This window comes from Nyctereutes procyonoides, unplaced genomic scaffold (genome assembly GCF_905146905.1).
Source record: "Nyctereutes procyonoides isolate TBG_1078 unplaced genomic scaffold, NYPRO_anot_genome, whole genome shotgun sequence".
Lineage (NCBI taxonomy): Eukaryota > Metazoa > Chordata > Mammalia > Carnivora > Canidae > Nyctereutes > Nyctereutes procyonoides.
The window spans coordinates 37,126,394-37,270,572 of NW_026575142.1; positions in this window are offsets into that span (position 1 = coordinate 37,126,394).

Sequence of the window (144,179 nt, forward strand, 5' to 3'; positions counted from 1 at the left end):
ATCTGCCTTCGGCTCAGGGCATGATCCTGAGATCAGTCCCACATTGGACTCCCTGCAGGGAGCCTGCTTCTCTCTCTGCCTGTGTCTTTGCCTCTGTGTGTGCGTCTTTCATGAATGAATAAATGAAATATTTTTTAAAAATAGACTACTGAATCCAAATATCAGTATGTCATTTATCCAGTAATGAATTTACTATAAAATTTTGACAATTTACTGATAAAATTTTGAACCTTTTGAAAGGTTCAGCTTTCAGCAGCCAGTTGGGTTGAGCCAGCTGCGCCTGATGACATGGACAGTGACCGAGATTGTATTCACTGCAAAGATCAAGGGATTGGGGAGTAAAACTTAACATTTACCTGATAGCCAGAGCAAGACTTCTCAGCTCTCACCTTATCACTAGATGAGGTGGCAACATGGCCTTGGCTGGCCAGCCTTCAGCTGGGAACCTCTTACTCTGCTGTGCCTATCAGCCCCTTTGAGGAGTAATCACGGTTATACTCTCCATCCTTTCTTACCTTCTTCTGTACTTGGCTTCTACATATACTTTACATTAGAAATAATCTAACCTATTGGCTGCCCATAGGGAATATCTCTAGATTTATTCATTTATTGATATGGCAGGTCAACTGGAAATTTAATCTAATATATATTTAAATTAAAATAGTAAGAATAGAGACCTTGATTTCTATATATCATGGGAATTGTACCCTAGCCAAGCTCATGTATTTGGAGATCTCTGGTACTGCACATTTTAAAAAGTGTGTCTTGGTTTAGTAAAATTGAATCAGCATACTAACAATATTTTTGCTCATATGCTTCTTCATTGTAATCTATGACACACCTCTTGCAATCATGTAATGAGATTATAATATACAATTTGGATTGCCTGGATTTGAATCTGTTTGCCCCAAAAAAGCTATCTGACAAATACTGGGTATGTATTTCTGGAGAGCAAATAGACTCCCTTTCTCAGCGAAGGGCATTTTGTAATTTAAATTCATTATCAAGGAATGTAAGATCACATTAAGTGTATAGAAAATACTTTTCTGGGACACCTGGGTGGCTCAGCAGTTGGGCGCCAGCCTTTGGCTCAGGTCGTGATCCCAGGATCCAGGATCAAGTCCCGCTCCCTGAGTGAGTCTGCTTCTCCCTCTGCCTGTGTCTCTGCCTCTCTCAGTCTGTGTCTCTCATGAATAAATAAATAAATCTTTAAAAAAAAGAAAATAATCTTCCTGATTAGAAGCAGTTGAATTTCCTAAAATATATAAAATCCCTACCACATAACAGGTTTTGTTTTTTTTTTACTGTAGAACATGGATGTACATTAGTATTTCCACTAAAGTTCATTCTTGTATTTATTAGATTATAATATTGGTTCCAATTTTATCCAAATAAGTTTAACTTTAAAGCTACAAAATGAGACCCAATGTTTTTTTCTTTCCCTTATGTGGGACTAGTCAGCCTTCCTAATTTTCATAAGTACCAACACCCCTGGAAGCCATGTTAGACTTGTACTCAAAATAATTGATTTTCTAGGTTGCCACAGTTCGGTTTATGACCTAGCCCTTAGATCCTGTCATTCCACAGTGGAAGGACATCTGTGAAATCTACCTACTTCTATATTTATCAGAAAAAGCTGAAACTAAAGGTGGCGAATGAATTGCCCACATGCAGAAACACAGGAGCTTTATGTTTAGCATTAATTCTTTGCTCATGTTTCTTCTTTATGCTCGTTTCCTCTGTTACGCCAATAACCAGTGCAAACCTCCCTACCTGAAGGCTACCTACCTTGGGAAAGACCTCTATGAGCCCAGAGCAAGTACCAGGGATGCTTCCCAGCAGCAAGGGCTTGGGGCTGACCTTCCACACAATGCCCTCGACGCTCTTCCTATTGTCTTCCCACCTGGAGCCATTGCCATGCCTCTTGTCCTTGCTGGCTCAGCACCCTTCCCAGTGATGCTTCCAATGGGAAGCTCACAGGAGCATCTTGCTTGAGCCCCCTGATGACAACTGCAGACCAACATCCATCTTTGGAAAACCAAATCTCCTTAAAGGAATTCACCGAAAACATGGCTTCAAAAGTTTGGAAAGGTCCTCCAAGACCCAGATTCATTCAGGGAAAATTCAGGGATAATTATTAGCATGCAAAATATTTGTGTAACAACAGCAGGAAAAATGTGGTTTGCGTAATATCTGAAATGATGGAAAGTTTTGAATCTTCAAAAATACTACTGACAGGAAATGAAAAATCAGGAAGTATAAAAAGAGCTCTGATCTTGGAATCATAAAGTGTGTTCTCTGTTGGGCTCTGGCACTGAAGCTTGGTGACACTGAGAACACTGAGGAAGGTTCTTGGCCTTGCCAGGCCTTGATGAGCAATCTAGGGGTTATATCTTTTATTACCCAGACCTGCTTCTGAGCCAAACTCTGAGCTAGTGGAACCTCCAGGAAGACTCGGCTATCTAAGCTCTGTGCACAAGGGCTACCCACTAGATGGATCAGAATAACTCACCCTTGAAGCCAGTCTAAGGAGTCTTGGCACACTTCCACCCCAGAGAATTAAGCTACTATTTCTCCCTCTCACCTGTTTTTAGAAACACACAGCCAGGAAGCCTGGCCAAGGTGGGCAAGGACAACCATTAAGCCACCTGGCTCCCCTAGAACCCTCCGTGTACTCTCCTTACTGAAACTGCTTCCCCACCACCGACCTCACCTGTAAAATGCTTTGACCTCATGTAAAACCTTAGAACACCTTTCCTCAAAACAAATAAATTTTTGTACCAACATGGATCATTGCACTTATGTGATGGTTGCAGTTTGGATATGTCATCACCACACTCTCCCTGTTATACTCTTCTGCTCCCAAACTACTCATAGAAACCAGTTGCAGTACCTTATAGACACTTGGCCACATGAAGAGCTTTTCACTTCAATGACACGAGCCTGAAAAATCGCATCATCTCTGTAAAGCCACCATTAGCAATGTCAAGATTTATTTGCTTTTTAGACCACCATGCCCAGCATGAATGGGGACACACAATTGGCCAAAGAGTTTCATGACAGCCAAGTGATGAAGATACTTATTCCAATGTACTTTTTAATATATTTAATATACATAATGAATGATTTGATGTGTTTTTGAACTGCTGGTTTCTTACACTATCAATTTATTCCCAAATCGGTAACTGTAAGCTTTATTTTCCTTTTTTTTAAGACTTTATTTTTTAAAAACTGAGTGGAAGGCATAGAGGTTTTCCATATACTCCTTTTTCCATCCAAGGATAGCCTACCTTTCCACCTCCTTACCAACATCCCCACCAGAGTAGGACATTTGTTACAGTGGTACATTTGCTGCAGGTGATGAACCTACATTGACAAGTCCTGATAAACTGCAACCACAGTTTATATTAGGGTACACTCTGGGTGTTGTACATTCTCTGGGCTTGATAAATGTGTAATGACATGCTTCTAATTATTGTATTGTACAGAGTATGTTCACTTCCCTAGAAATCCTTGTGCCCTGCCTATTCATCCCACCTACTATCCAAACTTCTGGCAACCACTGATCTTTTTACTGTCTCTGTAGTTTTGCCTCTTCCAGAATGTCCTAGAGTTGAAAGCATATGGCATGTAGCCTTTTCAGATTGGCTTCTTTCACTAAATAATATGCATGTAAGGGTTTTCCATGTGTTTTCATGGCCTGCTACTTCATTTCCTTTTAGCGATGACTAGTGTTCCACTGTCCAGATGGAGCATGGTTCATTTATCCATCCACATACTGAAGGACATCTCGGTTGCTCCCAGAGGTTACATTTTAATAGTTTAGCACTGCCAGTCAAGATTCTCTGCTGCAGAATCATAATTTTCCCTTCATAGGTAATTCATGGGTAGAAACCTGGATTGTATAAAAAGATCCTGTTCTTCATCTAACTTTGTCTACTTACTAGTTTTAACATCCACTGATGATTGTATAACTCTATCACTCTTCCTGTATTTATTAATTGGCATCACACTACAAATGAGAGTTTCCTTGTCTTTATTTATATGTTTGTTTATATTAGGATGAACCCACATATTTCTGTTTTATCCAGTGGGTCATTGTCTATTACAATAAATATTTATTTTGATGCTCAGATTTTGCCAACTTGGGCTCTTCCAGCCCCTGCCTCCCTTTGGTATGTTTTTACTACTCCTTCGGAACCTGTTTACTCTCTCTGGTACATTAAGATGTTCCAAACCCATTTTATGATTTTCCTAGCTCAACTCTGGAATTAGCTATCTTCCCAAGGAGTTCTGGTTCCTCTCGGCAGAAAATATTATTTAGAAACAAAAATCTTCATGCTAGGTTATATGTGTATTGCATTCTTCGACTTCATAGAATAAACCAGGAGCTCAGTATAATCACTCTCCGAAGACATCCAGAATGGTACGGAGAAAAGAAATTGAAACTTGGCATTTCAGAACACCTGGATTGTGATGTTGTACTCCTATTATGCCTCCCTACAGATTTCTATGTGAAATGAATGGATTTGCCTTTTGTTTTTGAAATTGCTTGATTTTAATGCCAACTACTGATATTTCTGCATCGTTTGTTCTAAACTTAGGTATGAGAAGGAGTACTGAGTAAATTGGCCAAAGCTGTGTATGTGCACCACAGAAAAATAATACTTTGTGTTATGTTATGAAATATCCTCCACAGGCCTTTGTTTAAAGTTACACATAACTCATTGTTCATAATTACATTCTATTGCTCTATTGCTATGACAACTTACAAGAAAATTATTTCTCCAGAAGCTATACTTTTTATTCTTTGCTTAACCTTTCTATTAGATTTAAAATGTGCTTAGTGGCTTGCTGAATTCATTGTCAAAAAATAGTAAGAGATTAAATAGAATCACGATAAGGATTTTGAAGTAAAATTCTCAAGTCTTAGTATATTTGAAAATGTAGCCAACATATTTCATATTTTCTCCTCTTCAGTAGCAATGTCATTATCAGTTCTGAGGTTCATTGTCAGTGGTCATCACCAGCCAGTGGAACTTCTAATAAATATCCCTTATTTATAGTGGGCATTTGTTCCTTTATATCCTTACAATATTGGCTGGTAGACATTTCACTACAATCTCTACTATTAATTTTAGTTGTATCTACTACCTGTTAAGTGTCTCATTTACACACTTTATTTTTTTTAATTTTTATTTATTTATGATAGTCACAGAGAGAGAGAGAGAGAGAGAGAGAGAGAGAGAGAGAGGCAGAGACATAGGCAGAGGGAGAAGCAGGCTCCATGCACCGGGAGCCCGACGTGGGATTCAATCCCGGGTCTCCAGGATCGAGCCCTGGGCCAAAGGCAGGCGCTAAACCGCTGCGCCACCCAGGGATCCCTCATTTACACACTTTATATCCACTACTGGGTTATGTTTTACTCATCCCAATGTCTGGGGAAAGCCACTGGGCTCCAGTGTCTTAGGGCTTAATTTAGAACTGAATCTCTAGAACCTGATGCCGATCCTCTGTGTCCACAGCCCACATCGGCTTCATTTTATTGCGTTGTTTAATATTCGTGCTGGGAGACATGACCCCCTTTCATTAAACTAGATAATGCTCTCAAAGCACAAATAACATGCCTGCACATGAATTCCAATTTCGTGTTGATTTCTTCCTTCATGTGACAAATATGTTTCGAAGTATGTCATGTATCAGCCAAATTTTGTTGTCAGAATATTTCCTTTCTGGCACTGTATCTATCAAATAATTAATAATTTTTCAGCCAAAACATATATTTCCCCAGGGAGTTCACTTATTGAAAGGCATATTCTACATATTACTTTATCAGTTCACCTCTGGGGAGGAGCACCCACACACTGAGCTCACTAAACATCTAGATGCAGGTCTCCACTAATCGGCAGGGATATGTGTGGATGATCAACTGAAAAGTACAAGCACAGGTAGTGTCCTCCCCCTTGAAACACTGTGAGCACGAACCTCTGGAAACAATAGTAGGATAGAAACAATAGTGGGATCTCTTGACCTGAGGAGATGGAACCAGGGTAAGTTTTACTTTTCTATTTATGATATTCTGAAATGAAGAAAACATGTCAAATTGACTATTTGGGGAACTCAATCACCAGAATTCTAATTGTCAGATGACGCTTAAATGTCTCCTTGGAAAACAGTCTTTGAACAGCTTCTGTCTAAGAGAGAGCTGAGGCTGTGAGCAAACTCACATCCAGACAAGTGTAGTAACAGAAGAAGCATACTAGCTCTCTGTACATCAGATATTAACACAGCCTTGTACATATCATGTCTTTTTAAGGAAATATGGGAGGAGCTATTAATTAGATAACTGGTATTTTTTTAAGATTTTATTTATTTATTCATGGGAGACATACAGAGAGAGACAGAGACACAGGCAGAGGGACAATCAGGGCATGGTTATTCCTATCTTCAAATGCCACAACCTGGATCTTCTGGATTGAGTCTTGGTGGTTAGTTCCTTTGGACACCGGGGGCGTGCCTAGGCAGATCACCAAGTTCAGACACCAGCCCCTCCTGAAACACAACCTCTGGGAGGGATAGAGCCATTTCTTGACAGCTTTGCAAGGGAATCAGCCCAAGAGGATGATTTCTGTTCTTTGGGGTTTTAAGAATTTTGACTTTTAGCATTCCTACAGTAACTTACTGGAATCATACAGTGTGTTCTAAGTCTCTTTTTCTAGATGTAAATGGTCTTCTTCAAAGAAATTTAGCATACACACTTCAATAATATTTACTATGGCTTTGAAAGCAAATAAAAGTCTTGAGCATAGATCAAACCTGCAGGAGCCGAAAGGAGCCAGCCACAAAAGTCTGAATGGGCTTAAAGCCTCTTCACTACAAATTGTTTTGAATTTTATTCCCTCACCTAGCACAGAGAAGCTCCCAGGATCAATCCACAAATTTTATTTTATTTTATTTTTTAATTTTTATTTATTTATAATAGTCACAGAGAGAGAAAGAGAGAGAGGCAGAGACACAGGCAGAGGGAGAAGCAGGCTCCATGCACCGGGAGCCCGATGTGGGACTCGATCCTGGGTCTCCAGGATCGCGCCCTGGGCCAAAGGCAGGCGCCAAACCGCTGCGCCACCCAGGGATCCCCACAAATTTTATTTTAATTTTGAGTCGCAGAAGTGCTCTATCAACTTTGGGTCCTCCTTCACACTGCACTGTCCAGTTGACTGACCTATCCACTAGCACAGAGCACATTGGCTCAGGGCCTTCAGCTCTGCAGAACCCTTGCCCTGCTCTTCTCTGCTCTGATTTGTGGTCATGTACCTGGTGGGACAGAATGACCTGACTGCAGGTACACCTGCAGGTCCCCAGGCTGCATCTTTATTACCCTTCTGGGACCTCCTGCAAATTTTTTAATTCCTAGAACCTCCCATGTCTACATTTGCATAATAACATAGATACCTGATGGAACACACCTGTTGATATTACAACTATATCCAACAGGTACTGCGGTTCCCACCTTACAAGGGAGGCACCTGAGCTGGGACTGAACTCAGGTCCTCCTTCCAGGCTGGGGGCTTTGCAAGGCACTGTCATGGTGCTTTTAGACAGACTGGACTGGGAATCAGCCTTCTGTTTCTCATGGGAAATGATGTGTGCACAATGCAGTGGGCAGTCCCTGGGGGCACTGTTCATACTTTATAAAATGATGACAAAAAATCTGATTCCTCCGGAGAGACTGCATAGACAAGCAGATAATGGTCAGACCATATCTGGATATAGAAGTCTGACTCAGACCTCTGCAGCCCCCAGCCCAGAATGAACAGGATTTAATAAGTGACAGCTTCCCTCAATGTTGCATCCCCTTGCAGGTCAGGACCAACCAGAAGAAGTCAAATATATGCCCCAAGCCAAATACTTGGGAGCTCATCTTCTAGTTTGTCCACCTCCAGCTTCCCCACACCAACAGTGTCTAATCAGGACTCCTCTGAAGTCTTCCCTATTTTCACCACCTACCGTGGAGTCTCTTCCAAAAGCATGTAATGGTGGCCAACCCCCTTGCTATATAGCAAGCCTATGCTTGTTCTTACTCGGGGGTCTTCATTTGCTTCCATGCCCTGTAGAATAAATGTGAGGTCAGAAGGATGAGCTTTCTTCAGTTCAGCTGCACAACAGTGATCGGCAATTTCCTCCCACCATGTTTTCACACAAGCAGAGCAATTTTGCCCTCAAGAGTAACTGCAGTTACTACGTGAGACCCTGGCTCAACGACGTGATGCTTTCCTTGATACAAATGAACAAATGTTTCCCAGTTTTGCTTGCTCCAGGTGTCTCTCAGTGGTCTATGCCCAGGAAATGCATTTTCAAATCCTTTAGATGTTTCTTACTACTCGAATGGCTCCTGGGCCCAACTCTGTGGCCGGGCAAGCCTCCCTCTGGCGTCAGATCATTGCCTGCTCTGACTCCTCTAGATTTTGCTGTCATCCACACAACTGAGCAGTGGCTTATCTTGTATTATTTTACAGTTGATTTGCATAGTTCATGAATTGATTTCTGTCTGAGTCTTATCGCTAAAACCACACCAAAAATCTCTCTGGAAGCTTAGAAAGAGTGAGGGAAGATTACCATCCTCACTTAAGAAAAGATAAGAAACAAATGATCATCGACCTTGTCACCTTGTCAGGTCACCCTGGAAAGCAGAAGAGAGGATAGGACCAGAAAAAGTGGTTTGGGTATTTTTATTATTATTATTTGAATTCTTGTCCAGGAATTTTTGGATGAATGGTGATAGATGATAGATAGATAGATAGATAGATAGATAGATAGATAGATAGATGATAGACAAAGATATAAATACACTGTTTTACGAATTATAAAATCTATTTGCTTTTTTATGAATGAGGGACAACTGAAGCCTCTAGAGTCATTACTTCAGACCAGAAAGCTAGATTACAAATAACAGAGAATTATTATGTATAGTTGCTTATCAATAGAAGTAACTGTTTTAATTGAGCTAACCATCAAAAAAATGTTTTAACATAGGAATGTCCAGGAAATAACACCCTCCCATCCCCATGCATCTACCACAAATACTGAACAGATTTTGACTTTTTGTTGTGAGCCCTGGAAATCCTCTCGGTTTCCTCTCCACTTTGATTTTCTCAGTGGTGACAGTTAACCACGAAGCCAGGGTGGAGTTGCAGCATCACTGAGAAACGGGAAGAAGAGATGCACCCCCCAGACCTAGGTGACAGTGTTGGGTCCTGAGCAATGTCCACATCCTGCTGTGTCAGAACAGGACCCACCATGCTAAGAGAGGAGGGGTCGGAGGTGGCACCTCTGCCCGTTGGCCTCCCCTCTGTCTCTTGTTCTCCAAAGACCCTCTGGAGAGAGGAATGGGAGGCTGTCCTTTCTGAGCAGCACCACTTAGAAACCTGCTTCCCCCAGGTGTGGGGCCTCGGGGTCACCAGGTGGTCTAAGAAACCCCGATTTCTTGTTTGCAGTGGAGTCCCGGTGTCTCTGAGAACACAGCTCCTGCCTCTAGAACAGAGCTGGCTTCCTATAGATTTGCACTTGGGCAAGTTGATTAAATAGGGACCCATGTCAAGATATTGCTCCCAGATTGAGATCCAGTTGGGGTACTCTGCCCCTTGCAGTAGACTCGAGCATGGGGCCCAGCTCCACACAGTTCAGTTTAGTAGGTATCTTGTTCACCTTTGGGTGATTCAAAGGAGAATCAAAGGAGAGCTGCACTTTGCCTGGAGGAGGAGTCCCTGGAGAGGCCACGTGCAATCCCACATTCGGCCGACAGGGGCGGGTTCTGGGAGCACCAGGCCAAGCCCAGGGCCCCCTCTGCTCCTTGGCTTTAGTCCATCCCCTGCCCCACCTCACCCCCGCTAAGCCTCTGTTGGGAGCAACTGCTGATATAGGGGTGGTGAGCTGGGCTTTTCCAACATTAAACACTGTGGTCCCGGGGGTCATCCTGGAGTCCTGGCCTTGGGGAGACAGCTCCTCTCTGGGCAACATGCTCCTCCTCTGCTGATGTATTTCCAAGGCTTTAACACTCTTCTGTCAAGCCCTTTGAGGTTCATCCAGGACAAGCCTTGGTGTGAGTCACAGAGCACAACAGAAACACTTGAACAAAATGCTGTGTCGGCAGCAGGATTTCCTGTTCTGTCCTTGAGATAAGCAGGGAGAGAGAACTCTTGCCTCCACACTGACCTTGCCTGGACTGACCCCACAGTGAGCGTCTCTCACTTGTCCCACCTCGACTCCCGGGGCCCATTCTGGGCACCTGTGAGAGTTGTCTGGCGTCACTGACACACCCCCACTCTGGCTGACTCGAGCAAAGGGGAAATCTGCTGACATGGTTCACGGTGGCTGAACAATCAGTTCTCAGAAGGTCCAGAGCCAGCGAACACAGGGGTCCTGGAAAGTGGGACACGATGGACAATTCCTTCTGGGGGCAGAGTTTCAAGTATTTTATCCTTGATTTTCTCCCTCCCTGTCAAGATTCACGTTCCAGAAGAGATTCTGATCTGCCTGCATTAAGTTGCATGCTACCCCCTGAACCTGGAAGGAAGGAGCAATCCGATGAATATTATTATGTATGATCTCAGAGAAGTGGGGTTACTGATTCTCCCTGATTTGCTGGAGACCTCCTAGTTTTATCACCGAAAGTCCTGCATCCTGGGAACTCTCACAGATCCATGAAAAGTGGGGAACAGTCATTCACCCTAGAAAGGTGAATGTGACTCACCTTCGTTTCTCCTTTGAACCCGGAAGCCTTATTACCAGACAAAGGCAGAATAAAAATTGAACTGAGCAAAACAATAAATACCCATGATATAGCCCTCTCGTGACTCAGGTGGTGGCGTATGATTTTCTGAAATCCACTGGTGATGGGAAAACCTGGAAAAGGACATGTCTACTGTATGGACTTGTTTTGCCCTCTTTCTCTGGGAAGCTCTAGACTTCTGTATGTGAAGGAGGATTATCAGTGACCCAGGAATGTCACCACACTGCCCTCTCCTCCACATTGTAAAGGAATCCATCTCCACTGTCCTAACAGAGACACGGTGACTCTTTTCACTGTGATCTTTCATTGGGTCTTCCACTCTGATTTTCTCTGCTTCCAAAACCAATGTCCTTCCAAAGCATGGGCCTTGAGAACAGTATGTATATGTCCTGTGTTGACCACATTATATTGCTAATAAATTCAAGCTATACAAGCTTAAATTGAGCATTTATTCAGTAACAGGCCCAGATAATCCTCTGCGATGGTAAACATGACCAAGATCTAGACCACCCCTATGAGGGGCATGTAGTCGAGGGGCCCCAGTCACGGAAGTAATTTCTCTTGGGATCAGTTAACTTTGCTACATTCCGTGGCCACAGTGCCCACCTCCCACCTTCTACAAACCTCCCTCCTGTGAGTCTCCAGGAGTCCACAGGAAGGAGTTTCCACTTCTGTGAAGTTACTGAACCATTCTCATTCTCGTTAGCACAGTCTGAATGTGGAGTGTTCCATACATATATGGCATAATTTGATGGAATTTCTGCACCATGATTAAAATTAACAGGTGACTAATACTTAATAGTGTTTCACCTTCATGTTTTATCAAATCCTTTCTCATTTCTATATCCTATTTCATTTCATTAGAAAACTCATGTTTGATTACATACAGTAAAGTAGTGGACTTCTGGAAACTCAAATTCCCCAAAGCCAAATGTGATTTCTGTACAATGAATGTTAATGTGTTAATGACACCACAGAAAAATGAATAAGCCTCCCCAAAGTTAACTTATACTCCTTCCTTTGAGGAGATGGTTTGAAATAGATGAAATAGAACTTTTCATTTTAGGCTTAAGAGTAGTTACTTACTTTTACTCTTAAGTCTAGAGAGTTATTTAGTTTTGCTCTTATCTCTGAACTGTTGTTGGTTTGGTTTGATTTGTTGTATTGCTGTTGTTTGGTTTTTGGTTTGGCTTAATCCTGATGTTTCAAAATTGTTGCAAATAGATCTTTATATTTTATGGTGACGTTATATTCTAAATCTAATATTTCAGGAGATATTCCAATTTACATTATTCTTTCATTTCCTGCATCAACAAAATTAATAAAGTATGACAATGATCAGCATCTGAAACATGTCTCATGAACATCCTCTTCATCTGGACATGGTGCAATGTTGAGTTGCTGTATATTGTCCCCACTTCTGTTTTAGAAAATGTGATGATGCTTTACACAGGACACTCCTAGGAAACCAAGGCAGGAGCTCCAGGTTTCTTGGTACCTGAATATAAAAATAGAATTTGATGAAGAGCTGGAATGTGGATTACATATACCATGTTTTCTTTGCATTTCAAGGAACTAAAGTCATAATTTGAGAAAAGTATACAAGTAGAGCAATAAGCCATCACATTTTCTATGAGTCAAGTAGGTGTTCAGTGCATGACTGGATACAAAACAGATACCACAAAAATATGGGACGCCGTGGCTTTATCTTCAAGGACCACCATTACAGAGATGTATGGATCACCCACCAGCTCTGGGCCAGGCGCTGGCTTATTTCTGGGGATATGAAGGCAAATAAAATGAGGCTGCTGTTCTGGAGATACATCCACACATTTGGATGTTTTGGAAAAGCTAGACTTGAGAGTAGACAGAGAGCCTAAAAAGCACAGTCTTGCTAGCCTGCCAGAGTGGTATGCTGCAAAATAATGTTTGAATTGTAAATAAACCTCTTCTGAGGGCTGAGGAGTATTTCATAACGATGCAGACTCATAATGATAAAAGCTAGTAAGAGACTGTTATGCAAACTGAAATTTTCAGCTTTTAGAGTCATCCAAGAACTATTTCTGTAGGCGGGAAGATTAAGGGTGGGAATCCTAAATCATTGGTTCTGTCTCTGCTACTGTGAAACCTCCCGTAGGTCTCCAAAGAGAGATCTTCTCTGTACTTTACTGCTTCTGATCTCTGTATTTCTTTTTTTTATTTTTAAAGATTTTACTTATTTATTCATGAGAGACACAGAGAGGCAGAGACACAAGCAGAAGGAGAAGCAGGCTCCATGTAGGGAGCCCAATGCAGGACTTAATCCCAGGACCCTGAGATCACGCCCCAAATCAAAGGCAGATGCTCAACCGCTGAGCCACCCAGGTGCCCCCTCAAGTCTATATTTCTTGATGGTAATTGTTCTTTTTGTGAGTGTGTGAAAATGCATAAGATCCAGTCTCAGTAACCTTCAAGTATAGAATACCGCATTACCCTGATGGCCAGTGATGCGGAGCATTTTCTCATGTGCTTGTTGGCCATGTCTATGTCTTCCTCTGTGAGATTTTGTTCATGTCTTTTGCCCATTTCATGATTGGATTGTTTGTTTCTTTGGTGTTGAGTTTAATAAGTTCTTTATAGATCTTGGAAACTAGCCCTTTATCTGATACGTCATTTGCAAATATCTTCTCCCATTCTGTAGGTTGTCTTTTAGTTTTGTTGACTGTATCTTTTGCCACTTCACATCAGTGAGAATGGGGAAAATTAACAAGGCAGGAAACCACAAATGTTGGAGAGGATGTGGAGAAAGGGGAACCTTCCTGCACTGTTGGTGGGAATGTGAACTGGTACAGCCACTCTGGAAAACTGTGTGGAGGTTCCTTAATGAGTTAAAAATAGATCTGCTCTACGACCCAGCAATTGCACTGCTGGGGATTTACCCCAAAGATACAGATGCAGTGAAACGCCAGGACACCTGCACCCCGATGTTTCTAGCAGCAATGTCCACAATAGCCAAACTGTGGAAGGAGCCTCGGTGTCCATCGAAAGATGAATGGATAAAGAAGATGTGGTTTATGTATACAATGGAATATTCCTCAGCCATTAGAAACGACAAATACCCACCATTTGCTTCGACATGGATGGAACTGGAGGGTATTATGCTGAGTGAAATAAGTCAATCGGAGAAAGACAAACATTATATGGTCTCATTCATTTGGGGACTATAAAAAATAGTGAAAGGGAATAAAGGGGAAAGGAGAAAAAATGAGTGGGAAATATCAGAAAGGGAGACAGAACATGAAGACTCCTAACTCTGGGAAACGAACTAGGGGTGGTGGAAGGGGAGGTGGGCGGGGGGTGGGGGTGACTGGGTGACAGGCACTGAGGGGGGCACTTGATGGGATGAGCAGTGAGTGTTATTCTATATGTTGGCAAATTGAACACCAATAAAAAATAAATTTATAAAAAAAGAATACCTCATTATTAACTCTAGTCCTCATGCTGTGCATTAGATTCTCAGAACACATTGTTTGCATAACTGAAAAATGCATGTCCTTTGACCTATATCACCTGATTTTCCCCTTCCCCCAGCCCTTGGCAGCCTGACCACTCTATTCTCTGTTTCTATGAAATTGGCTTTTTTCCCCTTAAGATTGCACGCATAAGTGATACCATAGAGTAATTGTCTTTGTCTGGCTTATGTTAGCTTGATGCCATCCAAATTAATCCATGTTGTTATAAACAGCAAGATTTTCTTTATGACTTAATCATAGTCCGTGTGTGTGTGTAATCACATTTTCCTTATCCATTTATCCATTAAAGAACATTTAAGTTGTTTCCATGCCTGACTACTGTGAGTAACACCACCATGAACACGGAAGAGAAGATATTTCTTTGAGACCTTGATTTCAATTCTTTTTGTTATATATCCAGAAGTGGAACTGTGGGATCATATGCTAGTTCTACTTGTAATTTTTTAAGGAACCATCATACTGATTTTCACATTGGCTGTACCAATGTACATTTCCAACAGTTTATAAGAGTTTTCTTTTCTCCACGTCTCGGCAACATGTTTTATCCCTTGTCTTTTTGATAATAGCTTGATATTAATTGTCCTTGAGCTTTGCACAGGAGCTTCATGGAGTTATATCCATTCTTATGAAAAAGTATATATATATATATATATATATATATGGATTTGATTTTAGGAAATCTTAATTGCCACTGGTAAATCTGAGGTGTCTCCATTTTAAATTATTTTAAAAGCAAAAGTACTGCATACCTCTGAGGCTTTTATTTAATTCCAAGTATCAGTATGTTTAAATGGAAAGAGATTTTAAAGAAGAATCAAATAGTGTCAGGCTTAGAGACTCTGGAACTGTTAAGGATTGTTTTAAAACTACTGTATGCATTTTTTAACTGTTTTTCATAAGGGGGTTAGCACTGGTGGACTACAAATGAATCAGTCCTTCCACCATATGCTCTCATTATTTGTTGTTAACATCTATCCTGGGGTCTTGTAGATTAATAAAAAATTTCCTTAAGGTATAAGTAAAGGGAGATAAGCCAGCTTACCCATCTCATTTTATGCAAATATATGAAATTACAAGTTCTGAAAAACATTAGCAAGGACATGAGATCAACTAGTGTCTCTTTCTTTGAACAAATTAAAATGTAATAAGTAGAGATGTTTTGTAATCATCAGGTATTAAACCCCCTTCCTCTTCTTCATTTTTCCTTTTAATAGAACCAAGGCTGTAAAAGCTAAATAAAATCTTAAAGATCATCTTGTCCAACTGCTTTGATTAAAAAAAAAAATCAGGTTCAGAGAAGTTAAAGTCACTTTCTTCCAATGACAGAACCAGTGTGTGTGTGTGTGTGTGTGTGTGTGTGTGTACCATGTATACATGTAGACATAAATACATGTATGGTATGTGTGTAAACCAAGAGTATCATTTCTTCCTAAATAATCCTAGATTTATTTGGTGTGACACATGAAATCTGGAAAGTAGTATATACTTTTTAAGAACTCATAGGAGAAAAGTTATTTTAATATTTCTATGAGAAAAAGTATTTTCACATCTCTAATGTACACTTTAAAAAAGTAAATAGTCATCCTGCCAAGTGCCCCCCTCAGCGCCCATGCTATATGTTGGCAAATTGAACTCCAATAAAAAAAAAGTAAATAGTATTTGACCTAATGAAACAGTATCAAATCTGTGATGCCATTATTCCCCTGAAAACCAAACCAACTTTCACACAAATTCCTAGTGAGTTTATAGATAGCAGATCAATATGGGAGTTTCAGGCTGGGAGCCAAGGGAGGTGTCAAGTTGCATTTGCCAAATAGGGTGATAATACCGCCCTAATTCCACTGCCAAACACCATCTGCCCCGAGCACATGGCCTGTTACATTCTGACTTGTGCCCTGTGTCATTTGATGACTATGGCATTCTGTCCAGGACTTTGGAGGAGCCATTTAAATCTTCACTTCTTCAAACGATAACAAAGACACAATAGCAATTCTAAAGTCAACAGATGCCTTTAGAATATGCAGAACTCAGTGTTTTTTGTTTGTCTGGTCCCAACTCTGAATATGACTTGAGTTTTTATTCTAGTAACAATGTTTAAAATGTCTTCAGAGAGCACCTGTGGTTATGTTCTTTCTCAACCCAGTCACTGAAATATTGCAATGCATGAATTTCCACAAAATTCATGCATGACACAAAAAGGCATAAAGACTTGTGGTATTAAAGAGTTTTGTTAAAGTTCTGGTTGGAAAAGGAATGGCATTGGTGCCACTCCTCTATTTGAAACTACAAGTGACAAAGCCTCCTGCATTTCATCTGTCTGAATATCTTTGTGTTCTCTCCTACCATTCAAAGAACAGGAAATCCTATCCACTGGAAAAAAGACAGTCTCTTCAATAAATGGTGCTGGGAAAATTGTACAGCCACATGCAGAAGAATGAAACTAGACTACTCTCTTGCACCATACAAAAAGATAAACTCAAAATGGATGAAAAATCTAAATGTGAGACAAGATTCCATCAAAATCCTAGAGAAGAACACAGGTAACACCCTTTTTGGACTTGGCCACAGTAACTTCTTGTAAGATACATCCACGAAGGCAAGAGAAACAAAAGCAAAAATGAACTATTGGAACTTCATCAAGATAAGAAGCTTTTGCACAGCAAAAGAAACAGTCAACAAAACTAAAAGACAACCTACAGAATGGGAGAAGAGATTTGCAAATGACGTATCAGATAAAGGGCTAGTATCCAAGATCTATAAAGAACTTACTAAACTTAACAGCAAAGAAACAAACAATCCAATCATGAAATGGGCAAAAGACATGAACAGAAATCTCACAGAGGAAGACATAGACATGGCCAACACGCACATGAGAAAATGCTCTGCATCACTTGCCATCAGGGAAATACAAATCAAAACCACAGTGAGATACCACCTCACACCTGTGAGAATGGGGAAAATTAACAAGGCAGGAAACAACAAATGTTGGAGAGGATGCGGAGAAAGGGGAACCTTCCTGCACTGTTGGTGGGAATGTGAACTGGTACAGCCACTCTGGAAAACTGTGTGGAGGTTCCTCAAAGAGTTCAAAATAGAGCTGCCCTACGACTCAGCAATTGCATTGCTGGGACTTACCCCAAAGATACAGATGCAGTGAAACGCCAGGACACCTGCACCCCGATGTTTCTAGCAGCAATGTCCACAGTAGCCAAACTGTGGAAGGAGCCTCGGTATCCATCGAAAGATGAATGGATAAAGAAGATGTGGTTTATGTATACAATGGAATATTCCTCAGCCATTAGAAACGACAAATACCCACCATTTGCTTCGACATGGATGGAACTGGAGGGTATTATGCTGAGTGAAATAAGTCAATCGGAGAAAGACAAACATTATATGGTCTCATTCATTTGGGGACTATAAAAAATAGTGAAAGGGAATAAAGGGGAAAGGAGAAAAAATGAGTGGGAAATATCAGAAAGGGAGACAGAACATGAAGACTCCTAACTCTGGGAAACGAACTAGGGGTGGTGGAAGGGGAGGAGGGCGGGGGGTGGGGTGACTGGGTGACGGGCACTGAGGGGGGCACTTGATGGGATGAGCAGTGAGTGTTATTCCTATATGTTGGCAAATTGAACACCAATAAAAAATAAATTTATATAAAAAAGGAGAAAACAAAAAAAACAAAGAGCAGAAAATCCTATGTAATATATTATAATTATAAAACAGTTATGTTGATTTGAATGATTGATACCCCATTTCTCCCAGTTTCCTTGCTAGGCAGGGTAAGCCTTCTTAAAGCACAGAAACTTACACATAAATGTTACTCAATATGTACTGGTTGGTTGGTTTAAAAATCACTGAACTGAATGCATAGCTAAGTTATCAAGAAGACGCCAAGCGTATTTCATTTTGATTTTTGTTTATGGAGTTATCAGACCATGATGTAGAGAACCCAGTGCTGTTCCACTGGAAGTTACCTCCAGGGACTTGGCTTATCATACATAATAATTTATGGCAGAGAGTCCTATTCTAGGTAATGGATTCACAAACTTCCCTGGCAAGCAATTATTAGATGCCTGTTGCAGACCAGGCAATGTGTGAGTGTAGGGACTAGAGAGACAGGCAGAGGTTTTTTAAGAGAAAGGCAATGAGGCCAATAAAACAGAGTCCAGGGCGCCTGGGTGGCTCAGTCAGTTAAGCACCTGCCTTCAGCTCAGGTCATGGTCCCAGGATCCTGAGGTCGATCCCCGAATGCCGAGCAGGGAGTCTGTTTGTCCCTCTCCCTCTGACACTCACCAACCCCCACTTGTGCTCTCTCTCTCTCTCTCTCAAGTAAATAAATAAAATCTTATAAATAAATAAATAAATAAATAATAAAAAGCAAACAAACTCTCAATAAGTTGAGACTCCAACTCAAGCAAATGGAACCTCCTTGGAGTAAAGAAGTCAACGATACATCCTGGAAATATAACTACCTCCCAACGGCTAGCTGCCATCATGGGTAGTAGCTTCTCAGGGGAGAAGTAAAGTTATTCTCCCTCATTTTCTTTAGGTACAGGGTCAAAGTTGACATACTGAATGTGCTGGAAACTTAATGTCATAAAGAATAAAATTTCTACTGGCTGAATTTCTTTCCCAGTAGATCAGTTTGTCTTGTTCCACTTGAAAAGCAAGGCTTGCAATAATTGCCCAGTGGTACGAGAAAACTGATATTTCCTCAAGAGAAACTGTGACCAAAATACTGTGTATATTTGGAAACCAATACATTTTGTTAAACTTAAAAATGACTATTTTTTGACTAAGCATTTATCTCAGGGCTATGCTTGACAAGATCTTTTCAAAACCTCAGGAATCTCTGCGAGACCAGGTTTCTAGCAGAGTAAGTAACCCCAGTGCAAGGCTGTGCTCCAGGAATCCTACCCTCTTCTTTCCATTCTGGAATGAGTCCACATTATTTACTGGTCTTTCTTTCAGCTGTGAGATGCAATGTGCCATTGGAGAAAGCAGCCCCAGAGGCCAGCGCGAATACTGGAAGGGCCACTAGATGTCTTTATTAGATGCATTCTTGGTAGATGGAACGTGGCTGACGATTCTCTGCAGAAATGTGTCTGATGGGGGATCAGAAGTTTATACCTATAGTTTCCATTGCTCACCACATTGTATGGATAACAGCAAATATCTTCTATTACCAAGAGAAGGCTGGTATGTCCCCACCCAAGAACAAAAGGAATCTTCCTTTGTTCTGCTGAACCTCTTGATGTGTTTGGACTGGCAAGGTTGCGAAGAAAAGGTGAGGAGAGATGAACTGTTCAGTGTATCTACTTGCTGAAGGGGAGATGAATGTGAGATTCCCAAGCAACCTGAGAGGCAAGCAGAATTCTCTTTCACTAAGTTGAGATTGCATCTACGTGCAGACAGGTGCCAGGAGAACATGTCAGAAGGCACACACTGCACTTTGATTTTGCAGTTTCTCCAAATTGCTGCCCTATAAGCATGTGTTCTTTCTTCCCTATGTCCTCCTCTGTGCCTGAGCCCCTACCCTGTACAGAGAGTCTCAATATTCACAAAGGCATGATTGAGATGAACTCTTTGTCCATTACGCTGTTTGTTTGGTGGGAATTTAACAGTCTCAGAGTTAAAACAGAGTAACTGAACTTCGAGTGTCAGAGAAGAGGTAGATAAAACAAGGACAGATATGTGAGGTCCTGCAGGACAGTGTTAAAGGAGGCCAACCACCCACCCCACGACCTGCCGGGATTCCCCTTGGGCCAGCCCTTGACGTCACACACCAATGAGTGCAAGTCAGCAAAATCTCAGCTCAGTTAGTTGTTAAACACCCTCAATGTCCATGGAAGGGAAGGCACAGAATGGGGACCATCCAAGGTGAGAAAAACAGAGACTAGGACCTGGCAGCACATTGGGGATCTAGAAACAGTGATTCTGTGGCCATGCAGCAGAAGTTTAGCTTTAATCTCAGTTGAGATGTGATTGAATGCAATTTGGGTGTAGATGAAGAACACTCAATTCAGTAAATGTACTTACATCCTCTGAAACACACTCATTTCCACTGTTGTGTCAACCGCATCTGTAGGAGGATGACTCTAAGAGTGCGTACCTCCAGGCTGGCTTGACCCCCAGGGAGGGGGTCCTGAACCATGACCTTGGTCCTTGCATGTCATTTACTGGGAAGCTGGGGTATAAGGAATGGTCTCTCTGAAATTGGGGACAGGTAGTGAGAGCCACAGGACTGACGCCAGTCATCACACTGGTGTCCCAGCAAGCCCTCAGGGCCAGCCTAAAAGACCTCTCCCTCAGCTCTTCAACAAACAGCTTCCCCATGTGCTTACAGCCACAGAATGAAAGAGACGTGGATGCTGATTCAGAGCAGGGCACCCATTCTGGGACAGTCTCCAGGGGCACCCAGAACTAAGTGGTGCCTCTGCTCAGGTAAGGGGCTTTCTCTGTTTTGAAGACTAGTATAAGCTCAGACCTATGAGGACAAAAGTCCTGGACTTAGTTCTGGGCTGTAAGCATTTGTTGTCCTGAATCTCGAACAAGTTACATTTCTTATGAATCTCTGTTTCCAAACAGCTTCATTGTAAAATGAAGCTAACAGGCCTATTTCGGATGCTTCTTGGGAGTTACAAGGATAGTTAATGGGAAGTACCTGGCTCTGTGTTGGCACATAAGAGCATCTTTGTAAAGGTTTATTTTCTTCCGTTCTGCTCTTAAATGTTTCAGAAAGGGCTACTGGAAACTTCAGGAAGGGATGGATATGTTCCTTCCTTTCATTGACCTCCTGCACTGCATCTGATAAAACTTACATGAGTCCCTTTCCCTGGACTGTCTTGGAAACAGAAACTGTAGAACACCAAGAAAAACAAAGAAAATTATTGCACTTAGCATTTCTCAGAATAGAAGTTGTTTTCTTAAATTTGATTCCTGTGCCTTCTCTTTCACTTCAGTTGTTGGATTTGTTTTAGCCTCACTGGTAGGCTTGCACCTTATCCCAGAGCTCTGAGTGCTGCTTCTTTTTCTAGTGAGTTCTTGAATCAGGCTGTGCTGAGTGATGCTGAGGAGAAATGCTTATTTTGCCACAGTGGACTCAGCCCCTCAAGAAGCACCCACTTCTTCCTTTCCTGGATTCAATTCCACAGCCTTCAGTGGCTTTTCCAGAATTGCCATTCTCTCTTAATCCCTCAATATTTCTGTCTATTTCATTGTCATTGACTGTGTCTAAATTTAGTCAAGGGAAACAAAGTAGAGCCATTCAACCGACTGCTTTGTAGCTGAAATTATTACGACTCTTTTTTTCCTGAGTTCTATATGAAAGCATTTTCCTTATTTCCAAATATCATTACATCCAGTAATTAGGTAGTAATTTTTCATAAGATGAATGTATTTTAATATATAACTTTAGTAAACTTCAACCCAACCCAATGGATTTTAATCTTTTTTTTTTTTATTATTCATGATAGTCATACAGAGAGAGAGAGAGGCAGAGACACAGGCAGAGGGAGAAGCAGGCTCCATGCACCGGGAGCCTGATGTGGGATTCGATCCCGGGTCTCCAGGATCGCGCCCTGGGCCAAAGGCAGGCGCCAAACCGCTGCGCCACCCAGGGCTCCCAACCCAATGGATTTTAAAAATGACAATCAAATATTCTAAAAATAGCAAACAAAATCTTAGCATATGTGACATGACTTTACTCATGAATTAATGATAGTAAGAGACAGGGAATTCCTGTAGCTGGTTGCCCTAATATGGCACTTTGTAGGACTCATTCAGATATCTTGCCTTTATCTTACTCAGTAATGAAGAATAGATTATTGATGCTATCACTTTAGATATTTAGGAATTATATTTTAAAGAGTCTATTAATTCACATTCACCTTTGAGTATTAAAGATGGTTAATGGAATATTTAAAAATAATTAACTTTAAGGAAAAATATCCCAATAGCTTCTAATAAAATTACACTTTCATTGGTGAGAATGAATTCAGCCATGGTCTCTGAAAATCCTGCCCTGATCCATTTTTTTCTAGTTAATGTAGAAATCCTTGTTTCACATTTTTAAAGGCAGACACTCCTATAAAAGTCATATTTTGAAACAATTATAGCTACAGTTTTGCAATCATATTGCATAACAGATTCTGATGTTGCTTTTTAAAAATCGTTCCACTCAAGAGATTAACATAACGAAAACGTATAATGAATCAAAGGCTACAGTCAAGCAATGCACATGCATAATAATAGTATGCATAACAATATAGGCTGCTTCAAACCAAGCAGACACACCAACTCTTTCTCCATTTCTCCTTCTCAGATTCCTGGTCCCTAAAAGTGGACCTGCACACTTCCCTGCTCTCCTGCCACCTCCTAGTGCAGCTATTTGGAAATGACTCTCAGTTTTCCTACTCAGTTTAAGACAGAAATAGATGATCCTGTGAAGAGGCTGAAGACTTTGGGCACCTGACCTTCAAGAATTTTCATTTATGGCACTCGACCCACCCAGGTAGTGTCTATTTTGATAATGAATTTCTCCACCCTAAGGCTGTGGTTCATTATATGGGTGAAACCAAGGACTTACTAAGTGGCCACAATGTTGTTTGAAGGCAAGCTTTTGAAGCCCACCGAGCATATCAATGTTTCAAAGCCCAGTAAAGAGCCCTGCTCCAGGCAAAGCATTCACCATGTTCACCATTTTTCCCCCTTAGAAATCCTATTTAGTTCTTTTGAGAACTTTTGGTAACAATTTGTATCATTTCAGACTTGCTGCAGATGTTTTTAAGCTTTTACTCTGACTTTGTTAATAAAGTAAGTAGTTTGGTTTACAAGCGGTGATGGGTAGATCCAATACAGAAAGCTCTGTAGGTCTGTCTTTTCATGTCACTGATGAATGTCTTTGAAAATATATTTGTGGGGAACACTTGTGACCTGGCATGAAGGTTCCTCCCTCCACAGAAGAATGCTGCTTAATTCCATGAGCAAGCTGGGAGCAACCCAAGACTAGGTGCACCTAAAACTAAGTTCAGTGCTCAAAGGTTTCTGGAGATGCAGTGACATGTATTCTATTGTATTCTATTGCAAATACCCTTGACCAAACTACTTCTCAGAGACATCTTTCTCTTATTTCACTTTTTCTCGATTTTGATTTGCCCTAAGATCTTATTGCATAAGTATTTTTGGAAGTGTGATATTGCTTGAACTTCCATATTTCCATTAATCACTTTGGTATTTTCAAAAATACAGTTAAATGCTCAGGAAAGCTTACAAAAAATTTTCTGAATGATTTCCCTTTGTACTGTTGTTTCTGAAGAAATAGTAATCCTCTCAGTAACTGTAGAATTGGAAATTATCCTCATACTTTACTTTACTTTCTTTTTCAAAGCAGCTTTATAATTCCCACAATTCCCCCACAGAAAGATCACAGCACAAGGATGGTCAGGACTCACAGAGGGGTATAACCATCATCACAGCCAAGGGGAAACTGTGCGCCCTGGTTACTGTCTTTGCAACTCACCATTTCCTTCAGCCCTACAAAAATATCTTATTTCTTCTCTAAGCCACTGCTTACTTAGGTGTGTGTTAGTTAATATCCCCATATTTGTGAATTTCCCAATTTTTTTTCTGTTATTAATTTCTAAATTAATTCCACTGTGGCCAGAGAACAGACTTTATATTATTGATACACTTCCAAATGTATTGAGTTTTTTCTAAGATGTATTTATTTTTAGAGGAAGGAGGGGCAGAGGGAGTTAAGATTCTTAAGCAGACTCCTTGCTGAGCACAGAGCCCTATGTGGGGCTCATCCCAGGACCCTAAAATCATGACTTGAGCCAAAGCCAAGAGCTGGACATTTAACCGACTGAGCCACGCAGGCACCCAAAATTTATTGAGTTTTTAAAAACTCAGTAAAATATGTTAAAATATGTTCTACTCCAGTGTTCCCTATGTCCTGGAGAAAAATGTACAATCTGCTGACTGGGAGAGGTCCTTTGGATGTGTTAGCTCCCATTCACTTACAGTGGTGTTGAGGTCTTTCTTCCTTTTTAATTTTCAGCCTGGCTATTCTGCCCATTTTTGAAAGTGGGGTACTGAGGTGTCCATGAATATTGTTGAGCTGTCTATGCCCCCATTCATCTCTGTCAGTTTTAACTTTGTACATTTTGGTGCTGTTGCTGGATGCAGTCTATAATTGTTTCATCTTTCTGATGTGTTGACCTTTTTATTATCATAAAATCCCCTCTTTATCTCCAGTAACATGTTTTGGTTTAAAGTCTATGTTGTTTGATATGAGTATAGGCACTCCAACTGTCCTGCAGTTGCAGTTTGCTTGAACTATCTTTGATTGTCCTTTTACATTCAATCTGTTTGCATCTTTGAATCTAAAGGTGTCTTCTGTGGGCAGCATATTAGTAGAATCTTGTTTTATATACTACCCAGTCTGATAATTTCTAGCTTTGATTTGATTATTTTATCCATTATTGATGTAGTTGGATTTGATTTGCCATTTTTATTTTACAATTTAGTTATTTAGTTCCTCTGATCTATTTCCACATGTATACATACATAGTACGTGGGAAAATATGAAAATATATTTTAGAAGATACGTTATACCTTATGCCTTCACATTATTTTGAATGTTTTATGTAGCAGTTCCTCAGGATGTCTTCTTCAATAATTAATGTTTTAAAATACACAATTGGTATTTCTATTCTTTGTGATTACCTTTTTAAGTTCTTGGATCTCTGAGTGGACACATTCAGATGAAAAACAGATCAAAGCCATCCGAATATGAAACTGAAATTTAACTTTTATTTATGATAGAACCTATTAATTCTTGATTTATCTGCCATTTTATATTATGTGAGATTGTATTTCCCTTTTCATATCCTTTTTCTTAAATTTTATGAAAGGTTTTATTTATTTATTCATGAGAGATAGAGAGAGAGGCAGGGACATAGGTAGAGGGAGAAGGCGGCTCCCTGCAGGGAGCCCAATGGATGACTCAATCCCAACACCCCAGGATCACCTGAGCCAAAGGCAGATGCTCAACCACTGAGCCACTCAGGTGCCCCTCCTTTTTCTAAAATTAAATAATTCTTTAATCCAGTGTTTTTTAATGTTTCCTCAGAGCATTAATGTCTTCAGTGCATATACCTAAAAAAATGTGCCTAATGGCCATCACAGGTATGGGGGAGGCACTACCATGGTAGTACTTGGGATGGTGGAAAGAAGGGCAGTGTCCTTGCAGGGACATGAGGAGCCTACCTGAGATATGGGCTGGCCTCTGGTGAAAGGGACTCTACATATGAAGATTGACTTTTTGATATTTAGGATTCAAATAGTTCTGAAATAATTTTTCTCAGCAGATCCTAGAAGTCATGTGGAATAATCTAGAATAATCACTCCAAAAGGACTGCTTAGAGTTATCACCCCCTTAGCCCATTTTCAGACCCACTGAGGGTGAAATGGGTCCCCCACTGGACCCACTAGCTGAAACAGTTGCCCTGAAATTTCAGGCCATTCTCAACACTGCCAGGTCACCCCATCCCTTCACTGAGACCCTTGCAACAGCTTCTGATTATGTCATTGGTCTCAAGCTTCTACTGGTGGAGGGAAGTCCTTTATGTGTTCTGCTGACTGACATTTTTTCTTCCTCTAAGAAAGTGGGGAATGTTTATCTGAACTTCCACCTCAGTGCATCCGTGTGGGAGCACTGTTTTTGACAAGTCAGTGGGTGTGGGAGTGTGATCCCAAAGGGAATGGTCAGGTGTGCTCCCTGTGCCACCTTCTGAGGTGGGTGGATCCCATCAGTTGCTAATCACCGTACTGAAAGAGCAGCATTTTTCCATACAGCAGAGCAGAGGGAAGAGTGGGATAGCTATGGATCCCATAAAGATAAAGGCTGATGGACAGTCTGCTATGAGGCTATCAAAGAGGGTTGATTGTCCCTCGAGTCCCCTTCACAGAGAATTCGACATTTGCTGATGGGGCATGTGCCTGAGAATGAGAACTGGGCTGCCTGAGGGTCTGCCCCAGCTACGGATGCTCACCTCACAGAGGGCACACCCTGGCCAGGAGCCTGCAGTTAGAGACCCAGGGAGCCCGGTCCTGCCAGCCTGACCCAGGATACTCAAGGGCATGGCTCTCTCCGGAGCTCCCTGCCAGGAGAGAAGGGGCTTTGTCAGCTCAGCATCAAACATTTGACTTCTTCCTCTGCCCATCTTGCTTCCTCCCTTCCTTCTCCTGGGTGCAGATATCCAGGAAGCATCTCGCTATCCAAACTCCAACTCAGCATCTGTCTCTCGAGAATGCAATCTGTGAGAAAATAAATGTGTCTTTTGGAGATTTTCAATGGAATACACAGCACAGTGTCCCATGATTTTGTTTTTACCAGAATGCATTGGAGCCTTTGGGATATGTTTTACTGATACTTGTTTTTAACTGCTGGTTTCAGAACACCTGGGTGACTCAGTCAGTGAGGCATCAGACTCTTGATTTCAGCTCAGGTCATGTTCTCCAGATTATAAGATCAAGCCCCACATCAGGCTCTGAGGTCAGCAAGGAGTCTGCTTCTCCCTCTCCCACTCCTGCCCCTCCTCCTGCTCATGGTCTCTCTCTCTCTCTCTCTCACTCTCTAAAATAAATAAATAAATCCTTAAAAATAAAATGAGATAAAATAAAATATTGGTTTCGTAAGATAGCCAAGCGTTTCTGCCAAAACAAAGCATAAGTTTTTCCTGTCCATGATTAGTTCCCTTGGGGCAAAATGTCTCTTGAGTGATGGGGTGCGCAGCTGCCTTATTTGTTGTACCCCACTGTTTCAGCCTAGACATGTACCAACGGAGACAGTGAATAACATCCATGAGTAAGGTCAGATTGTCTTGTGAAGATGGATTGAAACTCCCCTCTCCTTGTGAGACACGCATCTCTTCATGTTCTGATGGCTCCGTCACCATGTGCCCACCTGACCCTCTGCACTTCCAACACTGGAGCTCATCAGGCACCCGGTGAGGTCCATCTTGTGGGAAAGCCATTTCAGATGCCCCGGAGAGTACGCTGGTGGGAAGTGCACTGCCAGGATCAGTGTGGTGGTCTGTGCCAGCCAGGATCACAGCATCCAAAGCAGAGAATGAATCTTAACAAGTGGCCCCAAATCAAGCATGTCAAAACACAAACATGCTACTCTGGGGACCTGGAAGGAGAAAAGGCAACCCTGGCTAGAAAAATGCAATAACCAGTAGCTCTTGGGACCAATCTAGGTTTTTTGTTTTGTATTGTTTTGTTTTAAATCCCAGATCATTCATAAGACATCCCTGGACACCTGCAATATTTGGCATTTTGGCAATGCGCTCTAAAATGGAGTTTAGATTAATTTCTGGAGGCATTACCTGCAGGAGATATGGAGAGAAGGTAAAAATAAATCACTTGCCTTTGGGCACAGTGGGAGTTCCCAGGTTGAAGGGAATCTTTGGAAAGATTTTGCTCTCAGCTCAGAATTTAAACCTAAACCTGTGATTTCAGGGATTGACTCAATAATTAATTTTCAGTGGTTATTGAAAGGGTCAGGTGTCAGTGGCAAGCCAGGTGGAAATGAAATATAGACAGGAGATGTGAGGGGCTCATTTTCCTGATCCAAATCCACTGCCCAAGACATCCATCTTCTGAAAAACAACAAAGATTAAATTTTAAAAGGTTTTTAGACAGCAGGAAAAATGAAAAACAAGTCACATTTTAGTGGTTTAGGGAGTTCAAGGGGCAAAGACATTTGCATATCTGTATAATTATAAGTTTATTTTGACATTGTTTTATAAATTAGTATTGTGTAGCGAAAAATAATAATTTTTGTATTCTTTTTTTAGCATTGCATGGCATAAGTATTGACATTTTTGACATTTTCACAAAATATAAAATACACACAAAATAATGCTTTAAGGGAGAAGATATTTAATGATCCTCTGTTGCATAGTTAACCTCTGCCCTTTTCATTTATAAATATTAATTTCCTCTCAATCTTCTTCAGGTCTGTCATCCTGGGCCTAACGTTTATAAAATTGGTTTTCAGTAATTAGGGGCCAGATAATGCGCTAGGGGGTTGGTGTGGGGAGGACAGGCAACCGAAGGTGGGAAATGATGCATTTTCTCCAAGCAAATCCCACTCATCTGAAGTCAGGACATCTGAGGAAAGTGTGATGTTTTTCACCTGGAGGGAGTGCTGATGAGGTGGTGGGACTGACGTCCCTACGCACCCATGTGACACATCAGCTGTGCATGTTTTGCAAAGCATCAGTCATATTTGTGTAACGACTCCCATCCTTTCTCCATTTGCTAGGGCTGCCATGACAAAGCACTACAGACTGGGCGCTTGACCACAGAGATTTATTTGATCACAGTTCCCAAAGCTGGAAATCCAAGATCAAGGTGTTGGCAGGTGTGGTTTCTCCTCAGACCTCTCTCCTTGGCCAGCAGATGGCCCTCCCACTAGGTCCTCACATGGTCTCCCCTCTGCAACTGTATGTCTGGTGTCTGGTCGGGATTTCCTGTTATTGGGAAGACACCTACCAGATTGCATGGGAACCCACCCTACAAGCCTCCTTTCAACCGAACCATCTCATCAAGACTTCTGTCTCCAGATACAACATGGAAGCAAGGGCTTCAACATAAGACATTTGGGGGACACAGTTCAGCCTATAACACACCTCATCATTTTTTTTTTCCGACTTACCTAGTGTCATTTAACTCCAGGGGCAGATAGCGAGCAGATCTTGGAGGGAACCCTGGACCTCTGAGCTCACATGTGGAAACCCAGTCAGCAGCCTTGGAGAAGATTCCCTCTGCTGTGAGGGCTGGGCCACAGGGTCTGGGCCACCGGGGAGCTCCAGCACCAGCCCTGTGGGGGCCCTGGGCACAAGGGACAGCGGCTCGGAAAGGTTTGGTTTTAAGGAAAATGCTGCATTTATTTACGACGGATCCATGCCCTTGTTTCTCATTGAGAAATTTCCTTTTTACTTCTTGCCCTTTCCTTTTATAAATTAGTTGGAAGAATCAAGTGAAAAGGGTGTAACAGGAAGATGGTGAGGGAAAGAGAGCCACTAGAAACTGCCGTATTTCTCTCTCCTTGGTAGGATAAATTGCACTCACAGACACCAGCTATATTTTATTTTGCCAATAGACAGAACAAATGAGCTTTGTTTTTTGCTATTGTTTGGTACTCCTATTTGTTTAACTATGGCAAGGAAGATCTTTTTTTTTTTATTAAATAGATCTAATTTTTGAAATTCTTTATCTCAGACATTTTTTCTCTGCCTTATCTGTGACTGGCGTGCCATTAGTCATCGTCTATATATGTTTTATTTTCCCTACAAGATGCTATTTATCACTTGACCTTAGCAAACTTCTTTCTGTGCTTGAAGGGGAAAAAAATTGAATGTGTGTGTGTGTGTGTGTGTGAGAGAGAGAGAGAGAGAGAGAGAGAGAGAGAGAGATGGGGTGGAGGGTCAAGGGAGAGGGGAGGGCAGAAAGGATGGAGATGGAAAGTGGGAGGGAGGGAAGAGGGGGTAAGAGAGAGGGAGGGGGAGGGAGGAGGAGGTAAGAGGGAAAGAGAGGGGAGGAGGAATGGGGAAGGGAAGGACTTGGAAAAGCTCCTGGTGGCAGCTGGTCTCCCTCTTAATTGTCAAGGTCTCACTTGCTTTCCTTATTTCCTTTCCACTGGGCTGTGAGCCCCCATCCACTTCACCCAAGTCCGGTTGCCTCATAATCTGCTTCTTTCTGGACTCCTCAGTGCAGAGTTCATACTTCACATGTGCAGATACTTGGGATAATCACTGGATATAATCCTTCATGGGAAAATGAAGACTCCAAAGACCCGCAGATGAGACAAGACTCAGGATCACTGAAGCACTTTCTACCCACAGTGAGCTGCATCCAGGGTTATTTCTGTGATGTGCCAGAGCCTCGAGTGTTCAGCACATGAGAGGTGGGGACAGAAGGAGGACCCTCAGCATCAGTCACACCTGAGCAAAGGTCTTAAAATGACACTGCTCTTCTGTGCCCATGATACACATGTAGAGAGAGTCTATATATGTGTGTCTGCCTTTGCGTGTTTGCAATATGTTCTTCTCATAAATTTGGTTGGGAATTTATTCATTTTTGATGACCCTAAAGCCTCAAATATGTATATCTTACTATATTTCTAGCACAAAAATATAAATTCATTGAATTAAAAACTGCAAACATATCTACATCTTCTTCATAGAAGTTAATACCTTCTAAAGTGCAATAACAGAATTAAATTATGATATTTCTTACTTGCTTGTACAGTTTGAGAATCATCTTGTTTGAGAATTTTCCCCCAAGTACGTACAATTAATTTAAAACTTTAAGACTCACATTTTTTGGCGCTCCATTCTGTGACTAATGCCTTCAAAGTTTTCTACCTGACACTGAACAAGATGCAAACAAAATTTAGAGTGCTTACTTACAAATCTTATATATCTTTAGCCATTTTTGGTTAGCTATGATTAGGAATACACATGAATTTATCATTTCTAAAACTGGATAAAGAGTTCTTTTCAGGAAATACTCCAAGATATACTTAATCCGTCTTGAAAAATGCTCGCTCCGTGTGTCTTCCTAAATCCAAGTGACTGCTTTTTGATGAAGGTGCATGATCATGGAGCAGAAAAAATAATCAAAACCAGAAAAACAAAGGCATGCTTCAGGAGCCAGGGGCAGTTCTGTTGGTCTTAAGACTGAATGTCAGTAGGTATGGAGGAAGCTGGCCTTTGAAGGGGGCTGTGGGCAGATCATGGAGGATTCTTCACGTTTTGCCCTGAATTTGTTGTCAGATACAGAGCACTGAGAGTTTGGATCAGGAGACTCTCATCCATCCATTCATTTAGCAACCATGCACTGGATGAACATCTCTCCAGCGACATGCACCTGGGACAGACAGGAGGGAGTCTTGAAACCAAATCTCAAAAAGGAGACAAGAAGGTGCATGAATAAGAATAGTTCTGTGAGTTAAGGGTCAAAATGGAGACATGACTAGGAGCCCAAAGTGCTAGGATGGGCTCATCCTGACAAGAAGGAAGAAGGGCCCCATGCATTGTGTGGGCTGCCCTGTTTCCCCTGCTCCCTTCATGTCCAAGGACAAGTTCTGTGTGCACATGGGATCCTGGACAGAGACCTCTGCTGCCCTCAGCTTACGGAAGAGGAAACAGCACCTGTTCACACAGCCCATCAGCAGTGCCAACGGAACACGACACAGAACAGGACACACGAATGCACATGGTACACCTCAGCGCCCACTGCATTCATTCTGACTTTCATTCAAAAGCAAACTTAGGGTAAGCTGCAGAAATTTAATTCTTGTTTGTATGGAGTCTTTTGATACTACTATGTACGTGTGAGAGAGGCTGGCAACACTATTTGACAAAATTTTTGGCCATGTATCTTAGAGCAGAGGTCAACACCAATTCTTTGAGGAGGATATTCAATATAAGAAAACTTACTTTCAGAGTAAGTGCCTAATTTTGGCCCCAGTTTCAATAGGTCCTTGTTTCTACTGTTGTTGTTTTGGAAGAATTGAAATTCATAGCTGTGGGAATAATGAAAATTGTTTTGGACCAACTGTCTTACTATTTCTATGTGTCTGAAATACCTAGAGTCTGGGGAGGGGCACGTGTATTTTTGGTAGAGGAAGGAGACACGTGGGCAGGAAGAGGTCAGCCGTGTCCACTGCTGGGACCTGAAACTGGTCCAGAGAGCGGGTGCTGAGTCAGAGGGGCAAATATGGGGCCTGAAGTCCTAGGGGAGAATTGGGGTTTGTAAAGAGCTGCTCCCGAGTTCTGTTTGTTCATGACAATCCTACCAGGTATGGGACTCCGACGTGTCCTTGTGACTGGTGCGGACAGAGGAATTCTGAAGGATCAGACTCCTTGGCCAAGCTAGCATGGCTCCAGAAGAAGCACGGGGATCTCCAGAAGGGGCCTCGAGAAGGTTGCCAGCCCAGGAACACGCTGGCGGCCACGGCTGCTTTCCTGATGCAGGCCACACTGGGGCTGCCCCGGTGTTCGAGACATTCTGGATGGAAAAGGGCTTGCATTTGTAGATAGCAGTTAGAGTGTCTGATTACAATTCTCTAATTACATTGGAGTTGTTTGTTTGCAAAAGCACAGGTAGCTGACCTGCATTGAATTACAGGCTTAAAGAGTTTCCAATTTCAACCACTTCATAAAATACGTACCCTTGTTGCAAAAATCAATTGGACCCAAGCACAATATTTAAAGGCTGGTATCTCTTTGAGGAACACCGTAAAGTAGAAACTCTCTTAAGACCCGTGATAGAGGGTCATGTAAGTGGCTTCCAGGGACACGGTAGCAACCCAACAATTTCAAAATTGTTTTCTCTTGCAAATGTTTCCATTAACTTGGCCAAGTTTCCATTCCACGCAGTGTATTTATGCCACCTGCATAATTCTTTGTTAAGCAGACGCAGAATCAAAATACGCTGAATGAGATTGCAGTTATTTATGCAGCAGGACACATTCCTGTACATGTTTACCCAGACTTCAGCCGTGTTTCATGCAGGTTCTAGTAATAAAAGCCAAGTTCCACAGCTGAGCATCTGCTCTGCGAAGTTTGGCAAGTCATAACTTACACTATGGCAGGAGGATGCGTTCGTGAGCATCACTTCGGCTGGGTTCGGTAAGCCCAATTATTCCAAGAAATCCTATAATCATAGTGTAGCGATCAAGCTTTGAGCCTGAGTTGGGGAAATATTTGAGAACATATTGTGAATATTGAATATCAAGAAGCTTTTGTTACTGGAAATATCTGTACTAAGATAAAGAAGCAGATTTCCATTTGTTTTATTAAATGGAAATCTGTTGTAGACACACACAGCAGACACACACCGAAACATATATATATATATATACTGTACACATGTGTACATAAAACACACATCACATACACAACATATACACACAGCACATACATAAAACATACGCACAGGCAACACACACAACATACACATGAAAGATACATAAATACACACACACCACAAACTACACAGACACACAACTCATACACATCACACGCACGCACACACACACACACACACACACACACACATACACTCTTTGGAAGTGTACAGAGAGGGAAAGAAATGAGAAAGGACCTGGCTTTAAACTTCAATCCAAAAGTAAAAGTAGCCAAACTCCCCCTAAGTTGACTGTTGAGTGTTGAACTGTTGCACAGCCCACAATACTTTGTTTCAGAAAGAGTTTTATTCACCAATAATTACCACAAATTGCACAGAAGAGAAAGTAATGACTGTGATTTTAATCAAAAACAGATCTTAACCTTTCCAAACAAAACATCCATTTTGTGGTACAGAACACCATGAAGTCTAGGCAGGCTTTCTCCCTCTGCTGACTTTAAAAGATAAATGGCCTTTGTGATGGTGAAATTTTCCTTATGAGAATATAACGGTGTCTCAGTGCGCATAAATGCTACTTCTGTTTTTTGTAAGTTTTCTAGAAAATATTACAAGACACTCTGCTTTCCTCAGGAACTCAGACATTTCCATGCTTCTCCCCAGGTGAGGACAAAAGCAGGCTTTGGAGAAGTGACTGCAGAGACATTTATCCTGACAGGGAGACCTGAGGAGACAACTGAGCTGTTTGTTCAAATGTTCCAAGCTTTCCAAAGATGACAGGGCCTCTGCCAACGTGGGCCGCAGACCTGTCACCTGCCGTCAAACAGAAGGTGAGCAGTGAACATTAGAAATGATCACGCAGGAAAGAGAAGATGCCCTTCTTTACACTTCACCTGGTATAAACATCACCAGAGGACCATGAGGGAGACAGCGGGGAAGCAATCAGATGCATTCCATGCTTCAAAACAGCTGCTTGGTGGGTGGTGACGTGGGTGTCACAAATGGGACTGTCTCTTTCAGTTCTGGAAAAAGAAGATTGTTCTACAGCTCATTCAAGGTCAGGACCTCCGTCTCCTCTGGAGCAGAAGCAGCACCAAACCATGAGGCCAAGTGATCATTATCACTGTTCAAAGAGAGGGTTTGGGGGGATTTCCACCATCCCCAGAACCTACTGTGTGGCACACATGGCAGGTGTGCAGGGGCTGGCAGGGGAGGGCAGGTTGCCCTGCCACCCATGTTTGTTAAAATTCTTCGCCAATCCATCAAACAGAAATGTTCACATACGGTATTTATAAAACTCTCAGATGTACATTAAAAGTCTATCCCCAGAGAATTTTCTCAAGTTTGTGTGTGTGTGTGCAGGGGTGGGGAGGGGGTGTTGGGGGTATCTGTGGGGAGGGAGATCCCTAGTATTATCAGAATCCCCTAGGAAGATTTCAGCATGGGCACCCCAAACTGTATCTGGTTTATGGAGGGAGAACCTCTTTGATTTTTTTTTTCTTTTTGCTCCAGGAGGGCCTGCTGAGACACTGATCAGCATCAACAGGTATCCAGAACATGGGCTCCCTTTCCTGCCACCAGGACCCTTGGCTCCTCCCCTCTCTGTTGGATCTGTCCCCCACTCCCCACAAGACCATTTATGTCTCTTGAATGGATGGATGGATGGACTGGCTAGAGAGGATAGATAGATAGATAGATAGATAGATAGATAGATAGATAGATAGATAGACACTCAGATATGTATACATACTGGGCCCTGCTTACCTCCCCTTTCAGCCTCTTCAGCTTGGCCCCCACATGGCTCTCCACTATAAAAACACAAAGTCCTTTATCCCTTAGAGGAAGGTCTATTAGCTATAAGATGACTATCATATCTGAGACTTTGCCTTTTTCATGAGTTTCTCACTGTAGCTAAGGATGTTTCTTTATGCTTTTTTTCCTGATAAATAAAAGTATTTCCATCTCTAGAACATTAATTAGCCTGTGAAACTAATGCCCTGGCCTTTATTGCCTTAAGTTCTTAGAGGCAGATAAGACAGAGGTTTAGTTACTAGGATACCTGCTACCTCCTCTCTCTACCAGCCTCATTACATGGGGGCACAGCTCTCCAGGAAGATTTAGAAGGTAATCATGCTGCCTCTATTTAAAATATGTGCTGCCTTTAAACAAGATCTAACCTTTGTCATAAATAAGCCATTAGTTGACCCAAATGTTTTCTAGGATCTGTACTGGTAGAGCGGCTATTTGGCTCTTGTGTTTTTTGTTTCATCTATGCTCTTATTAAATATTCACATAAAACATGTATGTGTGGATATGCATTTATGTCTGTGCACAGGAAGGAAATAGAGAATGAAAGAAGAGAGAGAGAGAGACAGACAGACAAAGACAGGGAGACAGAGAGAGCTCATGTCCAGATGATCCTGGGTGCTCTGGGTGTGCCTGAGGGTCTCCTCCTCCCAAATGTATTTCTCTGCTTGGTTTCCACCCCGTGGTTTACATAGAAGGGGATGTTCTGCTGTTAATGGAGGGAGGAGGGAGGAGAGAAGAGGTCAATGCCTTTTTATTTTGTTTTTTAAACTTTATTTTATTTTTTGTCTTGATTTTATTTTGCAAAAATCTTGGGAGTGAAGTGAGAAACATGAAGACAGCTGACAAAGAACTGATACCCATCACTGTCCCACATCTCAGAACAGGAGCCAAGGTAAAGGGGCTGTGCCAGCACCCAGGAGAAGAATCTTCCCAATAGATGTTGTGGATTCTGGACATCAGCCATGGACACCCAGCGTGTCACAATTTTTCATGCCCATGCTCTGCCTCCCCTGCTCCCTCCCCATCCCAGCTGCCCCAGTCCCCCAGCCCCTTCCCTCCCAGGACACACACAGACCATCCTGCCACACTGCTGTGGGTAGTGTTCCCAATAATGTCCCCATGGCAGATAAAATTATGAGTTCCACTGGATTTCTCTTAAAACAGCCTTTACCATATACCAAAATGTGTTAGAGGCCAGTCCATGGGCATATAGAATAATTCCACACAAATATTTGGCTCTGCCCAATGGTAGGATTTGAATGAAAGTAATATAAGTGCACTGCAGATGTGTCAACGTCTCTGTCTTTATTTCCACGAACAACTTCTGAGCATCAGAGTCAAAGTTAAATAGTAAGACTAGGCCAGGCTGGTTTGTCTGGTATTAGCCCTTCTGACACCTGGGTGATGGTATTGCATTGGGGTTTTAATCTGCATTTCCCTCATGACAAATGATATGGAGCATCTCTTCTTTGCCATCCATGTGACTTCCTTTGGAGCATGATCTGTTCAAATGCGGCTTCCACTGTCTGATTGAATTGTTTGTTTTCTTCTCGTGAGTTTCCTGGGTTCTCTGTATATTCTGAGTGGAAGTCCATTGTCAGACATGTGATTTCTAGGTATTTTTCCATTTTTTAAAGATTTTATTTATTTATTCATGAGAGCCACAGACACATACACATGCACACACAGAGAGAGAGAGAAAGAGAAAGAGAGAGAGGCAGAGACACAGGCAGATGGAGAAGCAGAAGCAGGCTCCATACAGGGAGCCTGACGTGGGACTCAATCCCGTATCTCCAGGATCAGGCCCTGGGCTGAAGACAGTGCTAAATCACTGAGTCACCCAGGCTGCCCATATTTTTCCATTGTTAATGGCTTGTATTTTCTTTCTTTTAAATACCTTAAATTATTTTATTTTATTTAGATTTTTATTTATTTATTCATGAGAGACACCGAGAGAGAGAGGCAGAGACATAGGCTGAGGGAGAAGCAGGCTCCCTACTGGGAGCCTGATACGGGACTCGATCCCAGGACCAGAGTATCAGGACCTGAGCCAAAGGCAAATGTTCAACCACTGAGCCACCCAGGTGTCCCACCTTAAATGGCTTTCAACTTTTAAAATAGAAGTGCCACACATACACAGGAAATGAGATAATTTATAATTGTACAGCTCTGTGAATTACCTCCAGGTGGTCACACCTATGTCACTGGGTGGGGATAGAGCTGTGCAAGCCCACAGACTGTCCACCACAGGCCCTTGTGGTCACCGCCTTAAGTGACCACCATGCTGCCTGCTGAAATCACTAATTTTGTCTCTTTTTGAATTTCATGTGCATGTTTTATGTTAGTCTCGTGATTGCCACCTGGCCAGTGGTTTGTGTGCAACAATGGTAGAAGCCCATTCCACTTGTGGCTGCTGGTATTTCCCTGTGCTCCTCTCCTCATTCTCTTCTTCTTTCTGGCCTCAAGTTGCAGGGGACCCAAGAGGGGATCTGGGGCCTTGGAGGAGGACCTGGGACCCTGTGTGACCATGAGGATGGTCACTCACCCAAACCAACCGATTGGACTGCTTTTCCTGTGAAAAGTGAATTCTGTTGTGTTAAGCCTTTGTGGGGAGTTGTTACCTCTCTGAACCTCTACTAGTAACACAAACGTATGTGTTGCAATAATATCATATTATCAAGAGCTTTACAATTGTAAATTTTTTAGTAATCCTTTTTTTATTAATGAAAGCATTATACATTTTCTGTATTTTTTGTTTAATTTTCATCAGTTTTTATTTTCAAATGAGGATATTCTTAAAACCCAATTCAATTAAGTCCCGAACAGTTTTAAGAGAAAATGTGACTATTGATGCAGCTTAAAACGAAGCACTCTCTCAAGATATGGGAGTACCAAAAGCTCTCCACCTTGAGAAGGTCGTATTTTATGCCCCACCCTTCCCCTCTGACCACTGCTTCACCTGGTGGCCTGACAGCTCCTCGTCTCAGTTACATTTTGTACGTCTTGTCTTTGGTCCTGGGTTTGCTCACATCTATATAAGCTAGCCTGCGATAGGATGAGACACAATGTGGAACAGGGAAAAGCCACCCCATCACACCCATGCCAACCCAGCAGTTGACCACAGACACATGAGTGTACCCTGGAAAGATCAAAAGAGTCCTTCAAAGAAGCCAAGCCAAAAGTTACTAATCCACAAATCATAAGTTAAATAAACTGTTCTTTTAAGCCACTACATTTTGGGTTGGCTTGTTATGCAGAAAAAAATACCTGAAATATTAGTGCATTCTTTTCAATTACCATCAAGAAAGGGGATCAAAATTGATTGTCATTTAAAATGGGCAGCTCCAGCAACACATAATCACTCACCACCCCAGGCTAAGTTAAATGATTTTTCCAACCATCTTCTCTGCAAACATGTGGACAGTGGCCTTGATTGTAATAACCTTGCATGAAAGCCATGCAGAGTCACACTAGAAGATGCAGAGGCCTGACAACAGTGATGTTTTTAGGGTCAATGGTGTCTGACAGTTTAGGGAATCCTTTCCAATTCAAAGAAGCAGTTACTGAAACTTGCATCCACTCAAACCAAGAATTGACACTGCACCTTTAGGCAGGCTTTCAACTTCTTTTTAATTTTATTTGAGAAAGAGAGAGTGAAAGCAGGGGAAAGTAGAGGGAGATGGAGAGAGAGAATCTCAAGCAGACTCTGGACTCAGTGCAGTGGGGCTCAATCTCACAACCCAAGTCAAAACCAAGAGTCGGATGCTCAACCGACTGTGCCACCCAGGCATCCCTAGGCAGCCTTTTAGAGGCAAAGGGTGTCACATATTCATAAAGTCTCTCTTTTGTATAGTATGAAGCCAATTATGGCTTCAAAGACTCCGTGGCAAAGTGTCTTGGTGGTGGCCATAAACAAACCTGAATCCTGCAAGTGGTGACCCGTAGCAGGTCTGCTGGGTGCCCAACCAGAATCACTGTCCCATAGCCCACCTTTGGCTTCAACCAAAACCAGAATAGGCGGTTTAAAGCAAATTCACACTCAGCTTGTGCTTATAGCCTCTCAACTCAAGTGTTCACCTCTCATGGCTCCATTTCCACTCCAGGTCTTTCTCTGAGGACACATCTGGGTGGCCCACCCTCAAATGCGCTTCAGAAGGCCAGGTGACTGAAAACTGTAGCACACTTCTTCCAATGCTCAGTGGAGCCTGCAGAAAGTCACTTGGGCCTGCCATCCTTCCGATAGGCAGTTATGAAGGAGTCTCTGCTTCCTAAGAGATTCTGGAAGTGAATTCCCAAGCAGTTGTAAGAGAGAAGATTAACATGCTCTCAGAAAGTCAGGTCTTTTTGTATTTTAATTGGATGCATGTTTTTTATAGGAGTAATGTAATATACAGTCATAATACTAGAAGAATCAAACATCTTATAACTTTTCTCATGTATCTAATCTTTGTTGAGCACCAGCTATGCACAAGGAACTCATTTTGGCAGATAAGTTATAACAACACACAAAATAAACAAAATCCCCTAGCGAAGTCCTATATGAAATGTTTCAGAAACTGAGCTTTTGGCTCAAGCCCTTAACTCAGAAAACGTCTTTTTGTTTTGATGACAGGTACATTAGTTAGGGCAGGGAGTGGCGCATCTCATACTCTGCAGCTTTCCAATTGCAATGAAAAGTACAAAATCAGTTTCAAAGGATGGTGTTTCTGTGATAGATGTAGCCCACAGCTCTCAGGCATCTTCTTCAAACACTTCAAGGGTAAGTATGTGGGGAAAAATAGCATATTTGCCATTGTTGCTACTTTATGTTTTACATAATCGTGAGCTTTTTCATTTGAATTTACCAAAAAGGGGAAAACATTCCTCAACACTGTAAAAGGTAATGGCTTTTTCATTTTAAAACCTACTTATATTCTGAAAAAATATAACCATACACAATGGTACAGAAAATATATTCCTTACTTCCCTGTGTTTAACAACCAACACAATGACAACAAAGGTCATATCTGCTTTATCTGTTCTCCTCTCATTCCACCTCAAGGATGGAGTTCTAGAAATGGAATTTTTAGATAATATTTAGCTTGTACAGCAATGATTGCCAAATTGCTCCCCAATTTCTTTTACCTACTGATCCTTCCACAGGTAATATGTAAGTTTTTTTTTTCCCACATGTCCTTGCTAAAGTTATAATATCAGATCTTTTAGCTTTGCTCTTATGATGGATCTGAAATAGCTCATTGATTTGTTGCATTTTTTCCCCTGATTTCTAATGAGGATGAGCAGTTTTTCATTTTAAGGGAACATTAATGCTTACCTTTTACAAGTAAATTGCTTGTGTTGTGGGCTCTTCTTTTCATTGTTCAAAGTCTTTATTTGTCCTTGATACTAATCCTCTACATTATTTATGTTGTTATATCATGTAGTCTATGATTTTCTCCTTGATTCAGTGTGTGGTATTGTTTTCAGAAATAATGGGTTTAATTTTAAGAGTCATGTTATCAAAATTTGTCATTAGGATATTCATCCTCAATTTTATGTCTTAATTTAAGATATACTTCCCTTGAGGTCATAAAGATAATTTTTAAAACTTTTCCAGTAAAAGTTATACTTATTTTCACATTTATGACTTCAATGTATCTGGAACTAATTTTAAAAATAGTATGAGGCATGCATCCAATTTAATTTTTCCTTTATTTGTCCTATGTCCTAAGTGCACAGGGGATTCACCTTGCACTGTATCTGAAGTATTATTTCATCCTCCCACAGATTCAAAATTCAATCTTTCATATACCAGTTTCTCATCATAGAATGTTTCTATACTTTTTTCTCTAATAAAATAGCTTTATAATATCACTTAATAACTAGAAGTACAACCAAAATGTCCACATTACTTTATAAAATTATATTTGATATATTTTCTTATCTAATGAATTTCAGGAGGAATATAGTACATGAAAAGTTCTTTTAAGATTTCATTGGTTTTCATTTATTTTGTATATTCAGATGGAGACAATTGACAACATTAAATACTGAACTTCTCATCCATGAAAATGGTATATGTCTCTGTTAATATATTCAACTTCTATTACTTTATAAAATTTTATAATTTTTATCCATAAAGGTATTATGCATGTTTATATCCCCTTCGTACTGAAGAATTTGATAACTATTCTGAATGAGCTTATTTGTTAAATTATATTCAGTTTGGTAATTTCAGATGATTAAGAATGGTATTTTTCTGTATTAATCATACAGCCAAAATTCACTGCTTAAACTCATATTTATCCTAATAGTCTATTTATCTTTTAAATTTTCTTATGTTTAGCCAAATATACTTTCTATAATCTTATATCTCCTTTTTTAATCATATGGTTTAAGCTAAGAACTCCAGGCACATTGTTGAAGAATAGAGATGGTTCTGCTTTTAAATTTAGTGAGCATCACTTTAATGTTAAGACATTGATCAATCGTGAATGGTGGCTGAATCTTAATTTTCTGCATATTCTCAGATGATCCTATAAGTTTTCTTATTTAATTAGCTAATGTGAAAAAATAACATTAAACTTTTTAAATGTTAAAACATTCTACAATCCCTTAAAAAAATCCCTAGCTAATCAGAATGTTTAATTTTACATCACTTCTAGATTCAATTTACTAATATTTTATTGAGAATTTTTGCTTCTGTGTTTATACATGAAAGTTAAACTTTTTAAAAATTTTATTCTTGCTATCAAGATTGTAACAATACCTCATGAATTTTCTAACTTTCTTTGTTTTTTTTCTGTATAATGTTTATATAAGGATTATACATTCTCTGAATTATAGAAACTTCTGTGAAACATTTCTTTTTTCTCCCAGTAGACAAAGGCTTTCATTATGATGGGAATGGAATTTTATAAGATGCTAATTCTTAATCTAGTGAGATACTCATAGTTCTCCTTTAATCTGTGATTACTAACTAAATTTTTTTGTTTTTCTATTGTTAAGCCAAACTTGAATTCCTGCCATATTTTTTTTTAACTTCCTGACCTCAGTTTGCTGATTCTTCAGGATTTTTGTATTTATGTATAAAAAGAAGCTGGCCTATAATTTTCTTTTCAGCAGTCTTTTTTCATTTAGTATCAATATTTTAAAAACCTTCTTTTTGTATTTTCTGCATGATACAGTAGAAGCTTTAATTGCTTATTTGTAGTATCTTGCTGATTTTGGCCCTGGGACACTTATCTTGTTGGACACCTTGTAGATTCCAGGAGCACATGATTTGCTGACACTGAGCAAGAGCTGCTATCCCAGTGAGGTGTCTGTACTTCTGCAGTTAACATAATTTGGGGGGCAGGTAGAAGTATTGCAGACCCTTTTAGGGAGTTTACTTCCAGCCCCTCTACCCCCACATACTGTGTCCTAAACCTGAGGTGCATGAGTACCCTGTGGTTGGCTGTTTCTTCTCTCTCTCTCCTCCCTTTTCATTACCGGGTGTCCTCTGTCCTACAGAGAAAGTCAAAGCTCTCACCATCTCTTCTTCCTCTGATACATGATTTTGAGATGTGCAAACCTCTGGGCACTGCCCTCAGATGTGATCTAGAATTTCCACTTCTAAGGAATAATCCCAGGAGAGCAAAGAACAGAAACATCAGTGAGAAAGATTATAAGAAAGATGGAAGCGTCAAACCTTATCTCACCAGGCAAAAAAAGTCACACAGAGGCTGTGTCTCTATCTATCCTTCCTTCCTTCTATCTATCTATCTACCTATCATCTATCATTTATCTAATCTATATCTATCATCTATCTATCTATAATCTATCAATCATCTATCTTCAAACTAGAATTCAAAGGTTATAAAACTATTGTGTGACTATTTACCATTTTTATTAGAAATAAAGCATGAGCTAAGGTTATCTTTTGAAAGGATCCAAGTCTGACTTGGAAAACATGAGAAGGACTTCTTGTTAATCTATCTGCAACACGCATTTCCCTTTAAGGAATGAGGTAAACTTACACTTCCAACAGTTTGGTGAAAGTATATTTAATCTTGATACATGGCACATAATAAAATAAGTATATATTCTTTGCAAAAATTTTAAAGTATTTAACAAGTTTTAGAGTGTTTATGTAAAAATGTTTGAGTGGACAATTGTTTTTCAAGATTAGTTTAGAGATAATGTAAATGAAAATATTGAAAATATCTAGTCTAAGAGATAATCCTGTTTCTTTATAAGTGACAGAAGCCACAGAGTACATTATATACAATTCTTCTCTGTACATTAAAAACCAGACATATGTGTACTTAACTTTGTTCACCTAGTGTTTGGCCTTGCAAAACCTCAAATGATTAAACTTTAAAGTCAACCCCTTGGTGTTCAAGGGCCAAGAGTGTATTATACGCTGATAGATCTTTATCAGTAGGCATCAGGAAAAGCACAGGGCAAACATTAGGACCCTTCCACTCTGATTTCAGTTACGTTATGTACAAGTCAGTGACTTCAAGTAATTAATTGATGTTTCTGAGACTTGATTTCTTCTTTTGTAACAGGAGTAAAACTTTTGAGTTTTTTTATCCCTTAGGCATTTTTTTTAAGATTTTATTTAGTTATGCATGAGAGACACAGAGAGAGAGAGAGGCAGAGACACAGGCAGAGGGAGAAGCAGGCTCCATGCAAGGAGCCTGATGTGGGATTTGATCCTGGGAATCCAGGATCACGCCCTGAGTCAAAGGCAGATGCTCAACCACTGAGCCACCCAGGCGTCCCCTCCCATAGGGATGTTATACAGAAGTTGGTTATAAATCCAAAATTGCTTTGTAAATTCTATTATAAAAATAAAGATAGGTTGATCAGGATGGCTGGGTGGCTAAATAGTTGAGCGTCTGCCTTTGGCACAGGGCATCATCCTGGGGTCCTAGAATCGAGTCCTGCATCGGGCTCCCGGCAGGGAGCCTGCTTCTCCCTTTGTCTATGTATCTGCCTCTCTCTGTGTGTCTCTCATGAATAAATAAATAAAATCTTTCAAAAAAAAAAAAAAGATAGGTTGATTATTCAGGACATATGCTAATGAATTCACGGTCTGCATGTTAATACCAGGCAGAAAAGATAGTTTTATTCTCTTTTCACAACACAAAACATTTTCTGTTGCAAGCCAGGCAACTGGTCTCCATTTTCATACTGTTGGTGATTAGTTTGTTTTCTCTTTCCTTTTGAAGATAAGGAGTATTTCTTTCCTTGGAAGCTAATTTTTCACCCAAGTTGTAAACTTCTCCGTGTAGAGGCAGGAGGCTGCTCTTGGGTAGAGTTTGGTGAGCAGATGGTTCTGGAATCTCAGATCTGCAGAGTTCCACCAACACAGGTGCCTGATGAATCTAGCATCTATTTTCACCTAATTTCTCCAATAAATTTAGTTTCCTTTAGGACGGGACATGGGGGCCAAGAGTTGAGCAATTGCTAGTGTTGCTGTTGCAGGACTTGTGTCCCCTTAGTGCCCAGGGTACCTGGTCACACCAGTTTGAAGAATGAGGATGTAGGGCAGAACAAGAGTGCTGGGCAGCAAAGTCTATTGATCAAGAGTATAAAGTTCCCAGAGAGGGAGGGGGAGGGGGGCCTGAGAGGGCTGCCCCAATGTCTCCTAGTTTAGGGTCTTGTTGAGCTCTTTTGCAGAACTCTCTTCAGCAATCTGGGTATGCTGAGTCGTACCAATCAGGGCTTTAGTCTCTATCTGCCTACCTACTAGGATAATGTCCATGTGCTCAGGTTCTTTTTTTGCTGACATCCGGGGGCTTAGGTCTTAACTGCCCCTTGCCCTTGATACTGACAAATGCCTTGTGGTTAATTGTCTTATTTTAGGACGTTTTGCAGAAGTCATTTCTGCAAAGGCTGCAGAGCAGAATGTTAGTGCTGTTTTATCTTAGCTTTCCTGACTCATCTCCTTTTTGGGGACCCTGGTCTTGACTCCCTACTGTCCAAGTAGCTCCTCACAGTGCTGACTATAAAAAGGCAGCAAAGGATGTGTGCTCCTGTAACAGGTGTCACCCTCTGCATGGCACTCATCAGCATTATATTTTTCCCTCTTCCATAATTAAAATAGAATGGGTAACATTTTCTATATAATGTTTGTTTTCTTGTTTGTGCCTCATGTTATTTATAACTTTAACCCAATGAAATCTTTGCTCTTGTGAGTTCATTCATTCTGTGTGGCTTTAATGAGCTCGCTGGTAATGCCACAGTCAAAACATCCTGCATTGCTTTGAACAGTAGGGGTAAAGGTGGAAAATAATTAGTATCTAGTTTCAGCTCGAGGTCTATCAGTGTCAATAGGAAAAGAGGGGCTCAGAGAGAGTAATCAGGAAAGGACTTTGCCCAGCAGGATGCAGATTTAATTAATTTACCCCAAGCTAATCTGAAAAGAGTGGGAAATGGACTCAAGAACAAAAGAACATGCTTATTTGAATCGCTAAGCTTATTTTCTCAGAAGTTTTGTTTTAACCCTTTATGCAACCAACCTAACTTGTTTTTAATGGAGATAATGTATTAACTCAAAGCCCCCATAAGCTGTGTGGTCATTTACTCATAATAAAGGAATTCCTTTATTCACTAATCAAATATTAAGTGTTGATGCTAAAAGATGAAATTACAATAAAGCAGAGGATAAGGACTTGTGAGTTAACAATGTTGCAGTGATAACAGCAGTTACCTCCCTCTTGCTCTGCCAAGATGCCCCCCATGTGACTTTCAGCAAGTGTATTCATTTTATTTTATTTAAATTCAATTAATTAACATACAGTGTATCACTAGTTTCAGACCACTGATAAGCCACTTGAGTTTTTCAAGTTTTACTTTCCTCAATTGTAAAATGGTGACAATACTAAACACCTATAAGGTTATCTCATGGCTCAAAAGGAAACGTGGAATTAAAAATTGCAACCTGACAACGGATCTGCCATTGATGGTCAACCTGCAACTATTGTTGATATTAGTTGATTACTCCTTTATTTATAAAATACCTCATTACTTTTATTTTTAAATTTAAATTCAATTAACTAAGATACAGTGTATTGCTTGCTTCAGAGATAGAGCTCCTGATTCATCAGTTGACCCCATTAGTTTTAATGCTTTACACACAAAAAATGATTTTGCTTCTCACTAATTTTCATCCCCTGGGGGCAACATCACCCACATCGGCATTGTCAGTATTTTTCTAACATAGAGCAGCCTTGACCAGTCTGTGTCTAGAAGGAGAACTAGGCCCCTAGTGAGCACACAGATCTCTATATGAGGAGTCTCTTAAAAGTTTAGGAATAAGATGCGCAGCCCGGAGTCTCACAGAAGGGGAATATGTAAATACCAAGCACTTTGCTTGGCCCACCTATTGTGCCTGAGAAGGGTGGTGCTTAGTAATTAGACAATGTTCCAAAAATGTATAATGACTAAAATGGAGCATGGAGGGAGTTATGGCAGTGTGCTGTGTGGATTTAGGTTGAGTAGTCAGGACAGTTAAGATCGCTGAGAGGGGGATCCCTGGGTGGCGCAGCGGTTTAGTGTGTGCCTTTGGCCCAGGGCGCGATCCTGGAGACCCGGGATCGAATCCCACGTCAGGCTCCCGGTGCATGGAGCCTGCTTCTCCCTCTGCCTGTGTCTCTGCCTCTCTCTCTCTCTCTCTCTCTCTCTCTCTCTCTCTCTCTGTGACTATCATTAAAAAAAAAAGATCGCTGAGAGGGTTTTTGTAATAACATACGGGTGAGAGAATAATGATCTAACTAACATGAGTGATGTCAATGGAATGTAGGAAAAGAGAGAATTATCAAAATTGCATAATTTGGCTGGCAAGGTACCAAAAGATGACTCAGTGGTTAGAACCTGGAAATGGACACCTAAGAAAGGTGGTGGCATTTCCATTCTAACAAATATCAGAAAGACTATCTGGTTTAAGGAAGAAGTTGATAAATTTTAGCTGCTGTCTATTGATTGATTGATTGATTTGAATTTAACCACTTTATATATTGAAAGTATTTGTGTATTTTGTCTCCTACATAGATTTATTTTTCACTTACACATATTAAAGTGAAACATTTAAAGTATGTTTTAACCAATGAGGCTGAAAAGATTAACATAGTATTAGGTATTTACCAAAAATAATTTATCTTATTCAATTGCCACTTGAAATGTGACTTTTATCATTTCTGTCATAATAGAAGCAATCTCTGAGATGTTGTTGAAGTTGTATTTGTAGAATCATCCTAATGACCAATGCTAAATTTGTGACTTCATGATATTAGAGCTTTTCATAAACAAGATGTCTCTAAAAAAAAACTTTTTTGTCTTTAGTGAAAATTTCTCTGGATGCAAACTTGCAGGATTGTTGTAAACAGTATTTCTAAACACAGGAAGTTTTCTTCCACATACTGATAGTAATCTCAGAGACCCCAGTGGAGAGAAGGAATCTCTATCGCACCACTGTGCACTCAATGAAAATAATGTTATGTGAGAATCGGATACAGAGGCTAAAGAGAAAAATTCCGAAGCAAAAGATGATCATCATGGATTCAGCAGACACATAAAAACCTCAAATCTAGTAATGAACCTTTATTCCCATGGAGCTTTGCAACTCCATGTGTTCTGTTATCATTAAGAACCTGAATAACAGGTAAGTTGCAAAGCTGCTGTTGATCTCACTACACTGGGTTTCTTTACTATAAAAATATTTTTTCTCCACTGTGGATCTATTCAATTATATTTATTCAAGTGTATATTTGGATTCAATTTAATGGAAATATTTCTACAGGGAGACGAGCTCGTTAGGGGAAGTTGCAGCAATTCAAAGGTGGCTACTATCAGAGCCAGAGCTAAGAAACCCTGACACATCATGCATAGATTAAAATAGCAAAATAACATAGACACATCTTAGTTCAGCAAACACATCTGCTAGGGATACATTCATTCATTATACAGACTCAGAATCCATTATGGTGTCACAAATCCACATGTGTTCTTTGGGTTCCCAACTGCCAGATGTACTGAAGGATGTTGACATGAGAATTGATTGTATTTTCATGATAGCTTTTGTGTAACACACATCAGCAGGCACAAACCAGACTCTGTAGGTTTTGTTCATAGAATAATTCCAACGCATTCATTCTAGCAGGGTATTCACACATCAGGTACAAAGAACTTAATCGTAACTCAAGGGAACAAGGAAACGATGGCTCCTCCTTCTTCTTAATCCCCAGGTTTCTCTGGGAAACCAGACTTGCCCGACCTCTGACCTTGATGAAGGAATTTTTACGTGCAGGATTTTAGAATGAGTTGGAGAAAATAAAAATCTATCCCGAGGTGAGATCACATATCTTAGTCAAAATTTATATTATTTTTGTTTCTATTCAGATAGGAGTCTCCTTCAAAATTTACAAATATTGGTACTCTATTCTGTATGTGTCAAGTCAATGGAAAAAAGCAAGCATTATCTTTCTCATTGAAGCTTCCACATCTAAATATTAACAATTGAAAAGTGCTATAGACAGTGAATGATATCATCACATAGCAATGACTATTGCTCCTAGAAAAAGTACCGTGACAGAGTCTGTCATTTTGCAGTTCTGAGCTAAGAATGATATTTACATTGTTTGGTGTTGCTAAAATACATATATACATGCAACAGAAAACTATGTGGTCCACAAAACTGATAATGTTTACTCTTAGTCTTTATAGGAAAACTTCTGTGATTCTTTACATAAAGGATTAGGGTTGCCTGCTTTGTCACTTAATCTTACCACTCCCCTTCCCAGAGTGTGTGCTAGTTAACTGCTAGTTAACTTTTCACCTTCATGATGATTCTTAAGCAAAATCAACAATCTTAACAGTTGTCAGTTAAAGAAAAGAATGAGAGGTTGGAGAGGAGGGGCAAGATGGCGGAAGAGCAGGGTCCCCAGGTCACCTGTCCCCACCAAATTACCTAGATAACCTTCAAACCATCCTGAAAATCTACGAATTCGGCCTGAGATGTAAAGAGAGACCAGCTGGAACGCTACAGTGAGAGGAGTTCGCGCTTCTATCAAGGTAGGAAGACGGGGAAAAAGAAATAAAGAAACAAAAGGCCTCCGAGGGGGAGGGGCCCCGCGAGGAGCCGGGCTGAGGCCGGGGCGAGTGTCCCCAGGACAGGAGAGCCCCGTCCCGGAGGAGCAGGAGCTGCACCAACCTTCCCGGGCGGAAAGGGGCCCGCAGGGAGTTGGAGCAGGACCCAGGAGGGCGGGGATGCCCTCGGGCTCCCGGGGACACTAACAGACACCTGCGCGCGCAGGAGTGCGCCGAGCTCCCTAAGGGCTGCAGCGCGCACGGCGGGACCGACCGGAGCAGCTCGGAGGGGCTCGGGCGGCGGCTCCGCGGAGGGGGCTGCAGGGCGGGAGCGCGAATCCCACAGCGCAGGCCCCGGAGCACAGGGCGCCGGGACACAGCCCAGGATCCGGCCTCCCCCGGGACAGGCAGAGGCCGGGAGGGCCCGAGACAGCAAAGACGCTCCTGCCCCGAGCGGAGCAGATCAGTGGCCCCGCCCCGGAGCCTCCAGGCCCTGCGGACAGAGAGCCGAGAGCCCCGAGCCCCGTAGTTCCTGCGGAGGCTGAATCCAGGCTTCCAGAGTTGCCATAGCAACTGCAACTGTTCCTCCTGAGACCTCACGGGGTAAACAACCCCCGCTGAGCCCTGCAGCAGGCAGGGGCAGAGCAGCTCCCCCAAGTGCTAACACCTGAAAATCAGCGCAACAGGCCCCTCCCCCAGAAGACCAGCTAGAGGGACCAGTGAAACTCCCCCGTGTTCCAATACAACTTGTTTTTGGCCACTCTGCACTGAGCAAAATGACTAGAAGGAAAACCTCACTTCAAAAGAAAGAATCAGAAACAGCCCTCTTTCCCACAGAGTTACAAAATCTGGATTACACTTCAATGTCAGAAGGCCAATTCAGAAGCACCATTATACAGCTACTGGTGGCTCTAGAAAAAAGCATTAAGGCCTCACGAGACTTCATGACTGCAGAATTTAGATCCAATCAGGCAGAAATTAAAAATCAATTGAATGAGATGCAATCCAAACTAGAAGTCCTAACGACGAGGGTTAACGAGGTGGAAGAACGAGTGAGTGACATAGAAGACAAGTTAATGGCAAAGAGGGAAACTGAGGAAAAAAGAGACAATCAATTAAGGGACCATGAAGACAGATTAAGGCAAATAAATGACAGTCTAAGGAAGAAAAACCTACGTTTAATTGGGGTTCCCGAGGGCGCCGAAAGGGACAGAGGGCCAGAATATGTATTTGAACAAATCCTAGCTGAAAACTCTCCCAATCTGGGAAGGGAAACAGGCATTCAGATCCAGGAAATAGAGAGATCCCCCCCTAAAATCAATAAAAACCGTTCAACACCTCGACATCTAATAGTGAAGCTTGCAAATTCCAAAGATAAAGAGAAGATCCTTAAAGCAGCAAGAGACAAGAAGTCCCCGACTTTCATGGGGAGGAATATTAGGGTAACAGCAGACCTCTCCACAGAGACCTGGCAGGCCAGAAAGGGCTGGCAGGATATATTCAGGGTCCTAAATGAGAAGAACATGCAACCAAGAATACTTTATCCAGCAAGGCTCTCATTCAAAATGGAAGGAGAGATAAAGAGCTTCCAAGACAGGCAGGAACTGAAAGAATATGTGACCTCCAAACCAGCTCTGCAAGAAATTTTAAGGGGGACTCTTAAAACTCCCCTTTAAGAAGAAGTTCAAGTAACTCTGAACGTGAATGGGCTTAATGACCCCATCAAAAGGCGCAGAGTTTCAGACTGGATAAAAAAACAGGACCCATCTATTTGCTGTCTACAAGAGACTCATTTTAGACAGAAGGACACCTACAACCTGAAAATAAAAGGTTGGAGAACCATTTACCATTCAAATGGTTCTCAAAATATACCCTAAAAACTACAGAACACTTCTGAAAGAAATTGAGGAAGACACAAAGAGATGGAAAAATATTCCATGCTCATGGATTGGCAGAATTAATATTGTGAAAATGTCAATGTTACCCAGGGCAATTTACACGTTTAATGCAATCCCTATCAAAATACCATGGACTTTCTTCAGAGACTTAGAACAAATTATTTTAAGATTTGTGTGGAATCAGAAAGACCCCAAACAGCCAGGGGAATTTTAAAAAAAGAAAACCATATCTGGGGGCATCACAATGCCAGATTTCAGGTTGTACTACAAAGCTGTGTTCATCAAGACAGTGTGGTACTGGCACAAAAACAGACATATAGATCAATGGAACAGAACAGAGAACCCAGAAGTGGACCCTGAACTTTATGCTCAACTAATATACGATAAAGGAGGAAAGACGATCCACTGGAAGACAGTCTCTTCCATAAATGGTGCTGGGAAAATTGGACATCCACATGCAGAAGAATGAAACTGGACCACTCTCTTGCACCATACACAAAGATAAACTCAAAATAGATGAAAGATCTAAATGTGAGACAAGATTCCATCAAAATCCCAGAGAAGAACTCAGGCAACACCCTTTTTGAACTTGGCCACAGTAACCGGAGAAGGACAAACAGTGTATGTTCTCATTCATTTGGGGAATATGAATAATAGCGAAAGGGAATATAAGGGAAGGGAGAAGAAATGTGTGAGAAATATCAGAAAGGGAGACAGAACATAAAGACTTCTAACTCTGGGAAATGAACTAGGGGTGGTGGAGGGGGAGGAGGGTGGGGGGTGGGGGTGAATGGGTGACGGGCACTGAGGGGTACACTTGACGGGATGAGCACTGGGTGTTATTCTGTATGTTGGTAAATTGAACACAAATAAAAATTAATTTATAAAAAAAAATAAAAAAAAATAAAGAAAAGAATGAATATTGATTGAAATATTTCTTTCAAAAAATAATGATATTTTCATATTCTTAGGTAAGGGAGCATTAATAATTGAACTGGAATATTTCAATTGGAGTAATCCTCCAAATTTTGGTGGGTTAATATGATAGAAGTGCATTTTTCTGAAGTATTTTCATACTTGAACTTAGAACAACTCCATTACTTACTGTAGTGAGGGCTCATGCACATCATGGGGGGTATCCCAGGATGAGGGTGTTAGAAAGCCCTCTTTTAAAATTTGAGCTATGGTTGGTGAATTTGGGAGAAAGTATAATGAAATGGGCTCTCTATTGGATGCAGTCTGAAAGTGAGGGTAATTCTACGAGTGGTATCTTAAATCTTACCTACAGGGAGGGCAGATTAAGGGGAAGGTAAAGCTATAAGGAAAAATAATCACTTAGATTAGCTGGGGGAGGGACATGTTGGTAATGGTGGCTTGGATGATATTCACGTTTTGCCTGCATTTAGACATCATTACAGAGTGCTCTCTTTTTTGCCTATAATTATTTCATATTGATGTTCTGAGAAATTGTTCACTTCCAACAGGAAAACACCAAGACCTGACTGATAGTGCCAGGGTCCACCCCAATATAAAGGGCTGCTTTGCTTTTTCTGAAGATACACAAATTTTGCTCTTGCTGCGGATGCGCGGACTTTGGTCTTTCTGAGGCTGCATCAATGTCCTCTGGGAAGAGATGATAGTAATTGGCTCCTTGAAGTCTGAGCAAGTGTATACAGCCGGGGTCACTACTTGAAGCATACAGTGATCATAAATTATTAAATTCAGTGGGTCTGCTTGATGAACTGACCCCACTGTCATTGAGAATTGATTTCCTTTATATCTGATAATATCCTTTTCTCTGAAACCAAAATAACCAATACAGCTGTCCTTTGATTCATGTTAGCATGGATGGCAAACCTTTTTCCTTTTCCACTGATTTATTTGGGTCATCTTATTTACATTTGTTGCAGGCAGCATATAGTTGAGTCTTTCTCATTCAATCTGACAATCTTTCCCTTTTAATCTGGATGTCTAGACTATATGCATTTAATGTGATTGTTGATAGACTTAAATTTATGTCTGCTACTTGCTATTTGCTTACTACTTTCCCCTTCTATTATTTGTTCTTTTTTTTCCTCCTTTACTACATTTTTGTTGTTGTTATTTAAATGGGCATGTAGAAGATATCACAGACCCTCTTCAAGTGATATTTTACCCCTTCATATAGTGTAAAAAACTCACAATAGCATGCACTTGATCCTCTACAACACAGAAGATAAGGGTACCAGCCCCTTACACAGTCACAAATCTGTGTATAATTTTGGCTCCCCCCAAACTTAACTACCAATAGCCTACTGTTACCTGGAGCCTTACTGGTAACATGAACTGTCAGTTAACACATATTTCATGTTATATGCATTATGCACTGTAGTCTTACAATAAAGTAACCTGGAGGAAAGAAAATGTTAGTAAGAAAATGATAAGGAAGAGAAAATACATTTATAGCCCTGTGTTTCTAGAAAAAAAAATCCACATGTAAGTGGACAGACACAGTTCATACGCATGTTGTTCAAAAGTCGACTATACTTCTATTCCTCTCCTCCCGGTCTTTATCCCTTTGTTATTATACATTTTATTTTTACCTACATTATAAACTCTGTATGACAGTTTTGTGACTTTTTGTTTAAATAATCCATTATTTCTTAAAGAGATATAAATAACATTTTCCAACAGTTTTATATATTTACACATATGGTTACCATTTCTAATGTTCTTCATTCCTTTGGTAGACCTATGCACCGACTATTATTTTTTTTCCAGAAGGACTTCCTGTAACATTTGTTATAATGAACTGGGTCATGGTCCCCAGTAAGTCTATCTGTCACACTCAGAGGAACTTGGAAGGGCTCTCCATACCCACTCACCACCTCAGCTGCCCTGTCAATTGAACAGCTAAGCCAAAGTCTTGGGGCCAGTTGTCACATCAAGATTACTTGTGCCTATCTTCTTCATCGTGAGTGGGAATCTGGGGACTAATTTTCTTTAATGCTTTGTGTGTTTTGTGTATTGACAAATCAGAGGAAAATGTTTTCCTGAAATATTTAAACTTTCAAAACATTGATTTCTATATAAATAATATTTGGGACTTTTCAATTATTTCACAGGCTTTTATGTAGTGGCTTGAAATATGAGATCAAAGAAAGGATGCTACATGTAGATATTTCAAAAACTGTACCAGCATAGGAAATTGGACTCTTTCCCCATTTCAATCCATATTTTGTGAAAACCTTTTGCCTAGGAAACCCTTCCCGATTCCATCTGTCGGAGATGACTTGTTCTTTCAATGTAACTTGCTCTTGCGTTGGGCTGTGGGCTGTTTCCTGAATTCATTAGATTCTTGCTCTCCACTGCACATCGTAATGTTCTCTTTCTCCATAATGCCCTACCCAATCACTGCATAAAATGGTGCGTATGCTGCCTCTAGTCTACATTATATTCAGGTTAGCTTTTATTTATAAACCGCTTGAATGACTCCACAATTGTATATTAAGTGCAGGTCTTATAACTCATGCTCTAAATGGCTGAGTCTCCTGCTCTGGTGGGGAGGGGCAGCGGTAAGGAGTCAACTGTGGGACTTTCTGCAAGCAGGGGTCTGCTAAAGGTGTGTTTTGCCCCTATAGTTTGCAGGGAGAATCCAAAGCAGTGGTGCATGGAAAATGGAGCCCTGAGTGGGGAAGCAAGCTCAGCAAGACACAGGAAGAAGTGTGAGGGGTCAGGGAGCGGGATCAAAGCCAGATGCAAAACCAGAACCTGGAGTCAGTGAGAATGAAAGGGCTGTCTGATTAAGGATTTGAAGTTAAATGATAGGTTGATACTCAGCAGGCCTCAGCTGCTACATAACAACAAAACAGTGTGTGCGTGTGTGTGTGTGTGTGTGTGTGTGTGACTGTATTAATTTCTCAAGGCTGCCATAATAAACGCACCACAGATCTGGTGACTTCAAATAACAGAATTTATTCTGTCACAGTTCTAGAGGCAGAAATCTGCAACCAACATGTTAGCAGGGTTGGTGTCTTTAAGAGACTCTGAGGGAGAATCTATCCACACCACCAGGCAGTCTTCGGTGTTCCTTGGCTTGTAGCCACATTGTTCCAACCTATGTGCCCATCTTTATCTGGCCTTCTTCCCTGCATGTCTGTGTTCTTCCTCCTTCCTATAAGGAAATCTATCATGGGATTTAGGGCTCATCCTAGATCCGATGGTCTTATCGCAAGATCCTTAACCTGACTACAACTGAAAACATCCTTTTCCAAATAAAGTCACTTCTGCAAACCTGGGGGTTAGGATTTAGAGATTTGGGGGGACCATCATTCAACCCAATACAGTTACTAAATTAAAGGCACTGTTCTAAACCCTTTCCATGTATTAACTCATTTAATTCTTATACCAAGTTTCTTTGACATATATGCTAAAATTAGGACTATTTAATAAATCAAGAATCTGAGGTGTGGAAAGGTAGATCATTTCTCAAAGCCCCATGTGTCAGAGCTGCACTTGAACCTAGATGGACAAAACTGCAGGTTACACCCTTAACCACTATACTCTAGAAAACACTAGGTATTTCTGAGCCTCTAGTTTTTCAATGGAGATAGTAGACGGATTGCTGTGAGATAACATGGGCACGTGGCAAGTGCTACAGTTTTAGAGGCTGACAGTAATATGGGAACAAAGAGCCTCAGATCAGGGGTCAGCCTGGGCAAGTCCTGAAAAACTCCAAAAATGCTTGACTTTGCCTGGTGTGACCCAGAGTGGTGCCCAGGAGAGCTGGTGGTGCTGAAACAGACAGACATAAGGGCCCACTAGGATGGAGGCTTCTTGCAGGCAGCAAGGACTTTTTCCCATTCTTTTGCTTTTATTTTTGTTTTCAGGCAGTAGGATGGTGGCCACATGGTGTGCAGTCCATAAATATTATGGAGTGAATGAGCGAACGACACTCGTTCGTTCAAGAAGATGGTTACTTCTTGAAAGCAAGCATGGCCATTAATAATTTCTTCTGTAGTTCATCTTCCTCAGTCCCTGCCTCTCCAAAGTCAAATAAAATACTCATTGCAAAGGAATTGATTTACACCAATCCATGGCTTCTAGACTGCATGTTCTTCAGTGGCTTGTGTCTGCTGAGCAGCCCAGAGAGCATGCCCTTTTCTCTTCCACTCTTCTTCCATCACCCATCTTCTCGCTAGTTGTCTCTTCAAGGTCCAGAGCAGCAGAGGTCATAAGCAAGAATCTATTTATGCAGATGCTCGCCTGTTCCAGGGCAGGAGCATGGCAGCCCCAACACCCCCTGTCCTCTGATGGACATGCTCAGGTTAGAATGAGAAACCTGGGGCAGAAATGATGGGAACCAAGTCTCTGGTGGCAGAACACAGGCCCTGGGGTTGTCAAGGGCCACTGGGTCCAGCACAATTTAGTGAGATCCTAACCTGTACCCGGCACTACTCTTGATCACAAAAACAAGGCAGATAATGACAAATAAGAAAGAAGAATATGTAGGCAAATGCATGGGTAGGTAGATAGATGATAGGTAGATTTACCTCTCATTGTGTACTTAATATCTGTGGAATCTTGCACAAGGTATAACAACAATCTAAACCTCAGTTTTTTGGCAAAGTTGAGCTACTTCAATGCTTATCTCTTAGGGTTTCTATGAGCACTAACTAGGTAATCACATATGTATACACTTATACACACCTATGTGTCTGTATGTATGAACAAATATATATTTATATATTTTATATATAAAACATGTGAGTGTGCTCAGACACAGCTATATCTCTATATCCATATCTATCTTGGGAGACAGAAAGTGAGCTTGGCACATGAGAGATGACAAGTTTGTGTTCCTTTCTTCTCAGCTCCTGGACTATAATGCAGGGATACCTGCTGTTTATTTATTTTGTCACCTGACCCCCAGCTCTCTTTATAGACTCCTGTCAACCTCCAGCATCACTTTTGGACAAGGATGTGGCCATCTTCCTTCCTAAGTGGCCCTAAATGATATCTGAGTTTTCAGATAATTTTCACTGCTCCTGATCCCCCACCCTTCCAGGAAAGCACCCAGTACAGCTGGGTTGACCCAGAGGTGGGTTTTGTGTCAGCTCCTCCAGCCCTCCTAGGAGCACTCTGGGAGCTGTCTTCAGATGACACTTATCCTCGGATGCAGCCATGGCTCCATTAAAGACAGAGCTCTAGAGATGACAAGTCCCAGATCCCATTATCAGTCCCTACTTCAAACTTGAACTCTGGGTCTCCAAGTCTCTTCATGTGGCTTCCACAGCTTAATGACGCCATTAGCATCTCCTACCTGAAGACAGCACTAATTAAGGCGCTCAGACGCATGGCCGTATTTCAGTTAATTGAGTTCATTTGCTAGTTTGCAAAGAAACACAATTAATAAAATAAGTTGTGCAAGTCGCATTTTTTTGCAGGTCAACTTTGAAATGATAACCGTTTGATCTGCTGTGAATAAAATGAGGAAAACAGTTCTTGCTGAACTATTTGTAGGCAGAAGTAGTGAACATATGTTTCTAATTTGAGCTAGGAGAAAAGCAAAAATACACAAGTTTAGCAAATCTTAGTCCTTGACAACCACTCATAGGGTATTTCAGCTAAGAAGTGAGCATATGGTTCAGGGAATAGAGAAACTAGCTGGTGTGTGGTGGAAATGATGTTTCTAGGCTCAGAGGTTCATGAATGACATGAACTCATTCTTTCTGAGATGGGGGTCAGGTCTTGAACATTCTCTGTAGATTTTCCCATCAGTAAACAGATGCTGCCGATGCCTGCAGGTGAATCTTGTTGGAGTAGAATGGGTGCCTCATTATCTTACATCACACTTCGAAGGGGATAAGTTTCACAAGGAGAGGATTAGGTCTCTTCAGAGCTGCCGCACCTGGAAGTGATCAGGTGGTTAGATTCACTTCAGGTAAGTGTGAAGTGAGATGGCAAGAGGGTATGGATTGCTTCTGCCCTTGTGGCTCAAAGTAGAAAAGGGATTTGGCCACCGTGATGCTTGGCTTTGAGGGGGGATGGAATATGGGACCCCAGAACGTGCCACTTTGGCATGTGGATTATTTCAAGCTGAAGACAATCAGGGTTCAGTAGACTCAGGAAGAGCTTTTTACCTCCCCCTTAACTGCTTGAAAGAATTTAGATAAAGGGCCTATGTCAGGAAGAGAGCTATTACCAAAAATAGTGTTTTATATCTGAAAGACTTTCTGCACGGCATGGAAACATTTGTTTACCAAACATCTGCTCTTCTCCACTTCCAGTGAATTGTCCTCCTTCCCTTTGAGACTCCTTGCCCTTAGCTCAAGATGGAATATAAGTTTCAATTACCTGAGTGCTGGGAAGTCTCATATTTTATTTTTTTTGAAAGTCTCATATTTTAATGCAGATTCCATACATATGAAATTTGTCTTCTTCCTGATAATCTATCTTGTGTCAATTATTAAACCAGCCAAAGAACCTAGAAGGGAAAGGAAAACGTTTTCCCTACAGCTTTTCAATCACAATCATTTACTGTAGTCAGACTATGGACAATTCATTTCTTTGTGGATTTGTTTTTTTAATTCCTAAGCTTATATACACAATACTTATTGCTTTGCAAGGATAAAGTATGCCCTTGCATTGTAATTTATAGAAAAAAATATTATTTTCAAGTTTTCTGATAATAAAGACATGTTTCCAAATCCAAAGAAGAGCACCATGTTTGATGTCCAGGACTGTGTGTGATGGGGTAATAGGTCAGTGGGCCAGGAGCCCCACCCCAAGCACTGCAGTCCTGAACTCAACATGTGAATCAGGAGAAAGCCCCTTAGTGTCTCAAGGCCTCCATCTCCCCATCTTTGAATGAGCTGATTAGAAAGGTAGATCCTCAGGATTTACCCCAGCTCACAAGTCCTGGAGGTTGATGATGGTGAGGCTAGAATGTCTATACCTTCCAGAAAAAAACCTTATGGATTCTCCAGTGGGCCAAGGAAACCTGATTCCATGGGGAGGCCATATTCCCAGGGAGAGTATCCAGGCCATCTGACCACAGAAAACACAACCCTTGAGATTCCTTTACTTTAAGGGTAGGGTTTCCACTGCCTGCCATGTCAGCTGCCCAAGTTAACAAGTATAGGGACAATATGGATCTCTCAGCTCCTTGCCTTTCCATGGCCCTAGGGAAGTATGGTCGTTTATCTGCACCTATTGTATTGGCAATGATGTAGAGTCAGTGATTGGACACCCTTGAATCCAACATAAGGAAGAATTTTTTTTTAAAGATTTTATTTATTTATTCATGACAAACACAGATTGAGAGAGAGAGAGAGAGGCAGAGACACAGGCAGAGGGAGAAGCAGGCTCCATGCAGGGAACCCGACGTGGGACTCAATCCCAGGTCTCCAGGATCACACCCCAGGCTGAAGGCAGCGCTAAACCGCTGAGCCACCGGGGCTGCCCAAGGAAGAATTTTCTCTGTCAGAGTTGCCCAGCATGAGCAGCCCCAGGAAGCCTCTCACTGTGGGTTTTCAGGCCAGAAAATGGAAAGGACCTTTCAGACTTGATGGGTACAGTACCCTAGCACTCACCACGTGTTCCCTGGGCCAGTGGCATCAGCATCGCTTGGGAAGCTTTGTAGAAATCCCAATGGACTGAGCCAGACTCTGAGTTGCATGAGGTCCTCAGCTATTTCTATTCACATTAAAGTTTGAGAATTGCTGGGGATGAGAAGGAACCATAGTAATATCCCAGGTGTTTTCAACTTCATCTCTTGCAAGGGAGCGGAGCTGGGAGGGGAAGGCTGGAGCTGAGACCAGAGGCCCCTCTGCAGGGGCCGTTGGGGCTAGATGACAAAGCCCTCAAGTTTGTTTAGATCTAATGCTTATCTCCTCCAGACTTCACTATTTAAACCTACAATTATATTCCAGCAGAACTCTATCATCTGTCTGGATCCCTTCTCAGATCCTCCTAGCTCCTCCCAGATAGTACGTTAAGATGCGTTTACTCCTGAGCTGAGAGTGAACAGCCTTCTACAACCCTCACCCGCATTGAGGTTATCGTAGGAGAGTAGAAACAAATTGTGGGTTATTTTCTCAAACTTGGTTTCAACTGGGCAGTTTAGACCAGCTGACATCAGGAGGTCTACCATCTATAAGGTTAGCTTTGCCAAGCACGTTGTAGACTCACCCAAAAGAGCTCTGCACATTTTGGGCTTTTAAGAAGTGGTCCCAGACACAGGATGCATAGCAGGCAAGAGGAGAGACAGAGACAAGACCAGAATATTGGTGGCTTTCCCCAAAGACTAGGTCTGGATTTGCCCGCAAGTGCAACTTAAGTACACTACCTTCATGGAAGGCAATGGGTTAGAATGGGTGAGGCCAATCTCATGCTGATTATCCACTGCCTTAATTATTTGGAATAACCTTTTGAGTGGGGGAGTTACATTGTAGAGAGATATTTGATTTTCCATTGCTTACAGTCCTCAAAGTGAGTGTTGGTCTCCTCTCAGGCCTATAGACAGGCTTTACCCCTGACCTTGCACAGTGTGACTGCTGACTGGAGTTCAGGCTGACTGAGCCCGAGTGGGAGTACCTGGCTGAGGTGGATGTGCCCTGGCTCTCACGCTGGACATGGTGGTGGATCCCCTTCATGGTTGAGACGTCATCGGTAACTACACAAGCCATCCACTTCCCCCAAATGGTAAGGTCTCTCTGATTCTGTCTCCCCGTCTCCCATAAGGCAGTGAGAAAGGAGAACTCATTTCCTATCATGCTCTCAGATTAAAAAAAAAAAAATTCTCTGTAGCTGACTTGCCTTCCAGTTTGCCCGGCAATCTTACATCAGAATCATTAGCTGAAAATTTCCCTCAAAATTCCAACTCATGTTCACTCAATAACCAAGCAATTCTTAGTATGCAGCCTGTAGGCTTGTCACCACTTCTGCAGGCGCTCTCTCTTGAAGCTGTTAAAATTTCTAGTGCTTTTTAAATCTCAGGTGTAATTTGTTTTCAGAGATTCAATTGACATTATTTTTTATTACAGTGAAAGGCAAAGCTGTGCTTAAAAGTAAATCATAGTTAATAGAAACACGAGAACTAATACCCACTAATGGATGGGGTAGTGTTGATTCCACTTAGTATCTCAGAGCTACGGGTCTTGTTTTTCCTCCTTGACTCAGGAAAATTTATTCCACTATAAATGAACCATGAGATATGTCAGACCCTGTTGTGACTTAGCATGTCGCTTTAAAGTTCAGAAAAAAATTGGGTGTGAAATGTGGCCTATGTGGCATTCCGTAAGCATATTTTCTGACATGAAGTACAACACGAAGTTTGACTTCTTGACACTTAGCAATGCAGCATTTGTATTACTTTTAATCCCACCCACTGCTGGAACTGGCAATAATTCCAGTTTGTTGCTTTTTTAAAAAAAAGATTTTATTTATTTATTCATGAGAGACACAAAGAGAGGGAGAGGCAGAGACACACACAGGCAGTGGGAGAAGCAGGCTCCATGCAGGGAGCCCAACGTGGGACTCGATCCCAGGTCTCCAGGATCACACCCTGGGCGGAAGGCAGGCACTAAACCGCTGAGCCACCCAGGGATTCCCAGTAATTCCAGTTTTGCAAACGGGTCACTGGAGCCCTAAGATTTCTGGGGAAATTCCACACAAGCTCCGCAGGGCTGAGGCCTGATCACCACCCCCTTACCATATTCTGCTCTACCTGCTAAGGTTTTCACAAGCTTCCCTGTGTGGTCCAGCTGAATTATTGATCACAATTGGCTAAGAAAAGCCCCCGCAATTCCTATTGGCTAAAATGACCTTCCCATTCATGCGCCCAGCCCCGAAATCCCTCCCAGGGAAAGGGTTGGGGACTTGCTTCCTTGGGAAAATCCAAAGCAATCCTCAAGGTTAAATTCTTTGAAATCTCAGAAAGAAAGAAAAACTTTGCAGGAAATTGGCATGGGAAGGGAATTAGAGGCTTCACTACATTTTTCATCTCATCCGCATTAAAACGGACACATGTGAGGTGTCAACTTTGCTTTCATGCAAACGTTGGTAGATCTCGCCAACAGTCGGAATAAACATGTTCTGAAGCTCCCTGCATCAGTGGATTTCTTCCACCTCCTCTGAAAGAGCTACTGCGGAAAGAAAACTGGGTGCTCTGAAAAGATAGGGCTTGCTGGATAATTCCTTTGGGTTTTTTTTTGTTGTTGTTTTTTGTTTTTTTACCCGGTGAAACCAATTATCGTGTCATAGAGCCACAGCAGCTGCCTCGAGGCCATCACAGGAGCCCGACCCTGGTGGCAATGGTAAAGCTAGTTCAGCCTCCTAGAGCTGGAAATTAAGTTTGTGTTTGTAAGAACTGCTGGAGATTCTAAAGGCTAACTCGCCCCTCTCATTTTGTACTTCATATGCGTTCTGATATTACCATGAATATTATCTAATGTGCAAACAGGACCAGGAACAGCTACTTTCATACATCTTTGTTTCAAAGGTAGGTAAGATTCTGAAAAATCACTTCTAATTAAAATAAAAATGAGTGTGGGATCGAGATACAACAAAAATGAGTGTGGAATCGAGATACAACATTCAAGATAAATAAATCTATGTGATCAGTCCATAGGAGAACAAAAACTAAAATGCTTTCTGCTTGAGATGTGCCATCATTTTAACTATTTTGTAAGATTTTTAATGACACATAATATGTTATGTAGTCCATTTGATTCTAGGGGCATTGGTTTCTCTCTTGCATTATTAAGCTGCATTTATTTCAAGATGTTTCACTTGTCATTTTTTTTTTTTGCCAAGGCTCTTAGTAGTCTTTGATAATTGAGAAGCAGAAATGAACTTCTTGCTGAATATGTCCGAGTCTGCGATGATATGATTGTCATTCATCCTAGGCAGCCTTGAGAGGGAGGAATAATGATTATATGCCAATAGCGAGAGGTTAATCGATTCATTCAATCAAAACACAGGTCTGGTTGCTCTGTTGTAGGCTTGCTTTCAATGCTGGGGTGAAAATGGAGATGGCCCAGTCTGCCTCTGGACATGCTCTTCACTCTCAGCTCTTCCCCCAGTAGCAAAGAAAGACTTTGAAAGAAAGTTAATTAGGGATTGTAAGCATGGTGATAATTCAGCGTGTATAAAATACACATGGAGCAGAGCAGCTGACTCCACCCCATGGCCAAGAGAGGCAGAGGATATGGACGTATTTCAAAAGTAGGACTATATTTCATCAGTGAGAAATGGGCTGAAATTTTAAACTTTATCTGGTAGAAATTGAGATACCTCTGATGGGTTTTAACCAAGAAACATCCATGTAAATACTGAAGTTTTTATTATCAAATATTCCTATGGGTCTTGTTCTGATTTCATACTGGGAAGAATTTCTCAAAAATATTCTCTGTTTTTCTACAATGGTATCATATTTCTGACATTTGTGTTTAGATCTTTAATCCATCTGGAGACATTTTTTTCTTAATCTGAGTAGTGATATAATTTTATTTTCTGTATAGGGTGAACCAAAATTTTGATTATGTGTTTGTGATATGGTCCATTTTTCTATTCCTTTATGGCAGGATCTCTCAACCTCAGTATACTGACATTCTGGGCTGGGTAATTCTTTGTTGCAGAGACTGCCCTGTATGTTATAGAGTTATTAAGCAGCATCCCTAGTCTCTACCCTCTCTATGCCAATTGCTTACCCTCCTCCACAGTTGTGACACCAAAAACGTCCTCAAACTGCCAAATGTCGAATGAAGGACAGAATCTCTAGTTGAAAGCTACTGCTTTAAAACTATCATTCTGTTCCCATTGCTATGGCTACAGAATAGTCCTTTCTACAAGACTGGATGATTCTTATTTCTTTATTTTCGATATATATTTTTGAAAGATGTCCAATATCTTCCTAATATCACTCAGCTATTAATGGATTGCATTAAAGTTGTTATTAATTTGGGGACTATGGATATATTTAAAATGTTATATGTCTCCTTTTATTCACTCATTTGTGTAACTTAATTGACTTTTATGATTGATTGATTTTAAGATTTTATTTATTTATTAATGAGAGGCAGAGAGAGAGAGAGAGAGAGAGAGAGAGAGAGGCAGAGACACAGGCAGAGGGAGAAGCAGGATCCATGCAGGGAGCCTGATATGGGACTTGATCCTGGGTCTCCAGGATCAGGCCCTGAGCTGAAGGCGGTGCTAAACCCAACTTTTATGGGTTTTAAGCTAAGCCCAACTTTTATGATTTATACATAAACAGTTCTATGCCTAATGAATCTAGGTAATAGATTAATATTAACGCAAATAGTGTATCCGAGTTTCTGTTACATTTTCTATTACTTTTTGTGGAATGTTATAAATCTGTGTGTTGACCTTTGCAGTTCACTTTTACACCAAATATTGCAGCTTTCCTTGGTAAATTTTAATAAATCCATATTCTACAAATTAGTTTAAATTTTATTGGAGATGTTTACACTTCAGACTTACAAAAAAAAGCCAAACAAAATAAACCTTATTGATTTGATTTCTATAAAAAGATTGCTTAGATTTTCTTTCCCCATGGAAAATAATTATAGGAAGAATTTTAGAAATTTTTTTTTACTTCCCTCTTATTCAAAAGAAACTTGCACTAATCTTTCTATTTCAAAACATCATTACAAGTACAGTGTTGCAGGAACCACATACAAAATTTATTCTAAAGTTACAATAATTAAGATGTGACATTGTATAAGAAATATAAGACACATCAGTGGAACACAGTAGAGACAAGACATAGACCCACGTGCATATAGTCAACTGATTTTTAAGAAGGTATATGGGCAAATCAATTGAGAAAAAAAAAGTCTTCTCAATAAATAGTGCTGAGACAATTGGATGTTCATATACGAAGAAGAAGAAGAAAAAGAAGAAGAAGAAGAAGAAGAAGAAGAAGAAGAAGAAGAAGAAGAAGAAGAAGAACCATCTTGACAAAGATTTTACACCTTTTACAAAAATTAACTCAAAATGGAACTATATCCAAATGTAAAATACAACTTCTAGAAGAAAACCTAGGAGAAAAATCTCCATGACCTTGGATTCCTTGAGCAGTTCTTAAATTATAAGACCAAAGCAAAATTAATGAAAAAAAATAGTAAGCTAGACTTCATTAAAATTAAAACTTCTACCCTGCAAAGACACTGATAAGAAAACGAACAGACAAGCCATATACTGAGATAACAGATTTACAAAATACATGCTGATAATGACTGATATACAAAATATACAAAGAACCCTTAAAACTCAGAATAGAAACAAACAACCCAGTTAAAAAGTCGGTAAAAAATCTGAACATACATCTCACCAATGAAGATATATAGATGGCAAGTAAGCATCTGAAAAGATGCTCAATATCATTTCTCAACTGTAAGATGAAATGAAAACAAGTTGCCACTATACATCAATTAGAATGGCTAAAATCCAAACAAATGACAATGAAAATTGCTGGCAATGATATATCTTGTGGTAAAGCAAAATGATCTTGTCATCTGGGGAGACTTTGGTTGTTTCTGACAAAGTTAAACAGAGTCTTACCATACAGTCCAGCAACTGGTTTGATTTGAAAACTTATATGTGCATGCAAAATCTGTACATGAATGTTTATGGCAGTGTTATAATCATCAAAAACTGCAAGCAATAAAGATCCTTTAATAGATAAATGGATAAGCAAACAGCAGAACATCCATACAATAAAATACTATCCAGGAATAAGTACGTGTAAGCTATAGAACCATGTAAAAATATGGATATGCCTTAGATGCATATTGTTAAGTGGAAGGAGCCAGTCTGAAAGGCTATCTAGGTACTAATGACATTCCAGAAAAGCGAACAAATAAAGGACACAAGCAGGTCACTGGTTGTCGAAAGTTCAGAGTCAAGAAGGACTAAATATGTGAAACACAAGCGATTTTGAAAGCAATAAGCTCTTTTGTACCATATGGTAACAGTGGACAAGTGACATATGTGTTTGTCAAAACCCATAGAACTTTACCACCCAAAGAAGCTTAGTGTCCACAGATTTTAGGAAATCATTTAGAAGACCAGAGAGTGCCAGGTTGGAATGCACAATGTGGCACAAGAATCTAAATGTACGACACACATAAAACAGCCTCCCTACAAAGAATGGAAGGGGGGGAGTGCTAACCCAGATAACTTGGAAAATTAGTGAACTCTTCAAGATGAAAGGCAAAAGGAACTGTATGTAAAAACCGCACTCTATTTGATAACGTTATTTCCCACAAAGGTACAGATTAACAACTGTCAAACCACTGTAAGGGTCACGTGGCTGACTCAGTCAGTAGAGCATGTAACTCCTGATTTTGGGGTTATAAATTCGAGTTATAAGCTCTATAAGTGTAGAGATTACTTCAAAATAAAATCTTTAAAATAAACTTTAAAATAAAAATTAAATAAAACCACTATGTATGTAAATTGGTTTTGAAGAATTAAGTGAATGGATGGCAGATGCTGGGAGCAGGGTTTCTCACCATTGATGTGAGAGGTTGCAGATGAGGAAGTGGTGGAGGTTAGAATAATCCACATGGTAACTGACTAGAGTTGGACATCAGTAGGAACTCATGATTGACTCAATATAGATACAGATGAATACAGGTAGAAATGTTTATAGATGTCTATATACACATGTATCAGTATACACACATGTAAATCCTTGCTCCTTCAGCTAAGGGTGTCTAGAAGCAACAACACCCCAGAGCAATAAGCACACCTAGTATCCAGATGTTACTTTCTAATACTCTTCTCTGGTAAAAGGAACCAGACTCCTTAGAGAGATGGCCGATTTGGGGGACAGGGGCAGGAAATACACAAGATGCATCTGGAGCATCTTGCAGTGTCAGAAAGAGTGCTCAAGAACCCCACAATGATGGATTTATGTCAAAAGGACAGGAGCCATATGAAAGAGCTCCCAGTGACCAAAACCAGATCAATTTGAGCAATAAAAAAGGTAATATTTGATTTAACCAAAACTATGAAATATCCATAAGCCCATACTAAAATAAGCATATGATTGAATCAATAAATATATGGAGGAGAATATGCAACTCTCCCATGTGGAGTAACTCCAAATAATTTGTGTACATACTTCTCTGTCAATGAATGAAGCATAACTGCCCACTTCATAAGTGTGGGCTGCCCATGATGACTTCCAAAGAGTACAAAATGGAAAGGGGAGGAGTTAAGGTAGCTTTACAGTGGAGACTGACAAAACTACCTCAGCCAGGTGATCAAGGTTAACACCAACCATGATAATTCATGTGGATAGTAGGTGCCCTGGTGATGTGATGAGAATGGCACTTTACACTGGGGTCTTCCCCTCAAACACCCACAGCCCCAGTCTAATGAGGAAAACATCACCCAAGTCTTAGTTGAGGGATCATCTACCAAACACCTACCCTGTACTCCTCAAACTCAAGGTCATCCAAACAAAGGACAAACAGTGTATGTTCTCATTCATTTGGGGAATATGAATAATAGTGAAGGGGAATATAAGGGAAGGGAGAAGAAATGTGTGGGAGATATCAGAAAGGGACACAGAACATAAAGACTTCTAACTCTGGGAAATGAACTAGGGGTAGTGGAAGGGGAGGAGGGCGGGGGGTGGGGGTGAATGGGTGACGGGCACGGAGGGGGACACTTGACGGGATGAGCACTGGGTGTTATTCTGTATGTTGGTAAATTGAACACCAATAAAAATTAATTTATAAAAAAAAATAAATAAATAAAACAAATGGTAAAAAATGTAAAAAAAAAAAAGAAAAAAAAAAGACATTCTAAAAAACTATCACAACCAAGAGAAGCCTAAGAATACATGACAACTAAAAGTCACATGATCTCCTGGTGGAATCCTGAAACAGAAGAGGACATGAACCAAAATCTAAGGAAATCTGAATACAATACAGACTTTAGTTAATATTTTATCCATATTAGTTTATAATTTTGATAGGTAATGTAAGATGTAAAGAATATGGAAGTTGTGAGGTGAAGTTTATATGGGTAATAATATCTTTGCAACTTTTGTATCAACAAACTATTTTAACATAAAAAGTTTTTTAAAAATAAGCAGTATTGCAAGTGTCCAGTGGACATGAATAAAACGTATATTTTGAGTAATTCTATTAAGCAACAATCTCATGCTACCTTATTTCCTAAGCTCTTATCTTCTTTCCAACTCCTTCCAGTGATTCTGTATCCATCTTCCATACTAAAGTTGGGATGACATCTCAGCCACTACCTCTGGTAGTGAAAGGAAAGATGCTATCGCCCAGCCACTATAATACCCCCAACATGTTCCCTGAAAATACTCTTGTTAGTCTAAATCAACAATAAAGACTCTCCTTCTGGGGATCCCTGGGTGGCACAGCGGTTTGGTGCCTGCCTTTGGCCCAGGGCGCGATCCTGGAGACCCGGGATCGAATCCCACGTCAGGCTCCTGGTGCATGGAGCCTGCTTCTCCCTCTGCCTATGTCTCTTTCTCTGTGTGTGTGTGTGTGTGTGTGTGTGTGTGCGCGTGACTATCATAAATAAATTTTAAAAAAAAGACTCTCCTCCCAGAAGTAAGGAGAATAATCCCTTTTCTGATTATTCTAGTCCCAACCATGCCCTCATTTCTTAATGTCTAGATCTATTCTCTTTGGTACAAGTCCACTGTTCACATTTTGCTATTGAACATTTCAAATGTGACTGGTCTAAATTGTGCTGAAGTGTAAGTTGAAATACACACTGGATTGTGAGGACTTTGCTAGAAAATAAATTAAAATATCTCACTTATAATTTGTTTAAATTATCACATGTTGAGATAACAACCTGGATATATGGGGCTTACTAAACTATGCTATTAAAATTAATTTTACTTTTTTATTTTATCTGTTCTTGAAAATTTAAAATTATATATATGGTTTACATCATATTTCTACAGTACAGTGTTGTTCAAAAGCATGCATTACCCAATACATACCCAATGCATTATGGTATGTAACAGTGCTCAGGGTTTCATGAGTGTGTTCTAGTTGTGCCATGTATGTCTTCCTGTTAGAGTTGATAGACTACTTGTAGAAGAGGGAGGCAGGCTCTAGGATGCCTCCTGGGCATCTACACTCTGTACTCTTAGCACATGACTAAGGACTGTCCCTACCTTCCAAGGACCTGTTAACTTCATGAGACAATCCATTACCAAGAGGATTCTGAGCTAAAGGCTTGTGATGAGCACTGGGTTTTATATGTAAGTGATGAAACAATAAATTCTACTTCTGAAACTAATATTACACTACATGTTAACTAACTAGAAGTTAAATAAAAATGAAACATTAAAAAAGAATAAATGCTCCCTATAATCTAAAAACCTAAAACACTCTCATCAAAATCTAAGAGATATAATAATGTCACAAGCCAAACAAACCACCTGCACAGATTCAGCTATTTAGATCTCTCAGGTAGCAATTTATAGGTTCCAATGTTGGTTTAAACAATTACATGTCAAAATAAATATCCAAGAGTTTTTAATAATGTCTTCTCATCTGAGAGGTTTTTCATTACATTTGAAGATACGAATATATTCCCCTTTTGGAACCTGTACTCAGCAAGGATGCAATTTTATATTTAGCCATTTATAGATCTTGGGCATAACTTATGAAGAGAAGTAAGAAAAAGAAATGTTAGGAAAATATAAACTATTCCCTTGGGACAGAAAACCAAAACTAAACAATACAGCCATAGTATAATACGCCATATGTCTTCCCACAATGTTCAGTCTTTGGACTATTTCTGCTAAATTCACACAGTTAGTAAATGATGAATCTTTTTGCTTATTAATATAGTTCCCAGTTGCCCCACATGGAAATTAAATCTTAAGGATTTCAATGAGAAGCACATTTTGAACAAAAAAAAGGAAAGCACTTTATCTTTCTCAGAAAAGCTGTCACACCATTCTCTGCATGAGCAAAAACACTTATTTTTAGTGCAGATTTGAGTTTGGAGGTCATTAAATGTAACTTTTAAAACTCTGAGGCTTTTTATTTTTATTACTTTTCAAAAACTTGGGTTTTTTTCAAGATCAAGTTGAAAAAAGATGATTTAAACATCTAACTTGCCTCAGAAATCACAGACTTCCAAAGATAACAGAGTTTTAGGTTCTTATAGTTTTTTTTATCATACATTTTGAGATTTGAAGGAAATAATAGAAGTTATCCAATTAGTAGCAATTTTTAAAGTACTTACTGGATACCAGGGATATGCTAGTCAACAAGACCTCCTGTCTTCCTGGGAGACACAATGAAACCCATAATTACCATAGTGTTCAATCCTGTGATAATGGAGGAAGCAGAGGTGATTGAGGAACATAAGCAGGGCTGATTCACTCTGGAGCCAGAAGAGGGATTCCTTTGAAAGGGATATGTAACCTGATACCTGAACCATGGGTGAAGGATGAGGTGAGAAGACTGTACTAGGTAGAGGAAGGGGCAAAGGCAAAGGCCCACAGATGAGAGAGAACATGGCTCCTTTGGGACAGATGAAGTTGGCCACCAACTGGAGACCCTGGAGAAAGACTGGTGACAAGGAGGGAGAAGGGGCTAAATCCAGAAGACTTGGGAGCCAGACTGTTGTGTTTGTTATCTACAAGACCATGGGAGGCCATTAAAGACTTTAAATACCATAATTGTGTTTACAAATGTCCCTCTGACTACAGGGACTAGAGAGGTAGCATGGGAGCAGGAGACATGCCAGAGAACTAGCCAGGATAAAAATACACACCCTACCACGAATTGGAAAGGGGATAATGGAGAGATGCAACGGGTATTTCAGCAGCAGAACTAAACATATCTGGTGACTGAGTGTTGGTGATGAAAGAGAAGAAGATCAGCATACCTCCTATAGCTGTGCAGGTTGTGCACTGAGCAGCCTGGGGATGCCACTGCCATCACATCCACATGAAACTCCCCTAATGAAGTTGAGCCCTATGGTGGAGCTTGAGAACTCAGTGATGAAAGAGCATGTCTGCTTCTACTCTGACAAATGGGTAATTGTTAGTATAAGATAGAAAGAGAATCAAGATCCATGATGGAGTGGCACAGAGTTGGTAGCAGTGATGAGGGTATATGATGAGTTGAGTGCCAAACAGCTTGAGATCAAATGGAGATGTGCAAACAAAAAGTGAATATGTGTCTTCCAATCAGGATATTGGACTGTCAAGAAACCATGGAGTAATTGAAGCTAGGGAGCTGCCCAAGATTAGACAAAGAGAACATATAGGGACAGAAGAATGAAGACCAACATCAAAAGCTTTGGAATGATAACAACTGTTGAGGAGGAGATGGGAAGGTGCCTAATGAAGAGACAGGGAAGGGAGTATAAGACCAGCATGGTGGTACAGGATCCACAGAAGAGTGTGAGGGGGCTGAGTTGCTGGGGTTGCAAGAGGGAAAGTACCCATAGGGTTTAAGGATACGTGGACCATCAGTGGCCTTGATTAGAACAATTCCACTGGGAAGAGGGACAGGAACCAGAGTGCAATGAATTGAGGATAGAGGAGGAAGTGCATGATGGGAGCAGAAGATGTAGACAATTCTCATAGCTTCAGTGTGAATATTAGGACAAGCTGGCTGAGAAGGAGTTAGGGTCATGGAATGTACCGAAGATACAAAAGAGAATGGTGGTTTATCATTGCTGGTGTTGTTTAGGGGGATGAGCCACATAGCCCAAGCAATTGGCTTCCTGTAGGAGGGGCCCCATCCTTTCATTGTAACAGGTGGCCATGTGCTCCCACAGATTTACAATATTTTTTCACTTGAGTTCACTCAGAACTCAAAAATGATGTAAACTGCTAAAGCCTGACATTCAGAGAAGTTTTTCAGAACCATCTTGAAAATTCACATGTTCCCTAACACAATGACTGTTTCATCAATTTTTGGAGAATTTCCTTTTCCCTTTTCAATTTACCTGTTCGATGGCTTATAAAACTTTCATGCTAATAGCACAGGAAATTCAAATAGCGACAGAGATATGGGAGAAAAAGAACATCAATCTTCACCTAACTGATCTATATGAATCTGTGAAGCTGAAGTTGGACACAATGGCTGGATTCTTGAAAGAAAGGCCCTCTGCTAAAGCTCTGTATCCTGGCTGCCTGAAGGACAGTTACTAAACATTATAGGTGCATAGTGAATTCTAACTCAAGCTGGTGCTGGTTTGGCTCATATTTGATGTCTGGCACTACTACCACTCAGCCCGCCGTGTAGACAAGAGTTCCAGTCCCCAAGTCTTGGGACTTTCCCACCTCCACCCCTGCGGTGAGTTTGAGCAAAAGCGCAGATTTTATTCCTGATTATCTATGAACTGGCCTCACACTGGCTTCTGTTCAGAAAGAGCTCTCCAGATACCAGGAAAGATAGCTCGAGGATCTCTGTGCTCTGGACCTGGCACCAGCCCTGGAAGTTGGGGGACAGGAGTTGAAAGTATTCCCCTCTGCATTGGCCCTTCCTAACTCAGTCCCTGGGCCCAGATCCCCAGTGCCCAATGTCTTAGTGTATCTTCCATCTCATGCCTCCTGGTCTCCAGCTTGGAAAGTCATTTCCTGCTCTCCTCTTGTGTTTTCTCCCACTATTTGGATCTATTCCAGGAGTCCTTTCCACATCCTTCAGAGTGTAAAATATTGAAAATCAATACCAGGAAAGATTCTTTTTGGCCTCATTTTCTGTTGTCATGCCCCTCATGGAGATAACAGGCTTATCAGCAGGGCAAGGAAGAAAGGCAATGTGAAGGAAAGAAGCAAAATGTTCCCATTCTAATAGCAAGCTCTTGGGATGCGCAGACCAGGAGGGAGGAGGTGAGCTTTAAACCATGCTCTCCTCTGTCCTGGAGTGAGTACAGCTGTGAAGATCCTCTAAAGTAAGTTTCCATGAAAGAAAGAAGTACGGTCTGCTCCCTACACAGGGTGGGCCAAAACATGTACCCTCAGGGGCTGGGAAATGGGAGGCAGGGCAGAGTCTTTACAGCCCTGATCATGACCTTCCTGAGGAGCACTGATGCCTGTGCCTTCCCAGAGAGAAAAGGATGATCCTCACAAGGCCATGGACTTTGACTTCTGACTCTCATCTTAGAAAGGACTTTCGGGGGACCCACTGCCTCCAAAGTCTGTCATCAGCATGTGGAGAGCAGGGAATGCTAATGAAACACCAACCCTGCTTCCATGGAGCTTCAGAGCTACAGGGAAGGGTCACTGGTCAATAATTTCATGAGTACATCAGCAGGTACTACTGTGATGGTCCAACAAGGAGGTACAGTGAGGGGGGCAGGTCATGGAGAGGCAGCAAGGCAAAGAGCAAGAGAGGAGAAACAACTCCAGGAGGTCTTGAAACAGGGAGAAATTTGGTCAGTTCACCACATAAGAAGCTAGAGATCTGGACCAAGCTTCTAATCTTGGGCTTTAAGATTTATGGAGTGCCATTTTGTTTTTTGTTTTTTTTAAAAGATTTTATTTATTCATTCATTCTTGAGAGACACAGAGAGAGAGAGGTGGAGACACAGGCAGAGGAAGAAGCAGACTCTATGCAGGGAGCCTGATGCGGGACTTGATCCCAGGTCTCCAGGATCACGCCCTGGGCTGAAGTCAGGGACTAAACTGCTGAGCCACCCAGGGATCCCCATATGGGGTGCCATTTTGAAGGGCTCCATCAGACTGCTGTCTGGGAGGCGGTTGGGAGGACTTGCACCGCCTGGAAGAGCCCTTCAGGAAGTTATCCTCCTCACTTCACCAAAATGCAGGCACCTTCAAGAGCCGAAAGGTGGCCTATTCTCTGGATAAGCAGAAAACTTTAAACAAAACCAAATGTGACTTATTACGACTTGGTTTTGAAGGGAAACTTTATTGTTCTGCTGTAATTAGGGTCTTCTAAACTGTTCTTACAATATGGGACCCAAAATACAAAGGCTAGAACAATAGAGTTTCTTGCTTGTTCAACAGTCTGGGGCTGCTCTGCCATTTTGTGTGGTTTCTGAGGGTCTGTGAGCTCACCACACCAGTCTTCTGGAAGGAAAATGCCTAACTGGGGAGCATAGGAAATGGCATCCCGCTCTGTGCCCAAGAGGGTTGAGTGGATTTGAGCAGTATATTCAGTAGCATTTAGGGGGGTTGTGGGCATTTTGTTTTGGAAATGACTCTTCCGTTAGAATAGCTAGTTTCCATCATTTCTCATCCCCCTCTGTGCTTCCCAATCTCAAGGACCAGTTTCTCTACTCTTGTCTTGAAGGGGCTATTAGCTTTTGAATCCTGAATGATACTGTGGCTCAAAAGAAAACAAAATAAGGGCTAAAGGGACAACAGTGGGCAGCACGAATATAGCCCATTAGGTGGCATCCTTCATTTTCTCACTAAATTCGAGGTATCAAAACTTGCTTATTTAGCCAAAAAAGTACATCATAGTCAACAAAAATTAAAGTTCAGCTCCCCTATTCTCTGTTTTCTAGTTGTATACTATAATCCCCAAATGTCATGAACTTTGAACAAAAAATATATATATTCATTAGGGGCACCTGGGTGGCTCAGCTGGTTAAGTGTCTGACTCTTGATTTTAGCTCAGGGTCATGAGATCGAGCCCTGTATTGGGGCTCTGTGCTCTGCATGGAGTCTACTTGAGATTCTCTCTCTCCCTCCCCCTTTTCCCTTCCCCAGCTCATGCTCTCTAAAAAACAAACAAAACAAAAACAATAATAATAACAAAAAACATTCATTAAAAGATTCCCAAGGTTCTCTGTACTGCTCCATGAACCCATCAAACAAATGCAATTTTTAGTATAAAAGCTATTTGGCAGGGGAAAAATTTAAAAGCCTTAAACTACTATTAGTAACCACTTCTAACTCTTCCTGCTAAAATAATTTTCTGTATCTCACATCAAATCAGTCAATACTCTGTAAAATCCTTATAATATTAATGTTCTGAGACAGATACAAACTCTCCATGATATTCAACATAGTTTTATGCCTTAATCTGGAAAAATATTGTTCTTCTTTTTATTTGGATGGCGTCTCAGAGAAAGCAGGATGCCATCTTAATTAAGGTTAAGTGCATGTACAAATGGGCCTGTGCAGTTTCCTCTCAGGTGTGCGAACTTGGTCTTATTGAGCCTGGACTTTAAACCAAGTGGGTATGATAGAAACCAAGAGACAAAGCAGTCCATCTTGTAGAGCTTACCTCTTGCCTCGCTGCCTTTAAAAATGACAGATTAGGGGCACCTGGGTGGTTCAGTTGGTTAAGTGTCCCACTCTTGGTTTTGGTCATGTCCTGGGTTCCAGCCCTGTGTCAGCCTCCATGCTCAGCAAGGAGCCAGCTTGAGATTCTCTCTCTCCCTCTGCCCCTCATGCTCATGCTCACTCTCTCTCTTTAAAATAAGTAAATCTTTTTTAAAATGACAGATTAGAATATATTTCTTTATGGAGGTGTGAAAAGTCCCTACTGATGGGGTCAGGTAAAGAACTATATTAAATATGGTTTTGCTGGACAGTAAAAAGTAAACAACATCCATGTGGTATGCATGGGTGTTGTGGAAAGAAGGATTTGGGGGAAATATGAAAGACTTTGGAAACACATAAAACTACTTTACCTTGAAAAATAAAAGCTCCAGAGCATGGTCATTCCACTGAAACTTTACAACCAATATCTACTGATGTTAGTGTTATCACAGCAAAAACTTTTTTCCTTATGATACCAGGGGCAAGGACAGATATGGGTATTACTTAAAAATCAAACAAATGTTTTCATTGGAAATAAAAAGTTTAGTATTTAAGAGCGGTATAAAAAAATAGCGAGTACAAACATCGTGTGTTTATCTTCTCAAATAATCCAGGAGACAATAGTTTCCAGGGAAAGATAGTTTAAGAAGCTTCACTGACTGTTTTATGGAAATGGTGTTTGCAAAACTTTTTTAAATAATTATTTTAAATAACCAGTAGTTATTTTAAATAACCAAATCATTGTTTTGTTATAATGCTACAATCAATTTTTATAGTCGAATCCAGAAATCATTATTCAACTCATTAACTGCCAAAGGTTCTGAAGCAGGACTCTGCATAAGTAAATGCTATTCTAATACAGGTTTGGTTTTTCAAGTCATTTTATTCCTTTTAAAGATGTTTTCCCTGTCAAGTGGATGCCCTTATTCTTTGAACAAAGGGACTGACAGGAGATGGAGGAGGGAGAGTAATGTATCCTACAGCCTGAGAAGGCACTTGAAGACAAAAAATAAAAAAATAAAATAAGCAAGGCACTCCGTACTGTTTACACAGAGTTGTATTTAGGGTGTATTTAGGGTAATGATATGAATTCTCCACAGCTTCTCATCCAAGTCCAGATTCTCACCTCCAGCTTTTGTAGAGTGAAGGGCATGGTGATGAGGTCACAGGATAGTTCACTGCAGTGGGGCCTTCTGTGTACCACTTTAGGGAAGATCAGAACAAACCTTCCCGCCTTCCATTCAGGGCACACATTAACCTTCACAGGGCCTGGAACATGGAGCTCTGAGCAAAGTCATTGCCCAGGATGAATGGGATGAAGGGCCAAAGACGGAGTCAGTGCTGTCAGCACTCCTACAGCAGCTCCTAGATCAACCTGGAGCATTTGGAGTCTCCTGTGTAGGTATTTTCCATCAGTGTCTGTTTTGGAGTATCCACCTGATGTCTCATTAGCTGTGTAGCATCTAGCGCTTGGGCGTTTGGTATCTTTGTCACCTGGAGGACCATCTGTCACACTGACTTATGGGCTTGCTTCCACCCTGACACCAAATTGCAAAGTCTTCATCTTCCCTAGTGTGAGGTCACATTATGGGGAGGTCTCAGACAGTCCTGGAAGTGGGAATATAAGAGGAAGTGGGTCCAAATGAAAGGTTGTGACATCAGAAGATGAGGCGACTTGGAGTCAATGTTTCAGGGGTGGTGTCGTTATCGATCATGACACTGGAGGAAAGAAGGCTGAAAGAGGGGGAGAGCAACACTAGACTAACAATATCCCTGCCCACTATCCTGCAGGGAGTCCTACCCACCACTCCCATGGAAGTTGTTATGGTCAGCAAGTGTGGAAGGGTGTGGCCAGGGACTGGAAAAGTGAAAGGAGTATCATGTGAGGGTGGCAATGGCTGGAAAAGGTAAATGAAGCCCCCAAAACTCCCCAGAGCTGAAGCAATAAAGTAAACCATGTGGGGGCTTTTTTTGGGGGGTAGGGGATCTGACGTGTTATTTGAAGTTTAAAATGTCAAAAAATAACTTCCTTAGGTGGGAATGTATGTTGGAGCAGCTACTATGGAAAACAGTATGGAAGTTTTTCAAAACCTTAAAAATAGAACCATCATATGATCCAGCAATCCCACTTCTGTGTGTTTATCTGAAGGGAAATGAAAACATGATACCAAAACCATGTCTGTATTCCCAGGTTTATTGCAACATCATTTACAGTAGCCAAGATATGAAACCAACTGAAGTGTCCATAGTGGGTGCATGGGTAAAGACCTGTGTAGCTGCACCTGAGGGCCTCAGGCAGTGAAGCAAGCATCTGACTCTTGATTTCAGCTCAGGTCATGGTCTCAGGGTCCTGGGATGGAGCCCTGGGTCAGGCTCCGCGCTCAGCGGGCAGCCTGCTTGAGATTCCCTCACTCCCTCTCCTGTCCCGCCCCTTGCTCTCTCTCCCTCAAATAAATAACTAAATCTTAAAAAGAAAAAAAAGATATGATATATATTCTTCAGCCTCAAGAAGGGAGGAAATCTAGACATTTGGGACACAGGGATGGACCTGAGGACACAGAAACAGAGACCAGTCAGGATGCCTGGTAGCTCAGCGGTTGAGCATCTGCCTTTGGCTCAGGTCATGATCCTGAGGTCCCGGGATCTAGTCCCATATCGGGCTCCATATAGGGAGCCTGCTTCTCCCTCTGCCTGTGTCTCTGCCTCTCTCTGGGTCTCTCATGAATAGATAAAATCTTAAATATGAATAATAGTGAAAGGGAATATAAGGGAAGGGAGAAGAAATGTGTGAGAAATATCAGAAAGGGAGACAGAACATAAAGACTTCTAACTCTGGGAAATGAGCTAGGGGTGGTGGAGGGGGAGGAGGGCGGGGGGTGGCGGTGAATGGGTGACGGGCATTGAGGGGTACACTTGACTGGATGAGCACTGGGTGTTATTCTGTATGTTGGTAAATTGAACACCAATAAAAATTAATTTATAAAATTTAAAAAAAAAATAAAAAAAATAAAAAAAAATCTTAAAAGAAACTAAAAAAGGAAGAAAAAGAAAGAAAGAAAGAAAGAAAGAAAGAAAGAAAGAAAGAAAGAAAGAAAGGAAGGAAGGAAGGAAGGAAGGAAGGAAGGAAGGAAGGAAAGAGAAAGAAAGGAAAGAAAGAGAGAGAGAAAGAAAGAAAGAAAGAAAGAAGAAAGAAAGAAAAAGAAAGAAAGAAAGAAAGAAAGAAAGAAAGAAAGAAAGAAAGAAAGAAAGAAAGAAGAAAAGTGGTTGCCCAGGAGCTGGGTGAGGGGAGGGAGACCTGGGAGGAGGAGTTGGAAAACACTGGTAAAAGGGTAAAAATTTTCAGCTACAAAATGAATAAGTTTTGAGGATCTAATGTAAAACATGGTGATTACAGTTAATAACAATACTGTATAATTGAAATTTGTAAAGAGAGTAGAATTTAAATGTTCTCCTTCATACTTTACTTTTTCACAGCATTTACATTAATTCCTCCAGGAGTTGTTCCCACACTTCTTCTGTATGTCTTCAATTCTTGGCTTTGCTTTATCTTTCCTCATTGTTTCCTGATTATCTCATGCTCAGAGATGCTGATAAGACAGACTCTTAATTTTACCAGGATGACATTTAAAATGACTTCATGATGAATCTCCCAGGACCTCTCTACAAATCTTAACTGTGATTAACGGCTCCAAATTTTAGTGCTTAGGACGAAGATGATAATGCGGAACATTTTGTTTATTCCAGGCTGTTAAAATATGAAAAAAATTAACTTGATTTCCTTTCCACAAGTCTCTTGGGGTTGTTGAAATTATATGTGTTTATAAGTTTTGAGTAGAAAACTGTGGGAACATTGTATGATCTGTACCTCTCAGCTACAGGAAGAGCAAACTATCTCTCTTGAAAATTGCCAGAATCATTTTTCCTAATGAGGTGATATTGTTCTTCTTACCACAGTATTAAGCATCATTTTCTATATCTAAACTATAGAATCAGAAAGAGCCTAGCAGTCCAAAAAGTACCACTAGTGGCAGCTAATTGAGTTTCAACACTCTCTAATACAGAATCTCAATATCATGGCATCCCACAAAGGTTAAAACTATGCTTCTTATAATTCAAGTGTAGATGGTAAAACTGGTTAAAATATGCACTAAAAAGAAAGCAGAATCCTAAAGACTATTCCAATTAAAATAAGTAAATCTTTTTTAAAATGACACTAGTGTGCACGGGTGAAGGGCAGTCTTCCCACGTCTGGATCACCTCCGACTGCTGGATGGACGCAACCTATTCATCTCGAACGGATGCAGGATGGAGAAACATGGGGCATCATTTTGGCTCAAAATCAAACAATTCTCTGCACTATGCAGGAGGAATAGTGAAAACTGGTCATTCGCTTATTTGTTTTTAATACTTACTGATGACAAATTTCTCAGATGAGGCACTGAACTTGGACTCAATCACCTCATTATAATAAACTGCTTCTATTAGAGCCATGACAAAGAAAATAATTTTTTCAAGAAGGAACATGAAGTCTTTGTTTCTCCATTGATAACAAATGGAGACCATTTTGACTTTTTAAAAAAGGGGCTTATGCTCTGTGATATCTATTTACTAGCTTATATGAAAAATCATGAAATTCTTATTGCTGCCAGTTACAGAGGCGATGGTAGCTGTATTTAAGTTACATAAATAATGCTTAAGGTGACTATTTATTGAGGATAAATTGTATTGGGCATTTTTGTAGTGCCACTTTAATTAGAGATACTTTTGAAGTTAAGGAGAGCACCTCAAAAATAAACCACCTATATTGTATAATATAGCTAACCGAGTTCTTTAACACTGTTAGCATCCTAAGAGCTGTTTTTAAAACTCTTTTGGAATAATGTGGTTTCATATTGCCTATATGCAGATAATGGTTTTCTTGTGCCAATACTACAATTATGATTTATGAATTCAGTTTAGCCAGAATTGTTGACTTTCTTTAAAGCTTTATGTCTCATTAACCTGAGTTTTAAAAATACTTGTACAGGCTAAACATATTGAGTAATCGATAGATAAATCAAATTAACAACCTTATCCTTTCCATATGGAATTCTAGTTAGTTTTAAAAAGCCATTATATTTATCATTCTAATAAAAAAATAGCTGAAAAAATATGCACACTATTACATAGCTACTGAAATTACTGAATTCTGGGTATATTTTTCTCACATATTGATTCTGGCTTTCCCTGCCAGTTCTTCTGTATGTCTTTGAGCAATTACCTATGACTTAATATAAGCTGATGCACTCATAATGAATTGCAGTATCTCATTATCCTATTGGAAAAAAATAATTTTTCCCAGATGTAGGCATTTGTCAAAATTTAGCAAATATACACTTATGATTTACACGTTTCATTTCATGTAAATTTTATATAAAACTATAAACAAATGTTGAAATCTAGCTAATGATATGCATGCATATGCATGCATTAGGAAGATGTATTTACAGCAATTGACTTTGAAATGCATAAAAATGGTTTGATGGAAAGATAGAAGGGTTGATACACATACGGGAATTTGATGAACGAGTAGAGTAAAACATTAATGGCAGAAAATAGATTCAGGCTCTGAGGGGCTTCGTTAGAAAAGTATTTCAACTTTGCTGAATGTTTGAAAACTTTCCAAATAAAATTCTAGTGGCAGGGGGATCCAATTCTCTAATACTTGTGCTCTGTTAATAGCCTTGTTCTCACTGACATCTAGTGCTTCATCAGCCCTGTCCACTATTCCTATAATGTATTAACCAAAGCTGGCCACTTCTGCTCACCTCCCTTCATCCAATCCATCTCTGGGTATCATCATCTCTCACTGGATTACCCTCAACTGGTCTCCTTACTTCTGCCCTTGACTGCTTAGATTCTCCCCTACAGAGCAGCTAGAGAGAACTTTCAAGAACATAAATCAGATTGCATCTGCACAATTGCAAATAATATCTCCTTTAAGTCAGTGGATGATTTACAGCTCTCACATGCAATTTCTACAAAGAGCATCTGGGACAGCTGTTGGCTTGCTAGCCCCTGATAACCCATGGAGACACTTCCTGGTTGTCAGGTTTGATTTGCTTTTATGGTCTTAATATGAATTGAAACAAAGGAATTGCTGCTTTTTCAAATGTTACAAATACATTGAAATATGTTTCTAACTGATGTGCAGGGGATATATAGACATTTTGGGTACTAGTTCTTTGTAGCTTATGTGCATCACAAAGGTCTTCTCCAGCTTACACTTGCTGTTTTACACTCTTAATAGTGTATTTTAATAATACACTTTCTTAATTTGAATATTATCCATCTTTATACTTTATGGTTACTGATTACTATGACATATTTAAGGAATCTTTGCCCCAAATCATGAAAATATTCTCCCCAATTATGTTCTAGAAGACTCATTGTTCTACTTTTTCACTTTTAGATCTAGAATTCACTTGGAATTGATTTTGTCTACAGTATGGGATAAAAGTCAAGATTCTCTCCTTTTTTAATCTATATGGATATATAATTGATAAGGACCCATGTATTGAAAAAAATTATCCTTCATCTGTTGCTCTCAAGTACCACCTTTGTCGTGTGTGTGTGTGTGGGGGGGGGATATCTTGGATTCTATTCTCTTGCATCAGTCTATTTGTCTACATCAATGTCATAATCATTTTATTTATATTTCCCTTTTACTAAGTCTTGATATTTGTTAAGTATTGCAATTTTATTTTTATTTGTACAGACATCTTAGCTCTCTTAGATCCATTACATTTTCACATGAATTTAAATCAATTTCTGTTTTATTTAATGTTATGTTCTAATTTTTTATGTCATTGTCTTAGTTCTTTTTTTGTAGTGAGTGTACTAATAAATGTCTCACTGCGTCCTGCTTTGACAACATTCTGAAGATTTTGAGAAGCAGTTTTCTAATTTTTGTTCATTTATATATCATTTTTAATTTGTCATTAAATTTCTCTTGAAAAAAGGGCTATTTTGAAATGTATGTTTATAAAATTTAGAATATTATTTTCCTACTTTCTTATTATAATTAAGCTTTATTGCAAATGACCTAATGATGGAAACCTCTTCTCTTTTGGATTGCAAGAAAGATGTTTGATCATTTTTTCAACAATCCATGGCATGGTATGTAAGTAAAATTTATTCTTATGTCACTGAATATAAAGTAACATATGTGCTATTTGCTTACTCAGTTTAGAATTGTAGAATTATTTTTTCAAATCCTCACGATTCTCAATACGTTTGCATAATTTGTTAACCTGAGTCTCCAAGGAAAATATGTTGTGCTTTCGTCAAATTCTCCTTGCAGTTCCCTTAAATTTGGTCTTCAATATTTTAATCTTATGTTAGTAACTGAATAAAGTTAATGACTGATATAACTTTTGGAATACTGTTATTTTAATAAATATAAAATAATATGCTTTTTCTTTTAGATCTTGAATTAGGATCTGAGAGTAACATTGCCAGATTTCCTTTCTTTTGCTTTTTTTTTTATTGATCCTTTCTTTTTATCTTTTGTTTATGTAGCAGATATAGAATTTTGTCATTCTGTAATCTTCATTGGTCACAAGAAAGTAAGCACAAGTTAGTGATTGCCAACATAAATCAATATTTTTTAAACAAAATCTATGAAATAATATAGAAGCAATGTAGTCAAGATTTTGTTTTCACTCATTTGTTGGCATGGAAGTATCCTAGCCAAGCATTATCATGTCAATACTTTTATATTACCTTTCATTGTTCAAAGCAAGGTACCAGAAATATATGCTAATTCAGATGCATTGTTGGCAGACCCATTGTCAGGTAGATCTATAATATATGACTATTGAGAGTAATAAAAAAAAGCTGTGAATGGCTGTGAGGTGTTTTTTTTTTTAACAGAGGAAGGGGCTTTAATGTTGTTCACAAAAAGGTATCAAATGTCAGACAGATCTATAATAAATTAAGTTTACAAATGGGAAAAACCATGTTGTTCAGAGTAATGGAATGTGTAGTGACTGGGGGGGGGGGAAGAATTCTCTTCCTTGCGAAATGACAGAGCTTATCTATACCACTTCAACATTTTCGATGACTCTGAAATTTGTAAATAGCTGGGGAGTTCACTGTTTGTTTCTTCACCTTCACCTTCTGAGTTTTATCCAGATCTTTGCGCGTTTGAATTTTCTGTGTAATAACAAACAATTTCTTCTCGCGTTCAATCCGCTGTGTCAGGCAGTTATACTGTTTTTGCCTTTCTTTAGCTATTCACTTCAGTCGAATCTGCTGGGTAACCCCGTTCACCTTCTCCTTCTCATTTTTAATTGTGCCTAATTGATCATCATGTATGTTTCATAAAGCCAAATAATATTTTTCCACTGAAAAAGAGTAAGGAATTACCACTTTTGAAAAATAGAGCAGAAATGATAAGGAGACCATTTTAAGCTATTTAGAAATGAGAAATAAGAGTAATGAGAGAGAAAGGTACAAACATAATGAATTTGGTTCAATAAACATAAGCTGAACATTTATGTGTTCTTGGTGAGTGAGTAGTGCGAAGTACAGACAGGTGAGTGAGTAGTGCGAAGTAAATGCAGGTTCCAGCCACATGTACCTTCCTCCAGTGAGCAAAATGCAGGTAAAAGCAGGTATTGAGTGGTTGTGAGTCAGTGAGTTCACAAGGTAAAAATCTGAACGAAGATCTCGCAGCTTGATATAGAGGAAACCCTGACAACTTTTGAGGTTTTAGAAATGATACGGTAATCATACATGTACAGAAAGTTAGAATACTATTTTTAAGAGCTCTTTAGCTTCTTTATCATCTTGGGCACACAAATGCACACACAGACTTTCTTCTATGACTTCTGTGACTTTTTTCTTTGAATGTATGGGTATGGTTAAGTGCTCATAAGCGACCTCACTTCCCAATCCTTTTTGCATATAGCAGTGGACCAGCAGGTTTCTCCTAGAACATTCTTAATCTGATCCTTTGGTAGTGATACTGTGTTAACTGGGATTCTGAAGTTTCATTGTGCGATATACTTAATCATTGTTATCAATTAACAGTTAGGATGAGGGCGCTTGCTACTGGAAGCTGCTAAGCAGCCCTGTAGATGTTATCTCTCATCTCAAATATACACTCTATTAGGACAGAGACTTCAGTTTGATTTAAAAAAAAAAGATTTATTTATTTTTGAGAGAGAAAGAGAGAGTGGGAGGAGCAGAGGGAGAGGGAGATAATCTCAAGCAAACTCCCTGCTGAGCACAGAGCACTATGTGGGTCTCCATCTCACAATCCCAAGATCATGACCTGAGCCAAAAATCAAGAGTCAGACACTTAACTGAGCCCCCCAGATGCCCTCTCAATCTTCTTTTTACCTCCAGTATGTGAAACCAAGTCTTTGAAAAATAAACATTCATGAAATGAAAAAGTCAAAATTAATTTTATAATGAGAGGGATTTTCTGATGCCTCTGGAGGACAAAATCTGTATTATTTTGTTTGGCTGGCCATAAGACAATACCATAGGCTGGGTGGAATCTTAACCAGCAGAAATTTTTGTGCCATAGTTCTGGGGACTATAAGCCCAGGATCAAAGTATGGACAGGGTTGGTTTCTGGAAAGAGCACCCTTCCTGGCTTGCAGACAGCTTTCTTGTGTCTTCCCATGGCCTTTCCTCTGTTTTTACACTTTGAAGAGCACTGGTCTTATTGAATTTTGGCTCTATCCTTACTGTCTCATTAACCTTAATGACCTCCTTAAATACCACATAAGGTTGAGATTCATGGACCATACATCACAGCCAAATCATAATTCTCCTATAAAGTTTTTACCAGGACAACCTGAGAGATTTGATCATGATATCTTAAACTTCCATGTATCTCAGTAAGCATTCAAAAAAATAAGTGTCTTTCATCAGAGAACCTGAAAGTCAAGTGTAAACCAGGTTAAAATTTTTTATTCAATTAAGAAATATTTTTTAAAGATTTTATTTATTCATGAGAGACACAAAGAGAGAGAGAGGCAGAGACACAGACAGAAGGAGAAGCAGGCTCCATGCAGGTGCCAGATGCGGGACTCGATCCCGGGACTCCGGGATCATGCCTTGGGCCAAAGACAGGAGCCAAACTGCTGAACCACCCAGGGATCCCCAATTGAGAAATATTTTAACTTAATATAGTTACTTATAATTTAAAGAAAATTGAGAATAAAATCATTATATAGGGAAGAAATTATTATGTAACATGCATAATTAATATGTAAATATGCCAAAGATGTATAATTTGTAAAAACTCTATCATTTCCTTTTCCAAGTGAGATATATATGTACAGATTTGCAAGGATGATTTTTATCTCAAGGAAATCTCAATGACACAGTGCTAGGCTTTTTATATGGTGTATAAAACTTTAATCATTTGGCATTTTCCAAATACTTCAACATTGAAGTATTTACACATGAACATCCAGTCATCCATTTATTCAACAAGATTTATTGAGCATTTATTGTGTTCTCAAGCAGCCAAGCCAAGACCCAGTGGGACAGAGGCATGTGAGAAATGAGCCATAGTCTCACCAGTAGTCTCATGGGAAAGTAGACTTGGAATGGCTTCATTTGTGTTCACATCTAATTCATGTTCTTCAAGAGATTTTAGAGTTTCAAATTTAACTTTACATCTAGCTATTTACTTTCCTATGTATTATATTAATTTGTGATATTGTCAATGGATCTATTATGTTTTCTATTTGCTTCATATATATGGATATGTATAAGCTATTAATTATTATAAACTGACTATTGATTGTATAACATACTACTTTCTAAATAACTTATTATTTGTTTTTTTAAGAATTATTTATTTGAGAGTGGCCAAGGGGAGAGAATCTTCTAGGAGACTCCCTATGGAACATGGAGCTGAATGTGGGGCTCAATCTCATGACCCTTGAAACCATTACTTGAGCTGAAACCAAGAGGCAGATGTGCTTAACTGACTGAGCCATCCATGCACCCCATAAATTATCTTATTATTTGTAGTAATTTTCCATTCGTTCTTGTGAATTTTTAAAATATAAAATCATATTACCTTCAAATGTATATGGTTTTACCTATTTTATTCTAAATCTTGTGCTTTTAATTACATTCCTCTGTGTAATTTTATATATGTGCGTACATACACATATATGTACATATACCTACATATACATACCAACACACATGCCAATTCCTATTTTATTGAGTGTTTTAATATAAATGTGCGTTAAAGTTAAAAGTCATCAAACACATTTTCTGCATCTATGTAAATTATCATAGAATTTTCCCTTTATCTCTATTAATCTAATGGACTATATCAATAGATTTCATCATATGGACTCATTCTTACTCCTGGAATTTATCCCAGTGAATCATGATACATTTTTTCTTCCAACATATTATTTAACATGCTTTTGTTCATGTCATGTTGAGGAGGAAAGGTCTTCTTTTCTTTTCATGTTTATATAGAGGACACTGACTTTCACTCAACCATCCAAAAATGGCAATAATGAGATGAATACATCAAATGCATCTAGTTTTCCTTTCCACATTTTATAATTTGTTTCCTACAATAAAAGAAGGAATTGTTAAAAACAAAACAAAAAAAATAAAAATAAATAAATAAAAAAGAAGGAATTGTTAACCACATTGCATTTGTTCACCAGTGGTGAGGATAGTGTGTCTCAAAGCAAGAAATAAGACAAGTTCTTTCTCTTGCTACTTGTTTTAAGGATGGAGGGATAAATGAGTGATGGGCATTAAGGAGGGCACGTGTGATGAGCACTGGGTTTTGTATGGAAGTGATGAATCCCTAAATTCTACCCCTGAAGCCAATATTATACTGTATGGTAACTAGAATTTACATTAAAAAAATGAAAGAAACAAGCAAAAAAAATGGAGGGATAGATAAGAAATACTGTCTGTTTCCCTTTCGGGGCACATTTCCAGAGCATCTGGAGAGAGCTCAGTGGGTAGACTATACTGGGGAGAAATTGCTATTACATTAACCTGCTCTTTCTCCATTTTGTTCTCTTCCCTTTCTACTGAGCCTCAAAAGTAGACTAACCCATTTCTTTGTGTCATCTTGCATCTTTCCATCAGTGTTTTATAGTTCTCAGAATACAGGTCTTTCATCTCTTTGGTTAGGTTCATTCCTAGGCATTTCTTTCTTTTTGGTTGTAAATGGGATTATTTTCTTAATTTCTCTTTCTGCTGCTTCATTTGGTGTGTAGAAATGTAAGAGATTTCAGTACATTGGTTTTTTATCCTGCAAACTTACTGAATTTGTGTATCAGTTCTAGCAGTTTTGGGGTGGAGTCTTTAGGGTTTTCTATATATTGTGAAACAGTGAAAAATTGTACTTCTTCCTTACCTATTTGGATGCCTTTTATTTCTTGTTGTCTAATTGCTGAGTCTAGGGCTTTCAGTCCTATGATGAATAACAGTGGTGAGAGCAGACATCCTTGTCTTTTTTCTGATCTTAGAGGAATAAAAAGCTCTTCATTTTTCCCCATTGAGTATGGTGTTAGTTTGCTAGTAATTTACTGAGAATTTTTCCATATATGTTAATCAGTAATGTTAACTGGCCTATTCTCTTTTTTATTGGTATTTTTATAAGATTCAGTCACTATACAAAACAGTATGTAGGTTCCTCAAAAAGTTAAAAATAGACCTACCTTCCAGCAATCACACTACTAGGTTTTTACCCAAAGAACACAAGAATATTAATTCAAAGGGATACATGCACCCCTATGTTTATAGCAGTCTTTTTTACAATAGCCAAGATATGGAAGCAACTCAAGTGACCATCAATTGATAAATGGATAAAGAAGATGTGATATATATATAGTATATACATTTTATATTTATATAATAATATTCAGCCATAAAAAAACAGTCTTCTCATTTGCAACAACATTGATGGAGCCAGAGTATAATGTTAAAGGAAATAAGTCAGAGAAAGACAAATACTATATGATTTCCCTCATATGTAGAATTTAAGAAACAACACAAACAAAGGGAAAAATTAAGAGAGAAAGACAAAGCAGGAAACAGACTCTCAATTATATAGAATAATCTGATGGTCACCAGAGGGTAGGAGGTGGGGGGATGAGGGAAATAGGTGACGGAGATTAAGGAGAGCACTTGTCCTGATAAGCACCAGATGATGCATGGAAGTATTGACTTACTCTCTTGTACACCTGAAACTAAACTAAACTGCTGTATAGGAATTAGGAATTAGGAAGCAAAGTAGATTTCTTAATTCTTCTGATACTCTGTGAAAAACCATAGCAACAAGTTTTGCTTCCACCTAGCTTTCCCTCCTGTTGTCAAAAACATTCGATTGTTCCTAGAATTAATGTGCTATATTTTCTGATATCGTTAGCATCCACCTGATTCTACTCTAGCTATGTTAGCTTTTCCTTTATAAGCCATCTTTTGTAATGTACATGTGTCATACTTAATAAAAGAAAATGTGGATTCAACTGATCTCTGTAATGAGCATGATTTTTAGTGTCTTCTCATACTAGATTCCTACTAAATTGATTCACACCTGGAGACTCACTAGTGAAGGATCTCTCAGAGTCTGCCTCTGAAGAATTTTATGCAAATTGCAATAGTTTACATTGAAGTGTATTTTAACGTAGTGGAGTTCACCACATATAAGAAGCCAAAGTCAAAAACCAAAGTCAAGGGCAGCTCCGGTGGTTCAGCGGTTTGGCGCCTGCCTTTGGCCTGGGGCATGATCCTGGACGACCCAGGATTGAGTCCCACATCGCGTTCCCTGCATGGAGCCTGCTTGTGTCTCTGCCTCTCGTGTGTGTGTGTGTGTGTGTGTGTGTGTGTCTCATGAATAAATAAATTAAATCTTTTAAAAAAAAAAAAGTCAAAAAGAATTGGCTGTCTTTTAACTTGTTATTTGTTTTCCTGAAAGGAACAAGTTTAGAGAAACTGAATTTTCCTAGAGCTTAATATATCTAACTTAGCTTTGGAATGTACCAAAAACAAAGCAAAACAAAACAAAAACCCCAAAACTCAAATTCCCTTTCGGACATTAGATCAAGCTAATTAATGTGTCCTTGTCTTGTGCCATTAGAGGTGCATCCATTTGGAAACGTATTCACTTGCCGCTTTGTAACAATTTATACAAGAAGAACTATCTCGTTCCGCGATGATCAAGGAATCCTGGCCGCCTGAACTTCAATAAGCTCTCAGTTCTGGGCTTCACTGCGCTCCTCTGGCTCCGCACGTCAGCCCTCAGCCTTGTCTGGAGGCAGGTTCTTCCCTCCACCTGGAGAATGTTTCCTGCACCTGTCCTCGCCATCCTTCCCCTACCTAGTCTGTGCCTTCAGATCATAATCTTCAACAGGAAAAAGTGATTGGGAATCCCTCATCAGGCATCTAAATTGATTTGCCTGTAAATTACACACAGACGCTACTCTTTTCTGGACATTATGAAACAAGTACAACGGTTGACAGCAACGAGGATGAGTTGAGAATAAGTGTGCAAAAAAAAAACGAAAATGGTCCTAATCTTCATAAATCGGCCCGTGCACCCCAATCCCCCTTGCCCTCCCTCTGCTCTGCTTTTTCTCCTGCTCCACAAGCTCTGCCTGGCAAATCTGGGCTGTCACTTTGATGTCATCATATCCCCACGCCAAATATTTAATAATTTCCCCCAGGCCTGCAGATTGATTTCAAATTCCTAAGCTTGGAATTCAACAACTTCTGAAATGAAGCTCTGTATTCATCCTCGCCTTAACCACACCCACCCCAGGCAGCGGGTGGCACAGGCTGCCCAGCACAGACCCCTGGTACCTGGGGCTCCCAGGTACCTCGCCCCGCATGGGCTCCTAGTCTTACTTCTCCACTGAACTTAGACTTTACCCCCATAAAAATGACTTTTCATGATATATGAAATATACGGTGTCTTATACCCATATGTTGCCTCTATTCCTGGAAAGAACTTTGTTTTGTGCTAATTTTACAGTTGCCTAGACATTGATATGAGCTGGCTGGTTAAAGACAAAAAGTAAATCAAGGGGAGATATGTGCTTCTCTTTCTGCTAATTCCTGTTCAAGCTTGTACTTTCCCTTAGATTTCTAACATGATTAAAGTATACAATCCAAATAAATTTTTTGTGTGGAACTGGGTTTCTACAGGAATATTTTGCTCATGTGCTGGGATCACACAGTATCTTCCATTTTATTGCATTTGCTAAAAGAGAACATTTATCTAAAAGAACAAGTAAAAGCCAAAACACATACATTATCTAAGGTAGATTATTTTTAAATTATACATATTTTAGAAAAGTATACATTTTATATGAAATTCATAGCTCCAAAAAGGCCTATTTTTAGAGAAATAATATTTTATTGAGATAACTATATATGTGAGCTTTTTATTATTTTTTTTCCATATCTTTCTTTAAACTTCTCTAGAGTAATATAAAAAGCAATAAAGCCACAGTTGGGCAGTCTGTTTTCGTGACAGATTTCTCAAAAACATGACATTTTGTTTGTTGTATTAAAAGGCCTAAATTTGAAAGGCATGATAAAGGACTGAATAGAATTACTTTTGACTCTGTAACAGTATCAGAATTCCCAGGTTAGGAATGCCTGGGTGGCTCAGTGGTTTAGGGCCTGCCTTCAGCTCAAGGTGTGATCCTGGAGTCCTGGGATCAAGTCCCACATCAGGCTCCCTGCTTGGAGCTAGCTTCTCCCTCTGTCTGTGTCTCTGCCTCTCTCTCTCTCTCTCTCTCTCTCTCTTTCATGAATAAATAAATAAAATCTTAAAAAAAAAAGAATTCCCAGGTTAAATGGTGACGTTAGCATCAGATACTGCGATCATAGCAAATAACATTTAGGGTTGAATAAATTTTCCAAAAAAATCTATTTTTCCACTTTCTCCAAGTAGAAATGACAACATCTCATGTTTTAAAAGTATACAAGTTAAGACAACATTTTCAACATGCATGCCTTTGCATGAACCCCCATAATGAATCCATTCCTGAACTGATTTAGCAATTGTCATGGGAGAGGAAGAATGAAGAGCAGCCCAGATGACAACAGGGTCAGAATGTGACCAGACAGTTCAGAAACATCAAGTGGAACTGCTGATCATTTCCTGTGTCATGTGGTGTAAAATTCCTTCCCCCAATTCCCTACAGAACCATAGTTGAGGTCCATAGGTTAGGAAGAATCTTTAATTGAGAGGGCTCTTCGCAGCCCACTTGGAGAAGAATTGAGGCTGAGGTCTGAGTCACTGAAGGGCAGCCTGGAGACCACAGAAGCACAAGAATAGAATCCCAAACCATGGGGTCATGGGATTGGGGGTCCCCGGGTATCTGAGGAAAATTGTGAAGGTTTTGAACTTCTCATGGAATTTGAAGAATTCCTTTATCTCCTGGAAGGCTGACAAAACATCAGCATCACGGTACCACATGCCCACTGCTTTGTATGTCCTGACATACAACAAGCAACACTTGCCTCACCTTTTCCAGAAACAAGCACAGTGCAGAGAAATCCCAAAATAAAGACTATGGCAATTCTATTGTCACCTACCACAGAGAGGACCAGTGAGGAGCTAGATCATATATAACTTGTAGGTATTTTCCATCTGTGGTCAAGTATTATTGTTAAGCTTTTAAGATCCACAATATAAAAGTTCTATTTATGGAAATCAGAGACGCTATTCTTATTTTTACAGTAAGGCACGGAATCACTTGAATGAAAATTGTTTGAGCTAAGGAAATTCTAGGGTTTCTCAAAAATGGCATGGCTTGTGTTTTGCTACATCATTTGCATATGCTGGAATTTTGACAATCCGTCACACACCTATAAATTCTATTTGCAATTGCCCAAATCTCCTAAAACATAAAGAATGTATCTACCCCATAATGTTGAAAGACAGCTAATCAAAGTGAAAATGAACAATGAGAAGGGGTATTAAGTGTGAATTAAAATATGCTGTCTACTTTAACTTTGATTTTTAAAAAGCTTTGGAGACCCCTTACTCCATGGTGGGGCATGGAGCCCCAGGCTCATCTGTGACATTCAGCATATACAAGGGAATGGGACCATGGGAAAATTGGAATGAGAATATATAGAATGCCCATATAGAAAGACAAATAGCCTCTGGATAATTTTTTTAAAGTGTGAGATACATGTTTAAATACATGCCTTCTCCCCATGTTACATGTGTCACAGGCACAATTAATCAACCCCAGTCATATATTTTTGATCATGAGTTTCACTTTATTGATATCACTGCACATACTTTGCTCTGACAAAGTTCTACTTCCACCTGACAGTAGGAAAACAAAATTTTATTGAATAATAAATGAGAATTGATCCACTAACTTTTCCAGGCACTATGATTTAAGCAGTCTCATGCATGGGGTGCTTGAGTGGCTCAGTCGGTTAAGCACCTGCCTTTGGCTCAGATCCTGATCCCAGGGTCCTAGAATCCAGTCCCGCATTGGGCTCACTGCTCGGCATGGAGCCTGCTTCTGCCTCTCCCCCACTGCGCTCTCTCTCACTCAAATAAATAAATAAAATCTTAAAATAAAAAAAAAGAAGTCTCATGAAGGAATATATATTGTCACAACTAAAATTCATTTAATTCAGGTCTGGATTGACATTTGCACTATGAAGTCCCCCAGTCCCCAGCCAGCTGGCCTGTCTGCAGAGAGAGGCTGTCCTTGGCCTTGGTGTGGCTGGGTCCCACCAGTGCTGGGTCAGGACTGAGCTTGGTGGTGATTCTTCCCCATGACGGCCTCCCAGATGCTTCATTCTGTGGGCTCCAGGTGTTCCCAAAGTTATAGGCCAGGCACTATATACTAATGTATTTGCTGTGTTACTCCTAGGGGACTATAAAAACAAGAATGTATTATAATGAACTACCATAAATCCATGGTAACTCTATTTTTATTAGTGCCATGGTGTTAACCAATATTCCCTATTTCAGTGGTTGAAATTAGTTTAAATCGGAATTCTCATAAAGAGTTTGGCAGCATAAACTCTCAGCCATAGAAAAGATGGAAAAGAGGATCACAAAAATATATATGCATCTATATACTCACAATATATAGATATTAGATTGCTGTTTTTTTCTTCAGTTGCAAACATTTTTATCTCATGATTTCTTCTCATTTCTAAAGGCCAGATAAAAGATATAAAAAGCAATATCTTGGCTTTGTTTTTGAGACTTACACTCTTCTCAATTCTTGAAAAAAAATGAGATTTTTGTGAATTGAATGTAGTAGAAGACAGCAAAGGAGATTTAAAATAAAAAAATCAATTAAAAAGATAAAGACTAGAAGAACAATTAAAGATACCTAATACATTGAATGATGTAGTTGAACACTGAATTTAGGGAAATATATTAGAACATAGAATTCTACAGCCGGCAAATATCTAGCCTCACATGATAGAGACACAGTCCCTGAGCCACTGGGAAGGAGCTAGAAGCCCCAGTATCCATTCAGCCCAACTAACCCTACATTCCTGGGCAAATCAGCCTGACCTGGGAAACATGGGCCCGAGAAATGGGACCAGGATCAGAAGACTGGATTTTGATCAAATCACCTACCATCTTAAAAGTTATTTGTCCAACTGCATAATGGAGATAGCAAGTATTTTATTGGCTTTGGGAAGATTAAATGCAACACAATAATCAAATGTCACTGTAAGGTGGCAAGATAAGTAAAATCTAAAGCACACATGTTGACATGGAAACATGAGCTTTTCCTGAAATGGAAATCCTAGAAGGGTCACTAAATTGGTTCTGGGAACCAATTAACATTAACTGACCTGGTACAGTCTCAGAAGACCACCACCTTCCTCAGGACCTAATGGACCCAAGGTGAGCTGGGTGTGTGCTTCTCACACACTGACACACATTGGATAGATGTGCGCCCATTGTGTGTTGGCTTGTGAGTTGAAGGGGAAAAAGGATGAAAGGAGAATTTCTATTTATAGAGGGACAGTTGCCAGCTAGGCACCTGCCTGGGCACACAGGAGATGTCACCTTATGTAATTTCACCTTGATTATAAATTTGTGAGCAAAATTTTATCCCATTTCACAGTGGAAAAACAAGAGAGATTAAATTACTTGCCAGAGATCAAACTTTTCATGAGGCAGTCATCAGTATAAAATCACACTCTTGCTCTATCCAAACTATATATACATACATAGATGCATGTCTCTGTGTCCCCCGACTCCACAGCTTGCTCTGGCAATTCTCCTCCTCATCTGTCTCCCTTTATTACAAAGGTATCTCCACTTTTTCTTCTCTAATTCTCACTTGAGGACCAATTCAAATCAGGTCAAATTACTACTTTAAAGCTATTTAGAAGAGCCTCTCCCCGTGATGCCACCAGCTCAACACATCATTATATCCATCATCTTCATTTTGCTTTCAATTGTTGATTGCTATTTGTTTCTATTTTGTTTTACAACTGTGTAAAATATTCATTTGGTTTCATAATTAAATAAATAAAAGAAGTTCTATCTTGATCTCTGTCCCCTCCACCCTCTATCTTTCCTACAGATAACCATTCTTTTAAATTTTGCAGTATATACTTCCTTTATTTTTTCTAACATAAAATGTGTCTGTATATACATCTATATTTGTACATGTGGGTGTATATCATTATACATTGTGTGTATACATATAAAAATATGTGTATGTGTGAGCATGTGGGAGGCATATATATGCATGTAGATAGATAGGTATCTTCTTTTCTTAGGAGAATAGCACCAAACCATACATACTTTAATCATTCAACCTGGAAATCCTTCCACAGCATTACATAAATGTTATTCCTTATCTGTTTCTATGGTAGCATAGTACTTTACTTTGTGGATAAACCATATTTTAATCCACCAGCTTCCTATTATTAAAATTTGAGTGGTTTCAGATATTTCATTACTAGTTTCTGTGTGCCTTTAATGGAAATCACTAGGTTATACTTAGGGTGCATTCACTTTGGAGAAAATATGTATGTTCTCTTAGCCTGATCTGGATACAGGAAGTACTGAAAAGAAGAGAACTTTTTCCCCATGAAAAATAATGAGCAAAATAGTTGTGCATGGAACCAGTTCCAAATCTGAGAGTCCACTAACTTTGGCTTTCAGATTAGTTATTTGTGAAAACATTCAGCGCAGCTCATCTGTATGAAGGTGAGCCACAAACACAGAAACAATCTTCACAAAATGATCAAAATTATCTATTTTCATTGTTACTGGTAGATACATGAGAGTGTGCTTGAAAAACTCAGGAAATCATCATCCTCCCGAGGTGGACACTGCAGACTGTAAAGGTTAGACAATCGTGGACACACCAACTAGTGTGACAACCTTCCAGTAAGTGATGTGTGTGTGCTTACCAGGCTTCGGGGTGGAAATAACTTCACTCATAAAGAGTTAAAGCAAGGATTCAATGCAACAATGTTTGTATATCATGAGTCATAGCGCTTGGAGTAGAACAGGCACCCAGTAAATGCCAAATTATTTTTCCATCATCTACGTTGACAAAATACTGTTCTCAAACCACCTCCATGAATCCTTGGTTTTGCAAACATGGGTAGGTCCTTTCAATTAAACCTTTCAGCCTGATTTCTTTAGCTGACTTTAATTACTTGAGAAAATGGTAGCCATTAGAGTTTGCTCACTTTAACTCATATAATCTTTCAGAAACATCTCAAGAACTTAGACTCCAGCGAGGATAATGATCAGACCAGTGTCAAAAGGGCCAGAATAAAATTTTCAAATATGATGATCCTATCTGTATCAAAGCTTTGGAACTAGCTGGTGAATCCACAGTGTTTATTTTACATCATATTTTGAAGAATTTCTTCACATTAGGTATTAAAAGGAAATCTACAGTGTTTTGAACAACATTTATTTATGTAGAACACATTCCACAAAATTGATTAGAATGATTTATTTTCATCAATCCGGTTAGATATGTGAGAATTTACTTGAAAAGCTTAGAAATCACACTCTGGTCTTTTGGAAGTTGTGGTTTAAAAAGTAGCTGGTGAGAACAAGTCTTTGGGGAAGGTAGGTTAAGAGGTCATACAGTTTTCCTGTTCTACTTGGGTGAGAATTTTCATTAAATTAGAATTCTATATGAATCCCTGGCAGGTATTATAATTTAAATTGAATATTACTACAGTGTTATATAAGGTATATCTCATTTTCTGAGATTTTCCTTGACTCTGTCCAATATATTTCAGTTATTTTCACTAAAAAATCATGACCTATGCAATTAAAGTAAGTCTACTGAGTACTATATTTCAATATTAAATTTCTGTATGGAAACAGAGTTGAATGACAGCCACACATTGGATCCTAAAATGGTATTCAGGTCAGAGAAGATGTTCACAGAGTCAGCTAACTTAATGCTCAAGTTGACTCCCAAAACTTTGTGAATCTTAGTGAAGATTGACAAAGATTTTTCAGATTATGCTTAAAATTAAAACTGTAGTAAAATGTGTTTCTTAAATTAAACAAGATCTTATAGTTAGCAAAACATCTAACCTGTAATGGTAAACTCACTAATTTGATGATCTTTCTTTAAAAGCTGAAATACTTCTCTGATGTTACTAAGATCTGAGATCAAACAATATTTGCTATTTCCCCTGACAATTGCATTGGAAGTTGATATATAAATTTGAAAACAAGAACAAGGGATTTATTAGATAAATGAAATTAATGCTTCCTTAAGTTGAAAACATAAACATGACCCAAATCCAAAACAGGTTGTAACTAAACAAGAAAAAGTGGCTATTTACTTGAGTAACCTGGATGGTCTGCAAACCAGTAAGGTCCAAGAATAAAAAACAAAAACACTCAAAATACCTTCAGAAAATCAGTTTGCTGTCCATATCCTTTGATTTATGGGTCTTATTTCCCATCATTACAAATGTCATTAATACTTATTAAATGACTCAGTATTTCTTTAAAATCAAAATTAATATTTAAATACTTATTAGAGAGACTGCAATACTATTCAGCTTACATAATCAGTGGGCTTTCAGCCAGAACATAAAGACCTTTGAATGGGAAGAGCAATTCCTATCAACCTTTTATATTTCTTGGTAAAATCCTTAAAACTTCTCTCTTTTCCAGCTTAAGCCTCTTCTTTCATCTTGTCTCCTGATTGAGAACATGATCACAAACATTCTTTTTATTTTTAATTCCCTCAATTTCTTTTGTTTCCATTTTGAAAGTGGTTTCAAGTATTTAAGATAATATTGCATTTAACAGAGTAGCTCTACATCTGATAGAGCATCACTAATAAGAGTATGACCTTCTTAAATGAACATTTGGTTGACCTTAAAATACAAGCTTCATCTCTCATGTAAACAAATTTCATCCAGAAGATCACTTTATCTTTTTAGGGGATATGAAAGAAATTTAAAATCTCACTCAAATTTCCCACTAATGATTCCTCTGTTGTGTTCAACACTATATAATAATTTTTCTCTATATCTTTGTTATCTTTTTAGTATGTTTCATAAAATTCAAATGTGCTGCTGTTAAAACTGGCTCTATTAGGGCCATTACTGCACAGGTAAATGGAAGAATGCTAAAAAATTGACAGATTGAAATAAGAGGACTCACCCCAATGGCAGAGGACATTATATGCCCAGTTGGGGCTGTAGAGTCAGCAGTGGCAAAATGCAGCAGGCTATTTCAAGATTTAATTACTAAAAAAAAAAAAAAAAGATTTAATTACTGCACTTAAAGCCATTTATCACAGGACAGCTCAGCAATCTGTTCACAATTTAAAGAAAAAATACCACATTCACCAGCCATCGCAAAAATGAAACTCCCATAAAAAGTAAGAAAAATATTCATTAGTGTCACTGCTAAAGCCTCGGGAAATATGGTAGGAAAGAAGGATATATTTCAGAAATGTAAAAGAAGGAAGAGCGAAGGATGAAAGGAAGGAAAGACAGAGGGAGGGAGAAGGAAGGAGGGAGGGGGAACTAAAATATTGTGATATTAGTATTTATTCAAAAAGTAATAAAAAGTCTTAAAGCACTTCATTTTAAATGAATTCCTATGTATTCACTCTGGAAACCAATCATGCAAAGTCCTAGAATTTTTCTTTGTCTGAGGTTTGCATTATCGAAATTTCAGTGCCATATTGTCCTTAGAACAGAGACATAAGTTGAAAATATGAAGTCAATCTGTATCTCAACTTTATGGCCCATTTCCTCCCAGAAGTAGAACAATTCACACGGCTTGAAGAGATATTTCATAACCCCCACATTACCAAGGCCTAACAGGACAAAAGTTCTTTACTGAATGAATAGATATGTATAATAAACATCTACCTTCATCATAGGATAAGAGAATGAGAGTATGTTTAAAACGACCTTATTAAGGTATGATTGACATGTATAAAGCTGGACACATTTCTATTCTTCCTTCTTTTCTCCCTCAATGAGTTTATGAGTTTATATAATGAGTGTATATATATATCACCACCAAGGCCATAGACATATCCAACTGAAAGAGTACTTTCAATATTTTAAGGCTTTTAATGAATTTTTTGAAACTATTGATCGATGTCACAATTTGTTATTTATATTTTCTTAATTTAATAGATAGGAATCTTAAAGTAATCAAATAATATGGTGAAGTATAAAGCAGACAGGGAGTACCCCAGTACATACTGTCTCCCCTTAGGAGACAAATCCTGACAGTTTAGATTTTATTCTTCTATATCAGAATTGTTTCCATATGTACAGTAGTTACATATGATTGATTATGGTTGTGTCTTTACACTAACCTCTATGTAAAAATTATATTATTTTTACAAAAATAGATGACATACAGTCTGCTGCTTACGTTTTTTTAAATCCTGATATATTGTCAATTATCCAATTAATTCAATTCCAAAACTTTTGCTGAGGTATAATTTCTAATGGGAGTATCACTGACCATTAAAGGCATCCACCCAGGCGCCATATATTTTGGTCTCTTTGGAGGGTAAACAAACCCAGAGACCCCTAGGAACATTGACTTGCCTCTTCCCTCAGTCCTACCCAATGGCCAACCAGAGAGTGGTACATTTCCATGAGTGGGATGTGGGGCAGGTGATACAGAATCTCCTAGCCCATTACTGAGGTTAAACCAAAGTTCTGCATTGGATTATTTGCTGTCCCTATATTAATTAAATGTTATTGTCATTCTTTATTGTCCCTGGTATGTAGACTTCACCATGACGCAGGTGAAAAGAGGGAGTGGGAATGCCTGACAGGGCAGGATCAGAAATCCCTACAGCACCAAATTCTGAAATACTTGACCCTTGAAAGCCACCAAGAGCGCCCATTAAGACACCCACCGTGAAATCTGCAAGGGGCCATGCATCCTTTTAGAAAACCCTTTTCTAATGGACACATTCTGTATTTAGGTACCTTGGTTCCTTCAGTAGGCAATAGCAGAGTCCAGTCTACTATTCCACCTCTGCAGGATGATTTTGCAAATCCTTGCTTTCATTCACTTTGCAAATCTTTCCTCTAATCCTTTCGTGGTTTAATCTGCGAGAGCGTTTTTATCCCTCTTGCCAGTTTTGGAAAACAACTCATTGTAGTCCTCAAATATAGACAGGAACAGTCACGGAGTTTCATTAAACCTTTCTGGCAGTATTTTAAGTTGTGTGCAAAAATAAACTATGATGTTTAATAACATTACACGATGAAAAAAGAGTAAAAAGAATGTGCATATAGACATTTGTCTGCATGGACTAGATTGAGTTTGTTTTATTTTAATGAGAAAGAAAAATTTTAAGCCTATTACCGTGGACAATTGCTCATTAAAATTCTTATTTCAAAAGAAAAGAAAAGACATGGTTTTCACTCTCCATCTTTTCAGGTAGAGCAAAACCTGCTGAAGAGCAATGGAGAAGAGACTGGCACAAGAAAGAGTGAGAGGCAGGGGAAGTGTGTAGGATTATTTTGATGGCCTACTTGCATTTTAGAGTTTTATTTGTAAACACAGCAGATAGTCTGTATGTGGTAAAATGGGGTGTAGGATTAACTGGGAACCACACATTAATTTTCTACCTCAACCTCCAGAGATTGAAGACAATGTCTGCGTGAGATAGTTTATAATTGACATTCACCTAAAACCTGAATGTATTCTTCACATTGTCACATGTCAGTGAATAGTGTCTTTGTCAGAAATGTACGACCATATGTATGGCAATTAGAATAAAACAAATCACAAGGGCACTTATTGAAACACTTATTGAAACCTCAGCTGGAAACATTCCCAGTTGCAAATGTAGGGACAATGTGCCATGGTCACTTCATGGGATCTTGCTCAAATCAATTGGAAATTTGAATTTTTGTTATATCATTTAGACCTCTCTGAATTGGAGATTTGACATTTAGTGACCAGATTATACAGTTATAGGGTCAGGAAATAATGTAGAAGGTAAAAACTGTAGCCATCTTGACACCCTGTCCCCGGTCTTCCCCCTAAAATCCCAAGACAAGAGGATCCAGAGGAGTTGCAGGTCTGACAGCAGCAGCCACACAGATAAAGGAGTTTCCTCCCTCAGGGAGGCACCCTACCCACCCATGTTGGACTCCAAGTGGAAGAGAGGCATTGTTCATTCTCAACCTTAATGGATCACACTCTGCTTTTACCAGGCACTTCCTCAACCATCTCTCCCACTGGACTTAAATCCTCTTCTTCCTTCACAAATAAATTACTAAGAGTTCTAATTATCTTTGGACTTCCCTTCATTTAGGATAACTGTCACTTTTCATTCTTATTAAGTCAGATGACTTGAGCCTAGTGTTTACTTTTATTGTTACTGCTTGGGTCTTCATTAATACTTGTAATTAGCAGCAGTTCAGTTAAAATCTAAGGCCAGTACAAAACTGTAGTTTATTTCAGTTATTCACCTGCTGCAGAGTCAGAACAAACTAAAAAAAAAAAAATCACTGGATAGTAAGATTCTTAAGGAAAGCAAAGACTTCTGAATGATTTCTCAAAAAATTCAGGTCAGAGCTAGCCTTGGAGGATTACATAGAACTACACATAAGCATAGACTTTGGAGAACCAATAGTCATTCTTTTAGGAGAAATATGCCCTCATTTGCTGGCCTAACATATATTTCCTGATCCTACTCAAGGCTGAACAATATGTGAGCCCAAGAGCATGGACCCAAGCTGAAATGGTTCTTGCTCTTGGCCGCACAGGGAAGCTGGAATGAGCAAATTTAAGGAGGTGGGTATGTGCGGACCCATCTTGGAATCAACATACATTTCAGTGTGGCAGTGACCGTCAACAAACCCATCAGCACTAAAAATAGAGAGAAATCATAAAACAGAAACCATGGCCAAAGTAAGGAATGTACTGAGTATTGTGGATCATTCTCACAAATTTGTATAAAATGATCTAAACTACACATTATTGTTCATGGAGTCTATGCAAGTTCTAAGAACATTCATCAGAACTGATGGCCACCTCTGAGTGTGAAGGGTGATTCTATGTTGTCAATTTGACTGACCTAAGGGGTGAAAGGGAGCCCAGAAAACATTATTTCTGGCTGTGCCTGTAAAAATGTTTCCAAAATAAATTAGCATTTGAATTGGTAGACTGCATAAAGAAATCTATTGCCCCCAACAACATGGGCAGGCATTATCCAATGCCTTGAGGGTCTGAGAGAACAAAAAGGTGGAGAAAGATTTGAGCAGAGGCGGCCATCTTCTCCTGCCCTCAAGCTGGTGGTTCCAGGGCCTTTGGGTTTTGACCAAAATTAAACCACTGGCTTTTCCTGGGCTTCCAGGTTGCAAATAGCAGATCATGGAACTTCTCATGCTCCATAATCATGGGAGGCGATCCTTCATAATAAATATCTTTTTGTATAGCTTTATCCTATTGGTTCCCAATACACTGAGTCCTCAAATACTTGAGGAATTCTTGCTAACACTGACTCATGGACTCTCTACATCATGTTCACATTTAAGCCACAACTCTACATCATACTTAGGCATTAACACATGAGATTAATTATCAAATCCTGGACCTTAAGCAATGTCAGAGGTAAATAGTTTAGAAGAATTTGACACACTTCGATATTTGCTCTTAAATGTATCTTAACAATAAGAAAGGATATTATCTTGAGTTATCATCACAGAACTACCTACCTTTATCTTTTCCAGGCACCATTTTATACAAATGAAAGAATTTCCTAGAAGCTGTCTTCATCAAGTCTTTTGAAAAATGGCATTGGCTACAGGCTTCATTTTCTCTTTTCCTTCAAGATTATGTTAATGGCCAGTTCTATTTTCCAACCCTGCATGTAGCATGCTCTCCATACTCCCTCTCCCACTTGTAACCAGCCAGTCCTTTTGTGAGGTCACCCTTTCTTGAAGTACTTTATTAAATGAACTAATGACAAGCAACACACACAAGTAGCATTAGTTTTGAAAGATTGCCAGAGAGAATAGGGGATGCCCAGTTAAATTTGAATTTCAGAGAAACAACAAAATTTATTTTGCTATTAGTATGTCTCTAATACTGCATATAACATATTTATAATAGAAAATTATTTATTGTTTGTCTGAAATTAAAACTTAACCAAATGTTCAATACTTTAATTTGCTAAACCTGGTGATGCTACAAGAGCTTCAGTTTCCATAGATATATATATAGCTTCCCAGTTCTCACAGGTGATAAGTCCACCAGATATTTCACAGGTCAGTGTTGTATGATTTGTAGCTGTGTCTGGTACATGCTGATTGCAGGCAGCAGAGGTCACAAACAAAAGTCCAGGCAAATGAGGCAATACATTTAGAACTTTGCTGGGATATGGAATAAGTCACAATCACCCATATTTCCGCCTCTGGTTAAAAAATATATTATGTTTGGGCAACCCAGGTGGCTCAGCGGTTTAGCACTGCCTTCAGCCCAGGGCCTGATCCTGGAGACCTGGGATCGAGTCCCACGTCGGGCTTCCTGCATGGGGCCTGCTTCTCCCTGTGTCTGTATCTCTGCCTCTCTCTCTCTCTCATGAATAAATAAATAAAATCTTTTAAAAAATTACATTTAAGTTGTTTTTTTTGTAACTGCTCTTAAAGTGTATTTATTACCTTATTGTATAATAGTCTTACATTATTATTTTTTATTTTTTTATCAGTGTCAGGTTTGGATCTTCTAAACCTGATGCACAGATTCTGCTTAGTACAATCTTAATCAACTTTGAAAGTAGACTTAAGAAATTTTTTTTAGCAATACAGTGATGTCTGATAAAAAAAAGTTACAGTAAGCTGAAGTTCTTTTAAACCTATTTAAGTTCACTATTTATTCAAGAGACACTGTCAAATGTAGCAATTCTCTCAATTGGAAGTGAGAGGAACAAAGAAATCTTGAAAATATTATTGATGAGTTTGCTTTCATTAAAGCTAGGAAAGTAAAATTGTAATAAATTAGTTATGAGTGTAAGTGAAATATGTAAACTTAAACATAATTTTATGAGTTTTAATATACCTACTTTTTATTTTTTCAATATTTTTTAAGATCTTTCTATGGCAGTATAAAAAATATGGGCTACCATTATTTAATATTTATTTTTATTTTGTCCATTAATAATATATAGTTTACTTATTTTACATTCATTTATATTTTATAACTTGCTATCTAGCAACTGTTAAAGTTTTATTGAAGTAGATTCTACTTAAATTCTTCCTCTTATAATCACCTAATGATATAAAAGTATTCGTGAATTTAAAGTTACTTTTAAAAAATATTTTATTTATTTATTCATGAGAGACACCCACAGAGAGGCAGAGACACAGGGAGAGGGAGAAGCAGTCTCCCTTGCAGGACTCGATCCAAGGATCACGACCTGAGCAAAAAGCAGATGCTCAACCACTGAGCCACCCAGGCAGCCCTAAAATTACTTTTTAAGTTAAAATTATCTTTAGAAGCATCAGATTACTAGTGATTTACATTTAGTTAATGGGATCATATATTATATATTAATTATAGTTATAAGTATACTAAATCATATATACACAATTTTCTTAAAATTATAAGCTAGAAGTATAACATTTACATGTATAAATGTTATATTATATATATAATATACATATATATGTATATACATATATATATTTATATTCTACCTACACTTATAAGTAAAAATTGAATTAGTAATGTAACCATTACAAAGGATTTTCTGACTTAGGGAAAATTTACCCAGGAAGGCATTTCCTCTGTGCATGGTACTGTCATGAGTAAAGCCATATCAATTCAGTGAATATCAGTTCAGTTCTGGTGATTGAGCTAAAAAGGATCAAAGTAAATGAGGCTTTCTAAAATAATAATGTGGACCTAATTTCACTTCATTTCTCTTGCTGAGATTTTTCTATTGAGCTTAATATATCAAGAGCAGGAAATTATTTTCACATTTATGTTATTCACATAATTAATTAAATCTGAATTCAGATGCATTTTAGAGAAGTACCCTAGGGATATTAAAAATGTCAAGATCCAACACCATTTCTCATAGCTTGCTATGTTAGAGCTGTTGTAACAAATAGCAAGAAAAGTAATACAAGCAGAGCAATTTTTGAACTTGTGAATTATAACCAATAAATATGATACTGGCCACTTGAGGCAAGGTTTGAAGCAGGTCAGTTCCATCGTAACCTGTATTATGAATACTTAGCTTTCCTGGTGTCAGCTATTAAATTTAAACTTTCCATTTCTGAATTTATTCTATAATATATTAAGAGCCCTGCCGAAAAGATCAGAAAAATCTGATCATCACAAAGACATAAAAAGGGCTGAAAGAGCAATGTATTTTTGACATAATATCAGATTTCACTTTTACTTCTTTTCTATGAAAAATAATAAATCCAAAATCCGTTCAAACAAAATTAATAGAACATAGAATTTCAGCCTAAAGTCTCTGGAAGATTCTAAGGAACATTGTTTGGCTTTCTGTTCATTTTCTCCTTTTGGATTCTATCTAGATGAAGTGGAGGCTTGAGAGAGTAGAGAAAAATAAAACTAAAATAGACACATAAACCTGATCCCTTAGGCCTCTTAAAAATTAATGGTCAGGAAGATTTAATTTGTTCAAAGTGTATTATAGAATTTGTGAAGGCATGATTGCTAAGAACATCCTTAGAAATTTGTTTTAACCTTGTGATCATACCATAGGAATTTTAGGCTCCTCGACCCTAGAAACAGTGTCCAGATGGGGGATGTCTTTGTCCAGCTGTACTTCTTGTAGTGAATGAATGCCCTTCAGGTAGAAAAGAGAAGCACAGGGTGCTGATGGTCAGGGAGTTCGAATCTCATCATCTTCTATCCCTGGCCACTTGAAGAAGATCCAGAGTTATAGCACCACGGAGGACAGATCACCATGTGCCCAGACGCAGGTGGGTCCAGGGAAGGCTAAGCTGCTTCCCCCACCCTTCCTCTTTACCCTGGCCTCCATAAATCCTCTGCAACCATTTAAGGTCTTGTCCATCCCACAAGACAGAATCTCAAAAGGGAGGCAGGTGAGGTCTCTACACCCATAATCCAGGACAAAGTGCTGGACACAGTGAAAACTGCCCCCATCTCAGAGAAGGGAGAGCAGAGCAGAGGGAAAGTGGAGAAGATCCAGGTGCCCTTCTCCAGCAACTGCTTTGTCTACCAGCCTCTCATGAATCCAGTGACCATGAGCCACGACATCCCCCACCAGGTTTGGTCACCACAGGAAACTGAGGCCCAGGATTTCTGAGCTTTGACTCCTCCTGGAATGCCTTTTCTGATTGTATTCATTCAGAACTCTGTGAATGGGAGAACTGCATTTTCTCTCAACACAGGCTCAGGGGGGTCACATTCCTATTGGGAACAATCATGAAAAGCAAAAAAATAAATATGGAGAAGTTGGAAGGAAAACAGAGCTCTAAATGCCGCCTTTCTTTACATTCTAAGACCAATTTCCAATCAATTTAACTGCAGACAGTTGAACACACCCCACCCCACCCCCACTGAGTGGAATCACATCAGGTGATTTATCTTTAGCAGGATAATCTTGACCTAGGGAATATTTATATACAAGCAACTCCGAGCATCAATTCTTAATCAAACACAGAATGAGGCCAAATGTGTAAAATCTCCTTTGCACTTTTGACTTTGCTAAAAGAATGATGCTTAAAATGCCCTATTAATTTGGAGCTCTACCCAAGATAAAGTCGTCTAGGGTAAATAAATAAACTATGTAAGCAGAATAAAGTTGAGAAGCCTTCTCACTGGTGACTCTTTCACTGCTGGGAATGGTGTTTTCCAATGCTAAATTGAGTTAATGTAGAATATTTAGCTGGGATACTCAGCTCATCTTGATGATATTAATTCTCTTGAATACTCTGAGAGGCGGAGAGTCCACCAGGACATATGTCCCCATTTAATGCATCACTAGCACACAACTGCCTGTCTCAGCCCCGCATGCTGCTCACTCAACCAGTTGCTCCGTCTTCCCCACAGTTTCCTGGGCTGACATTGTTATGTGTGCTGTTAAATCTCACCTAGTGCAGAATGGAATGTGCGACAGCATAGGATGGCATTACAGACAGGCAGCTCATTACATTGCGATGAGCTTGGGTTTTCAGATTTATCATCCCGTTTTGGTCATTTCTTTTCCAACTCTGTCCTCTCATCACATCAGGGTTGATGAAGAGCTCCTGTTTCAGTCACATGGAGATCCTTCAGCTGTGACCACATGTTGTCCTCATTACCACCACTCCCATGACTTGGCCCAACCGTGGAAGCCATGGAGGGTGTTGATGAGACCATGGGCTACTTCTTACAGATGTAGAGTCTGGCCCAGGCACTAGCTATGTGTCCTTGGACAGGTTGGTTCACCAAAGTCAGGTGCCAAAAATACTTTTTGACAGTCACTAAATAAACCAAAACTGGCTTAGTTTGTATTTTTTTTGTACTGGCAGATACAGAGTGTGCCAGAAAGCCTATTAATGGCAATTGTCCAACTTTCTTTGATGACGTTTCTGCCATTCCACAGAGGTCTTCCCTCATTAGCTCATGCAATGTTTACAACAGCCTAGCAATTAGGAGTGTTCGCACTACTGTCTGTGGTAAGGAAAGGTAGTGCTTAGCCTGAGGCCACAGGCCGCAGTGGCTGATGGTTGGTGATATTTCCCAGTGGATCAGGGAAGGTCACTAGATGAAAGGAGTCACTGAACCATTTTCAGATCTCCAGAATCTTATCATGTACATCTCTGCTTGCTTGTTCTGCATTAATGTCAGTTTTCCAAAAGTAATCAAATAAATCCTATAAAAACCATGCTATCTTTTAGAAAATAAAAAAATCTGATTTTAGTGTTATCTCTTATTTAATACCAGGAAAGTTACAACTAAAGATTTTTAAATGTATACCTAGATGTCTTACATAATAAAGTTTATTTTGGGCATATCTTTTCCTAGTGTACATATATGCACATACTTTGTGTGATTATAATAAAGTGAACCAGAACTGCTGCTTCATTGTTCAATAACTATTAAGCCCCAGATTTTTCTCAATTCTTACATTATCTTCTTAATTAGTGTGTGTATACTATCTAACAATTCATTAGGATTTAGCCATTTCCCACTGGCTGGATTAAAATTCTGCTTATAGACATAGAAATTTCCCCTAGAATGTTCTCCCCCTTCCACTCAGAACTGACACAACATTGGATTATTTCCATATATGTGTTAGGGTTAACCTCGTTGCCACAGTTGTCAACACATCAAAATTTATCAGAATATGATCTGTCTCTAAAATTTAGCTGGTATATTTCTTGCAATCCTCGGAGCTGGTGATCTTTGCTACAGGTTTCCATCTTCTTCCCCCTTAGTGGCTCCAGAATTTTGTAATAGAGGGAAGGGGAAACTCAGGTGATAGGAAAGCGATTGCTACTCGCGTACCCTCCCTGCTCACTAGGAAGCTACATCTTTTCTTACAGTGCTGGGCAGATGGAGGGCTCTGTTCCATAAAGATTTTCTCAGATTAATATTCAGTCATTATTAACCTAGGACATTGGCATTCAGTATAAGTAAGAGCAGTCTAGTTGTTATAGTCTGATGAAGAATGGTGTATAGCTGGTGTAATAGTTCTATTATACACTCTAGAGGTAAAATCTTGGTGGGGCAATATTTTTAATAACTAGTAATGATTATTCCAAAATTATGCCATTATCCCTTGGAATTGAATATCAGAAATTTCTAGGTTTCTTGCAGCACTGAAAGCCTTTAGTCTCTGGTATTCCATCCATTGCCCACATGGATTGATGGCACTAGAAGATCCTCCAGCTAAAGGGAGAAATGCAGCTTTATTTGGGGACAATGCCATTGGCTTGAGATGTTTTGCTTAGCTTCCTTCTCTGATAGTGAAGTGGTTTTTCATGCGCAATCATGTTTTGGACATAGGCTGTTTAAGCACACCTATGAATGCAGCTGAGTCAGACTTTATCGTACTTTACGGAACAAAGTAATAAAGTGATTTTGCAGGTATTACAACGCAGGGGCAATGTTCCCTCCCAGTGACTGTCAGAGGGAAAGAAACCCCCCACTTTACTTGTTACACACAAGGCTAACAGACATTATGACCTGAAAATGGGAAAAAGTTACTACAGCAAAGCAAAGGCTAGAAATCTGGACAGTGCCAGACAACTTTTGGAGGCAAAGCCCTGAGGTCTTAATCAGTGACGACAATAACAAAGAGCTAGGGACAGCAGTGGGGAGACTCCCACTAGTCCACGTTCTGAAGAGTGTTCTGTGCTCCGCAATGAAGTGCCCCGCAAGCACCCACGCCCAGGAGATGTAGGCCTGCACATAGGGCCCGCTTGCACCGCCTGCTTGTCCGCCTGCACCTCACACAGGTGTGCTCTGAAATGCACACGCCCCAGTGCCCTGTTGTCCCACCGTTGGTGGAAAATTCTTCACCTTGGAGCATTCTTTAACACTGATTATTCCTGGAAATCCTCGACTCTATTCTGCTGCTGCCTGGTTTCCCAGGACACCTGCCGCCTCCCTTTGGCCTCACCTGAGTCAACCAAGACTCCTTCTCACCACGTGGCCCCATGGGATCCTGACCCCTCAAAGCTGAGGTCTGAAACTGCAAGGTCTGGACCCTGGATGCTTTGTTTTTGAAGGCTTTTCTTCATTGTCTTCATTCTTATTCACTTATCCCAATGAATGAATGCAAACAGCACCTCCCTCTCTGTTGGGCATTCATAGCATACATACTTCACCCTTTGCTATTTCTTTTTAACTTTTTCTTTTGTTACTGTGTTTTTGTCTGTTGCATAGGGTTTTTATTTTAATGTGACTGAATCCACTTGTTTTCTTTTTTTTTTTTTAAGATTTTCTTTATTCATGATAAACACAGAGAGAAAGAGAGAGGCAGAGACACAGGCAGAGGGAGAAGCAGGCTCCATGCAGGGAGCCCAATGTGGGACTTGATCCCGGGACTCCAGGATTACGCCCTGGGCGGAAGGCAGGTGCCAAACCGCTGAGCCACCCAGGGATCCCCAATCCACTTGTTTTCATTTAAGACTTCTGATCAATGATTAGAAAGGTCTCTCTTTCAAAATTATTAACTGTACCTTATGCTCATGGTTTTAACTTTTTCAAGTGATTTTTTTATATTACTGGAATTTATTTTCCTGTATACCTAGATGTCTTACATAATAAAGGGGTGAGGTAGGGATACAATTTGCATTTCCGGATTATTAGGGAGTTGTTTTAATCATATTTATTTAAGAATCCATATTTCCCCACTGATTTGAAAGAACAACTTTTTTTTTGCTAAAGATGTATATGTTTTTAAATTTATTTCCAGATTCTGAATTTTTCTATTGATTATATACTCTCTTTGTGCACCAGTATCACACTATTTGAACTACTGTCACTTTCTATTACTTTTTCATTAAGACTTAATTGACAGGGACACGTGTGGCTCAGCGGTTGAGCATTTGCCTTTGGCTCAGGTCGTGATCCCGGGGTCTGGGATGGAGTCCCACATTGGGGTCCTTGCAGGGAGCCTGGCTCTACCTCTGCCTGTGTCTCTGCCTCTCTCTGTGTGTCTCTCATGAATAAATAAACACAATATTTAAAAAAAAAAAAAGATGTAATTGACATACAACATTGTGTAAGTTTAAGACGTGCAACAGTTGATTTGATACATTGACATGTTGCAATCGGATTACCTAATAGGGTTAGCCTCTATTAAGTCATATAATTATCATTTCTTTGCGGTGATAACATTCAATATCTAGTTTCTTAGCAACTTTGAAGTTTATAATATTGTTGATTATGATCACTATTACATTTTTAATATCTGATAGAATTAGTTCACCCTCATTGCTCTTCATTTTAAGAAGTATCCTACATATTCTTGCACACTTGTTTTCCCAAAGAACTTTAGAATTAGCTTATGCATGGGCAAATACCTGTGCATTTATTGGTGTCCACTGAATACTTTGTATAGGCTAGTTTAAGAAACTAGCTTCTTAACAATAACATTTTCCTTTTCTGATCCAGGAGCAGTAAATGCATTTCCATTTATCTTCTGTTGTATCCCTCAGTGCCATCTTAAAGATTCATTCTTCTAAAACTAAATAAAATAAAATAATATAAAAAGATTTATTTCTCTACATGGTGTACATGGTTTGTAAAATTTATGTCAAGATGTTTTATCTACTTGTATTATTCTAATAAATGAGATATGTCCTTCTACCACATTTACTGTTATGTTTAGTTAGGCTATTGAGTTTTATATTAATTTTGTACTCAGCAACTTACTGAATTTTGTAATTGATTTTAAAGTGCTTTTACTTGATTCTCTTATATTGACTTTCCACATAGTCCTGACTCTCACAGATACTCAAACCTGAAACTCATCATTTATTATGTGGTTTCTTATATGCATGCAACGCAAATCTCTTGGTTATCTGTCAGCCAGTTTTTTTTTATAGATATATTAGCTTGTGGGGCTCCTTCTTGTTTTCTGGTATGTAAATTAGAAAGTTGGAATTTGAGAGAAATTCATGGACAAACCCATTATCTTCTCCCCTTGTTCTTGCCTACCTCGAAGGAGCATCATAAGGATTAAACAGATAAATCCTCTAAATTAGTTTTGACTGCTATGGAGAGTGATTCCAACTAAGAACTAAGGATTAGGATAGGACTTTATCTCATTAATATTCAAAAATGGAAAGAGACTGTAAACTAAGAATGTTAAGTGGCCCTGTGTGTTTTTGGAACTGACATGGTATCTACAGAATGGAGATGGAAGTTTTCTATAAACAATGTAGATTCGTACAGCAAGTGTAGGGACACGGCTTAAAGAAAAATTCAAATAATATGTGTTAATATAAATGAAAGCTGTGTTTTTGAAAAGAGAGAGAGAACATAGCCAAAAGGTATGTTGAGTAGTGTGAGAACGAGCATTTGCCAATAAATGCAAAATTTCAACACGGAAATTTATTCATGGTTTGCAGTATTCAGTAAAGCTAACAGAAGTCACAATAAACATTTCAGGTGTAGAGTTTCATAAAGGATTGAGTCTTATGTAATTGTCAGCGATCCAGATATGTCCACAAAGTCAAAGAAGCTTCCCCTGGCATCTCAGCCGGTTGCATGGGAGTGAGTGGTTGTCAGAATGCCACTAGGAAGGCGTCCCAGCACTGAGAATTCACTGGAGATCTCCCCCCCACCTGCAGGAGACCATGGTAATGAAGGGGGTGGTTCTCAAGAGCCCACCAAAAAGCTTCAGGAAACCTGTGTCTGCCCAGGTGTCCACTTGTAACAGAATTCCTCTTTCTGGCAAATTATAACCTGGAGACTTACAGGAAAGGGACTCTGGGCACTGTACTTCCTGGCCTTGCTGGCAATGCGGAGGAGTTCTTAGAAAAAGCAGCAGTGATGCCCAGTTGATAAAACCCAAGGATGTGAACCCAGCGAACAGGGCAAGGCAAGCCTTCTGGCAGGTGTGCAGCTCACGGCACAAGGTCCAGGGACCTGTGGTTCTTCAGTCTTGTGTCTTTGCTGTCTCCTTGGGGCATGTGTCCTCTGCACCCATTCTGCAGATGGATGGAAGAGTAGACCACTGTCTTGGCCTAGGAGTGATCTGCATCACTTTCACTCATCCCAACAGGCAGGAACATGCTCACGTCCACACTCAACCCCAAGATGGGCTTGGAGGTATAGTCTCAAACTGGAAGCTACTTCCCAGTGACCATTCATATTCTGGGAAGAGGAACAGTGGTACTGGTGAACAGCACTTAGGAAATAAATTATTAAAAAATAAAAGTTTGAATCCACTTTGATGTTTAATTTTAAAAAATCAATCCTGAGATCAATAGGCAGCATGCACTAATACTGTCTCAACACAATTTTATGCTTGACACTAGATTTTTCTTTATCTTTGAAACATTATATTCCATTACTTTGAATACACTAAAATTCTTCTCGGGACAAAACATGATCTAAAAAAACTCCTGATTTTCTTGCATTTTTTTTTATATTGAACCAATACATCACCATTTGTCTTCCATCATTCACACTGGCCATTAGCCTGAAAGGAATGGATTCATTTTCTGGAATTTTGGGGTGAATCTGTCCTCTTAAAAATTGATGAAAGAGGTTTTGAAGTCCTTGATGAAACATGCTTATATCAGAAAGACAGAGTAGCCACTTTTACATTTCATTACACCATACAGCAATATTTATTTAAATTTCCATAAATATGTGTACCTTCTACCCCTGCATTGGGAAAAATAAAAAAAAATAAAAAGCCTAGGCTCGCACTATTTGGAATAGTTTGTCATCAAGGAGAAAATAAACAAATGCTTGTCCGAATCCATTTCTTTTTTTTTAAAGTTTTAATTATTTATGATAGTCACATACAGAGAGAGAGGGAGAGAGGCAGAGACATAGGCAGAGGGAGAAGCAGGCTCCATGCACCAGGAGCCCGACGTGGGATTCGATCCCGGGTCTCCAGGATCACGCCCTGGGCCAAAGGCAGGCGCCAAACTGCTGCGCCACCCAGGGATCCCCCCGAATCCATTTCTATTTAGCTCAGCTGGACCAGGAGACTCTGAGAAGTCGATTAAAGCCAGGTAAGTGATACAACTTATTACCAAAGGCAGTATGACTTAATAGTCGATGATGAACTAATATTTCCTTCCCTGCCTTTGGTCTAGGATTTCCAAAACCAGATATCTTCATCTCTTGGGCTTAACAATGTTTGCTGCATTTATTTCAATGAATGAACAAAAAAGCAAAGGATGTGCTTGCAGTGAGAATTGGCAACATATGCACCTGATCAAGGGGATTCTAAACATACCTTCACATCATGGTTGAGGAGCATTATTTTCCCTTTACAGTCCCTGAAATTATAGCCAGAGTCACACCAACATTACCTCACCTGCAAAATGGGTTCTAATGTATTAAGTTTGAAGATCATGCACATTTTTATAGCAGAAAGGAAACTGATACAGAGATTCACACACTGTGTTTCCCCTAAGTGTCATTACTGGTTAAAGGTTAATTAGTTTTATTATATATCTCTGTTTTCATTGAGCTATTGCCGAGTCGACTCCACTCCGGGTGGCTGCCTGAATTATCTGTTCTCTGATAACTGCCTCAGTGTGTTTGAGGTCTGAGAATCTTTCACCAGAATTATAGCACTGGTGTGAGGCAGTAGTTATACCTGTGACAAATTTAGTTTACAGAGCATATATTTTCACATGGTTTTCCCATCTAAAATAAGCTTGGCGTGAAAGGGCTCATGATGTAGATGGCATTCCCATAACACTCCTGATAGAGTGTAGTTAAAAGTTCATGACACCAGATGATGATAAGAACAGCACATTTTCATATAATTAGAGATTTATGATGATATTATCATTTAATTTCCACACGGCAACCTTTTATACATGGGTTTTTCAAGCGCGTAATTGTGAAATTCACTTCAAAGTGCCAAATGGAAACGTCGCAACTGGAACTCCTGAATCCCCACGTCAGGTGCAAGCAGAGCTGATTCTAGGAAGTAGGGAAGATTGTGAACCAAAACAACTCTCGGCACCTGGCATTGCTCCACAAGGAAGCCTGGGACGGTAACAAGAAGTCAGAGAATGTATGTCAACTCCTCCAAGTGGGAACCTGAGGCAATGCTGAGAGCCTTCCTGTGCCCACAGACCCTGGCAGCAGGGAGGCCATCGTGGCCACAGGAGAGTGGACCCCCAATCATGACCAACCATGGAGAGTCACAGAGGCAGTCATCGATCTCTGTATGGGCTGAATACGTCCTCCCACAATTCGTGTTGAAGCCCTTCTCCCAGGACCTCAAAGTGTGACATTATTTGGATACAGAGTCTTTGTGGATGTAACTCCTTAAGTTACAGTGAGGCCATGGATCCCTGATCCATGATGACTGGCATTCTTCTCAACAGGGGAACTTTGGAGACCGACCTATGAACACAAGGGCAGAGGCTAGGGAGACGCGTCTACAAGCCGAGCACCGCCGGAGGTGGCCAGCAAGCCCCCAGAGCCAGGAGAGGGTGCTGGAGCACTGTGCTCTCAGAGCCGCACAAGGAACCAGCCCTGCCCACACCTGGGCCCCACGTGGGGCCCTCCAGAACCAGGAGAGGGTACACTTCTGCTGTTTCTCGGTGGCCCGTGTGTACTTTGTTACAGCAGCTCTGGAAAATGATCACAACAGCCTTCCTGTGGTTGGAGGGACTCACTTTTCCATAGAAGATACACTTTAAAACGAGTGTGATTTACTGAGCAAACAAAAGTGTGCTTCAGTGGAATCAGATGGTGTACGTTTGGAATCTACAGTCCACTTGATAAAGCATCTGGCAGGGGCCCGCATGTTTTAGTTCATTTTAGTTGGGCACCAAACCCTCATGAATTCAGAGTAGGCAAGATTTCATAAATAGCTCAGATACCTTCTTTTCCTCAGTGACGTACAGACAAATAACTAATCATGCAAAATGAGCAGGAATATCTAAGCCCTGTCCTCTTAATTCCTAGATAGCAAAGTTCCTCGAAGACTAAATTATGGAATATGAAAGAAAACAGATCTGATTATAGAGAGTATTACATTAGATTTTTGTATCCATTAATGATGAAAAATGAGACTGTATTCACTAGAGAATGTCTCTTACATATAGGTTATTCTACTAGAAAATGGAATAAATTGTGAAGAAATATGTATCTAATATATGTGTTTTTCTTGGACACTTCTGAAATTTTTTTTTGTCTTCTTTGGCTTCTAGCCAAAATTTGGAAGTCTTTGTCTATATAATTAAGGACATTAACTTGTCATTGTGAGTGAAATCTCCCTGATATGGATGGACATTTTAGGTGAAAATGTAAAATTTATGTAGAACCACATATGATCAAATAGAAGACAAAGATATTGTCCTAAAGTCTAAGTGAAAATCGACATTTTCACTACTACAAAGTTTTGGCCAATATTGTATCTATCTTTGAAGATATTTGAATCAACTGGAAAACTTCCATTTTGTTCATTTATTTTGTGTTGAGGCAGGGTACTGAATTTTATTTCTCTGAAGGTTTTTAGATGAAGAATTTTATAATTTCAGACCATTCAATTTAAATGATTGAAAGTCCATAGAAGTATATAGACGGTACAATTCAGTGTTTACATAATACATCAGAATCATTACCAATAAAATGTCTCTTCTTCATTAAGTTATTAAAAACTAAAAATGTGGGGATCCCTGGGTGGCGCAGCGGTTTAGCGCCTGCCTTTGGCCCAGGGCGTGATCCTGGAGACCTGGGATCGAATCCCACGTCGGGCTCCCGTGCATGGAGCCTGCTTCTCCCTCTGCCTGTGTCTCTGCCTCTCTCTCTCTCACTGTGTGCCTATCATAAATAAAGAAATTTAATTAATTAATTAATTAAAAACTAAAAATGTGTATAGAGATAAAAAATCATTTAGTGGCTTCCTAGGGCTTCAGATGGGAATGGGAGCCACTATAATTGGTCACAAGTTCTCACAAGTGTGGTGAGCTGAAATTGCCCCTCCACCAAGACATATCCACTTAATCCTCAGATCCTGTGAATATTACTTTATGGGAGAAATGTAAAACCTTGAAATACAAATCAAAACTATGAAACATCACCTCACACTTGTTAAGAGGTTGACCATCAAAAAGACATCAAATGTTGACAAGGATGTGGGAAAAAGGGAACCGTATACACTGTTGGTGGGAATGGAAATTGGTGCAGCCACCGTGGAAAACAGTATGCAGGTTCCTCAAACAATTAAAAATAGAAACACTATATGACCCGGCAACCCCTTATCTAGGATATAGCCAAAGGAAATGAGAATGGTACCTCAAAGACATATCTGCATTCCCATGTTCATTGCAGCATTATGCCCAACAGACAAGATATAGAAAAAAATCCAAGCATCAATTGACCAATGAACAGCTAAAGAAAATGGAATATATATATATATATATTCCATTTGTATATATATAAATATATTTTTCCTGATACATCAGGCTGTGTGTGTGTGTTATTTATCTATACATATATATGTATATCTCTATATATATTTAGATTTCACATGCAGGAAAAGAAATCTAACAAGAATCATTTTTCATTGATGATTGTGTTTGATATAACACAGTTGAGAGAGGAAATAGTCTAATTTGAAGATATTTAGAAAAGAACCATCCAGATGTCAGAGCCCTATTTTACTCTAAAAGCTGCCCTAGTGAAACTTGCTCCTCTTAGGCTGCTTATGACAGCTGGGACTGTCCCCATTCTCTCTGCTTTCCCCACCCTCCTGGTGTCGATGTGTCAGGCCACAGCTCTTCTATAACTAACGGCAACCAATCATGTCCTCCTTTTGAGCTACTCACTTGCAGTCACAGAGCACCTCTTCATATGAGAAGTAGTACACTGAAAGGGCTGGATTGATCTCTAAAATCTTTTCCACCTCTGGTATTTACATTTAAGGGAAGATTTTTATTTTTACATCCTATGAATTATTTCTGTTATGGAGAAAGACCATGAGGCTTGCTATGGTTGGATTCTAAACTCCCAAACTATATCATATTCATCATCTTGGGTTTCAAATAGTTTCAAGTTCTCCTAAGCCAGAGTTAGTTTTTGAAGGAATGGAATTCCTAACTATAGTTAAAATATCTTACCGGAGATCAACTGCAGGAAGTCTGTAGAACTTGAGTGGTGTTTATCTCTACCATATGATATTTACTATTGTCCTTTCCTTGCAGAACTGTGGCACTAAAGGAAATTAGAAATTTAATAGTATTTCTCGAATTTGGTGTTTACGAGGTATAATGTGAAGTGTTTCACATGTGTTACCCCACTTAATTATCAGACAACCCTGAATTTCAGTATATTTCCATCTTTTGACGGAGGAATACACCATGTTAATTTAGGCAAGACCACTTTACTCACTCACAGACAGGACCGGGATTCCAGGCTGGGACTGGACATCTCAGGAGCCCACCTCCGTGAAAATGCAGTTTGTCACATGAGCCTTAGCCTTTCCAAGCTCTGTCTACACTGATGCTGATGCTGATGCTGCCTCAGTGTTGGGTGATGGCCATAGCCTTCCTGGAAGTCATTAAAGCTCCCTCCTGGCTTCAGCACAGTATCTTACATATGGGGTGAGAAATACCACTTCCTATCACTTAAATTTTAATGTTCCCATCATTGCTGTCCATTTGAAGTGAGAAAGCAAAGCACTAATTGGAATTGTGGATGTTCTCAGCTGACCTGTCTGCTGTATGAGGGCCAGTCTCCCTGTGACTCTCCTCAAGGACACATGTCATGACCACATTGTGGACCCTAGGGCTGAAAGGGGTTGGAGGAGAAGAAAGGCAACAAAGGGTTTGATTCTCATCCCAGGGTCACATGTATCTGATGCCATCATCCAGAGGGTGGCTGTCCCTTGTCTCCCTCGAGGGGCAAAATGTGGATTTGGGGCAGCAGGAGGTAGCACATTAAGATACCACGGAGTTCTGCTGGAGTTTTGCTTCTAATCATGAAATCAGATTAGAAGTCATGCTCCTCCTGCATCCACCACAGTAAACTGTCTTGGACATATTTGAGTTAATAATGACTGGAAGGGGCTGTTGCAAAGGGGCTGGAAATTTCATGTTTTTCTGGTCTCCAGGCAAAAAAAAAAAAAGTTTTGTTAGTGATTCAATGGGAGGCTTTCCATTTCTCTGTGAATCCTCCAGACAGTTATTCTGTGCAATGATGGGAAATGAAATTACTGACCTTGGGAATTAATCTGTGCTGCTGTTAAATCACTTTCCTATTACTTTAGAGAGGTTCCAAAGTCCTTCCTTTTTCTGTATTTTCGAGAGATTCCTTTCCCAAAATCATACCATATTTTCCTTTAAAATTATTGCCTGTGTTACTAGGGCTTCGGAAATACAAAGGTTGAGTAAAAGCTCCCCTATTTCCCACCGCTAACTTCTCTCTGTTTTAATAGTCTGGCTGGGTAAACAATAAAAGGTTGATGTGCTCACTTGAGAAAAAAAGAAGAATAAAGCCACCCTCATCTACTCAATTTGTTAATGTCGAGGTTTAGGTGGAGGGGAAAGAAAACCTGTTACCAGTGGCTTTGGGCCATTTTCCTGCTTGCACGGTGATGTGCACATGCCTTGTGGACCTTGCGTGGAAACTTGTCTAGAGACGAGATGCCACCCCAGGAAACACATTGCATTTGTTGGTGGGAGGGAGGCTTCCCTTGGTTTGATTTGGAAATGCTGCTTGCCACAGAGGTTCCTCATAGGGCATGAAGATCAGAGGGCTGCGAAGCGTGAGTTCCTCCTCCTCATTTATCATAGATTGTCACCGGCATCGGTCTCTGACACAGGACATCTGCTCAAGAGGTCCTTGGTCCCGATGTGCCCTTGTCCCCCAAAGCTTCCCCAGAGGGACAGCGGCTGGCTACATCTAGAACCCTCTCCCAGTGAAGCCCTGGGTGTTTTCTTTCTTTCAGTGGGTGCTGGCTGAGTTACCGTGTGTTGGCCCAGAGCTGTAGATACAATCAAGTCACCCACGGGGTACAGCTGAAATCTCCCTAGGCATCGGAGCTCCCATTCTGGGGAAGTGGGATTCTTTTGACTGAAGGTGCAACTTCAACAGACCCACACAAAGTAACCACAAGGTTCATTACTACTAAATCCCAGAACAGGGGGTGCAAACAGCTGGGGTTGGGCCGTCCTCTGTCCCAGGTTGGAACTGGCAGGAGCTAGGGAGCAGAGCAGCAGGCACCTGTTTCAAGGTGACGGGGCAGAGGTCACTCACTTTTCTTGGGCTCAACTCTTAGGGGTCACTGTAAAATGTGCGAGGGGAAAAGCCAAGTGGGAGTTTAAGGCGAGCATGCTAACCCCCGCCCTTATCTGAATGCCTAGACTCTGTGGGTGAGCAGGGTTATCAGACCATAAATGCCCGGAAGCAACTTGGAAAAAAACAAAGTTGGTTTTTGCAAAAGTTGTTCCTTGAGACTTCTACATTAGCCAGATAACTTAGGAAGACAGAGAAAAAAAAGACACAGTTAAAATGCCACGAAACACAACTGCTTGCCGCGTGTCTGAGTCTCCTAAGACTGATAACTCACAGCTTCTGCTGAGAGCACTAATGGGGAGTTAATTAGCCATCGTTGTGACTAATACCTGAGCCCTCGATTTGCAGGCTGTTTTGCACGGAGTTTAAAAACCAGAAGTTTCGGGAGGAGGGGCAAGATGGCGGAAGAGTAGGGTCCCCAAATCACCTGTCCCCAACAAATTACCTAGATAACCTTCAAATCATCCTGAAAATCTACGAATTCGGCCTGAGATTTAAAGAGAGACCAGCTGGAATGCTACAGTGAGAAGAGTTCGCGCTTCTATCAAGGTAGGAAGACGGGGAAAAAGAGATAAAGAAACAAAAGGCCTCCGAGGGGGAGGGCCCCGCGAGGAGCCGGGCTGAGGCCGGGGCGAGTGTCCCCAGGACAGGAGAGCCCCGTCCCGGAGGAGCAGGAGCTGCACCAACCTTCCCGGGCGGGCGGAAAGGGGCTCGCAGGGAGTTGGAGCAGGACCCAGGAGGGCGGGGATGCCCTCGGGCTCCCGGGGACACTAACAGACACCTGCGAGCGCAGGAGAGTGCTCCGAGCTCCCTAAGGGCTGCAGCGCGCACCGGAGCAGTTCGGAGGAGCTCAGGAGCGGCCCCAGGGAGGGAGCTGCGGGGCGGGAGCGCAAATCCAACAACACAGGCCCCGGAGCACAGGGCGCCGGGACACAGCCCAGGATCCGGCCTCCCCCCGGGACAGGCAGAGGCCGGGAGGGCCCAGGACAGCAAGGACGCTCCTGCCCCGAGCTGAGCAGATCAGCGGCCCCGCCCCGGAGCCTCCAGGCCCTGCAGACGGAGAGCCGAGAGCCCCGAGCCCCGTAGTTCCTGCCCCGAGCCCCGTAGTTCCTGCCCTGTAGTTCCTGCCCCGTAGTTCCTGCAGAGGCTAAATCCAGGCTTCCAGAGTTGCCATAGCAACTGCAACTGTTCCTCCTGAGACCTCACGGGGTAAACAACCCCCGCTGAGCCCTGCAGCAGGCAGGGGCAGAGCAGCTCCCCCAAGTGCTAACACCTGAGAATCAGCACAGCAGGCCCCTCCCCCAGAAGACCAGCTGACGGACCAGTGATACTACCCCGTGTTCCAATACAACTTGTTTCTGGCCACTCTGCACTGAGCAAAATGACTAGAAGGAAAACCTCACCTCAAAAGAAAGAATCAGAAACAGCCCTCTCTCCCACAGGGTTACAAAATCTGGATTACACTTCAATGTCAGAAAGCCAATTCAGAAGCACTATTCTACAGCTACTGGTGGCTCTAGAAAAAAGCATTAAGGACTCACGAGACTTCATGACTGCAGAATTTAGATCCAATCAGGCAGAAATTAAAAATCAATTGAATGAGATGCAATCCAAACTAGAAGTCCTAACGACGAGGGTTAACGAGGTGGAAGAACGAGTGAGTGACATAGAAGACAAGTTAATGGCAAAGAGGGAAACTGAGGAAAAAAGAGACAATCAATTAAGGGACCATGAAGACAGATTAAGGGAAATAAATGACAACCTAAGGAGGAAAAACCTACGCTTAATTGGGGTTCCCGAGGGCGCCGAAAGGGACAGAGGGCCAGAATATGTATTTGAACAAATCCTAGCTGAAAACTTTCCCAATCTGGGAAGGGAAACAGGCATTCAGATCCAGGAAATAGAGAGATCCCCCCCTAAAATCAATAAAAACCGTTCAACACCTCGACATCTAATAGTGAAGCTTGCAAATTCCAAAGATAAAGAGAAGATCCTTAAAGCAGCAAGAGACAAGAAGTCCCTGACTTTCATGGGGAGGAATATTAGGGTAACAGCAGACCTCTCCACAGAGACGTGGCAGGCCAGAAAGCGCTGGCAGGATATATTCAGGGTCCTAAATGAGAAGAACATGCAGCCAAGCATACTCTATCCAGCAAGGCTCTCATTCAAAATGGAAGGAGAGATAAAGAGCTTCCAAGACAGGCAGGAACTGAAAGAATATGTGACCTCCAAACCAGCTCTGCAAGAAATTTTAAGGGGGACTCTTAAAATTCCCCTTTAAGAAGAAGTTCAGTGGAACAATCCACAAAAACAAGGACTAAATAGATATCATGATGACACTAAACTCATATCTGTCAATAGTAACTCTGAACGTGAACGGGCTTAATGACCCCATCAAAAGGCGCAGGGTTTCAGACTGGATAAAAAAGCAGGACCCATCTATTTGCTGTCTACAAGAGACTCATTTTAGACAGAAGGACACCTACAACCTGAAAATAAAAGGCTGGAGAACCATTTACCATTCAAATGGTTCTCAAAAGAAAGCAGGGGTAGCCATCCTTATATCAGATAAACTAAAATTCACCCCGAAGACTGTAGTGAGAAATGAAGAGGGACACTATATCATACTTAAAGGATCTATCCAACAAGAGGACTTAACAATCCTCAATATATATGCCCCGAATGTGGGAACTGCCAAATACTTAAACGAATTATTAACCAAAGTGAAGAAATACTTAGATAATAATACACTTATACTTGGTGACTTCAATCTAGCTCTCTCTACCCTTGATAGGTCTTCTAAACACAACATCTCCAAAGAAACGAGAGCTTTAAATGATACACTGGACCAGATAGATTTCACAGATATCTACAGAACTTTACATCCAAACTCAACTGAATACACATTCTTCTCAAGTGCACATGGAACTTTTTCCAGAATAGACCACATACTGGGTCACAAATCGGGTCTGAACCGATACCAAAAGATTGGGATCGTCCCCTGCATATTCTCAGACCATAATACCTTGAAATTAGAACTCAATCACAAGAAGAAGTTTGGAAGGACCTCAAACACGTGGAGGTTAAGGACCATCCTGCTAAAAGATAAAAGGGTCAACCAGGAAATTAAGGAAGAATTAAAAAGATTCATGGAAACTAATGAGAATGAAGATACAACTGTTCAAAATCTTTGGGATGCAGCAAAAGCAGTCCTGAGGGGGAAATACATCGCAATACAAGCATCCATTCAAAAACTGGAAAGAACTCAAATACAAAAGCTAACCTTACACATAAAGGAGCTAGAGAAGAAGCAGCAAATCGACCCGATGCCCAGCAGAAGAAGAGAGTTAATTAAAATTCGAGCAGAAATCAACGAAATTGAGACCAGAAGAACTGTGGAACAGATCAATAGAACCAGGAGTTGGTTCTTTGAAAGAATTAATAAGATAGATAAACCATTAGCCAACCTTATTAAAAAGAAGAGAGAGAAGACTCAAATTAATAAAATCATCAATGAGAAAGGAGAGATCACTACCAACACCAAGGAAATACAAACGATTTTAAAAACATATTATGAACAGCTGTACGCCAATAAATTAGGCAATCTAGAAGAAATGGACGCATTCCTGGAAAGCCACAAACTACCAAAACTGGAGCAGGAAGAAATAGAAAACCTGAACAGGCCAATAACCAGGGAGGAAATTGAAGAAGTCATCAAAAACCTCCCAAGACACAAGAGTCCAGGGCCAGATGGCTTCCCAGGGGAATTCTATCAAACGTTTAAAGAAGAAATCATACCTATTCTACTAAAGCTGTTTGGAAAGATAGAAAGAGATGGAGTACTTCCAAATTCATTCTATGAGGCCAGCATCACCTTAATTCCAAAACCAGACAAAGACCCCATCAAAAAGGAGAATTACAGACCAATATCCCTGATGAACATGGATGCAAAAATTCTCAACAAGATACTAGCCAATAGGATCCAACAACACATTAAGAAAATTATTCACCATGACCAAGTAGGATTTATCCCCAGGACACAAGGCTGGTTCAACACTCGTAAAACAATCAATGTGATTCATCATATCAGCAAGAGAAAAACCAAGAACCATATGATCCTCTCATTAGATGCAGAGAAAGCATTTGACAAAATACAGCATCCATTCCTGATCAAAACTCTTCAGAGTGTAGGGATAGAGGGAACTTTCCTCGATATCTTAAAAGCCATCTACGAAAAGCCCACAGCAAATATCATTCTCAATGGGGAAGCACTGGGAGCCTTTCCCCTAAGATCAGAAACAAGACAGGGATGTCCACTCTCACCACTGCTATTCAACATAGTATTGGAAGTCCTAGCCTCAGCAATCAGACAACAAAAAGACATTAAAGGCATTCAAATTGGCAAAGAAGAAGTCAAACTCTCCCTCTTCGCCGATGACATGATATTCTACATAGAAAACCCAAAAGCCTCCACCCCAAGATTGCTAGAACTCATACAGCAATTTGGTAGTGTGGCAGGATACAAAATCAATGCCCAGAAATCAATGGCATTCCTATACACTAACAATGAGACTGAAGAAAGAGAAATTAAGGAGTCAATCCCATTTACAATTGCACCCAAAAGCATAAGATACCTAGGAATAAACCTAACCAAAGAGGTAAAGGATCTATACCCTAAAAACTATAGAACACTTCTGAAAGAAATTGAGGAAGACACAAAGAGATGGAAAAATATTCCATGCTCATGGATTGGCAGAATTAATATTGTGAAAATGTCAATGTTACCCAGGGCAATTTACACGTTTAATGCAATCCCTATCAAAATACCATGGACTTTCTTCAGAGACTTAGAACAAATTATTTTAAGATTTGTGTGGAATCAGAAAAGACCCCGAATAGCCAGGGGAATTTTAAAAAAGAAAACCATAGCTGGGGGCATCACAATGCCAGATTTCAGGTTGTACTACAAAGCTGTGGTCATCAAGACAGTGTGGTACTGGCACAAAAACAGACACATAGACCAATGGAACAGAACAGAGAACCCAGAAGTGGACCCTGAACTTTATGGTCAACTAATATTCGACAAAGGAGGAAAGACGATCCACTGGAAGAAAGTCTCTTCAATAAATGGTGCTGGGAAAATTGGTCATCCACATGCAGAAGAATGAAACTAGACCACTCTCTTGCACCATACACAAGGATAAACTCAAAATGGATGAAAGATTTAAATGTGAGACAAGACTCCATCAAAATCCTAGAGGAGAACACAGGCAACACCCTTTTTTTTTTTTTTTTTTTTTTTTTTTTAGGCAACACCCTTTTTGAACTTGGCCACAGTAACTTCTTGCAAGATACATCCACGAAAGCAAAAGAAACAAAAGCAAAAATGAACTATTGGGACTTCATCAAGATAAGAAGCTTTTGCACAGCAAAGGATACAGTCAACAAAACTCAAAGACAACCTACAGAATGGGAGAAGATATTTGCAAATGACGTATCAGATAAAGGGCTAGTTTCCAAAATCTATAAAGAACTTCTTAAACTCAACACCAAAGAAACAAACAATCCAATCATGAAATGGGCAAAAGACATGAAGAGAAATCTCACAGAGGAAGACATAGACATGGCCAACATGCACGTGAGAAAATGCCCTGCATCACTTGCCATCAGGGAAATACAAATCAAAACCACAATGAGATACCACCTCACACCAGTGAGAATGGGGAAAATTAACAAGGCAGGAAACAACAAATGTTGGAGAGGATGCGGAGAAAAGGGAACCCTCTCACACTGTTGGTGGGAATGTGAACTGGTGCAGCCACTCTGGAAAACTGTGTGGAGGTTCCTCAAAGAGTTAAAAATAGACCTGCCCTACGACCCAGCAATTGCACCATTAGGGATTTACCCCAAAGATTCAGATGCAATGAAACGCCGGGACACCTGCACCCCGATGTTTCTAGCAGCCATGTCCACAGTAGCCAAACTGTGGAAGGAGCCTCGGTGTCCATGGAAAGATGAATGGATAAAGAAGATGTGGTTTATGTATACAATGGAATATTACTCAGCCATCAGAAAGTACGAATACCCACCATTTGCTTCAACGTGGATGGAACTGGAGGGTATTATGCTGAGTGAAGTAAGTCAATCGGAGAAGGACAAACAGTGTATGTTCTCACTCATTTGGGGAATATGAATAATAGTGAAGGGGAATATAAGGGAAGGGAGAAGAAATGTGTGGGAGATATCAGAAAGGGACACAGAACATAAAGACTTCTAACTCTGGGAAATGAACTAGGGGTGGTGGAAGGGGAGGAGGGCGGGGGGTGGGGGTGAATGGGTGACGGGCACGGAGGGGGACACTTGACGGGATGAGCACTGGGTGTTATTCTGTATGTTGGTAAATTGAACACCAATAAAAATTAATTTGTAAAAAAAAAAAAAAAAAAACAAAAAAAAACAGAAGTTTCACACCAGCATGGAAAATAATTCACACATGACGAAAAACTTTAAAAATATCCAGTCATTCTGTAAACTGCCACTCCTGCTCATTAAAAGTCGTGAAAAATAACAACACAAAGACTCTGAGTTCAGCTTAAGTCCCACTTTCTAATATCAAGAAAAGGACAACTGTCGCAGCCCATGGGAACCAGGAATCCCAGCCACTCGGCTGTGCAGGTGGCGGTGGGGTCCCCGGCTCCCCAGGCTGCCCTCCCCGCCCCCTGCCCCCTCCCCCCCCGCACCTGCCGAGGCCCCACGGCGGCCACGGGACGACCGCGAAGCGGAGCCGTGGGTCCCCGCGGGCCCCGCAGTCTGCGCGGTGACGCCCCCCCCCCCGGGCTGCACCCTGGCCTCACCCCCCGCAGAGCGGCCTCCGCCGCCGGGAAGCCCCCAGGGCCGCACCGCCTCCAGGACGCCCTCCAGGTCAGGGCGCTCTTCCCCACAGAGGGGCCCGGCTGGTGGCACCGCTGCTCTGACAGCGGCCCAGGGGCGGGGGGGGGGGCTCCGCAAGCCCGGCCCTTCGCGCAGAGCCCCGCGCAGACCTGGAGTGCAGACCTGGACCGGGGCTTGCCCTCGACGGAGGAGGGGAAGGCGAGCCCTGCGTGGCTCCTGCCCGGTCCAGAAGGTCAGAGACACCTGCGGATGGTCCTGCCTCTAACCCTCCCTGCCGTCCCGAGCTCTGAGCTTTATGACCCTGTGAGCCCGGCCATTCAGCTCGGGGCCCACGGCGGCAGGCCCCGGACCAGGAGGTGTCTGACCCCGGAGCCGGGGCCCTTCTCCACCTCCTGGCTCCCTCTGGAGAACCGGGGTGAAGGCCTGGGCTCCCCTGGGTCCTCTCCATGTCTCTGGAAGCGGACTTTCTTCACCTGTAGAACCGCGCTCCATCCATTCCCGCCCAACACACAAGGTAGTCGAGCTACCAAGAAAGAAAATAAAACAAAGCTCAGCCAGGGAGGGAGGTGACTGCGATGTCTAGGTGGGGGGACAGAACCTAAGTTAAGGAACTTAGTTGATTGCTCCAAGGTTGACCTGGACAATCAGGAAATCATATTTTGCAAGTTAGGCACCAGTCCTTTAACTTGACTGCTCTGAGTCACTCATCTCAAGTATTTTTTCCTGGATGTGATAGTTTATTTTGTCGGTCAACCTGGCTAGGCTGTGGTGCCCAGTTCTGTCAAACACGTGTTTAGACGTTACTGTGAAGATATTCTATACATCCGATTAACCTTTACAGTCAGGTGACTTTAAATAAAGCAGATTACCCTCAAAATGAGGGTGGGCCTCATCCCCCAGTTGAAGGCCTTAACCGCAACTTGCAAAACTAAGGTTTCCTGGAGAAGAAAGAAATCTCCACAAGACTGTGACAGGGAAATCCTGCCTGAGTCTCCAGCCTGCCTGGCCTCTTGCTGTTCACAGAGTTTGCCAACTTGAACCTTCTTTGGATCCCACATACCTGCTCCTCCCTCTCACTTTTGTTTCCTTGTGTCTAGATCTTTCTCATCATCATTCCTCAGCACAAATATGTCCTCCTAGGAGAAGCCTTATCCAGCCACTTTGACAAATGAAGCATGATTAAGCACAGATACCTTGTTCATTCCCTTTAACCATCCACTATAGTGAAAGCTCCTTAAGATTTGATGCGTTCTGTCCCTTGAGTTCCCACACTTAGAATAATCCTTGGCAGATACTGGGAAGCCAAATCCTACTCTGAACAAATACATGAATGAGTGTTCGGTCTGGTTTTTAGCTGTATTGGGTGAGAGAACAAATCTGGTTTCTGCAGTTCCACCTAAAAGTGAACCCCTCGTTTAGTTTTTTGCTCATTTAAGTTAACTTTTATTAAATTATCAAATGCATGATTTGCAGAATTCCTAGATACTAGGTATGGAACATGATGAATTTTTCACAGTGAACACTTTTGTAACCTGTGCTAGATGAAGAAACAAGAGTATTACCAGCACCCTGCAGTCAATGCCTCTGACTCCAAGGGTAGCCCAAATCCTGATTTCTGCCTCCATAGATTTCTTTGCCTATTTGGAGGTTATTTACGTTCTTTTCACATTTACAAAATGGAATCCTATTGTCTCTATTAATTTTTACTTGACTTCCTCCACTCAACACTTGGTCTCTGGCTTTGGTACCTGCTGCTACATATGTAGTTGTAGTTTGTCTGGTATTTGCTGTATACAGTATACCTATACATATACTATAATTTACATATGAATTCATTGAAGATGGATGCCTCAATTTTTCTCCCATTTGGCTTTCAAGAATAGTGCCACTAAGGCTTTCTAGTACCTCTTTTGGTGAATGCATTTACTCTTTTTTTTTTTTTTTTTTTTTTAGGAGAGAGAACATGAGCAGGAGGAGAGAGAGAGTAAGAGAGAATCTTAAGCAGGCTCCATGCTCAGCGTGGAGCCCAACACAGGGCTCAAAGTCATGACCCTTAGATCAAGACCTGAGCCAAAATCAAAAGTCAGACACTTAACCAATTGAGCCATCCAAACGCCCCTGCATTTGCTTATTTCTATTAGAATATAAAATTCCTAGAGGTGGAGTTGCTGCTTTATCGGGAGTGCTGTGCATTGGTCAGCTTTGGCAGCTACTACCAGTTTTCCAAAAATTTCTAGCTATCATTGCCAGTTTATATTTCCATTAACAATATACAAAAGTTCGGGATCCCTGGGTGGCGCAGCGGTTTAGCGCCTGTCTTTGGCCCAGGGCGCGATCCTGGAGACCCGGGATCGAATCCCACGTCGGGCTCCCGGTGCATGGAGCCTGCTTCTCCCTCTGCCTGTGTCTCTGCCTCTCTCTCTCTCTCTCTGACTATCATAAATAAAAAAAATAAAAATAAAAAGTATTAAAAAAAACAACATACAAAAGTTCCACTTGCTCTGGACCTAATCAGCATTAGACATTGTCTGCCTTTATCATGTTAAACATTCTGGTAAGTGTGTACTCTTTTTCTTTCTCCTCATAAACACATTTTCATATGTTGATTGCCCTTTGGATATTCTCTATTGTGAAATATCCATTCAAGTAAGTGTTTTGCCTATTTTTTATGGACCTTCTGCCATCTACTCTTTGATTTGTAAAATGATATATATGGCCCTTTTTCAAACATACACATTGAAAGTACCCCTTCCCGGCTGGGTCTTGCATGTGCACTCCAAATCATGTCCTTTGATGAAGGTAAGTTTGTCATTTTAACATAGTCAAATTTATCTTTTTTCCTATAGGGTAGTATTTTTATCCACGTGTGTTCTGTTTAAGAAATTTTTCCTACCACAATAACTTGAAGCTATTTTTCAGTTTTCTTCCAAAAACTTTACTGTTTTATTGCAATAAAGTTTTATATTTGTAATTGATTTTTGTATATAGTCTTCGCTAGATGGTCAACGTTCTTTATATTCACAGGGACAGCCAATTATCTCAAATCTATATTTTTTCAAAATACCTTTTCCTAGCTGCAAAGCAATGTCATAAATCCCATGACCTTTTATGGGTGGGTTTTTTCTGGGAAGCCTAGCCTGTTCTACTGGTCTATTTGCTTTAATTACTGTAGCTTCATAATAAATCATCATATTTGACAAGTTAAATCTTTTGTTTTTGTTATTTTTCTTCAATATTGATTCTCCTACTCCTGTGATGAATTATGTCTAAACAGAACAATTTGGCTGCTGAGTTGAAAACAGAATTGGGGATAAAGGAGACAAGAAGGGAGAATATCAGGGGGGAGGCTTTTGTATGAAGCTAGACAGAGATGTTGAGAAATTGCTAGATTATGGAAATGCTTGGAGTATCAGCAGCAGAGATGACTTATAGACCGATGTGGACAAGTAAAGGTCACTCCACAGATTTGGGGCCCAGCAAAGCAAGGACAGAGCTGTCGTTTATTGAGAGGTGGGAGGCTCAGAGAAGGAAAAGTTGGGAGAGGAAATCAAGAACCTCCATTGCAAACATCTTAAATTTGAGCTCCAAGTGTAGACAATGAGGAGGAAGGTCAATAGAGAAGTCTTCCCTTTCCCTCAGCTCTGACCCTGCAGGAAATTGTGAGTCTTGTCATCTCCACTGGCAAAACATCTTCAACACTGTCAGATATCCACAAACATTTTCTCGAAAGGGCCAGATAGTAAATATGGCAGACTTTGCAGGTCACGCGTGATCTCTGTTTTGAAGGGTCTTCTCTTTTTGCAACCATCCAAAAAAATGTAAAAATCATTCTTAAGTTTCTGGCCCTCCAGAAACTTCTGGCCATAGTGTGCCAACCCCTGGTCAAAAGCATCCTTGACCCTCCCCGAGCTTCAGTAATGCTCTGTCCCATCTCTTTGTTTACATTCTTGTTCCTCCATGTCTTCTTCACAGAGAAGCTAAAATTATGGGTTTGGTGTTTGGGTTTTGTTCCTGTGTTTGTATTTTAACCAAGGTCAGATAATGATGTTTTAACTGACCTGGATTTACATTGACCTGGAAATAAAAAACTTTCTACCAGGCTCTGCATGCTCTGGCTGCTGTTGAGGACAGTGGATCCAGCCCACAGTCTGTGTTTACAAATAAAGTTTTACTGGGACACAGGCCCACACATTTGTTTACATGTTGTCCATGGCCACTCTCACTCCATAAGGGCAGAGCTGAGTAGTTGTGACAAGATCACATGGCCCTTGCTTGTGCTCTCTCTCTTTTTCCTCTCAAATAAATAAAAATCTTCTTAAAAAATTCCATGCATTATAGAAAGCAATGTGTAGATGTTGAGTACAGCTTTCTCTACATTTCCATTAAGACCATTTTGTTAATCATGTTAACCAAACCCTTTGTAACCTGTTGTTTTATCTGCCTGTTGTGTTGCTTTCTAATGCTTTCTAATATACATTTCTAAGAAATGTATATTAATATATTTCCCTTTGACTATGGGATTATCAAGTTTCTCTTTGTAGTTTGTCAAATTTTGCCTTATTCAGAGCACTATCAGGTACATAAAAATTGCCTTGTTATATATTTCTGATAAATTGAATCTTTCATCGTTTGATATTTCCCTTATCTCCTTCCTGAATCTATGTCCTCCTTTGTTAATATAGACACTAGAGGATGTTTTGGTTAGTGTTTGTATTCCACATATTTTCTTTTTCTTTGTACCTTCCTGCTTCTTATGAATATGTCTCTGATAAAGAGTAAATAGTTGTCTTTTTTTTCCACACCAATGGACTTTTTCTTCCAACAAAAACATTCAGCCTACTGATGCATTTATGTTTTAGTGTCTTATACTTTTCTTTTTACTTGAACCTCCTGTTCACTGTTCTTTTAACACACTCATTTTCGCTTTTCGTTTATAATCCCTTTTAATGTCAAAGTAACCCCCCCTTTTCTAAAGATTCTGTTTCTGTGCTTTTAATAACTTTTCATGATATGAACTATGAGATTATACCTACATTATTTAAAATATTGCTTTTTTACAATCCTTCTAGACAATGCATATCCTCGGGATTTTAACTCCATTTAGTCCTCTCTGGCTTCAAAACTACTGTTGTCATAAAATATCCAAGACACTGCTCTCCCTCTGTGGTGGTCCCTCCTGGCCCCCAGCTGCCATGCCAGGACAGCAAAAGCTCAGAAGAAGGCCATACTGAGGTGTGCTCCTCTAGCTCCCACTAGGCTCCCAGCCAATGACCATAAAACACTTCCAGTCACTTAAGTCAACTATCAAAGACCTTCCAGCGCAATCAAGCCCCAAGATGACTGGTGCCCCAGGGACACATTGGAGGAGAACTGCCAAGCTGAGCCCCCAGACTATGAGAAGTAATAAAATGTGCTTGTTTTAAGCCAGTAAATTAGGGGGTAGTTTGCTGTACAGTGTTCAAAACAATAGGGTGTTTTATGTAATTTTAAAAATAAATTCTCCCTTCAAATGAGCTCCTTTGCCCATTTTTTCTTTCTTTTGTTCTGGAATTCTAATTAAATCTATGTTAGATTACACTCTCTTCTTCCTTATGAACTCCATCTAGTCATTATATATCATTTTATCTATGCTGCATTCTTGATATCCTCTGAGTTGTTTCACCAACTGTCTATTTAACTGGGCTTAATCTGCCATTTAACTTGATTTTTTATTCAGTCCTTAATTTTTACTGTCTCCTGCCAAGAAATATGAAGGGTCTGAGAATTTGCCTTACTTACAACCTAACAAGTTAGCTAGACTGTTCCATGAATGGAAAACAGGAGAGTTGGTTTCTTAAATTTGACAACTGTGCCATACTTAGGTAAAATGACAGCATCGAGGAAATGGGGAGCACTCAAGTACAAGTAGAGAATCTTCTCAAGTTTCTGCAAATCAAAAATTATTTTGAATGAAAAATTTATTAAAACAATCTGCTCGGTATTGCAAGTCAGTTCAGTCTAAATCTGCTACCTCCCTGTGAGCAAATACTGTGGAGATAAACAGGGCCTTGAGTACCTGAGTTTTAGGCTTGCTTGGGTAGATTCTGTTTGTCTCCTTATTGTGGGCTTTGTGATTTCTAGTGACATCCTTAGCATTTCATAAATTATAAAGAGGCCTGTTTTATATTTCAAGCATACTTCTAATTCACTCAGCAGAAGAACTGTCTACATTCCAAATTCACTGTTATCAGAAGCATTAACCCTCTCCCACCCGTAGGAACCCACTCTCATTTATTCAGTCTGCAGCTTATGAAGCCACCATCTGCCTCTATCTTATTTAGATGCTGCGTATCCTTTAAAGGGGATAGTATTATGTGTGTCTATTTTTAGCTTAAAGACTTAATTCTCATACTCCCAATTTATTCATCACTACATTTTTATGTTTTTATATATGTTTTAATTCTACTACATTTTTAAAGTGTTGCATACTATTCCACCTGATGCATATGTCACAGGTGTCTAGTCCATTCTTATAAAGATAGATACACAGGTTGAGTTTAACTCCTTGCTTCTATAAGCATCAGCAGTGCTTCAACAATTATCATAATACACCTTTTCAGAAACATGAATATATGACACATATTGATCTTAGTGTTTGCACATATGTAATTTTGCTCCATACTGCCAACTTATTTTTCATAATGCCTGAATTAGTGGCATCATGGTCCTACCAACTGTGTTTCATGTTTGAGACTCCATACTCTTACAGTCACTTGACAGGAGCTAGTAATTTTTGCCAACTGACAGGGTGGTTTCCCAAAGTTTTGTTGATCTGCACCTCCCTGATTGTTGGTGTGATCGAGCTTCCCCACATGTACTTATTAGTAATTTATTCAGGATTTCCTTTCTGTGAATTGTCTGTTTAGAGGTTTTCCCCTACATTTTCTTACGTAAATAGCTTCTATATGCTCCAAAATTAATCCATTATCAGCTTAGCTATTGCAAATACTGTTGTAATGTCTATAATACATCTGTTGCCTTTGTTAATACTGTTTCTGTTTTGGAAAGAAATTTTAATTACTAAACTATACTAAGTAGACAAATCAATTTTCCCCATACGAATGCCTCCATGATTGTGGTCTCAATTAAAAAATGTTCTCAACAAACTAATTAAAAAAACATATGGAAAGGCAAAAGACAAAGAACAGCCAACACAATATTAAAGAACAAAGCAAAACTCCCTGTAGGGCTACAATTATCAAGACAGGAAAATGGATGAAAAATTGACAAAATAATACTGGTGAAAGAATAGATAAATAGATTGATGATACCAAATAGAGATCCTAGAAATGGACCCTGCAGTGGTCCCCCCTTACCCAGGGTTTTGCTTTTTGCAGTTTCAGTTACTGAGGTCAACAACGACCAGGAGCAGATGATCTCCCTTCTGACGGACAAGTCAACGGTAGCCTAACGCTACGTGACAGTGCCTACCTCACTCACTTCACTTCATCTCATCACGTAGACACTTTATCATTTCACATCATCACAAGAGGAAGGATGAGGACAATACAGTAAGATATCCTGAGAGAGAAAGAGACCATATTCACATACATTTTATTACAGCATATTGTTTAATTGCTTTATTTTTCTATTATTTATTGTTGTTAATCTCTTCCTTTGCCTAATTCATACATTACACTTTATTATAGGTGTGTATGTACAGGAAAAAAACATAGAATATACAGGGTCATTATAATCCGCAATTTCAATCGTCCACTAGGGACCTTGGAAGAACACACACCCTGTGGGTCAGGGGGAAACAACTGTGTTGTCAACTCATCTTTGAAAAAATATCCAAGGTAGTTAAATAGAAAAGGGAGAGTCTCTTCAATGAGACACCCACATACAAAAACATGAATGTAGACAAAGACCTTACATCTGTCACAACAATTAACTCAGAATGGCCTATAGACCAAAATGTAAAAAACAAAAGTATGAAACTCCTAGAAAAGAGCATAGGAGAAAATTTAGGTGTCCTTGAGTTCAGTGATGAATTTTTGATATGGCACCAAAAGCAAGATCTATGAAAGAAATAAACTTCATTAAAATTTAAAACTTTTGCTTTGTGAAAGACACTGCTAAGATATTGAAAAGACAAGCCTCAGACTGGGAGAAAATATTTGCAAAGGATGTATGTGCTAAGGGGCTGTTATCCAAAATACACAAAGAACACTTAAAACTCAACAGTAAGAAAACAAAAAACGTGATTCAAAAAATGGGCAAAGATCTGAATGGACACCTCACCAAAGAAGGTATACGGTTGACTGATAAGCCTATGAAAAGATGTTCAACATCCTGTGTCATAAAATTTCAAACTAAAAAATTTCAAACTAAAACATAAATTAAATACTACTACACCCCCGTTAGAACGGCCAAAACTAGTAACAGTGAGACCATCGAGTGCTGACACAAGACCCCTCACTCATTGCTGGTAGGAATGTGTAATGGTGTGATCGCTCTGGAAGACAGGTTAGCAGTTTCCCACAAAACTAAACATTTACTTACCGTGGGATCTGGCAATTGCACTCCTTGGTATTTACTCAAATTGAAAACTTAATGTCCACACAAAACCTGTACATGGATGATTATAGCTGCTTCATTCATAACTGCCAAAATGTGGAAGCAAGGAAGATGCCCTTCAACAGGTGAGTAGATAAATAAATTGTGTTATATCCATACCATGGGATAGAATTCAGTGGTAAAGAGAAACGAATTACAAAGTCCAGAAACTAGGGGCATCTGGGTGGCTCAGTGGTTGAGCGTCTGCCTTCAGCTCAGGTCGTGATCCCAGGGTCCTGGGATCGAGTCCCACATAGAGCTCCCCGCAGGGAGCCTGCTTCTCCCTCTGCCTCTGTCTCTGCCTCTCTCTCTGTGTCTCTCATGAATAAATAAAATCTTTTAAATAAATAAACCTAAAACTGCTCTAAGAGATAAAGTGTATTAATTTAAAAAAATGTTCTCAACTATACTCACCAAGTTTGGTAAGTATAACATACGAAAAAGAGGTGGTAAAATGAATCCCCCTAGAACAGGAAACAATTTTTTCATTATTATCGTGGGTAGAATAACTCCCACATTAGATTTTTATAAAGATCCAGGAATATATTTCTATCAAGAGGAAGACTTGCCTTAGGCTCTACATTTAGAGGAGGCTCCACAGGCCTATGATCTATTTTTGTATAATCTGCAAACTAAACTTTTTTTTTCATATTTGAAAAGGTTTTTTTTTTTAATCTAAAGGTGAACCATAGGATAGTTCTATTTTAACTTTTCAAGGAACCTCCATTCTGTTCTCCACAGTGACTGCACCAGTTTTCATTCCCACCAACAGTATAAGAGGGTTCCTCTTTCTATAACCCAGCAATTATACTACAAGGCATACAAAAATATTGATTCGAAGGGGCACATGCACCCCGATGTTTATAGCAGCATTATATGCAATAGCCAAATTATGGAAACAGCCCAAATGTCCATTGACTGATGAATGGATAAAGAAGATGTGGTATGTATATATACCATTGAATATTACTCAGCCATCAAAAAGAATGAAATCTTGCCATTTGCAATGATGTGGATGGAACTAGAAGGTATTATGGGAAGCAAAATAAGTCAAAGACAAATATATGATTTCACTCATATGTGGAATTTAAGAAACAAATCAGGTGAACATAGGGGGAAAGAAAAAAAGAGAGAAGTAAACCATAAGAGACACTCTTAACCACAGAGAACACACTGAGGGCTACTGGAGAGGAGGTGGGGGATGGGCTACCTGGGTGATGGGGATTAAGGAGGGCACCTGTTGTGATGAGCACTGGGTGTTATATGTAAGTGATGAATCACTATATTCTACTCCTGAAGCTAATATGATACTGTGTGTTACCTAAGTAGAATTTGAATAAAAACTTGAAACACTAAATAAATAAATAAAGTCTAAGGGAGAAAAATATTTTATGACACATGAAAATCTTAGGAATTTCAAAGCTCATAAATATAGTTTTATTGAAAAAAATTAAGTACCTTCAAAACATTCTCAATCTTGTCTCTTGGCTCACAAAATCTAAAATATTTGCTACCTGGCCCATTACAGAAATAGCTTGCTAGCCCTATTTTAGAGGGTACACTACATTATAAAACAAAAATGTATTGAAGAACACCTGGACTTGTCCTTCACTCATATTTATTGCTGGTTCAGCAAAACCAAAACTAGAAGCACCTGTTTTTATAACTAACCCCATTTGGGCCCCAGAGAAATACTTCTCCACAGAGCTTGCTTATTTCCTTGAAAGAATGGGACTTCTGTCTGAATTCCATGGAGTTCTGAGGTTTATGCCACTGGCCAGGCTAAGATGGATTCAGCTTTGGAGCATCGTGTGGATTTGAACAGTAACAGCACTTAGGTAAAAAAATAAATAAATATATATATATATATATATATATATATATACACACACACACACACACACACACATAGATAAAAAGACAAATCAACACATATGCTAAATCCTTCCTATTATATATCAGAAGCACAAAACACACAGCAGAGTAACATCCCAAGTAATGTGGATTACATACTCTCTTTACTTTGGATCCAAATCTGGGTTCCTGGGAGAACTCGTCAATTAGCAAGGAACTGCAATTTGCATATGGTGCCTGAGAAGTACTCTGCAATTAAAAAAATTTAAATATTCTTGGCTATGTATAATCTACATACTCTTAAATACATTTAATCTAAGTAATATGCTAGCCGTACAATGTGATTCTTTACACTGGCAATCACAATTGGAAAAAGTTTGTTCAGGACAGCAGGTGGAGATAAATATTAAGCCAACATAAAAATATCCTTACCTTAATGGGAGCATGCCTGAAGACGCATATACAATTATTTTATTGTAACAAAGACTGGGGAATATCTTAAATGGCCTTACATCAAAGACTGAACAGTTTTGCACCTGTACACGATAACACCTAGTGCTAGGCAGTGCGCAGACCTCTACGTGCCAGCGTTCAGTGAAAAAGCAGTTGATGAAGGGAGTAGGGAGGCTGAGTATCCGGGAATGCTGCTTACTAGAGACTGTAACTTTTTTCTAAATTATTTAGAACATTTGCCAGGAATGCATATCTTTTAAAAGTCCATTTCAATTCTGAGGGCGGGAGGGAGAAAAAGAGGTTTATGTGAGCTTAGATGTATCAGTAAATAAATCTGACATACTGAGTTCAAGTGAGAAAGCCACGTTGTACTAAAAAAAGGCTCATTTTCTCCCCTGGGCTGTTCTCTAGTATAATTTTCTGTCTGCATTTCTGAATTGCATGAAAGATCGGTGGAATACCATTAGCTATGGTTGAAGAATTACTTTCATGCTAAACTCTTGTTCTTAGACACTTTTAACTTCTTGTAAAAAAAAAATCTCTCTTCCAATTTTACTAGCTATTTTCAAGCCAAAGATAACTTTTATTTGAAAAATCTAGAGGAAAAAAATCCCTTAGTTTTTGTTAGTTGTTATTTATGCATAAATCAAAGGGTTTTTTCTAATGCATTGAAAGAAAAAAAATATTATTCTGAAACACTGTAATGGGTAACCTGAAAGGGTTTTCACTAAATACCCTTTAGCTTGACACAGTTGCAGGTAAGCAAAACAGAATAGTTCAGTCACTGAAACATTACTGCTTTTGTGGTTTCTCTGTACTCATGTAACTATGGTGTAAGTCTTTTCTTATGCAAATTCCATTCTCTAGTGTTTGGTTTTAATTATAGCAGCTGGGCAATATGGCAGTTCTCCTACTTTTACATTATGTTCTCTCTCTGTTTTCCATTTTCTTTTGTTTCAGCTAAGTGATGCACAGGCGTGACCCAAGATTTCAATAAAATCAAAGGACAAATAATAGAAATTAAGTCCCCAACACCCATTCCTCAAGTTAACATCCCAAGAGTCACATGACCAGAACAAGCTCCTGCTGTGTTCTATTCGTTTCCAAGCACGTGCGCACACACAGGATACTTCCTCCTACTCAGGTGAAGTTGTGTGTATTCTGCATTGCAACCCTGGGGACTCAGATGCTTTTGCCAAGATGTTAGTTCAAAGACAGCAACTCTACATGTGTAACCATTCTTGCCAGAGATGGGTTTATGTTTTCATCCATCAGCCTCAGCCAGACATGGCCAGCATGAGCCTCCTCAATAAAAGGAATGGCTTTCCCCCACACCTACACACTCACTCTGGACAGAAAGGAAGCTGAGGATCCTGAGACTGCATGGATCTTGCCCTCATGTTTCACATTTTCCAAAATCTAGAAGAGCTGTGATCTCTGCCTATGCCAGCAGTCGTCCTGAGGGCTCCATTTATCTTCACTCTGGGTTTCTACCTTTTGGATGCCCCCCTCACACAGAGAGGATACGGATGGCCAGTAGAGGGTCTCCAGAGAGGCAGCAGAGGCCAGAACCAGCAGACATAAGATGGCACCATGGCCATAAAATCAGGGCGTACTCAACATTCCCTATCCACGGTTTCCCGTAACCCCTAGCCAGAAGAGTTAGGCTCCGCAAAGATTAAGGGAAGGAGATGTCACAGAACTGGGCTCTGACCCCTTCCTCCATTCACCAGGGCTGGAGTAGGAAGATGAAGGAGTGAGTGAATAGACCTGACCCTCCCCACTCCGGGACCCTGGAGCCACGGCCTGGCCATCCAGGATAGAGAGAACAACTTTGGGCTGGACATCAGACTGGAGTTTGAAACTGGATTTTGTAAAGCTGGCAGATAGGATCAAGACAATATTGAAGAAACTGCTGCTAAACAGGTAAGGAAGGTTTGACGCAGCACAATTAGTGGCAGCAACTAAGAAAATCAAAGTCCCCACACACCCCCATGGGTGTCCCATGCCAAGTGCAAACTGTTTGCTAAATGTTTCCATAACCCACAACTTAGGAGTTAGGGACATGTAGATAGGTACATAGTTGATAAATTGTTCTTAGCAGTTGATTTTCACCATTTCTCAATTTTACACATGAAGATGCTTTGATATATTTTAAAAGGTATTATTTTAGCCTTTGAAAATCTGTTGCTCAGAAATGCAGGCCTTCTCTACCCTTTTTCCCTTTCTATACCTGCCACAGAAATGGAAAACACACGCCACCCCCCACACACACACATACACACACATATACAAGAAGTGCAGGTGCACGTATCAATGGGAAACATGCATGCACAGGTGTGGATGGGATTAAAGCAGCAGAGTCGCAGAAGCAGGTGTCTGTCTGACACCTGGGGTTGGACAGGGACCAGCTGGAAGGGCGCGCCGTGTGCTGAGAGAGGAGCTGAGGCAGTGGTGAGAAGAGAGGGCGAGAAGAGGGAGACAATAGAGAAAATACAGCAGAAGCACTACCTGGATGTGGATGCAGAGAGGGAGTTTGGCAAGAAGGTTCTCAGGTTCTGACTGGGTGGAGGGAGAGATGGTGACTCATGCAAAAACACGCATCGGTGGGGGCTTTCAGTGTGTTAACACTTCTGGCACTCACCAGATACCTGGGAGCACCTGTTCCCCTGGGGATGGACATATCAGGCAGAGCCCAGGGAAGAGGTCTGGGCTGGGACCCTCTGGGCACAGGTGGGCTGAGCTATAGGAGGGGACACGGTGGACCAGGGGGACAGAGAGGTTTTCAGTGTGGCAAACCATGAGCACCTGCTCAGGCCTGGGAAAGCAGGTTTTCTCTCCATATTATAGACTGGGGTTATTTTATAGTGTAAAGTTATACAGCCAGAGTGTTTTTTGAGACACAGGCGAAGAGTTCGGGGTCACCAGACTTACCTCAGAAGTCAAGGAATCATTGTTCCCTGATGGGCTAAAAATAAGGGGAGGTGGGCACACAAGCCTTAAGGAGACAATTTTTAACAAAAAGACTTTCTGAAGTGTGGGGGAAGCTGTGCTATTTTTATACTCATTAATTACAGAATGACATTTGCATGAATGATTTTTCAAACCATGTCCCTGAAATGTCTGAGCAGGTGCAGAAAGAAAAAACCCAGGTGCACCTGACAGCAGGCTGCCCACTACCCTCAGGCCTCCCAGCTTCCCCAGCTGCCCACCATGCTCTGCTTTTGGCCCTCACCTCCCAGTGCCTGCCTGCCTTCCTCACGGTGAGTCAACCAAGCTGGTCCTCCCTTTATGTGGCTTAAGATCATCCATCAGAGCTAAACTATTGTCTTAACTTTGTGTTCTCATAGCCCAGTCCTCCTGGCTTTGGACGTTAGAGAACTTTGCACAGGCCTGCACACTGATGGCTCTTTCCAAGGACTGCCTGCACCCTGGTGGGCCGACCCTGTCCCACCCTCTGGCCCATTTGCTGGCGCATTCTCCTACTTCTCTACCTCCTCTTCCACTGCAAGTCCCTGTCATGGTCCCTGCCTGACATGGATGCCACTTTCTGTGCCCTTGAATCATACTGCTGCATAATAATGAGTCATGGAGAGAAATGTGCTGGGAGAATAAAAAGAGAGACTGATTATGGTAAATACGATGAGTCTCTGTCAGCCCCAGAAAAGGTGGAAGAGAAACCAAGTCGTGCCCGAGTGCCAGTCAGTGGAGACAAGGGACACCGGCCTCAGGAGGGCCTCCTGGTGCAGATGGAGCCCAGGGCGCCTGGCGGGCACAGGCGGCGGCCGAGGGACACCGGCCCCTGTGGAGTACACGCACTGGGGACCAGAGCGAAGGTGGGCACGGCCTTGGGTTCTGGGGCCCGGAGACAACGCCAGCAGGGAGCGCCCTTGAGCCGGATCTATCTACCTTCCGGGCGGCTGCAGGTGGGGTTTCTGGAACCTCCCCGCGCTCCGCACGCGGCCGGGGGCGGGCTTGTGTCCTCCCTGCGCCCAACTCCCCGTGAGGCCTCAGGTCCCCGGCGTGCAACACCCAGATGGAGTCAGCGCCCGTCCCCGGCCTCGGAGCCCCGAGGGCGCGCGGCGTGGGCGGCTCCCGACGGGGCGGGGCGGCGAATGAGCGAGGGAGCCCGGCTAGAGGCCGAGCGCGTCCCGGGCAGGGTCGGGCGGGGTCGGGCGGGGTCGGGCGGCCGAGGCCCAGCCGGCAGGTGCGGAGCGGGGCTGCAGAACCTGCGCCGCTGGGAAGCGCGGCCCTCGGGCAACAGACGGGAGAGGCTCGGCGGGGCGGTTTTCTGCTTTGAGAAGCACCGTCCTGGAGATCTTACCACACAGGGAGGGGCGTTACCAATCATGCTGTACACGCTGCTTGTGTGAAAACGCAGAACAGACCCAGAACGAATCACCTGTGGAAGAGCTGCCTTGTCTTCACAGGTTGATTCAGCTCTCAGTACAACGAAAACAAAACGGAATCGAGGCCAACTCATTTTCCCCTGTTGCAGCTGTTACCGTGTTACTATGACAACTTACTCCACAAATTTGTTGCCAGACACATGATAAAAATATGGGAGAGCGCAGTATCTAGTAAAATTGAAAATAAATCCTCGAAAGTGCAAAGCAAATAATAATCCAGTAGCCAAAAGAGTCAAAAACGTCACTGGCCGTCCCTTTAGCAGTGAAGTAGATTTTAAAATTCCTAACGTTGTGAAAACTTTCACAAATTAATGTTGAAAATGTATTTCTTATAATCTGCAAAATTAAATGGTAACAGAAAACAATTTTAACCTGCTCAAGAAATATTTGATTAGGTCCTTAGTATATTTGTTTTATTTTACTTGCAAAATTAATATGTGACATCATGCTATTTGTGAAACAATAGAACTATGCAGAACTAGAGTAAAAACGGAAATTCCTCCTTCACTCCCCCTGCTTCATGCTGTCACCGGGTTGTCATCTCTTCCCCAAGAGGAGCCACTCTTCATAATATGTATCTGTCCATAGTAATACAGCATGGATAGAGAGAGAAATTTCTTTTTTTATTTTTTTAATTTTTTTACAATATTTATTGTTTATTGGTGTTCAATTTGCCAGCATATGGAATAACACCCAGTGCTCATCCCATCAAGTGCCCCCCTCAGTGCCCGTCACCCAGTCACCCCCACCCCCCACCCACCTCCCTTTCTACCACCCCTTGTTCCTTTCCCAGAGTTAGGAGTCGAGAGAGAAATTTCTTATGTATACCTTCTTGTTTGTTAGCATAACAAAATGACTTAGCAGTCTTTCATAGTAGCACTTTCTGCTATACCCCCTCCCTTTAATGTCTCCATAACTAACGCATGACATAATATGGATTTACTAGACTTTTCAGCCACTCATTTATTGACAGACATTTAGGTGTTTTTCAGATTGTCATTAATGCAAACAAGGTTGCAGAGGATTTTTCATGCACATGCCTTACCGCACATGGTTTATTCCTTTGGTGTGGTGGATGCTGAAAGGGCAAGTGCTGGTCATAGGAGACGTGCACTTAATGTGAGACACACTACCAAATTGTTTGTTACACGGTCTGTGAAAAGCTGTCTACTAAAAAAAATGCAACTCTCAGGATGCCTGGGTGGCTCAGTGATTGAGTGTCTGCCTTTGGTTTAGGTCATGATCCCGGGGTCCTGGGATCAAGTCCCACATCGGGCTCCCCACAGCAAGTCCGCTTCTCTCTGCCTATGTCTCTGCTTCTCTCTCTATGTATCTCATAAATAAATACATAAAATCTTAGAAAAAAGAAAAAATGCAAGTGTCCATTTCTGCACTACTTTAGACAAGGCATATTCATATTATCAATCTGTTTTTTTAACCAGTGCATAAACATATATGTGTGTAAGTGATATACATATATATCATTGATTTTATCATTTGTTTCCCCAGTAACTGAGATAACATGTGATTTCATAGTTGTATTAACATTTCAACTTTTTCTGTTGATGTGCTTGTTTATATTTTGTACACTTTTTAATTTAAATTCAATCAGCCATATAGTTTCAGATGCAGTGTTCAATAATTCATCAGTTGCATATATCACCCAGTGCTCATCACATCACGTGCCCTCCTTCGTGCCCATCACCCAGGTACCCCATCCCCCTACTCACCATCCCTCCAGCAACCCGAAGTTTTTTTCCCAGAGTTAAGAGTCTCTTCTGGTTTTTCTTCCTTTCTGATGACTTCTCATTCAGTTTTCCCTTCCCCTATGATCCTCTGTGATGTTTCTTATACCACATATGAGTGAAACCATATGATAATTGTCTTTCTCCAACTAACTTATTTCACTCAGCATAATACCCTCCAGTTTCATCCACGTCAGTGTAAATGGTAAGTACGCTTTTCTACGTGGCCATTTGTCTATTGAGTAGAATGGGTTCAGCTTACATTATTAACATTAATCCATTGCTATAGTGAATCCTGTGTGTGTCTATCAGATCAAATGTTAATTGTAGTTACAACTTTGGGGTTTTTTTTCAAATTATTTTTTTGAAAAATTAATTCTGAAAATTAGGCATTATAATATTCAAATTGGATTATAAATTTCTTCCTAGTCACCCAGTTTTTGTTTTGTGTTCTTAGAAACTCTGTTAGTAAGGGTAGAGTATTATCTGTGCTCTTCA